The 134,492-nt window shown below is 35.7% G+C and overlaps 5 protein-coding genes across 10 annotated transcripts in view; 2 read left to right on the forward strand and 3 right to left on the reverse strand.

Annotated features, from left to right (window-relative positions):
* LOC129953659 (A disintegrin and metalloproteinase with thrombospondin motifs 9) overlaps positions 1 to 33,964 on the reverse strand; it is a 161,069-nt gene extending 127,105 nt beyond the window's left edge. For 2 of the 6 annotated variants that reach the window (XM_056066985.1, XM_056066984.1), the window contains exon 1: positions 33,310 to 33,962. In XM_056066985.1, the coding sequence (XP_055922960.1) occupies positions 33,310 to 33,315 (6 nt within the window). In that variant the 5' untranslated portion in view covers positions 33,316 to 33,962. Of the gene's footprint in view, positions 1 to 6,387; positions 6,406 to 7,577; positions 7,829 to 8,012; positions 8,158 to 33,309 lie in introns of those variants that run through there. The other 4 variants (XM_056066987.1, XM_056066986.1, XM_056066988.1 and 1 more) reach the window with 4 other exon arrangements.
* Positions 33,965 to 44,503: 10,539 nt separating this feature from the next.
* On the reverse strand, positions 44,504 to 47,334 carry LOC129941893 (protein SEC13 homolog). The gene is made up of 2 exons (XM_056050662.1): positions 46,940 to 47,334; positions 44,504 to 45,167 (listed from the first exon to the last, which is right to left on the reverse strand). The coding sequence occupies exons 1-2, from the start codon at positions 47,224 to 47,226 to the stop codon at positions 44,576 to 44,578; spliced, it is 879 nt and encodes a 292-aa protein (XP_055906637.1). The 5' UTR covers positions 47,227 to 47,334; the 3' UTR covers positions 44,504 to 44,575.
* A 14,941-nt stretch (positions 47,335 to 62,275) lies between these two features.
* LOC129938565 (protein SYS1 homolog) lies at positions 62,276 to 120,910 on the forward strand. The gene is made up of 4 exons (XM_056046201.1): positions 62,276 to 62,449; positions 65,041 to 65,303; positions 65,363 to 65,484; positions 120,554 to 120,910. Exons 2-4 carry the CDS (start codon positions 65,139 to 65,141, stop codon positions 120,720 to 120,722), a joined length of 456 nt encoding a protein of 151 aa, XP_055902176.1. The 5' UTR covers positions 62,276 to 62,449; positions 65,041 to 65,138; the 3' UTR covers positions 120,723 to 120,910.
* Positions 92,551 to 94,961, forward strand: LOC129938564 (uncharacterized). The gene is made up of 2 exons (XM_056046200.1): positions 92,551 to 93,156; positions 93,219 to 94,961. The coding sequence occupies exon 2, from the start codon at positions 93,224 to 93,226 to the stop codon at positions 94,700 to 94,702; it is 1,479 nt and encodes a 492-aa protein (XP_055902175.1). The 5' UTR covers positions 92,551 to 93,156; positions 93,219 to 93,223; the 3' UTR covers positions 94,703 to 94,961.
* Positions 120,911 to 127,508: 6,598 nt separating the features above from the next.
* On the reverse strand, positions 127,509 to 128,255 carry LOC129944631 (uncharacterized). Its single transcript, XM_056054199.1, has one exon. It carries the CDS (start codon positions 128,253 to 128,255, stop codon positions 127,509 to 127,511), a length of 747 nt encoding a protein of 248 aa, XP_055910174.1.
* Between the last annotated feature and the right edge of the window lie 6,237 nt (positions 128,256 to 134,492).

A 134,492-nucleotide genomic window follows, 5' to 3' on the forward strand; every position in this document is an offset into this window, starting at 1 on the left:
GCGTTAAACCCATTTTTGACGCTTCTGCCTCAATACTCAAAAATGCGACATTGGCATCACGAGGAGTTTTTCCGATTATGTCAATGTCATCAGCATATGTTAGTAATTGGATAGTACCTCTAGTGTTGACGTGGGAGCTCTGCACTATACTTTCAAGAACAACTTTAAAGAAATCGCATGACAGCGCATCACCTTATCTGAAGCCTATTATGACATCGAGAGATTCTGTTAAGTTGTTTTCAACATTCATGGAGCAGCGTTAATTTTCCATGGTCATCCTGCACAAACGGACGAGTTTGGCAGGGATGCTACATTTAGACATGGCTGTATACAGCTCCTCCTGTAGATACTGTCATTTGCGGCCTTGAAATCGACGAAAATATGGTGGGTGTCGATTTTATGTTCTTTGGTTTTTTTTCAGAATCTGCCGTAATGTGAATAGTTGATTAACCATGGACTTTCCTGGTCTAAAACCACACTGATAAGGACCAATCAGGTTGTTTTCCTTTTGCCTCTTCTGCTAATAGAGCTCATGAGCAGCTTTCGTCCTTTTATACAGCACCGCTTTGCGTGCGTGTTAATTGGATGCATTTGCCTGCCGGCATTCCTCATCAAACCAGGGGTTCGTGGTTGGTTGCTTGAAAACCAGCACATCAGAGGCGGCTTCTCTCATTGCATCTTGGCAATGTTTCCATTGGTTCTCGATTCATTGTGTTGGCCTTGGCAGCAGAGAACTTCGAGAGAAGTTTCTTGTACATCGGTCGGGGAATTATGTGCAGCTCTCTTGTGATTATAGCTGTTCGACGTTGTACCAGCTCCCAGCATCTCCCTGTTTTGCCTTGGGTCTGGAAACTCGAACTGCTACCTACAAGGAGGTAGTGTTCCAAGTCAGTGTTAGCTCCACATAAAGCTTGGACATCTTTTTTTCTTCTGTGGGGGCGTACGGGCATATTAGGTTAATGTTGCCGAATATAGTTTTAATGCGGATGATCATGAGACGCTCGTTGATGCACCTATCGCTCTGCAATCAAAAATTCGAAGATATAACGGATGAAGGAGAGCATTTAGGAAATGAAACTGCAAAACAGAATCGAGCCCATAGGCAAGCTAAAGAGGTGTATGAACATGTTATTAATAAATACTACTGGCCCGACACTTTCAAATACATTCTTTCAATAAACGCTACATCTGAATTCTGCAAAATGAATGAGTATGGTTGACAAACGACCAATGGACATAGTAAATAATTATATAGATAAAAGCGGTGCAAAAGCTAAAATCCAAAAACATCAACGAAAAATGATAGTAGTCCAGTCAAATTAAACCAAAAAAGGGGACCAGCTCGGAAATTTCGCACTTAAGAATTTTAGTGCACATCTTTTTTATATTGTTGTTAACAATGTTTTAAAAGTCGACCTCGATATCATGTACGCGTCAAAGGTTATTCGAGGTCAAAGTTCACGGAATTGGCCTTTTTTAATATCTCGTTTTTTATTGGTCGTACAAAAAAAATTGGACACAAATTGTAGAGGAGGTAATTATCTACAAAATTGGTCTTATAACATTTTCACGTCAAGTTGATAGTTTTTCCGTTATAAGGCCAACAAAGTGTACACTTTAATGAAATACGATTTTTTCCCTAGAAGCTAGTAGCCTTTGCGTTAATATCTTGCTTCATACTGTTTGTACAAAAAAAGTCTTGAACAAAAGCCAAAATTAGCTACAAAATGGTTATACATGTATAAATATCTAATAAATTAGATAGCGCAACAGTCCATGAAGACCCAGGGCCTAGTGACAAACAACTCTCAATCATTCCTGTGTGCGAGTAATGTTGTTGGAAATGGAAGAGACCTACAGTTTATATACCGAATCCGAACGGCTAATTTGAGATAGCACTTTTCATGACAAGAATACTCTTGGAGATTTGTCAATTCCTCGCAAGAGGCAGTACCCGTGTGGCACAGGCAGGGATTGAACCCAAGACCCTTGCATGACATTCCAACGCACTATCATCACGATACGGATACTTCTTTCTGTATACTTTTTATTATCGTCTCTCTTAAGTTTAACATTTTAACACTACCAACTAGGTATTATTAACAATTCCAACACTAGATATAATAATCGGTATGACCTTCACCGGTTTCAAATGAAATTCCGTTTTGATTTCGGTCGCAAGCTCAGCGTATTTGTTAGATTTATCCAAGTAGGAATTCTCTATATTTCTGCTTAGTGGAACAGCTATCTCCACTAAGTCTCCTTCACGAGTTTTTTTTTGCAAAATGTTATGTCAGGTAGATTGTGTTCTCGGCGGTGTGTCGTGTAGAGTGTCCTATCAAAGAATAGTTTGACACTGTCTGTTTCGATGATTAGTTCAGGTTCATATAGATAGTATCGGGACTGCTCTGGTGTTATGTTGTTTGCCTTAAAAAGCTCGATGTGAAAGATTTGGGCGACATTGTCGTGGCATTTTAAATAGTCACTCTGAGCCAGATTGAAGCATACTGATATTACACGTTCTGCAAACGTCTTCGTGCGCATACGGTTGTTTAACTATATATTTCATATAGTTTCTGGTTTGTACAACCTCATCCTGAATAGCGAGCAAACCTTCAGTTTTGGAGTAGATATTTCCACCCGTCAGCCACTTGTTTGACAATTTCTGGTGAACGTTTTGACTGGTTAACGAATAATAATATATCTTCAATGTGACGTCTTCGACGCCCATCTTTGCAGTTTTTGATCTTTTCTTTCTGCAGTAGGCTCGATTGCATCTGCTTGCAGTTTCAAAGGCGTATACTCGTTGTCTACTGATGTTATTGCCTTTATGAGGTTTGACCGACCGCATTTTTCATAAAAGTATGATTGTAGAAGCTGGATGTCAATTAGCCTACGGTCTCTTTGTCTTCTGTCTTCTAGGGAGAGTCATTCTTTCTACACACGATTTGGGATGGTGTGCTCTGTACTTTGTGAGAGTTGTTCTCATTTTTCTTTGGATGTTGTTGATCTCTGTTGTGGTCCATCGAATGATGCCGAAACTTTACGTGAGCACTAAGATGGCGTATGCATTAATTGCCTTAAATAGATTTTTCCCATGAAGATGAGAATTTTATTTGGTATTTGTAAACATCATCATGAGTCACTTCACCCAACTCAAAAACCGAATGTTCAGGGTTTGATGATATTGGCCTCTAGTTATATCTAGTGTCTTGCGTTTGTCAATACCGAAGGACATTTTGATATCGCTGCTAAAGGACTTCGTAATGCTCAGAAGGTGGTTGAGATGTGATTTGGTGGATGCATATAGTTTAAGATCATCCATGTACAGTAAATGATTTATCTGGTGTGTAGCAATTGTATCTTTTTTAAATTTAAACCCGTATCCTGTTTCTTTCAAAAGGTTGCTGAGTGGGTTTAAGGCAATGAAACCATAAAGCACGTAAGTAGTCTCCTTAAAAGATACCATGCTTTATTGGGATGTTTTGTTTTGCGGCATTCCTCCCTTGATTTCTATTGTGTTTATCTTATTTCTAATTACTGCTTTAAAAAAGCAATATGATGGATTTTGTAGATCGATAAGACCTCAACTACCCATGAATGTGGGATGCTGTTGAAAGCTTTCTGGTAATCAATATATCCAACGTATAGGTTCCGTGTAGTCTTCGACGCTTGTTCAAGTATGATATGGTCAATAGTCAATTGTTCATCACAGCCTCTGGCCCCTCTAATGCATCCTTTTTGTTCTTGACGTCCTGTTCTGTTAGGTGTTTATAGATAGAGTTGTTGATGCATGCTGTTATTATCTTGTACATGGTTGGGAGGCATGTAATTGGTCCTCCTTTAGCTGGGTCTTTATTGAAACGTCCTGAATTTGGTATCAGACAGGTTATTCCTTCAGTTAGGAAATCGGGAATTGCTCTGAGATTCTCAATACTGATGTTAAAAAAGTGGACTAATTTTTAGTGGGTTGATGTTAGCCTCTTATACCACAAGTTTTGTATTTGATGAATTCCCGAGGCTTTCCACTTCTGTGCTTTGTTCAAGACTTCTTTGAGATTGGACAGGGTTATGGTGTGACTCTCCATTGGTGTAAGTCTAAACGCTCCTCCCTTTTCATTAGTAATCCATTGTGCGCTGGGGTTGTGTTGCACTGGTTTAGACCATATTGACGACCAATACTTCTCAGTATCTTGTTTAGTAGGCAAATTTTGGTGCGAGCTTTCACCGTCAGTCTGTTTTGTTTCAAACTTCTGTACAAGGATTTTTCGTTTTTATAGAAACGTACATATGTTGTATGTTCTTCTTTTTTTCTGAGACTTTGTATTTTTTTCGCCTAGTTTTCATCACAGAGAGCTTTTGTCTTAGTGTATCTATGACTCTTTTGTTCTCGTGGTTGATGTTTTCGCAATAAAGTTGCTGTCGTTTGTGCTGCACAGTAGATTATGCTTTGCAATCCATCCAGACCGTCTATATTCCTATAAATCTGGGGATGATGTCATCATTTAGGTGCTTCAGTATCTGGCATGCTTTTCGTGAGGTGTTAATCCTAGCTATAGGTGGTCTTATAGCTGGGTTCGTTTTGTCAAATAAAGAGAATAGCTCCCAGAACGTTTTTGACATTTGTTCCTCAAAGCCGACGTGTGCTAATTCGGTTTCGTTGTTGTCAGTATTCTGACCTCGTTGTTAATGAGGTCGTGAGTGGGGTGGTCTGACTCTTCTGTTTCGGGTGCATTTTGAATGTCGGCTTGATTAAGCTTGATAGCTTCGGGAATAACGTTGTTCCTGTGTATAGCTTTCACCTGATCAGCGAGTCGTTGTTCACTCACATTGTAGTCCGGGTGTGAAGATGTAAACGCTGTGTGTAGACGTGTTCGATATGTCATTGTCATGTTACTTTCCCTATCTGTAACTATATAGGCTAGATGGACTGGCGTAATAAGGATTCATTAATGTTTCTTGTCCATTTCCTACGCTGTTGTAATCTCCCAGCTGCTGTGAGGGCTGCACCGGTCGTTGCGTGCTCGTCACTTGTCAACTGAGTATTGGGTCTAGTGTTGTTTATGAGCTGTGGCTCATTTATCACACTTGATCCAGGTACCAAATCAAGTGCGCGGGAGTTCGAATTCGATCCCGACGTGGTGGGGATATCCGAATTCAACAGGTTATTTCTTTGGTTGTCCATTTTAGATTTTTTCCAGTTTATACCTAATGGCAGGTCGAGAAAAGGGCCACTTCTAACATAAAGAAAAGACGCCCACCATCGCGCTTTCTACGGCGAAGAATTTAAGATTGTTGGTTGGTTCACGGTTGGTATTTTAATTCCCACCTACGTGGTATATCTACCGAGCGTTCCCTATCCGCCAGCTTGGGGACGCGCCCTCTAGGCATACAACTCCACCCGAGGGTTATTATTATTATCATTATCATTAATATTATTATTATCATTATCATTATTATTATTATTATTATTATTATTATTATTATTATTATTATTATTATTATTATTATTATTATTATTATTATTATTATTATTATTATTATTATTATTATTATTATTATTATTATTAATATTATTATTATTATTATTATTTGTAAGGTATTTTTAAAAGAAATTTAAACTTAAATTACCAAATTTCGTATAAAAAAAAAAAAAACAAAAAAAAAAAAAACGCTATTTTAAAACACTCAAGAGAGTGAAAAAGGGGCATTTATTATATTTATTCAACAAACCAATTATAATTTAATACATAAATCACATAAATTCATTCCGGCAAACAAACCACGATTATAAACGTCAAAACAATCAGCTGTGAGCTCTCACTTCCAACCGATTGCTAATAAAAGCCACCTAGAGGCAAGCACGTGCATCTCAAACTCAACCAGTAAAATGGCAATTACTTTAGAGGACTTGAAAGCACTATTAAGGGAGCAAAAAGAGGAAATCTTTCAGAATATAAACGAAGCTACCAATAAGGTCATCAAAAACACCGATGAGAAAGTAGGGATTATTTCTGAAAAGGTTGAGAAGCTTGAAAAAATGGTGGAAATGAAAGAAACGGTTATACAAAAACAAGAAGCTATATGCTTGAACCAAGAAAAAAGAATTACCCAGCTGGAAATAAGTTAAATAAATAATAATAATGATTTTTATAAAAATAATAATAGTAATAATAATAATAATACTTTATAATTTAGGTTATGATTTCTGAACATGAGCAGAACTCTAAAATTCATACTTAATATGCATCTATTATTCATTATGTTCATTATTCCAATATAATTTTTAAAAACATGAGAAAAATGCAATGTTTTACACACGCGCCGTATCCCCGAAAAAAACAATTTCATTAAATTTTAAATGATATTTATCAGCATAATACTTACATCTCTGTTTTGTTAACCAATATAAGGCCATCAAAAACAAAAATTATTTTGTAAATTAAACTATGTTATATATTTATTTAATCGGCTCAAAAGATTTCATTTAATTGAAAACACAATATTCAATTATTTTTCAAACCACAAAAATCACATTATATCTTTAGTTTTAGGTATTTACTCTATAAGATTTACTGAAATCTATATTAACTTCTGGTAGCAACATTTGTGCTTCATAATAATATAAAATAATTTGAAAGGGATTTTTAAGATATTGCAAAAATAAAAACCAAATATGTATTTGGAAATACTTTACGAAGCTAAACATTCAGGAATGATCAAATGTAATGTATGTGCATGCATAGTCGTTTTTTTCTTAAAATACGTCTATATTTTTATTTACTTGCTACACACATTAACTATATAGCAAGTATTGTAATCGTAAAAAAATTCGAACTTGAGATTTTAATCAAACAAAACAAAACATGAGGATGGTAGAGAAATCGATGTCTGTTGTTGCCCCTACTGCCCAAACCATTTGGTTACTTTATTTCAAGCTTGGACAACAAGATTCGGTTCGCGTTAGGTGATTTTTAAATTTCTTTTTTAAGTCTAAAAAAAACATTTTTTGGTCAGGATTTGAACATTTTATTTTTCAAAATTAAAAAAGAAATTGTGTGCACAGTTCCTTATGCTGTCGAATTAATATTTGTTGATCAAAAATGGCATTGTGATTTTGAAGGGAATATAAAACATTATTTTTTCAAATTTTCATACCTCGATAATGTCTTCATTGTTTTACGAAAATGTAAAACGTGTATTAATAATACTACTGAATATTAAAATTTTCTAAATTTAAATGGAAACATTTTATACATAACAAATTGATTTAAAAAAAATGATTTTTTTGATTAATTAGATGGCATATTAATTCTTGAAGCCAAACATATTTTTTTTAATTTAAAATACAAGTACCAGATGTAAACAGTCTTTAGATATAGGAGCAAGTTCATAAGACACAACTGGGTCTCACGAACTTGCTGCTTTATTGAATCTGCGAATAAAAATGTATTTTTTTATATATCTATGTACATATGTATGTATCTGATAGCAACAAATAACTCGATTGTAATGCATATTTAACTACGAATGTACAAATCCAAATGATGCTAAGCCAACTTTAATTTTGAAATTACCTTTGCTATAATGAAGGAAAACTACTTTTATTTCGTTTACGAACATACAATTAAAGAACACAATAAATACTAATAATATAAAACTCGCGTAATGTGAATGTATCTCTGCTTGCTCATTGCCAGATGTTTTGACAAACAATTTCGTAGGGTTGCTTAATTTATTACTTCTAATGCTCTGATATTTTTGTCGCCACTAATTTGAAAAACTATATAAAGTAACTAATTTAAAAACGAGGCAGATACTTCTTGCAATAATAACTCACTATAAACTAAAATGTGTTTTTTGAAATCGAATTCTAAAGCTTAACATAACTTGAAAGACATAAATAGAATTTTCTAATTATAAATCAGATACATATTAAACAAAAAGCATTCAATGTGAATATTACTGGAACGTAAAATGTATGAATGAAAAGTTAAGGAAAATGTACCTACCTAATATTCCTTGGGAAATCCAAACAAAATTATTCATGGAATATATGGCTCGAGTACAATACAATTTACATTTTAAGGGTTAGATTTGTAGATTTGGGCGTTCATTTGTTAGTTAAGTGTGGCGTGAAAAACAAAGCAAAAGTTTGGGAAACAGCATTTGTAAGGAACAAATCAAAGGCAAGTGAAGACAAACGAAAATGCATATAATACAATAAGGAAGAATCACCTAGATCATACATATGTTGTTTTTATAAAAAAAAAAACTATTACATGCTTAAACTTGGAATTATTTTTAAGACAATTGCTCGAAATCGGTTTATTCACAAAATCCAACGATCATCAACATAAGGACACTGTAGATCGTGTTAATAGTGCATATAGAGCCTGACGGTACATTAAACGGATATAATCGAAAGGCGTTTTACGATTTAAACAAAGAAAAAAATAAAAGAAGAGGCTGGTATGCGACCCAGACTGCTACCATCCCATCCTGTCTGTTGATTTGTCTTGCTTCAAAGCATTATAAAGGTAACTGAGTTTTGTTAAAAAGTCATCAGTTGAAGTGTTTCAAAAAATTAAAAATTACCAACAATATTTTGCATATGATGAAATAGTTTGATTTGGAAATCTATTTTTGTTAAACGAGATTTTTATTCGAAAACCAATTTTTACCAATTTGATGAGCATTTCTTAAAAATCTTTATTTCTTTTATAAGCAAATACAAATTGGATGAATGAAATTAATTTGAAGTCAATATCATCTATTATTCACCATACTAGTTTTTGTAGATTTTAATTTATAAAAAACTGTTGATTTTAAAACAAAAATTACTGAATGTCGAAAACAATATTTTCTGTGAGATGAAATTAGTTTGAAAAACATTTTTTTGATTTTTGAAAAGATATTTGAGTCGAAAATCTTTTTTGTACCAACTTTTAGTGTTGTTCTATCTTAGGTTTTTATTTATTTATTATTATAATGTCCATTCGATCTTTGCCCAAATTTTACTAGATGTGAAAAACATTATTTTTAGTTGCACAAAATTATTTTGGAGTTAAAATCAGTTCTTGTTCGTAAAATATTCGAAGTGACAAATATTTTTTATCAGTTTTTTGAATAAGCGTTAATTTTTTTTTTTGATTACAATGACTTCCTATGGGCAGTTAATAATACGAAACAGAGAAATTAAAACTGGAATTACTGACAATATTTTTTTATATAAAAAAATGGTTAATTTGAGCCATATCTCGGGTAGCTGGCACACCTAAAGAATAATCAAATTTAAAGTCCAAACCATCGAAAATTATGAGCTTACAATTCAAAATAAATACAAATATTGCAATCTTTATTTGCCAGTTTTTTGTAACTTTATTATGCCTACCTCTGTCAATTTATGAAATTGCATAATTGTAGGCCTCTGTTTTCTTTATTGTTGGTACTCGTGGCATGATGGTTAGTTTGACTGTCATACGAGAGGTCTTATGTTCGATCCCTGAATGTGCCACCTAGAGTTTTATTAAGGGGTACTGCCTCTTGCGAGGAATTGACAAATTCTCCAGGAGTAATTCTTGTCATGAAAAAGTACTTCTTTAAATAAGCCGTTCGGATTTGGCATAGAACCTGTAGGTCCCCTCCATTCCTGCAAATACTCGCACACAGGAATGGTTGAGAGTTGTAAGTCACTAGGCCCTGGTTCTCTACGGACTGTTGCGCCACCTTATTTATTATTATTTATTTATTTTATTTATTAACTTCCCATAGGAAGTTATTGTAATGGGTCCGATTTGACAAATTGAAAATTTTGACATTTCTCGACGTTTCAAGGTCCCTAGAGTCGAAATAAAAGATTTTTAGAAAGATGTCTGTGCGTGCGTGTGTACGTACGTTTGTACGTCCGTATGTATGTTCGTCCGTACGTTCGCGACGTTTTTTTCGTCCTCCATAACTCAAGAACCAGAAGAGATATAGACTTCAAATAAATTTTTTTATACAGATAATAAGGCAGAAAGATACAGAAAGGGCTCTCAAGAAAATTGCGTGGGTTGTTTTTTTACCATAGCAGTTTGAAAAAAAGGTGAACATTTTGGTTAACCCTAAATTTCTTACGAACCAAAAACGCTGGAGACTTGAAATAAATTTTAAGTAATATATTGGAACGTGATATCAAAGAAGTGTATTTTTTGAAAAAAAATTCCATTTAACGGTCTTTTTTATAAATCAAAAAAACTGAAAAAAAAATTCGTCACCTTCAAAACCCGAAAAAAAAATAACGAAAGTTGGTTAAAAATGATTTTCGACTCAAATATCTTTTCGAAAATTTTATATAATAACTTCTGACTAATTTTTTCTTATAAGAAATATTGTTTTCAACATTAGGACAAATTTTGAGAAAAATCGAACGAACAGTTTTTTTACAAAAAATAAAAACCTAAAAAAAAAATTTATAAAAGTTGGTAAAAATTGATTTTCGACTCAAATATCTTTTCAAAAATTGTAGATATTGACTTTAAACTACTTTTATCTTTCAAAAAATATTGTTGTTAACATTCAGTAAAATTTTGAAAAAAATGTAATTGACAGTTTTTTGTACAAAAAATTAAAAACCTAAAAAACATTAAACAAAAGTTGATAAACATTGATTTTCTCAAATATCTTTTCAAAAATTCAGTAATTCAGTAATTTTTATATAAAAATCCAACAGTTCGTTTTTTCATAAAAAATTAAATCTACATAAAATAGTACGCAAATTTGGTAAAAATTGATAGGAGTACATATAGACAAACTTTTAAGCAAGACAAATCGACAGACGGGATCGGAAGTTATCAGTGTGGGTCGCATCCCAGCCTCTTTTTTGGCTGCTTTTTTGACATTTATTTTCTTTCTTTTATTTTTTCCTCCAGATTTTTTAAATAACGGCCATCAACTATGTGCCCAATGCAGCTTGCACTCCATTCCAAGACCTGACTAAAACTTTGTTTATACGCCACCTGTGCCAAAGGGCCGTATAGCTACGCACAACCCAAATGCGGATTTCCTTATTCCAAATATACATATTTATTGAATTTAAACAACGATGTACTGATAAAAAAAATTACATACAAAATATCACAAAAATTATTAACTGCGATTTGGAAACTCTTGTAATCGGGTCCGATTTGTAAAATTGAAAAATTCGACATTTCTAGAGGTTTTAAGGTCCCTAGAATCTAAATCAATGATTTTTAAATATTTCTGTACGAAAAGCTGCTTTCGTCATTCATATCTCAAAAACCAGTAAAAATATCGACTTCAAATACAGTCTTTTATTATACAATGTGATGAAATACCAAAATCAATTATTCATATAAATCAATTATATATGAAAAAATATATCTTTCACCTTGAATATAAACAAGAGCTGATTTTACCTCCAGTTTTTGCAACGAAGAAAAACGATTTTCACATCTGGTAAAACTTTGCAAAAAGTCGAACAGTTTTTATGAAAACAAAAATCTACAATAAATACTTACAAAATTGGAGTAAGGTTTTTTTAAGGACCTAGTTTTAAGTAGTTTTTAGGTAAAAATAAAAAAAAAGATGTTGATATTAGTTTGTTTTTAATTTTTAAATGAATACAAAGATAAATAAAATTGAATTGAAGTTAAATGGATCTTAGGGCCGAAAGACATTAAGTATTGTAAATTAACTTAAAGTGTCCCTATGTTACCAGTAAGTTCGTTGTAAGTTATGATTAATTAGGCTAGATTTATGAAGTTTATCTAGCTTTAAGATAGGTTTAAGATTGAAATAATAAAAATGAATTTAAAAAATGTGCTTTGTTTGGATCATAAACCGAAACACATTTTTTCACCTCTCCTTCAATACCGTACAAAGAATACTAAGGTTCCATTCATCATGCTTTCTTACGGCCATATCTTGCAGATCGGCATTGTTAGACTTCAGCTTAGGTATATACATATATACTTCGTCTTAATCGAGAATCATCCTGTCTGATGTTTTCACTTTCGTTCGTTCAGCCTTCAATTCAAACTATGTGTACTTGTGAGTTTCGTTTCACCTGATCATAAAACTTTCGAACTTCATGTTTGCTTTAGAACCTCTCAAAATCTTCAACGTACTTCTGAGAAGTTGTAACTGTGGTCAAAGAGCACAGAAGCAGCTTTTGTCCTTCTATGCAACGTTCGCCTGCATTTGCCTGCCGAAATTCTTCATCCTTGTTGATGGGTTCTTGAAACCGAGCGCGTTAGAGGCGGCTTCTCTAATTACATTATTGTGACTCGGTTGACCCAGCTTGGCATTTAAGCCTTCTAAGACAAGAAGAAATATCGCAGTATTTCTTCCTCTTTCTGCTCGGTCTATCACATCGCATATCCTGCATGGTGGTTAAATCGTTTCCGTGGGCTGTCAACAGTACATCTGTCCGTATCCAAGGCTTGCTGGTGCTTCGCAACAAGTTTTTCCCATTCCATTCCATTTCGGAAATTCCTCAGTTGGCGTCTGGATGAAAGGTGAGGTCATTGTATATATATTTGAAAATATATATACAAAAGTGAGGTGCCTTAGTGGAAACCAAAAACACTCTGATAAAGATGTAAATCCTCGGTAGCCATCTTGGTTTGCCTACAAGGAAAGGCAAACTGTTGATTCATAAACTCATTCAAGTGTGCGTGACATTTCCCCTCGAAATTGTGTCATTTTCCCTAAAAACTCAGTAGGTAATACTACGTATGCTTGAAAACAAGCCAAATATTTTCGTTGAAATTCACATCTATTCGTCGACATTACAAATACAACAATGTAATCCATTGGATTTTGGAGGGTGATATCTACGATTTACAGACATGGACAAAACTATTGGCACACCTGTATTTTTCAAAAGTAACTTATTTTTTTATTAAAAATATTGAGTATTTTTTAAAAATTAGTTTATAATAATTTATTTTATAAAGTATGTGACAAAAAAAATTACAATAATATTTTTAAATTAAAAAAAAACAAAATTAATAAAAGCAATGCATTTAATTTAATAAAGAAAAAAATTAATTAGTATACTATTATTGTTAATAACTCCTTTGTTGTGTTGTTTTGTTGTTTCCTGACCAATTTTGGACCATTGTTTTGCTGAAATTAAAAACTCTCATCAAGACCCAATTTCTCCGCACTTTTCTTGAGATTATTCTTAAATATATTTATAAATACCATCTTATGCATATTGCATAATGCCATCAATAAAAACTAACTGCCCTAACCCCGATGCCGCAGTAGCCCACTCCATACCCTGACTCCATACACGACTGTTGGAAACAAATTTTCTCTGCTAAGGGCAGTGTTTGGTTTTGTGTATGAGGAGTATTGTAGAGGATCAATTCCTTGACCACATAAGTAGTTTATTTTGGATCATTGTTTTGCTAAAAATAAAAACTCTCAGGAAGACCCAATTTATCTGCACTTTTCTTGTGATTATTCTAAATATCTTCAAAAATACCATCTTATGCATAATACAATCTATAAAAACTAACTGCCCTAACCTCGATGCCGCCGCAGCGCACCCCCATACCATGACTCCGCCAACTCCATACAAAGGGAAAACAAAAAACAAAACAATAAACAAAGCAATGGAAAACATTATTAAAATAGATGCTGAATTCGATTTAATTTTAATAGAAGGTGTCCGAAAAAATAAATGTCTTTATGACAAAAGCGATGCCTTCTATTTTAATAAATTAAAAAAAAGAAAAGGCGTGGAAGGCAATAGCTGAAAAAAGCAAAAGGACATACATGTAAGCAATTCATAAAATATGTTATTTGCAAAAAGTATTTATGTACGTGTTTTTATATTTTAGATTCAGAATGCCCGTTGCAGTGGAAGGCCCTTCGAGAAAGGTACTCGACGGAACTTAGGAAGCTAAATCAACCTTCTCCAACGAAATTAATGACAACATTGAAACGGCACAGTTTTTCAGTCATGATGGTGGTGCTACCGCAGAAGATTTTTCCACTGGCACAGCCTCATCAAAAAAAAAGGAAAACAGTATTTAATAGGTTATGCGAAAAATTTGGCAAGGTAGTGGAAAAGCTTGATGGAAGTTTTATCCCTTAACACTCAATCGCTGAGAGATTTTATCATCCATTATGGCAATGATGCGAGCGAATTTTCTCCGCGTTTTCTGGAAGCATATGTAACGTCGTTAACAAAATTCGCCAACGGGCTACCAATAATCCAAATGAATCTTCAATTATGCGACGATCGCCAGAAATTTTCATCTTTTGGTTAGAGGAGGGTTCCAGGATATGGTCGCATAATATTTGTGCCCAACGGAAAAACAGCATCGCCCACAAAGTAATGCGGGTTTTGAACAAGTGAGTCCGGCAAGTTTTTCGTCTGAGGAATTGGAAGTTTATTTCCCAAAAGTTTCTTTTCAAAACATCTGACCTGAAAGATTCCTAGTCAGGAAAAAAATTATATTTATAGGTAAGACCATGAGGAAAAAGAGTTTTGGTTTTGTATCACCATCGCTTTGGCTTCCATACGCTCCAATGTCAATGTGGGTGAAGCAATATTTCGCATCGCAAACGGCCATAAGAACAATGCTGAAGAACTTCTTATAATAAAAGTACTGACTTCCACTATTGGGTGGACATCTTAGGGCAAAATGTTTGCCATCGATTGACCCCAGATAATTGGGCATGTTCCACAAAGTCCAGAAGTCGTCAGTAATCATTTTAAAATCTTGGGTACTGGGTTCAGACATATAGATTGGGTACAAAGCTTTCCACAATAGCTCTGACGTTTCCAGTACTATTTGCCGAACAGTTTCTTTCCCTAACTTGAACGACCAGGCCAGTGACTAAAAAGGGGTGCCTTGTGACAAGTAAGTAGGTAAAAAGGTAATATGGCAAAAACCATTCCTTCTCCTGTCCCTGTTTATTTCTCGAACAGTACAAGAACGTTTCCTTCTTTTTTTTAAGTAGATCGTCCATTTCTTCCAAAACACAAAGTCCTTCAAATACTGTACTTGCTAGCTTTAACGGTGATTATCCGTTCATTATTATAGTGCATTTAGACTAGTTATGACATATTCCAAAAGTAATTTTTAGAGTGCACTCCGTCTGTTGGAATTGTTGCATTGTTGAAAACTCCTTCACTCCAAAAATAAATAAAGAGCAAAGATTACACTCTTTCCTCTGACAATTGGAAGTAATTTTTGTTTCATTTAATAACACTGATGTTTTCGACGAGTTTTCATGGGTAAAAAATTAGGGTTCTTCAGAAAAAATGATTGAATGGAAGAAGAGCCAAATAAGTGCTGAAAACATTTCAAAAATCGTAGAGATTTGTTTATGCCTTCCTGGGTCTAATGCCCATCGGAGAGAGTTTTCTCAATTTTAAACAATTTATGGACAAACGAAAAAAACAATGTGAAAATTAAAACAATCAAGTCTATTTTAATTTGCAAATGCAAATATGAATTAAATTGCATCGAATTTAAGAATTATTTAAAAGGAAAACGTTTAAGGTTTGTTAATTTACTACTTTTGAAATAAAAAAAAATTTAAAACTGTTCATAATTTTGCAATTTTTGGGTACTGTTCATTATATTTTCTCGGAAAATATGGTCTCCGTGGGTATAGAGCACAAAATATTAAAATAAAAAATCACCAACATTTTTTTTATTTATTAAAATTAAATCTTTAAAATTATATACCTATACATACATATCGCTCATTTTGACAATACTACAAAAAAAAATATCAATCCCTCATGCAGCAGAGTGTACAATATTTTTTGTAATCCCATCTTTCGCTAATACAAACAAATTGGATGGTTTGCCCACTTGAGAGTACCCCACGTATAATTGTCCGTATGAAAAATATGAAGTGCTCAAATCTAAGCCGCAGGCAGACATCGTGTAGCCTTGAGACTTATTGATAATCATTGCAAATGCCAATTTAATTTGGAAATTGAAGGCGTTTGAATCAAATCTGTGGATATAATAGGGATTCGCGGTAATAATATATTTTCACCTCGAAATATACTATTTAGAATTATGGCTTCGATAACTTTTTTCATTCATTTTTTAATTACTGTGATGGGTTCAAATTACGAAACAAAATTACCGGAGATCCATCCTTAAGTTGTAAATTATGCGGTAGCATGCCTGTTAAATCCAATGAGTTCAAATTCAGTTGGACAATTTACAGCTTCGATATCATCACAAACTGTATAAATAGATTTGTATGACACCAAGTCTTCTGGTAACAAATGCTGTATCTTGAGATTTAATTGGTTGACATCCACATTTGTTGCTAATTTTTCTTTCTGCCGGCCACACAAATGATTCGTACATTGTCTGCTTACATCGGTAAATATCTGGTCAATGAGAGCATCTTGTGAATCAATAATCGTGCAGAAATCGACCGGTAATTTTATACATCTAGTTTCATCTGTAGTAACTTTTCCGTCACCTGTATCTAACAGTTGTTTGGAGAATGCTTTTTTTTAAATTCATTTTTATTAATTCATTCTTAAATCTATCTTAAAGCTAGACAAAAATTCATAAAACTAGCCTAATTATCCATAACTTACAACTAACTTAATGGTCCCATACGGACACTCTAAGTTAAACTATAACACTTACTACTAATGCCTTTCGGCCCTAAGATCTATTTTAACTTCAATTCAATTTTATTTATTTTTGTATTAATTAGAAAATAAAAAAAAAAACTAATATCAATATCCTTTTTATTTTTGCTTAAAAACTACTTAAATAAGGTCCCTAATATAAAACTTAAAACTAACTTAAACTACCTATTCTACCTATAAACTACTTAAAACTAGAACAACCACAGCAGCAAATCTAACTTTTTTTGTTTTTATATTTTACTGTCTTTTTTGTGTGTGTTTTTTTTTTTAATTTTGTTTGTTTCTTAAATTCCATGTTTTTTTTGTTTGTTTTTTTTTTTTTTTTTTTTTTTGTTTGGAGAATGCTTCAGGGGATGGATCTTCAAGCATTTGAACACGGTTATTTACTTTCAGTTGTACTTTTTGAACATAAGGCAACAGTGGCAATGATTTTAAGAACGTGTTGATTTCATCAGCGTACGTTGAACGCAGAATAACGAGAAGTGTTTGTCTGAAATCAAATGAAAAGAGTGCTGCCAAATAGTCTGTCTTTTTTTATATTTTTCAATGTCCTGTTCAACGCCTCAAGCGAATGTTTGTGTGCCATAGTGCATTCATCCCAGATGATAATTGTACACTGTTGCAGCACTGTGACCATTGATGATTGTTTTTTTTTATATTAGACACGGTATAAGTTATTTTCAATATTTAGTGGTAGTTTAAATACTGAATGAGCTGAGCTGCCTCCATCCAATAAAGTTGCCGCAATGCCAGAAGATGCCACAGCCAATGCGATACCATTATTTGATCATGATTGGTGCGATTCGTATTAGTGAATGCATACCGAAATAATTGAGTGGTAAGTTGACAATGATAACGCAAAAATCCTCCATAGCAATCAATGCTTCATTGTACGTACTTCACTGAATAATATTGTAAGATCTTTGCACCGTGTATGATATTGATGCAGTTAAAAATTTTAAAAATAGATACAAACCTATTCTCAGATCTACCGATTGTATATGCAAAATTTCATTGAAATTGGTTAAGCCGTTTTGGAGGAGTATGGCAACTAACACTGTGACAAGAGAATTTTACATATTAACTATATATATATACATATATACATACATATATATATTAACTCTTTTTCTTTCTTGATTATTTTTGGTGTTTTGAGTTTTGTTCGATTCTTTCGTCATTATACATTTTTTTCGAAATAGAGCGTGGTTTAACTTATGAAAATTGTTGCCATAATTCGTTCTTATTTATTTCGAAAAATAAATATTGTGTGTCATTACGGAAAAATTGTACCCATACCTACCTACATATGCAGATTTTTTATTTTTTTTTATTCGCATGCCACTTATTTTCCTTTCGATCAAATATTATCTAAACCAGCACACCTTCGATACTTAGATTGCATGGCTAAGAATATCAAGAACGTAGTTTGAATTTGCATCATCAATTGATCAATTAAATTTCAACTTTGTTCTGCATCGTTGTTAATTATGATCGTGAACGTGGGTAAAACCAATGAATTTGTTGTTCTGCTTGAAGAAATTTTGGACGTGTTTTTCGTTTTTTAACTTAAAAGTTAAGAAGATTGCAAATAGAATTTTGTCCACAATTTTAGCCATATACATAAGTGGAATTAACTAAAGCTTAGTTTGTGTGCATTTTTTGTTGGTTAAGTTGTTCTCAAAATGATGAATGCACCTCCTTCAGCCGCTCTTCGTTTAGTTCGTGGTCAATTTAAGGCTTCTCTGACCAAGCTTATAAAGTATACGAAATCCATAGACGACAGGACTACATTAGCTGGTTTGTACGTACGCTTGTCTAAGACAACAGATTTATGGGACGAATTTTATACCTCTCAACCTATTCGTGCAATCTGTACTATTGCCGTCCATTCGAAAATGAAATACGTTACGTTCTTAAATCTCATATGTGACCATTTAAAGAGAATATAATTTTAAAGTCCCGTTCATGATAAAACAAAATTATGATGAATCTTTAGCTACTTCATTTATTTTGTCCTTTAAAATTTGCATTTCCACATATGTAATTTGTCTCATTACCCGAAGATGAAATAATAATATTATCTTTAGTGGATGCCGTTGTTTTAATTGCCTCGGGAATTCTTATTGAGGGAACAAATGAATTTTGTATAGTGGTATTACTTAGAACTCGGCTACTTATAATTATATGTGGCAGTTTGAATGAACATGGTCTTAAAAATTCTATCAAACCACTTCCACTTAAGGCTAAGCTCCTCGTAGTTCCTTCACATATAAGTAAACCAGTTGCAGCATCTTCAAGAGTGAATATCCAACTTTTGGAACCTCTAAGACTTATCCATTGATCGTGAAGAATGGATTTTGTTAAAAAACAATGACTAATAGCACTGCTCAAATGGTTCAGTAATGAAACTGCACAACTTTTATCGTTCAGATAGAGTGCGTTGCAGAGTTGGAGCGTTGCTATGTATGTGAGGGAACGGTTAAAATGCAAATTTAAGGTCTCTTCTGTAGAGGATAGTGAAATTGAATATATTTTTGTTGAGTTAACTAATCACAGTGGAAAGTTCTTATAATTACCATATACAGACCAAACAGAAACATTAGTATCTCTCCACTTATTTCTACCTTTGAACAAATTTCAGTTTCTTATCTAATATTATTCTATGTGGAGATTTCAATTGCAACCTTTTTTAAGAAAATAACTTTCTCAACGAATTTCTCTCTCTTTATCTTTACTCCGTAAATACATGCACTGCCACCCATTTTTCAAATTCTGACCCCACTCTGTTGGATTTATTTCTTGTGACTGATCAAAGCAAAGTGATTCTTCTCGATCAGTTGACTGCGGCAGCTTTTTCAAAGCATGATTTAATATTTTATTCGTTTCATCGAATACCGTGATTTCAAACAAATCAACTATGCTTCATTTGAAATAGATCTTAGAAGCATAAACTGGAATAATATTTTGGAAATCCGATCACCCAGCGAGCAGGTAGATTTTCTGAATAGCGGGGTGAATAGATTATTTGAGAGCCATGTACAATTAAAAACCAAAAACTGCGCTCCTCACAACAAACCATGGTTCACAAATGACATACGTTCTTTGATGAGACAGCTTGACCTAGCCTATAGACGGTGGAAACTCTTTCGTCTTGACAGCTTTCACCAAAAATGTTCCTGTTTGCGCAGCAAAACTGTTCAAAAATCCGCTTTGTATGCAACTCGCATCAACGCGTCTGTAGGAAATAAGCAAATTTTGAAGAATATCGATGTTGGAAAAGTATCTTGTGGTTTGGCTGAAGATATAGACATCAACGCTCTCAACAAATCTTTCGTTTCTAACCCAATTATTAACCACCAATCGTTAGATCCCCTACAATATTTTGAAGAGATTTTTTTAATCGCATACCTCAAACTCAAATTCATCTATGTTTTCTGCAATAACTGCGGAAGATATTGTAGAAGCACTCCTCTCTATTAAGTCTAATGCTATATGCCTTGATAATATGCACCCTTCGTTTTTAATTATTACTAAAATTAAAATAGTAGTAAAATTATTTTACCAACGCTCTTGGCCGTTATTACCTATGTATATTTTTATTTTTTTTTGTTTTTTTTTACACTTCAGAATTTCAGAAAGTAGTAAGCGTCAAACTACGATCAGAGGCTCATGATAAGTGCATGTGTTAGTTTTTAGTAAAAAATAATACAAATATAGCCTAACACACGCACAAAATACAAAACAAAATTAGCAATTAACTATTACGGAACAAAAAATAAAATGAGAACGTTTACGATAGTGGAGCACTGGTTCTAAACAATGATTTTAATCCCACCTTATTTAAATTTAAATCTATCGATGAACAGTTTATGTTTTATAAAATGCTCATTCGACTTAAAGCTTCATTCTTCCCATAGTTAGTTCTATGGAAGTCAATATGTATAAAATCAAATGTGCTCAGGTGATGAGTTCCGCTCCGGTAATTCAAATGTACACAAGAAAGCAAATAAGGTGCATCAATTTCACCATTAATGAGTTGATGGAAAAATACTAAGTCATTATTAACACGCCTTTGATGGAGAGATTGCATTTGAAGAAGTAGAATACGATGTTCATAGGAAGGCAGATCATAGGGATCTTCCCAAGGAAGACCTTTTAGGGCAAAGCGAATGAAATTATGTTGAATTAATTCAATGCGTTTTCTATCAATTTCGTAATAGGGAGTCCATACCTGCGAAGCATATGGCAATTATACAAAGAAAGGGTAACATAGGGATCATTGAACTCCTTTGCCCAGCGTTTTATAAAACCAAGCATAGAACTTGCCTTATTAACAATAAAATTAATGTGATGTGTAAATTCTAAGTTTGAACACAATGTACACCAAAATCTTTAAATGTGGAGACACGACAGAGTTTTTGCTGTGATATACAGTAGTCAAATACGTTGCTGATCATTTTTTTGGTGAAAGTTATCGTCTGGCATTTTAAAGGGTTGAGTAAAAGGCTATTTTTCCCACACCAAAATGTGAAACTATCAATGTCGGCTTGTAAAAGAATACGAGAAGTTCACTTGAGCGTAGACATGACGATACATCGTTAATAGACAGGATGAACAGAAAAGGGCCAAGATAGCTTCCCTGGGGAACACCAGATTGAGCAACAAAAGGTTCAGAATGACAATTTATAAATTTTACCTCGTAGGAGCTGTTTCAAGGTATGACTTAATCCAAGCTAAGAAAAATGGTGGAAAACCATGAGCCTTAAGTTTAATTAAAATAATTCCATGGCTAAGTTGGTCAAAAGCTTTAGAAAAGTCAGTGTATACACAGTCAACTTCATAACCTTGTTCTAAAGCGTTTGAACATATGTTTGAGAATGTGAGGAGATTAGTAACGGTTGATCTTTTTTTCACAAAACCATGTTCCTGTTCGCAAATGATATTTTTACTAAAACATGATACGCTTTCACAAACAACTTGTTCAAATACTTTAGGAATGCAATAAAGCTTTGCAATGGGCCTGTAGTTGCTTATATCCGACTTGTTACCTTTCTTGAAAATTGGTGTTAGAAATGACTTCTTCCATATACTGGGAAATTTGCCTGTTTTAAGAGAAAGTTTGAATAAAAACGGGGTTCAACTAAAGCATTACTACACTTTTTAAGTACTATCGGGGGAATACCATCAGGACCGGCTGAGCAGTCATCATTCAACGCAGATAAAAGATCAAGGACCGTACTCTGTAGCACAGGTATGTGACTACAGCTAGTTTGCAAAAAAGTGTGAAGATTATAAAAATATACTTCATCAACTTCTTGAGGGCTATTAACAAATGACTCACGGAAATTCGTAACATAACAAGCATATACAAAATTAGCAAGAGATTTAAATTGGTTAAAGAGTTCAACGTAAAAAGAGAAGTTGACTGGAGACAGAGTTTTGAGATACGTTTTCCATGCTTTATTTCTTTTGTTACGCAGTAAACGCAATTCTTTCGTGTACCAAAGTTGGCTAAAGTTTGTATTTCTTGATTTCTTTATCGGAACATTTTTTTTCAAAACAATAATTAAGCATCCTATAAAAATTTGAAACTGCTTCGTCAATGTTAGAAAATGCTAGTGTATCAGCAATTCCAGAAATGCTGGAAATTAGCTGTTCTGAAATCAAAATTATATAAGCAATCAAAAGAATTACTGTGATTAGTAAGGTGATTACTTAAGTCAAAAAAATGTCCAAAGGGGGGTGATATTTGTCAATATTAGTAATTCCTAATCTAGATTCTAGAACAAGAGTACTAATAGCGTCAGAAGAAACGACTAAATCGAGGATTCGATTTTTTGAGTTTTTAATACAGCTTGTTTGCTGTAAGTCAGTAAGAAGGACTTTATCGAGAAGAGATAGATCCATTTATGAAGAAGAAGGAGAAAGGAATTCCAGTCAATGTGTGGTAAATTAAAATCACCTAGAAGTAAGATATTGGTGTCAGAGCTGGACAAATTAATAAGATAGTCTAATGCCAAGGAGAAATCGTTATAAACAGACTCCAAACTTTTTGGAGGAATGTAATCGTTTAAAATGAAAAAAGTCTTAGTCTATTATTATCTTTACACATACCAGTTCCATTGATAATACAAATGGAAAAGTTACAGAAGAAGAGAAATATGTATTTTTTACCGCTATGAGAACACCTCCACCTAAATCCTTTGCATTACCAACATGACATGATCGTTTCTGTAAACTTCGAACTCTTGACTAAAAAGTTCTATGTCGGAAAAGGTTGAATTAAGCCAAGTTTCTGGCAAAACGAATACGTCGTGTGGAAATGATTGGGAGTTAAGAAAAATGTCAGTAGTCTTGCTACGAAGTCCCCTTACGTTTTGGTAGAAGAGCGCAATCCTGTTAAGTTTTTTGATTTGTTTTTCAAAGAAACACCCTGTTTTTGACTTTGAGTAAATTCTTTGACTTAAGTCTCTCCGGGCCATATATTTGGGTTGCAAATAGAATCAAAGTATGTGGTATTCATTATTAATTTAAAAGAGGAAACAAAGCTTTTTGGTTTACTGATCTTAGTACACCTGAGAGATGAGCTGGAAGGTATGCTCTTGGTTTATACTAAGTGGGAACTTATATCTTCTGGATAGTAGTAACTGGGTCCAAAAACTTCAAAAGGAGACGATCTCAATATTGCCATTTTTATCAAAATATTTTGAGAAAATTATACAAAAATAAATGAATGAGTTTCTTAATCTGTTCAGTCTATGAACCCCCAAGCAATCAGGCTTTCGAAAGAAAAACAGCTGCATTACAGCTTTGTTAAGTGTCTCGGAAGATATAAGGAAAGCTATAGACGAGGATAATGTCACATTTTTAATACTCCTCGATTTCTCAAAAGCGTTTGACATTGTAAATCAAATGGTACTTTGCGAAAAGCTCTTACGTCATTTTAACTTTTCTTCCTCCGCAGTCAAGGTCTTATTTTCATACCTTAATGATCGAGTGCAAGCAGTAGAGGTTTACAGAACTCTATCCAACTTCTTACCTGTCGTAAGGGGTGTTCCGCAAGGTTCGATTCTTGGCCCGTTGTTGTTTTTAATCTATATTAACGAACTTCCTTCAATTGTAAGACAATGTTCAATACGCCTGTATGCTGATGACAAGCAACTCTATTTGAGCTGCCCATTGAGACGCATTGAACACTCTGCAGCTTGTATAAATGAGGACTTAAGCTTGATTGCGCGTTGGTCGGTTAATAACTGCTTACTTCTTAACCCAAAGAAATCAAAGTGTCTCGTGGTTTAAAAAAACAAAATTTATGTGTCTTACTTTCCAGCAATCCTTTTGAAAAACTGTCCTATTGCTTATGTCAACTCAGCTAAAAATATAGGTGTAGTTTTTAACCGCAGCCTTACCTGGGCACATCATATAAACAACACAATTGTGAAATCGTATGTTGTTCTACGCATGCTATGGTCAACACAGCACTTTATTCCTTTAACAATTAGAATTCTGCTAGTGAAAACGCCGATTTTACCTCTGCTTACTTACGGCTGTGAAATATTTTGTAAGTTAGACTTCGAGAGTAAAAGGAAATTACCGGTTGCATTTAATAGCGCAATAAGATATATTCACGGGCTGCACCTGAACGTCATCTGAACGTCAGTTCTTTGTCAACTCAGTAAGAATTTGGAATTCATTGCCGCGAGAAGTAAAAAGTATTAAAGAACGAAACAAATGCGAAAGGAACTTAAACTTAACCTTAATAATACATAGATTAAGTTATATTCGCAAATTTATAAAAATATGTAAAACTTGAATTATAATCAATCATTAGCTACTGTACATTTTACAAGCTACACTATAAATAAGATATTGTATCTTAAAGTGTAAGCTAATCAAGAAAATGAATAAATGCTAAAAATACTAAATACTACTTTTATCACTATCTCGGCGGATCATTGTTGGTAATTGTTGGTTACAAATATAATTTTTGGTTGAAAGAAAATGGCAGGACAGTAATTAATTTACTGTTAACTCAAAATACCTATATCTCGTTGGAGTAACTGCTAAATACGGGGATGATAATTCTATAATGAAACTTGAATCATTTTTAAATAGTGGAAACGGAACCAAATTGAAAAGCTGAATTTCTTGGTTATCAACTAAGGAATAATCATTTCAAATACTATTGAGTCATTAAGACTTCGTCCTTTGATGGATGATAGCTTAAAAATATCTAAAACAGATGCTGTAGGGATGTTAAGATAAGGCCGAACATTGTTGCGAATAATTTGTAGTTGTTTAAGAAATTGTGACGGCGAAATGAAATGAGGATACATTATTAAGACTTAGGAGAACGTCAAGTAATGTGTCTTGCAACCTCTCGAGGTTCGTAATGGATAAAATCAAATATTATGTTAACGCTAAAAAACTCTGGCTTACATCAATTATTTCTTGATGCCTTTCAATATTGTTTAATGATAATTCGAACATAGTCTTGCTCTGTGAGCTGCAAATTGTTTCGTTTAAGCAGATTTACCGTTGAATCTGCGATCGAGCTCTGCTTTTTTAAGAGATGTACTAGGTGCTGTTCATCTTGTTGGACCAAAGAGATCTGCTGCTGCATGTCTTAAGCATCATCTTGATCCAATACCCCGATAGGCTGTGTGCAACGTTGCCGACAAAGTCGAAAGGAGATCTAGCAATCCTAACCCGTTTGTTATAGGAGGTAGGAAAGTAATGGACAAGGTCGTTTTTTGATTTAGTTATGACCACTGTATGTTTCAATGCAGTAATTGTGGGCAAAGAGGCAGGATTAGTTTTTAATTCACCTAGCTCTGCCCAATATGAAGACAAATTGTAAAATATGTGAATGTTCCAAAAGCTACTGACTGCTAGCAGTACCAATATCCTATTGGGTTGTCGAATTTAGTCATCTTTATGGGTTCAGTATCTGCGGCGGTTGTGAATGGAAACAATAGCAACTAAAACATAATAATGTTACCAAAAAATTGAAGATGAATTTTCCACTTCTTAATCTCATTGACGGTTGGGTTTTTGTTGGTGCTTTCAAAGTCTCTTCTTGCTGCCTTTTATAATCAATCAGTAAAGGACAAAGGTTATTGATGGTTCTTTGGTATGTTCCTGTATCTGTTTTAACATGCGCTACACGCACTAAACCATCCGTTCCCTTAACGACTTCGATTACACGTCCAAGCTTAAATTTCATTGGAGGCTGGTGTAAATCTTTTAAAACAACCATTGTTCCAGGTTAAAAATGCTGTTGAATGGGCTGAACCTGACGACATTTGTCTATCTTGAGACTTTGTGATCAGAAATGTTAGGCTCTGGAAGAGAAGTTAATGAAGCGCCAATTAGAAAATGACCTGGAGTTAATGCATACAAGTCATTAGGATCGGAGGAGTTGGGTGTAAGTGGGTGTGAATTTAATATGGATTCGATTTCAACCTCAACTGTTGAAAGCTCTTCATAAGTTAAAGAAGCTTCTCCCGGATTTACTAGCGGCCTCCCAAAGTCCTCCAAAGTGAGGAGAGCGTGGTGGATTATGTTTCCAATTGTTGTTTCCATTTTCAGACAATTTGAATTGATTGATGTTTGAGATTTGGGTGAATCAAGAAACTCTTGGAAATCTTTCAATTGATTTCTTGTCCCAACAAAATTTGTGGCATTGGGTGGTATGCGAAATGCTTTGTCTCGGTCTCATGAGATTGAGCTCTGAGAATGAGCTCGAGATTGTGAGATAGAGCATTTGCAATGAGACAAAGCTCAATTCGGTAAACAAGAACTATGTCTCATCTCACTATCTCAGTCTCAAAATGTCTTCTTCAAGTGAAAGTAGTGTTTGTGATAACTCTTCAAAAAAAAACGATGATACAAATATTTTGTTTGTGAATTTTATTAAAAGAAATACAGTTCTTTTGACAAAAAGTCAAACTCCTGACCTAAAAAAAAGAAAAAAAAATGCTTTAATAGCATTTAAATCGGAGTTTGAAAAAAAAATTGGCAAAAATATTGAAATAAATCAAATTTAAAAAAAAAAAATATCAAAATAAGAATAAAAGAAAAATGTGATCGCAATAAAAGGGGAAATAGAAAAATAGAACTTAAGTCATGAGAAAAGGATTTATTTGATTTATTCAATGGTGGGTCTGAAAATCTGAATCCGGTGGTAAATAGGCTTGAAGGTAAAATACAATTGTTTTTTATAATAATTGTTTGATTTTTCCTTATGAATACTTTATTACAGGAGCAGAAAGTGTAGCCATAAGCAGGGACGAATCCTCTAATTCCGTTTCAAATGCAACGAACATTTTGAAGGATTCGTCACGGAAAAGAAGACATGCTTATATTGAAATAGAAGTTTTATAAAACTACGAGACGGGGGGGGGGCGGATAGGCTTTTTAATGCGCACGTGAGTGCAATTAATTGCTCCAATGCAAGATGGGAATTGATACTTATTTGGCCAAATTACTTTTTCGGCATATGTCTGCTCCAACGTATTCGGATATTTAATCTAGTCCTCTTTTTTGCTTACAATTTTTTCACCAACTTCGATGATGATCCTAGATACCGAACTTTGGTCGATTCCGAAATCTTCGGCAATTCCGATTTGAAAACCAGGATCAGCAACGAATCGCAGAAAAACCATCATTCTGGTTTTATTAGATGAACGACCATCCCGAAAAGTATCACTACTTAGAAAAAAATAATCTGTTAAGGCCTCAATTTGAGTTTGGGTAAACCTATACAAAATTTTATAATTTCCTGTTGACTCAACAGGAGCAAAAATATTCATGTACTCAGCCATTGTTATTCCTGAGACAACTAATTTCCAGTCTCAACATTTTACGAGCTTTGGCTCATTTGAATGAGACAAAGCTTTTTTTCCGCAAACAGAAACGTCTCAAATGAGATAGATCTATAAAATGAGATCGATCTTATTTTTGTGAGATTTGTCTCAAAACAATTTTGCATACGAAAGCTAGCAAAAGCTCAAAATAATGAGATTTGAGAATGAGACAATACATTTCGCATACCACCCACTGAATCTCTTTACCCTCTTATACAAACATTTCTAACAAAATATATAAATCATAGTTTAAAATGAATATACAAAATTCTGGAATTAATAATTTGTTTTTAAGACCTGTAACATTATAGCAACCAGTAATTAAATTAGACAAATCTGCAGAAATCGAATTATAGTGGCAGACGGCATCGGAATGTTAGGTTGATTTATGACGTTGAGCTAATCCTGGACTCGAACAATGTTGACCTATACTTTTGTGACTTATAGATGGCTCCCTAAGCGTATTGGAATTGTTTTTGAAGTATTCCTCTCATGAAGCTTCGATTTCAGTTCAAAAAGTGTTTTCCTTTTCTTCCGGTAAATAAAAGTTTGTTCTCGGTAGACCACAAGTCCGATTCCTTTTAACTTATGTGCAGCATTTAATATTTTTTGTGCAGTTGCTTTGTCACTGAACTTTAATATCATTGTAATTTTATTGTTGTGCCGGTTGATGAATTCTTGTGATTTCTCATACTTCAATTATGTATTCACATCTAGATCGAGAAGGCTAAGACAAGTTTGTTTTGCTTGACTATCCTTGTCAGTTTTCTCATCTGGGCCAAATGCAATACAACCATTCTTTCATGCGATTTTTCGTGTAAAAATTCTAATTTTTTCAAGTGTTTCACATTAGCTTTCAAAAGCAGCTAAACGTCCCATAAGGTGTTTATTTTGAGACCGCTAGAGCTGTATTTCGACGGAAATAGCTCATATGTCATCTTTAGTTAAAATATTTTTCAAATGTTCTGTGAGGCAACCATCAACAATAGATTTGATTTCGTTAATTTGTGATAAAGTTCTCATATTTGTGCTTTTATTGAGATTCCTTCTTTGTGGGGGGTTTAGATGGAGATATTTCCCCCAATTTTCGTTTCGATAGCATACACAATTAACTCACACAGGCAAAGAAGAAGCAAGCTTTCTGTTCTGACCGTGCGAAACTTAAATTAATTTATAAATCCTACCTTTTAAAATAGCATAAACGACTAAACTTTAGACTTTAGACTGTTTATGTAAACTCAAATTTTTCACTTTGAGGTAAAGGTAAAGCTTTCTACGCATAGAATCGTAGAAAGCAATCAAGACTGGAAATAGCATCAAACATAATTGCATCAAACATAATTTCATCAAACATAATTGCATCAAACATAATTACATCAAACATAATTGCATCAAACATAATTGTATCAAACATAATTGCATCAAACATAATTACACAAACATAATGGCGTCAAACATATTTGCATCAAACATTATTGCATCAAACATAATTGCATCAAACATAACAAACATAATTGCATGAAACATAATTGCATCAAACATAATTGCATCAAACATAATTGCATCAAACATAATCATCATCATTGCATCAAACATAATTGCACAAACATAATTGCATCAAACATAATTGCATCAAACATATTTGCATAAAACATATTTGCATCAAACATAATTGTATCAAACATTATTGCATCAAACATAATTGCATCAAACATAATTGCATCAAACGTAATTGAATCAAAAATAATAGCAATAAACATAATTGCACAAACATAATGGCATCAAACATAATTGCATCAAAAATAATTGCATCAAACATAATTGCATCAACCATTATTGCATCAAACATAATTGCATCAAACATAATTGCATCAAACATAATTGCATGAAACATAATTGCATGAAACATAATTACGTCAAACATAATTGCATCAAACATCATTGCATCAAACATAATCATCATCATTGCATCAAACATAATTGCATGAAACATAATTGCACAAACATAATTGCATCAAACATAATTGCACCAAACATATTTGCATAAAACATATTTGGGCACGAGTACGATAACTTTGGCGCCGAGATATAATAACGGTTTTTGGTAGAGGGGCTTAATACAAGCATTTTTTACTATGGGAGGGGGGGGTCTATCTCCCCCCGTTTAGGCGGTAGGGGCAATTTAAAAAAACATGTACTTTAAATGGAAAAAAAATAATTAAAAAATAACGGTAATACTTACAATTAAGTATTATACCTTTTTTTAAAGCCAACACTTGTGTCTAGTAGCTTGTTTTTAAATCAAGTCAAAACTATGCATAGTTTGCGAAAAACACTGTTTTAAACTCAAAATTTGGTAAAAAAAAAAGTTAAAAATATGGTTTAGAGTGTAATATTTCAAAACTTTTAGATTATCTACAATTTTTTTTTTTAGAATACATTGCCCTTATTTATTTTTGATCGAAAACTGAAAACTAGATGATTTTATGTCTTTTAGTTTTTGAGAAAATTGCAAGTTGGAGTGCGTGCAAAGTGAGGAGGGAGCAAGGTTCGGTGAGTGCAAGATGAGGTGCATTCAAAGTTTTTTTTGCATTTAAATAAGCTGAATTAAAAAATAATTGATATTATATACATAAACATATGTACATATATGTCATGTCCATTTCAATCTCTTTTTTTCTAAATATACCGTTAGGTACTTGACAAAAACTTTAACATTTAATATATTTGAGCATAAAAATGTATTGCATTATAAAAAAATTTGCATTACCTTTACAACAACACAACGGAAGCAAATTCTCGTAGTTTCTTAACATGCACATATGTTTATGTCATACATAAATATGCATATAACTATGTACACACATATAATGCAGCCATAGTAAAAAGTATGTACCTATATAGTTAGATCATAAATAACAAGAGGAAGCATTTGATGTTTAACCGTTTTTTTTAACAAGTTTGGTGCAGGTTATTGTTTACCAAAGCCATTCTCCATTTAACGTTTGAATAAGTCGGATTCCCTTTTTAAAAATGGCGGCTAAACATCCACTTCTTCACCCAAAATTAAATAATTTTTCGATTTTTTGTTCGTTTGGGGATTTGGTATCAACAAACGAAAAAAGTTTCGCGTTTTTGGAAGAAATCGGGTTAATTCCCTCCAAAACGACTACTCCACCTCTGTGTTGTGATATTTTAATGACCGTGGAAAATTCAAAAAGATCAAAGTTCGGTTGGTTTTGGCGATGTTCAAAAAAGGGCTCAAAAAGAAAAGGTGACAAAACTTGTAGAAATACAATCAACCCATCAATAGGAACATTTTTCCATGGCCCTCAATGTCGGCTAGAGATAAATGAAGTGCTTGCTATAATTATCTCTTTTGTGATTAAAATGCCTGTAAACATGGTTTTCCAGGTAATTAATTAAATCTTAAGCTACAATTTAAGGATTTTGTTTTAAATATTTTCGTAAATTCTCAAATTAGCAATTAATCGCTTGGCGAAATCACGACAATAAAGATAAATTAAGTAAATCTACCATCATAGATTACTATAATTATTGTCGGGAAATAGCCGAAATAATATCCTCCCATATTGATATTAATATTGGCGGTGAAGAAAAAACGGTTCAAATCGATGAAACATTTTTAACGAAAAGAAAATACCACAAAGGCCGTGTCACAGAACAGATGACAATTGTAGTGTTGGGGCTATATTGCAAAGAAGATAAAGTCGGACGTTTCTTTAAAGTCAATTCCAAATGTAGGGAAGATTTGTGGCCTTATATTCATAAATATGATAACCCCAATACAAGTCGTATCTGTACCGACAGCGCACGCCAATACATAGGTGTTGAAAAATTATTCTCCAGTTCTACTAGTCATGGCGTAACAAACCACAGCAAAGGCGAATATGTCGACAAAGCCGATAAGACTAACACAATAAACGATCTAGAAAATCAAAATAAACTTCTGAAAAAAACAATTTTATGCCGCAAAACCACACTCCACATCCATCAATATATGGCACTTTTCTTTTATAGAAAATATTGCCTTGAAAAAAAATATAAAGACGATTTGGGATCCCAAATAATGGAATTCTTACTAGATATGAAAAAAGTATACCCATGTTTGGTTAATGGACAAGAAAGTGTAGGTCTGCAACTAAAGCACTTCGACCCTCCCGACGTTTGCAGTGAACACCTAGAAGATGTGTTACCGCCAAAACAACCACGGCTCTTGACCATCAATGACGAACTTAACGAACTCCACAGTGACACTAGTACGGACGATGAATTCATTGACGAGACTTACATACCTTCAACACATTGAAAATTAAAGTGACTATTTTTCAATAACTCCTGACTTACTTAAAAACTAACTGACTGGGACGCGGAATGCAATGCAATTCTACCTCCTCGTGGTGCATTCTGGGTTATGCTAAATGAATTGCTTTACTTGACTCACAAAATGACCTAATCTTTAACAATTATCCTGAAAGTAAATACCAAAAAAACTCTTTAAAAAGTAGTTTTAAAAACCCCAAAACCAAAATAAAACAACAATCACATATGTAGGTATATACGAAATTTCTAATGCAAACAGTAAGATGCCTGCAACCCCCCTGCTTGGGCTCACTATAGGATTTGGGGTGGGTGCGAGTTAGGGTGGGTGCAAGGTGGAGAGGGTGAAAGGTTCGGTGAGTGCATGCAAAATTTCATATGCATCTAAATAAACTGGATATAAAAAAAGTAATTTAATTGAAATATTTTGTTTTGGTAATTTTCAATTTTCTCAAAAACTAGAAGACATAGAAACATCTAGTTTTCAGTTTTCGTTAAAAAATAAATAAGGGCAATGTATTCTAAAAAAAAAAATTGTAGATAATCTAAAAGTTTCGAAATATTACACTCTAAACCATATTTTTAACTTTTTTTTTGACCAAATTTTGAGTTTAAAACAGTGTTTTTCGCAAACTATGCATAATTTTGACTTGATTTAAAATCAAGCTACTAGACACAAGTGTTGGCTTTAAAAAAAGGTATAATACTTAATTGTAAGTATTACCGTTATTTTTTAATTATTTTGTTTCCATTTAAAGTACATGTTTTTTAAATTGCCCCTACCGCCTAAACGGGGGGAGATAGACCCCCCCCTCCCATAGTAAAAAATGCTTGTATTAAGCCCCTCTACCAAAAACCGTTATTATATCTCGGCGCCAAAGTTATCGTACTCTCCCCCATATTTGCATCAAACATAATTGTATCAAACATTATTGCATCAAACATAATTGCATCAAACATAATTTCATCAAACATAATTGCATCAAACATAAGTACAACAAACATGATTGCATCAAACATAATTGCATCAAACAAAATTGTATCAAACATAATTGTATCAAACATCATTACATCAAACATAATTGCATCAAATATATTTGGATCAAATATAATTGCATCAAACATAATCATCATCATCATCATTGCATCAAACATAATTGCATCAAACATAACTGCATCAAACAAAATTGCACAAACATGATTGCATCAAACATAATTGCATCAAACATATTTGCATCAAACATATTTGCATCAAACATCATTGCTTCAAACATAATTGAATAAATTAAATGAAGACAATAAACTCGTAAATACATGCATTATAAATGACAAATGCATGTATGTATGTATATTCACATGCATTCATAAAATTGCATTAATTATATAGGTATACTTTTTTTTAATTATAATTTTCAAATATGCAATAATTAAGCTACTTACCGCCATATGTTTACAAGTTTTTGGATTATGACTGTCACTGTTGGTTTTGGTATGCACATATTTATTCTGTTTGCATTCCTTTCATGCAAACTTACTATGTATAATTATCGAATATGCAATCTTAACTTTTACTTTGAAAAAAATACTCTCTTGTGTTTACTTGCGGAACACAACAAATTCCCAAACACTAAATTTATCACTTGGACCCCTCCTCCCGCCAAATTTGTATTCACATATATTTCAAACAATTATAAACTTGAGAAATAAACGACCATACATTCACTTCACAAAATATTTTGTTGTGATGATAAACTTTGTGTAGATACTTTTCTGATGATTAAAACAAATATTCTCATTACCAATAAATGATATTTCAATTATTGAATTTTATTGTACTATTTTGTTTATCTGCTTTTATAAAATAATCAATGTCAAAAAATAAGAAATCAACTTCAATATTCTTGTTTCTTGGTCCGGAATACACAACAAAATACATATGTACTTCTAATATATATCATACACGAGAGTAGTTTGTACAATGGGCTGAACCAGACAAGAGCAGAGAACTTGAATGAAAAATATTATAAAATGGCAAGCAAAGAATGTGGTTGTGAAAATGGAAAAGAAAAAGGCAGACGTTAATTTTATGTTCAGCTCTTTAAGTATGTTCTGCGACTATCGAATCACATTAACACAATTATAGAACAATACCTGCATATATCTCTTATAAATATGTGATTCATGAGTAGAAGGGGACTCAATGTAAAATAAAAGTTATACTTAATAGTCTAAGAGGCGGCAGCAAATTTTGGGAGTGGAGTGCTAACCGAAATTCCTTGATATTAATGTGTAGACATACGCACCGTTGTATCAAATTCAATCGTCTGGCAGATTTTTTTTCAGCCGTTTTCAGGGGTAATGTTAGGAAATGGGCTTTCTCTCAATTTTGAGCTCAAAATGATAACCATATGAGTAATATATTAGGTTAAATTAGAAAAAATCGCTTGATTACTAAAAAGTGTGTCCAATCCCTCGGCTTGCCGGACGCATTTGAAGCTTTTTCAACTTAAGACCCTGAAAAGATTTTTACTGTAAGGTATAATCAAAATAATAATATCTCAAAACATCAAAAAACTTCCCCTGACTACAAAAATGTATGTATGTCCAAGACGTTTTGGTTGCAACCTTGTGTTGAAAAGTTGAAAAATGCATTTGAAAAAGCTTGAAATACGTCTTGCAAGCAGAAGACGGCAATTAAAATGTCTGGGCACACAATTTTTGTAATCAGAAGTTTTAAAGATTTTTGATGTATCATTCTTTTGGTAACATAGCACAGGAAAAAAGTTATGAGGGTTTTACATTTTTGAAAACGGAAAGATTTCTGATGTGTTGGTTATACTTTAAAGGAAAAAAGTTATCGTGGTTTTAAGTTGAAAAATGCATTTGAAAAAGCTAAAAATGCGTCTAACAAGCAGAAGGATGAAAGTAAAACGTCTTGGAAACACTTTTAAAAAACCAGGAAATTAATTCTGAGGGAATTTTAAGTTAGCAATACTTTAATGACTGGCGACTATTTTGTAAAATTTCAAGTAATTTATTTTATGTTTGCTTTGACATTTCAACATAAATAGAAAAACGCCTAAGCAACGCTTCCAAATTGTGCAAATGTATTCTGAAAATAAGGCTTTTTTTTATAAACGAATTCTGTTTAGATTAAGTCAATAAACAAGGTTATAATATAATTCTCAAGTTCGAGTATATGATGAGAAACCGTTACATCCATAAATATGTATTGTTTTGTGTGCTTTATGGGTTGGAGGAATAATTGGCCAGTCAATGAAGACTGCTTTTCGTTCATTAATTAAACAATTATGATATGGAGAAGCAACATTTATGTTATTTTGGGTTGGGTCATCTAACGCCACTTAATTATTTCTATGGTGACATATGAAGTCTCTGATCTACGATGATTCAACGAGTAATTTGGCAAAACACGTTGAAAAAAATATCGAAAAATAGTCGTATACCGAAAATCATATTTAAATTATAATATCCAATTTTCTTTCCAATAAATACAATTTTATGTTGATTAAAAAATTCTTTGTTTTATTCAATTCCAAAGTTCTATATACAGTCCCTGGCCAAATTATTAGACGCACTTTAGATTTTATGCAAAATCTCAATTTTTAGCTATTTTAATCAGGTTTTCGAATATTGTAATACATTTAAATAATTATTTTGTATACAAAATATATATATAGATTTATAAATTTTTGTATAGTATTTAAAATATATTATTTTATAGTAATACAAATTCTGCAGTGCGTCTAATAATATGGCCAGGGACTATACATATACATGGTAAATAGGGGCACATTCAGCATTGCCGTTTTCACTTGGAACGTTTGTGTGTAAGTCAATAATTTTAACTCGAAACGCTTCCTTCTCCAAATTGTAATTTGACAGAGCCTGCTAGTTTTTGATGAAAGTTTGAAGTAAACGTGATTTATTGACATTATTTGAAGAAATGTGCATTTTAACAACGTTACGTATAGCTTTAACTAATTCAGTTGGCCAGCGGTCGGTTGCGCAGAGAGAAAATTAAGGGAACAAAAATGGTGCGCGAAATATTTAAATAGTAAAGATTTTTCTTAAATCTTACAGCACCTAACTAAATTTTGTTTTTCTTTAAAATTAAAATGAGATAGAATATATTGTTAATTTTTTTATTTGACTAGTTTCAGCGAACTTAACACACAAAATAAATAAATAAATCATTAAAAAAATAAAATTAAAATAATATAAATAACAATAATATTATTTAAATAATAAATGTTTATTTACATACATATACTTTTAGAACTTGATTTCATATTCGGTTGCAGTATCGTCACCTAGATTAATTTTATTTTAATCCAAAATTGGGTCCCACATTAGGTAGTGAGATTTTATTTTTCCTATGCTCTTATGGATGTTTCACACAATTTGCCAATCCTAAGCCGTTAATAATGTATTCCGTGAGTTTACTCTTGCCTTGACAGTTGCACAAATATTTTCAATGGGATTGTTATTAGGATAATATGATGGTAAACGCAGAACCTTATGTCCCATGCCGTGAATGATGTCGTCAATCTTATGCTTTGGGTTTTATATAGCTCGGTGTCAAAATCTGTATGGTATGCGGAATATTGTTTTCGGTTAGCCTTTTATCATCTGAGTTGTCTTGTTAGCAGAAGTAATTTTTTTCTCTTCTAATTTATTGTGGTACGAGGCGTTGTCCATTACAGTAACTGAAGGTTCCATTGGCAGACATTTTTTAAGTTCATGTCGTCGTGATAGTCTCCCATTTTTGTTCCAGATTTGAATTTAAGTAAGGAGTTTGTCATGAAAACTTTTTCACCACCTGTATGCGCCATTATTAGCCTCTGTCCCTTTGAAATTGGCGTCTTCAACCCACTGCTACAGTTATCAGTCCAATCCTGTGGTCTTGTGTGTGAGCTCTTAATATAGATTTCGTCCAAATAAATAATGTTATATTCCCAGATTTGTCTTAAATTTTTTTTTAATATTATTTCTTTCACACAGAAGTTTCCGGTTGTTTTGTGTTTTTTTTGTAACTAAAACCGTTTCCTCTTCGAATCCTTTTGAGAGAAGTAATACTTAAGTTAAGCTCCAGTTCTTCCCGATGTCGTTGTCTCAACATTTTTAAGGATATCATAATTTTTTTTAACCTGGTGGAGGTTGTGCATTATACATCGAACAGCTGCGATGTCAAATTCGTCTATTATAGTTTTCCACTTTGTATGCTGTACAATTTTATTTGGTGACTGCACAACTTCTGTCTCTTCTATTCCTTAGTATCCCTTCGATTGAACGTTCAGAAATTCCAGTAGTTTCTACGGTTTGCGTAACTCACAAGATTTTCAAGAAACGAATTCTTTGTTTCTTCTATTTTGTCATTATATATCTTAACAGATATCTTACGCACCTGGCTTCCAATATGTTTTACTTTTCCGAATAAATCCATTCAAATTTTTTGTAAACGTATTTCGATTTATTACTCTTGGTTTATTTTTTTTTTAAATTCAATTGAAAACCAAACCAAATATCGTTTAAATACCTTAATACCTTGTCTAAATCCTTTTTAGAAATCGAAAGATTGTGTTAAGTTGTTTCCAACCTTTATGGAGCAGCGCGAATTCTCCATGCATAAACAGATAATTTTGGCAGGAATGCCCAGACTAGACATGGCTCTATACGGTTTGTCTCTGTAGATACTGTCATGTGTGGAATTGAAATCGATGAAAAGATGGTGAGTGTCGATTTTATATTCTTGGGTTTTTGCAGAATCTGCCGCAATGTGAATATTTGATCGTCTTTTTTGCCTAAAACCACCCTTACAATTATTTGTCAGGTTGTTGACGATGGGCTTTAGACGTTCACATATTACAGCGGAGAAGATGTTGTCAGCTATATTAAGTAAACTAATCCTTCAACATTTAGTGCAGTTTAAAGGGTCTCCTTTTTTCAGTATCGGGCAAACAATACGGAGGTTCCATTCACGATCAAAAAACATTTTTGGACTCAAAGGTCACAATACGTCCTGTCATGACATACATATCACAATCAATATAGACCGTAAGTTAGACCATATAATAGACAGATGAACGATCTTAGATATTTCAACAAGAACTGGTGTAAAGACGCAAAAAATAAGAGATCTATAGGCAGCAATGGATAGGTTTATGCCAGATCGATGTATTGCTTGAACCAATTCAGTTGGCCATTCTGCTATGCAGGTCTCCTTTAATTTTTCTGATTTACTTTGCTGAATTCTGAAAGAGACAGATAATTCCCTGTAAAAAAGAAAAAAATAAAGATAAACATTTTGGAGTAGTTGCCAATGACAGTGCTGTGATCAATGATCATACTGAAGGGTGAGTTTTGTGTATAGCTTCACCCACAGTACAATATAAATGATGTACTTTCCTTGAATAAGATATGATCATGGTTTATTCTTTTATTTTAAAGCTTGATGTCTGAAAAACTATTCCATCTATAGTGAAAGAAAAAAATTTTAGCTGTAAACTTTACTTCGAAAAATGTCAGGGCACCTATAATAAAAAAAAAAGCATATTGCAAAATGCAATTTGGTTATACATAAAAAACTACCTTTGAGCTGCGCCATTGGATTAATTGCCAAAAAAGGGATTATCGTTTATTTCTGTTTCATAATTTGTGGCCTAGTAATAGAAAGGTTCCGGGGGCGTTGTTTTTATATTATTTTATGACGTTAGTGTATGTTGGATTTTTTTTTTTTTTACCTGTGGGCTTGGGATTAATTGTAGATTAGTTTTGATTAGATAGATTAGCGTTTACGAGTACGAGGTAATAAAACAACACCGAGCTACACACAATCTAAAGCATAAGATTGACAATATCATTCACGGCATGGGACATGAGGTTCTACGTTTACCACCCTATCATCCAGATAACAATCCCATTGAAAATATTTGGGCAACTGTAAAAGCAAAAGTAGGCTCACGAAACACAACATTCAACATATTAGATGTTCAAAAATTAGCAGAGAAAGATCTTAGAACTTAATCTTGTCTGTAAATGTGTGATTTATTGGATTTTATGTGGCTTACACCACTTCTGCTTTCTGGAAACAGAAATAATTTCAAAAAACTAAGTTGGTTACACCAATAATTGAAAATACAATTTTACTTTGTATTATGACTTTCTACGTACAAAATTGTAACAAGTTATGACTTAAGACTGCTATGAAACTATTACTCTTTATCCTCATGTACGTATTCAACATTCAACTAGGCTAACGTAGAAACAGTTGTCAAGTTCTTATAAAAGTTATCGTGGGAACAAAATTTAGTAAGTCGAGTAAATCTTTCTTTTTCGCTTTACTTACGGCATTTCCTTTTGGAAACAGTAATTCGAGATCTGTGATTAATGCAAATGTTCTATTTTTAATATCACAGTTTCAAAAGCACGTCTTCGTTATTGCTGTACTTGTAAGAAATATTGAAGGGGGTCTTTTTCAAAAATTGAAGCCATTGAATATTAAGCCATTCCACTTTCGCTTTATTAACATTAATCTTTGAATTTGTTACATTTGTTTAAAATTGTTTCGTCGAAAAAATCACAAATCCATCCATCACAATAATTTTAAATTGATTCTACTTTCCTGCCGTTGCTATAACCTTATACCAGTCCACAGGGCCAAAAATATCTTTTAAATCCTTCTTTTGTTTTTCGATAAAACCAAAGTCTTAATTTTAATGGATCCTTATTTCTTGCCGCTGCTATAACCTTATACCAGTTCATGAGGCCAAAATTGTCGTTTAAATACTTCTTTTGATTTTCGATAAGAACAAAATCTTGATCACAATAGAAATTTGTGATCAATTTTATTTACAAGGCTATGCGAAACAATATATTGGCAAAAAACGGACATCTTAATATTCCTATTTTGCCCAACACACTGGTCAGTGTACATAAATAAATTTGAGGTACTCACAAAATGTTTAATATAATGCAATAAGCAGCTGCCAATTTCTTGGATACCTCTTGATCCAACCGACTCATCCCCAATATACATTTGAGCTTTGTTCTTTATCATGTCATTGATACCTAGACAATTTGTCCAAATTTGCCTCTTATTGCAGCACACACCCTTTTAAATGACTGAAGTTGGCAAGGTTTTCATAAGATCAAATGCAATTACGGAAGTGTCATTAGATTCCTTTGCTTTCGCTACATCATCTCTAATGCCATTTGTAGCCGACTGCTCTTTTCTAAGATGCAGTTCATGTCTGATTTAGCTAACTGTACAATTTTGGTCAGAAATGGCGTATGTATTTGGAATTGATTAATAAAAAAAAATGCATAATGCAGAAGTGGCGTAAGCGGGTTACGCCATTTCTGTTCTACGACAAATTGCATGCAGAAACAATGTTTCAACAATTTTGTGTAGGTTTATGAACAAATATGAGCTACGCTAAATCTGCATAGAAGGAGAATTTAATTTTGGTCATGTTAGTGTAATAAACCCCAAATTTAAAAAATGAGGGTTACGCCACTACTGCTCTCAATGCCTCATATATGAAAATAAACATTTATTATTTAAATTATGTTATTGTTATTTAAATTATTTTATTTTTATATTTATTTATTTATTTCGCTGAAATGATTCAAATAAACAAATTAAACTCATACATTATATCTCATTTTAATTTTAAAGAAAAACAAAGTTGAGTTAGGCAATGTAAGATTTAAGAAAAATCTTTACTCATTCAATATTTTGCTCACCATTTTTATAATCTTAATCCTCTCTCTGTACTACAGACCGTTGGCCAACTGAATTGGTTCAAGCTGTACTAGCATAAGCTGATCACATTAGCATTATCGGAAGACTCGGCGTGATGTCAATGGGGCGTTTTTGAGTATTAAGACAGGGCGGCAAAATGGGTTTAGTTGTTAATAAGGGCAAAAAAAGGAGATGCTATCATTAAGAAACAATGGCGGATCCATTTGGTGGGTAGGGTTATCCCCGGGAGATAATTTGTTTGTATTTTTGTAGGAATTCCCTTGAATTCAAAACTAATTGTATTGAGTATATGAAAAAAAATTGTATTTTACTTCCTACAACCACTCTTAACTAAGCACTGGACCAAGAATATTATATAAATTGGAAATTCAGCACTATTCCAAAAACTTAGCACAATTTCATCAAATTATGACGAATGGACGTTCCAGTGGGGGGTCAAATGAGATTTCATCTGAAGATTTAATAGTAATCTAACTCCAAACATTGGATTTGCTGTTAAAACCAACTAAATAAAATGTTTGTAACTAAAGTAATGCCTAAAATTATTTTCATAAAATTTGTTTCTATGAAAAACAGCAAATATTCAGGTTTTCAAGAAGAAACCTTGAATAAGAGATCGTCAATTTTATGTTAAGTTTTTAAATTCCTCCCATCTTCCATCTTATTTTTGTTTGCATATTCATAGTGAACATTGAAGTGATTTTTACTTGAGACACACTATGTACATACATACATGAACTATATGGCAAGTGTTGCATTCGTACAAAATTTCGAATCAAACATGGCATTACGATGCTAGAAAAGTCGAAAAAAGAGGGTCCAATTCCGTCCGTCTGTCTGTCTGCCGTGGCCCGTACAGCCTAAATTTAAATTATTTTTAAAACGAAAAATAACAGCAGTCCCCATACAAATTTTTTGGTTTAAGATCAAATTTTTTTTCGAAACTGAACCAACAGATTTTTTAAAACTGTCTCCAATTTGTTTTGCTTAATTAGGCTCCTTTCTACAAGAAAAGCCTTTGCTGCTTTTTGCTCTTTCCACATATTAATTACAATTTTATTTGTAAATTTATATTTTAAAAATAAAATAAATAAAAATGTTGATATTGCTCCAGAAGGGTAGCAGTCATAACACCGTTATTTTGTTTTAAAGTTTTCTCAAGAACTAATCGAACGAACTTTTGTTGAACTAACTAACATTTTTCATCCGCAGTTTTTACTCCTACTTAAAGATCATAATATTTTCTAGCATCATCTCCAATCTACGAGTAAGCAAACTGATAGCGATATTAATAATAGACTCCCGAAAATTGATTCCGTAAAAACTAAGTCAAAAAATGCCAGAAATGTACAGCGACTCAGACTCAGCACGAAGCGCGCACAAGTGGAAAGTGACCTCCCCAACTTGGAGTGCGCAACTGGAGACATCTAGCTAGGGTCTCAGCCAGATTTAGAAGTTTGTTGGGTGTGGCCCTAGTTCTCACATGAACGTAGCGCGACCTTAAGTAAGTAAGTAATAATTATAACTATAACAACAATATTATTATAATAATTATTAATTATAATTATGATGTTTATATTAAATATATTAATAAAAATAATTATAATAATACAAATTATTATTATAATAATAATACTAATGATAAATATAAACTAATACTTAATATAATTATAATACTAATAATAATGACAATTATAACAATAACAATAAAAATAAAGTATTTGAACAAGTTGTTTGTGAAAGCGTAGCATATTTTAGTAAAAATATCATTTGCGAACAGCAACATGGTTTTGTGAAAAAAAGATCAACCGTTACTAATCTCCTCACATTCTCAAGTTGATGAAGTATGTTTTCATAATCTTCACACTTTTTCGCAAACTAGCTGTAGTCACATACCTGTGCAACAGAGTACGGTCCTTGATCTTTTATCTGCGTTGAATGATGACTGCTCAGCCGGTCCTGATGGTATTCCCCCGATAATACTAAAAAAGTGTAGTAATGCTTTAGTTGAACCCCTTACGTTTTTATTCAAACTTTCTCTAAAAACAGGCAAATTTCCCAGTGTATGGAAAAAGTCATTTGTAACACCAATTTTCAAGAAAGGTAACAAGTCGGATATAAGAAACTACAGACCCATTGTAAAGCTTTCTTGCATTTCAAAGTATTTGAACAAGTTGTTGGTGAAAGCGTATCATATTTTAGTAAAAATATCATTTGCGAACAGCAACATGGTTTTGTGAAAAAAGATCAACCGTTACTAATCTCCTCACATTCTCAAACATATGTTCAAACGCTTTAAAACAAGGTTATGAAGTTGATTGTGTATACACTGAATTTTCTAAAGCTTTTGACCAACTTAGCCATGGAATTATTTTATTTAAACTTAAGGCTCATGGTTTTCCACAATTTTTCTTAGCTTGGATTAAGTCATACCTTGAAACAGCTCCTACGAGGTAAAATTTAGAAATTGTCATTCTGAACCTTTTGTTGCTCAATGTGGTGTTCCCCAGGGAAGCCATCTTGGCCCTTTTCTGTTCATCCTGTCTATTAACGATGTATCGTCATGTCTACGCTCAAGTGAACTTCTCATTTTTGCTGACGATATGAAGATTTTTAAAATAATAAAGTCCACCCATGATCGTATTCTTTTACAAGCCGATATTGATAGTTTCACATTTTGGTGTGGGAAAAATAGCCTTTTACTCAACCCTTTAAAATGCCAGACTATAACTTTCACTAAAAAACTAATCAGTAACGAATTTGACTACTGTATATCACAGCAAAAACTCTCCACATTTAAAGATTTAGGTGTATATTTCTGTTCCAACTTAGAGTTTACACATAACATTAATTTTATTGTTAATAAGGCAAGTTCTATGCTTGGTTTTATAAAACGCTGGGCAAAGGAGTTCAATGATCCCTATGTTACCCTTTCTTTGTATAATTGCCATATGCTTCGCAGGTATGGACTCCCTATTACGAAATTCATAGAAAACGTATTGAATCAATTCAACATAATTTCATTCGCTTTGCCCTAAAAGGTCTTCCTTGGGAAGATCCCTATGATCTGCCTCCCTATGAACATCGTATTCTTCTTCTTCAAATGCAATCTCTCCATCAAAGGCGTGTTAATAATGACTTAGTATTTTTTCATCAACTTATTAATGGTGAAATTGATGCACCTTATTTGCTATCTTGTGTACATTTGAATTACCGTGGCGGAACTCATCACCTGCGCACGTTTGATTTTATACATATTGACTTCCATAGAACTAACTATGGGAAGAATGAAGCTTTAAGTCGAATGAGCATTTTATATAACTTAAACTGTTCATCGATAGATTTAAATTTAAATAAGGTGGGATTAAAATCATTGTTTAGAACCAGTGCTCCACTATCGTAAACGTTCTTATTTTATTTTTTGTTCCGTAATAGTTAATTGCTAATTTTGATTTGTATTTTGTGCGTGTGTTAGGCTATATTTGTAATATTTTTTACTAACAACTAACACATGCACTTATGATGAGCCTCTGATCGTAGTTTGACGCTTGCTGTAAGACTACTACTTTCTGAAATTCTGAAGTGTAAAAAAAAAAAAAAACAATACAAATTATAATAGTAATAATAATGGTAACAATAATAATAATAATAAGAATAATAATAATAATAATAACGATAATAGTAATAATAATCAATAATAATAATAAAAAAAATAATAATAATAAATAATAATAATAACAATAATAATAATAACAATAATAATAATAATAATAATAGTAATAATAAAAAGAACAATAATAGTAATAATAATGATAACAATAATTATTTGTTCAAAAAATTTAAAACTTGAGTGAAACTTCGCATTATTTTATTTTTCAATACTTGGTTTTGACAATCATAACTAAAGGTAATTGTACTTCAATCAGTTACACAACTCCAGTAGTGATCGCTGTTTTCTTTCCACACAGATATTTTGCTATCAGCGCCGGTTACTGCCAACATCTTTCCAGTCAGGGACCAACTTACACTCCAAACGACATCATCAAAAACGTTAAGAGTAATTGATGTCCATGAAATCATGTTGTCACTTCTCCAAATAATAACATGACGATCCTGAGAAGCAGACGCTATTTGTGTTTTGCATCCTCCATAAGAAGGAGCCCATTCAACATGCCTTACCCAATCCGAATGCGCTTCCAAACGAGTTTCCTCAAACCAGCGGCCATTTCTTTCAATCCAAATTTTAACAAAGTTATCGCAACCTCCACTAGCAAGACGCTTCGTGGATTGCTTCAGTGTACCCATTGAGGCAAATGACGGGTACCATGACACGCTATTGCACCCAATGGCATGTGCGTTCGGAATTTTTTCGGAGTCCCACGAACCGTGCTCAGGATTGAAATTCAAAAACGAAATGGACCCATCAGAACTTGCACAAGCCAAAACCATGCCATATTCATGTGGTGCCCAGGAAATGGAATTTATAGATGATTCGCTGCTGTACTCATATCTATATAAAATAAGTAGATAGATTGATAGGTTTTATATAGATTATTTAACAAATTTATAAGAAGAAAATAAGAGTAATGTTTTCTTCCTGCTACACGAAGATTATGTACAGAGTAACAAGGTGGTGAAATTTACATCAGAATACGATTGTCCACTTAAACACAAATTAGTTGCTTTTATTTAAGTACATATCAATGTCAATGATTCAAAAATCGACAGTAATTTAAAAACAAAAGCACTTTTCATGACAAGAATTTTTTTTGGAGGATTTGTCAATTATAGGGGCAGTGCTTAAAAAACTTAAGATGGTACAGGCAGGGACAGAACACAAGACCTCTGGAATGACAGTCATATGCACTAACCATCACGCCAAGGGTACTACATTACTGGATAGATATGTTGAGTTTATTGCATCTTATACTTGAGTAGCTGTGATTATAGCTTGTCCAGTTTTCCATCTCAGATCTTATTTTTAGAATATCTACTTTACTATAATTTTATTATAAAAATATCGAGGTTTGTTTTGTAGAATTTGTTTTTCTGATTCTCAATTTTGTCTCTAAATAAAAACAATATTATTTCAATTCACCAAACCAACAAGATATGGATAAAAATGGGGGGCAAATTATACTAACGCAAATCACGATCCTGAATTCTTATTTTATCAAAGAGTAAGTCAATAGTGAACAACGTTGATACTAAGTCTTCCTGTATACGTAAATCTTGATTCTGGTGCTATTCATTATATCTTTAACAATAATTATTTCTGAACAAAATGCATAGAATTGACCCGATAAATATTTTAACAAAGACAGGGAATTACTAGGCTATTAATGACAATGCGATTAAGATTTTCTTTAAAGGAGATAACAACAAAAAAAAATATTCAAAACACGTTGTTTTTTAAAAATCTAAAATGTAGTTTGATGTCAATTGAGTAAAATTGCGCTGTTGGTTCCAGATGCATACATGCTATATTGCACGAAGATGAGAAGTGAAATTGCAATTGCATAACGGCGGTGAGTATTGCTTAAAGGAATTTAAATCTTTTTGTGTCAAAGGTATTCGACTGAATAACACTGTGGATTACAATCCAGAAATGAATCATATCGTTTCAATCGCACTTTAGTTGAGTCGTCGATCGTTGTACATCCAAATTATGTCAAGAATCGCTCACTTGCTGTTGGCAAATAAATACTATTCTATAAGTACTATTCTGAAATTCAGTGTAGTACCCGTGAAGTGATAGTTAGTGCAACGATGTTATGCTAGATGTCTTTTGCTCAGTTCTTGCCTGTGCCAGCTGAAGATTTTTTTAAGGGACTACGCCTTGCGAGGAATTGACTAATCTTTCTAGACCAATTATCATGAAAAGGGTTTTCTCAAATTAGCCGTTCGTATTCGGCATAATAACTATAGGTCTCTGCATCCCTGAAATGACCCGCACACAGTAATGCTTGGGATTTGTAGTCCTAGTTCTCAACTGCCTGCTGCGTCATCAAATTGATTGTTTAATTTTTTCGAAATCAGCAATAAAAATGAACACGTAAATCTTATTATTCTGGCCTATCATGAATTCAATCGTATTCGAAAAAAAAGTAATGCAAAATTTGTACTTTGTAAGGAACCGTACAATATTTATTAAGAACTAAACTATGTTTTTTTTTTTTTCATTTTCAAAAAGGTGACAGTAAAATTTACATTTATGTATGTATTTACTTGTAAAAATGCACTTTAATTTGGCAATCAGTAACTAAAAAAAATTGAACTTACGATTTCCGCCACGCAGATCCAGTTTTCTTCCAGACTATAACTTTGCGATCATATGAACACGATGCCAATACATTTCCAAATTTGGGATGTGCCCAAGAAACTTCCCAAACCGGACCCCTGTGTCCCATTAATTCCGCTACGAGAACATGCTCTTCGTTTTTTATATCAAATATTTTTACTGCATTATCTGATGCACACGTAGCTAAATAAAGGCAGTAATAATCAAGTTCAGAGCCATGAATCATCTCATTATGACATGTCTCTATTGTATTAATCAAAGAAACCATTTTAATTTATAAAAATATTGTGTCCTATTTCCATCAGTTCGAATACGGATCCGAATCCAAAGATCAATAACAATTAACAATAAGACATCCGTCAAATACACTACAAAAGACACTCATCAGAGAGTAAAAAGTAATCGAGAGATTTAAACTGCCTCGTCTCCTACCCCACCAATCCTTTTGTTTACATTTTGTATAACGTATTGAATTCCTATCGGTGTATACTTGTATTTACTTCGGGGAAAACACAAACAAAATTAAGTTCTGCGATTGTGACATTTCTCTTTGTTTGTGTTGCTAGCTAAGTAATTCTCATAAATGTCATACTTTAATTTTAATAACACCTTGTCGTTTTTATATCATGAAAAATAACTCAAATTAATTCCATCAAAAAATGGTTGTTTATTAATAAATTACCGGAAAAGTTATAACGGTTGATCGTGGTAAATTTGTAAATAGATGACAGGTACAACCAAAACAAGAAATCACGTGTTCAAAAAGAGTATAACTAACAAATGTTTTTAAGACAAGTCTGTATTTGTATGTATGACAAAGTAAATATTTTTCATATATTTATGTTATGCTAATTTCTAAAGTAATATCTTCAATATTCTTCACAAAAGTACTGTTTTAAAATAAACTGCATCGAATCATTTATATGTGTTACTATAAAAACTCGAAATATTAAAGTTCTATAATTGATCGGGAATATTTATATAAAATATCCATATCTTCTTCAATTGCGGTATCACTCGTCATTTTCTGGACCAAAATAATTGTATCTGTTATAAATTACCTATTCAATTTTTATTTCACCAAAAAAACAACTTTTCAACGTTTATGGTAAATCAGGTTTTAATTTATTTTGAATAGTATAAAGCGTTTAGCAAACAATCCATACATCTATAAATAAGCCTTTTCCGCTTTAGTAAACGGTCTATTCATTTGGTTTCTATTTAAATCACTTATTTTCAACATTTTGGAAATTTCACACTTATAAAACAGGGGTGTCATTCCGTAATTTCCGAAACGATAATCGTCAAAACGATTATCATTAACGATATCGTCAATAATTTGCTTCACGTAACTTTATCACTATCGTCTCGTTCAATCGTTTTCAGTATAAGTTCGTTGAGTATGTTTCAAATGTCAAAATGAACTCAACGAAAGATAATGCTTGTTCAATAACTTGAAAATGTTATTAAACTTGGTTTTCCTCTATGGGAAATTTTGAAAATTTGTAAAAAACGTATTGTTAATAAACATGCCAATTAATTTGTGATGTTTGTTGTTATTGTCACTTTTTGTGTTTTCATTTGTTGCTGCCGAAGATAAAACAATAATATGAAAATGTTCAATGTCTCATATTTTTGTAAATAATCTGCAGTAATAAAACCAATTTGGTCCAAGGGAAGGAAGTGAAGACTTTATTTTATCCACAGGGAACATAAATTGGCTTCAAAAATATTTTTTGTTTCCAAAACTAATTTGGATTAGTGCTTTGTGCAAGAGCGATAAAAAAATCGTTGCCTGTCGAATATAACAATGTTCCTACGCCCCGCAGTTTCAATAGTTACAACAAATTTTAATATTGAATGAATTTAACATTATGTATGTAGAACGACAACCGTCTTGCTAATTTATTGTTTATAATATCATTATAAAGCCTTCATGCAATTCCAAAACTCCAATTGTTTTATTTATTTAACAACAATTAGGAGAGATTACTAATGTTTTTTACATAAAAAAATGCGTAACCGAATTCATTGTATTATTTTGAGTTTTTATTTTCATTTTGTAACAAAACTAAACTACACCGAAACTTTTTTGCATCAATTTGTTTAGTTGTCAATGGAAATTAATAGCAGACGATACCTACTTAGCTATCGTGCAAACGCTATCGTTTTGACGATATTACTTTGACGATTATCGTCTTACGTGAAGTGAGGCTATCGTCAAAACGATATTGTCTAGCGATTATCGTTTTACGGAATGACCCCACAGGAATGGAAAAAAAGAGATGACCATATACAAATGCTTTTAATGTTTCTCCGTTGTTTTCTTTTCATGATCCTAGTTTACATTCTGTAACTCTCAAATCCACAAAATAAAGGCGATAAACACTGTGAATTGAAACAAATCATATGTGTTTTGTTGCAATGGTTTGAGCGAAAGCTAAGCGCTGCTAATAATAAAAATTATAGTAGTAGTCATGAAAAGTGCTTTCTTAAATTAGTTTTTCGTAGAAGGCTTAAAAATGTAGGTCCCCTCTACTTCAGACAATATTAAACGCGCACAAGAATGGTTCAGATTTGTTAATTCCTAGGTCCTATATCTCATTGCACTGTTGCGCCACCTAATTTATTTTACTTATTTAATGATTAAAACTGACTTCAAATAAATAATGCAAACAGATGCTGAAAGGGCGCTCAAGAAAATTGCGTGGGTAATTTTTTGATCTCATCTGGTTCTTGAGCTATGGAAAACGAAAAAAACGTCGCGAACATACGTACACACGCACGCACAGACATCTCTCTAAAAATCTTTTATTTCGACTCTAGGGACCTTGAAACGTCGAGAAATGTTAAAATTTTTAATTTGAAAAATGGGACCCATTACAATAACTTCCTATGGGAAGTTTAAAATAGAAAACACAGAAACCAATTCATCTGCACATTCACTTGCACCTAAATGCCCACACAATATTCTCATATATCAATATACAAGCAACTTCTTCTTTTCTCCTTACCGGACACCTAACAATCCAACATTTACAAAAAAAATCCAACATTATCACCTCTTTCTTCTTTTACCCCCTAAACCACGCATACAAAAAAAAGCTCCATGTCTGTTTAGGCTTTTTTATTAAGGGAAAAAATGTTTAATTTTTTCCTGCAGGGATGAGACATCTATATAAACTTATTATGTGTGCTGTTTCTTTGCTAAAGAGCTATTTAAATGACACGGGTAGATTTGGCGCTTCATGGTGGCCATTTTGTTTTGGTGACTTCTGCTAAATCTTTTGTTTATTATTTAGTTCATATGTCAAATCATCATAGCAAATTACACGATTGATCAACACGTTCAAACGATAAGAATTTATTATCAAAATGAGTATTCGTTAACGCAAACGTTGCGCACATTGCTCCCATTTTACAATAGCCGTGGTGGCCTGTTGTAGCCACCGATAAGCTAGAATTGTCCGAAGTGAAGTTGCCATTCCTGCAAGAAAAAATAAAAAAAAAATAGAAAATAATATAAAGAATACCTACAAGGCTGACCAGGAATATGGACGGAATAAGACTCCAGTCAATGGCCCTGGTCAGAATTTGCGAAAGAAAAGACTTACCTTGGGGCTTACGCATTCCAACGCAGTCTTTCTAATCCTAAATTGACTTTCGGTTTCATATTTTTTTATTTTGATTTTAATTTTTTTAAATTATTTTATTAATTTATGTTAACGCACGCGCGACGTTTACTTGTAGATTTAATGAAATGACAGAACAGATTATAGACGTAAGTTAGAAAGAGAAAGGGATCTAAAATAAGGAAAAGTAGACAAAGTAGAAAAGGATGGCGAGGTTAAGCAGTGCGACCGATATATTTCGTGGATTTTGACAAGGACGACAAGATAGAGAAAAAAACATTATTTAAATTAAAGTTTCGGTGAAATAACAAGGACAAGGGAAGGTAATAATGGTTAAAGGGTTAAGAGATAGGCTGGTGGGAAAAGAGCATGGGTTGAGATACACAAAAATTTGAAAAGAAATAGTTCGTTGAACCTTGCAATAAGCAATGAAATTAAGTATTAAGATTATAGATGAACCTCTTAAAGACAACTAGTCAAATCATTATTACTTCAGCAACATGAAAGGTACATCGTAAAAGTGTACGGAAGAGTAAAGTTTTTGTAATTGACAATTTTTGTAGTATACATTTTGTGTGTAGCTTAGTGATCCTAGGATATAATAAAAACAATTTGGAATCATAGAAGAAGAAAAATATAAAACCAACAGAAGATGAAAGACTAGCTTAAAAGAAAAAAAATCTTGAATAAAAGGAATAAGGGTGAGTTATTTAGAAATATCATTATAAAAGGAGTGGTGAAAGTACCTACGGCTTGAACTTTGTAGTGAGATTGATTTTTTTACGGCCGCTGCAGAAGCGGGTGTACGAACGCTCAGAAATGTTATAGTGTGAAGAACCAGTAAATATCAAAAGGTGCCGCGAGGCTGGAAATATTCTTATAGAGGGATGATCGGTCGACGTTCCCGGATCGACAAGTAATTTTACATACAAACAAAAATCTATCTCACCTCGGTTTTAAAATAACGCTTTAATTCTATATAACATAATTTTAATCTCCCAACCAATTGAAACACATATTTAAGACCGCAGGAGAATACTGTAGAGTGAAAATTTAATTGCGTTTATCTTCTTTTTTATTTGTTTTGTGGTGAATTGAAATTCAAGATGATGAGCTGATTGAAACATACAGGGAGGTGCGGAAAGGCGAAAAGGCATGGACTAGAGGACTTAAATTTTAGCTTCACAGACTTGAGTGGAGTTCGAAAGATGAAGCCGGTCGAACTCTAGGTTGGGTGAGTACGGCCATGCTGCAACAATAACCGCATCGTTTCCGAGGCGTGTCAGCTCCAGTGTGAATGTCATATATTCGTTGGTGGTGTATCTGGTGTTGGTGAGTCTGGTGTTGGTGGGTCTGGTGTTGGTGTGTCTGGTGTGTCTGGTGTTCTATGTCTGGTGGTGATTTGTAGGTTGTCCGTAGTGGACATTCTATCACAACCCCTATACCCCCTTTTCCCACCAAAATTGAGACAACCGGTTAAAGATTAATAATATATTGAATGCTGTAATGGCGGAATAGCGATCTGCAAACTCGACAAAACAAAAAAACAATTAAAACCCGAACGGAACGAATCTAAACAATAACACACAAGATTCCTATTTTCTTTTGGTAAGAAACAAGAATATCAAATCCAAAATCGGTTTGTTTAGTAATTCCACAATCGACCTGGATTAATAAAATCGAAATGAATTGTATTAAATATAAAAAGAATTAAATTAGTACTGGCGTGTGACAGCAAAATTGTTAAAGTGGGCGCCAGGAAGTATTCTGGTACTTACCATCACCGATCAAAATAACAAACAAAAATTAGAAAATTATTTCAATTTTGTTGATTCTTTTGCAGATTTTTAATCAAGATTTTATCTTCTGGCTTTGTTACTTGATTCAGGTTTTTTTTTGTTGCAACCTAGATTTTTCTTTTGACAAAATAATATTTTCTGTGATTTTATTTTTTTCTTTACTTCTTCTACATTAGTCATGGCACAATTTGATTTCAGAGAAGAAAAAATGAGGCAGTTCAGCGTTTTATCCAAATACTAGTTCATAGGGATTAAATTTCTTGCTTGAGTGATCATTAGTGCTATATGAAAAACTTGGAAAATCTATTTTTATCTCTTATATTCATTGAAGAGAATGAATGTTTTTTAAAGATCTATCTATTATAGCAAGTCTATATAATCTTTGAGCTCTTAGAAGTTAACAAGATTTTGTAAACAAAACTCATAAAGTTTTCAATTTCTTCGATTATTGAATTTAACTGATAAAAATATGAATTTGCATAAGTGACATAAAATTAATAGTACCCGTGGCGTAATGGGTAAAGCGTAGGACTATCATGTCAATAATATGCCATTCGGACCCGACATATAAATTGCAGGTTCCCTCAACAACAAAGCAATTGTACACGATCCAATGGAACTTGTAAGTACGGCCCAAACAACAACCCTTTCAAAAATTAATACTGAAATAAAAAACATTTACTTTATTGTTGATGCAGGCGCAGAAGTCAGTGTCATCCAAAATTTAAAACTTAATAAAATACACCAGTGATATCAATCGGAGATGGTTTTATTTGAAACACAATGTGTTCAATTGCAATATTAAAAAAATTAAATGAAAACGAAAATGATCTTGTGAGTTTCTAGAAAACGATCTCAATATAATGATTTTGACAGAAGTATTTTTAAAAGATCGTATGCTATTGTGGATTATCCAGAAAAGGAATTAGTTTTGAATAAAGCAGTTTTTGTACTGTTTTTTATATAAAAAATAGATTTATAATGATCTTGCGTATAGTGAAAATATAGTAGAAGTTAGAACAAAACATATATTAGAACTTTATTCCAAACCATACCGATATCCAAAATTACATACATAGGGATGAGGTCCATAGTGGAATTACAATAAACCAATATTGGTTGTTCCCAAAAAACATTACCTGCAAGGTAAATAACAGTGGTGCATTGTTCTTTATTTTAATTTTCTCCACCAGTATTAAAATTTAAAACGATTAGGAAAGACTTATTTAAGAACCCAATCAAAAATGACAGTTTATGAAAAAGGAAACTGAGTTTTTGGGTCATGTGGTTAAACCAAATGGCGTTAAAATGCAAACAAAACTTAAAGCAATAGACAATTTACCACTCCTAAGTAATCAAAAAGAAATCAAACGTATCAATAAAAGATTATTCTAAAGTTGCTCATCACCTTATTGAGTAATTGAAATTCACATTAGTTATAGACGCCAGCAATTATGCATTAGAGATACTCTTAACACAAGATAATAAGACTATAAGCTTTTTAAAGTCAAGCTAAAAATGGCTATAAAAACAAATATGGTACAATAGAAGAAGAGCTTTAAGCCATGGTCTTGGCCACGAAACAGTTCAGGCCTTACTCAGTTCTTTAAAGTTTAGTAATCAAAACTCTTTTCATTTTGTTTTAAACACATTTCATCAAGATTAATATTTGGCATAGATTTTTTTTGATTAATTTTAGTAACAAAATTTGGTAAAATAAATGTATCATAAATAGTTTTATAAGAATTTTCGTATGTATTATTTCTAATATTTATTTTCCAATTTTTGAATAAGGTAGTTTCATTTTAATGCAATATTTCATTTCTTAAAATTTTGGATTATCTGACTTTCTTTTACGTTTTTTGACCATGTTATTTCTGTTACATTAATTTTAGTTTTTATACATATTACTAAAAAAGCTTCCTTTCTTTAAGATAGTTCTTAAGGTAACGATTAATCAGGGTTTCCATGGCCTAAGAAAGAAGGGAACAAATGCAGTTTTCCAACTACTTGGAACGAGCCCAGAAGAAAGGGATAGATGAAAAAACCAACGCAGTGGTTTTTTAGCGTGGAAGAATACGTCTTCAAAACAATAGCGGGGATACCATCCGGATCAGCAGATTTATGAATGTTGAGATCTTTAAGAACTATCTCCACAGATCGAGCACGAAAAAAGATTGGTCCCATAGAATCATTTACGCCTTTAAGAAATGGGGAAGCCATGATACTATCTGGTAAGGTGGCATTTACACGGCCTTGCAAACTTTCTTAGCAAGCTTTATCAATAAATTGAGCTAACTAGAGGAATTTCATTGACAACAAGCGCAGGAACTGAGGACGAGAATTCCTGATATTTTTCACGAATGAATAGAAATGTTTACTTCCAAGGCAGTATTTTTCCGCCAAGTTTTGGTCATGTAAAAATTTGATCCCTCAAATATGGGCGTTGCACGTCTTCCTGGCTAGCTTAATCTTATTCTGGTCCTGCTTAGTTGAATAGGCTTTAAAGCAACAGAAACTTATCCCTAAATCCTTATTACCTCTTTCCTGCTTCCATCAAACCAAACATTTTCCTTAGATCTGATGCTTGAGTATATTTCCCATATCAATTCTGGGCTGTAGCTCCTGGAACTTACTAAAGGCTCTTGGACAATGTTAAACAATATTGATAATTTAAATTGATTGGTAATAGTATCATCAATTATATTTCATTTACCTCGCTTGAACATCGTCCTATTTTTTTTGTCTTGTTTACCGTTATTTTAACAGTTTATGCGCTAGAGCCAGACAGTTGTATTCATCCTTTCGAACAGTTTGGTAACGTACTCTCAAATGCAGAAATTCGTTTTTGAGCTACAATAGGTTAATGTGAAATTCTTTATTACACTGCCTTCCCAGTCATTGCAATATTCTTTAATTCAGAACCAATGTGCATTAAGTCCAGATCTTTTCAGCTCCCAAAGAAAGCCAAATGTAAATGTCATTATCATTATTCGTTTTAACATGGTTTGATCATTTATGATTATGTATAGCATTATTATTGTTATATATTGTTTTTTGTTTTTTTTTTTTTGTACTAAAGAATGACAACAAAATTTAGTTTTTCCTCATATTCATTGTTTAACCAGAATAAAGCAAAAAGCTTAAAATGAGTTCATCATCATTTTAATTAAGCACAGCTGAGACCAATGCCAATACCAAGATTCAAATTGTATATTTTTGTCTAGATGTTAAGCCAATTTGGAAAAATGTTGATAAAATTACAATTTTTTTATTCATCTATTAAAAAGAATTTTATTGTTTTTATTTTTCTAATATATAAGTTTTATTTGTTTAACTTCATATAAGAAAATATTTCAATCGGTCTGATTTATTGAATTTAAAATTCAACAACATTTCTCAACGTTTCAAGATCTCTAGAGTCGAAATGCATGCGTGTGAAAGTACGTTCGTACGTCAGTACGTTCAGATAGTTTTTTCGTCGTCATTATCTCAAGAACCAGTAAAGATATCGACTTCAAATAAACCTAGTTGTACAGATAATAATGCAGAAAGAGGCAGAAAGAACTTTCAGAATAAATTGCTTAACCCACAATATCTCACCAACCAAAAACGCTAGCAACTTGAATTTAATTTGATATCATGCATACATTAACAAGTTTTTTATAAATCAAAAAAAAAACTGAAAAGAAATATTTGTCATCTCGAAAAAAGTGATCTATCTCCAACGAGAGGGGTTTGTTCGTAGACTACTACATTAACATGTGGTGTTGAAGCGAGCTTGAAGCGAGCCTAAATTCTTTATATACCTGAATCGAGTTGAAATGAGCTTGATTTGGAGTCGAACCAAAATTTTGTAAAGAAAAACTTGTGTGGGGGAGTTGGTTTTACAGATAATGCGTTATGGTCTGTTTATTAAAATGTTTGTGTACAAAAAATACAGTTTTTTTAATCAAATTTTAAACAAATTGCACATTTAGTAGTTAGCATATTCTTATATGGTTCTGACCTACTCAGTTTTTCATTGTTTTATACTAATCAAATTAACTCACTTGCACTTCATAAGAAACATCGAAACAACATTTTAGAAAGTGCTGTCAAACTCAATCATTTTTAAATCTTCTGGTGAGCTTTATTGGTAGTATTCATACTGCGGATATTGTTATTGCTATTCGTGTAAAATCCTTTATACTATTGATATATTTTCCAACAAAACACGGGTATTGTTGTCAACATTCAATTAAATTTTGAAAAAAAAAATCAAATTGACAGTTTTTCTTTTTACAAAATATGAGAACCTAAACAAAACATTGAGTTGGTACAAATTAAGGCTTAAGTAATTTTCGACTCAAATATCTTTTCAAAATTTTAAGATTGTGGCTTTAAACTTATTTTATTTTATAAAAAATATTGGTATTTTGATGAAACTTGGATTGACTTTTTTTAAATAAAAACATGTTGCAGTTAATTTAACCGCAACAAAAATCAGCATTGGATATTTTGTTTTTACTAGTTGTGGCTGCAATCGGCAAAGTTGAGGGCAACCATGGTCTCATCAGCCACAGGTGTACGTAGCCTTTATTTTGCGAAAGCAACAAAGGCAGGTGGACGAGTTCTTTGACAAGGTTAAAAATTTCGGCGGATGAGCCGAAGAAGTATGAGGTCAGGTGGACCCTTATTTAAACAACAACAACATATTTCTATTTTAACGTTAAATTATTAACGTAGGTTTTCTTAATCACTTATGTACAAAGGTCGTTTTCAACGCTGCTTTTTTATTTTAATTTAACGTAATAGTTTGTACGAAATTTTATTTTCCTCGAAAAATAAAAATGGTTGAAAATGGGTCTTAACTCGACCATTACGTTTCGGCATGTTTTGGAAACTCATACAACAACTTGTCAAAACCGTGTTTGTGTGTATGAAAGTAAAGTTAAGCTGAGAGTCAATTGTTCATTTGTACTGCGTGTTATAAGTCAGGTTTGTTCTTCTCTCTATGAGCATTTATATTTAAATAATATTTTTTTTCGACCGATATTTTGTCTTCTTAAGTTTTTGTTTATCTCTTCCTTTTTTGTGTGAGAGTATTGTGTTTGTTGGAAATGAAATGCAACCAGCTTAATAAAACTTAAATTTCTTATAGAACAATGTATGATTAAATAAGTACTACAATGATGTTACAAGTTAGAGCGACTATTAGCAAGTGAGTTTTACTGAGTGTTAGACACTCTCATTACATTATATAATATTAATATAGTAGTAGTATTTACAAAAAAATAGTAGTATATCTATAAATAGAAGTATTTATGTAAGAAGCAAATATATATATATATATGTAACTGTACAATAAACACATTCTCTTTACACCACAGAGAGACAGTTTTATCGCTAGCGACTTCTAATATTCGAGTGACTTGTTTATTTGCGTGATAGCTTTCATCAGATTGTTTTCTATTTTTTTTTGAGTGAGACTTAGTTTTTAAATTAGCAAAGAATTGAGTATAGTTAGTTCGAGTAGCTTCTACTCTAAACGTCGAACTTGTCGAGTTGTAGAAGCTAAGTAAGGTCAATGATTCTCGAGAATCTTCTCAAGATGAGTACTGAAACTAAAGGACTTTCTTATGCTTCTACCTTCCCAGAATCATCACCCCTTAACACATAAACAAACCAAAGCTTATATCACCAACTCCCATCCCACCTTCCACGTTGTAATGGCAAAAAAGCTAGACAGTGCTAATCTCTCTGATGCCCCTTCTCACTCTAGGTAACCTAGCTGAATTATTGTTACTGAATACCAATCAGAATGATGTTCTTAACATCAACTGACTCCTCACTCTATCTCTTCTTCTCCAACCACTTCTTATCTTTATTGAGCTGGACCTTAGGTGTTAAACGACTCGTGCCGATGATATCTGGCAACCTTCGGATTAACTAGCCTTATCTGTATATGCAAATCTCTGTCCAGACGAACCTCTCTTACTCTTACAACGCTTGCGACCAAAAATCAAAAATAACAAAAAAGAAAAAACATGAGACCGGTATCTTTTCAAGACCGGGCGGCAGTTTGGCGTCAAAGCCTGTTGCCGTATCTCCTGCTGCCAACACAGAGAAGGGAGTAGTGGCAATCCATGGACTACTCTGCTGTTGGTTGCATCGAAAGTAGGAAGGTAGCGATACCCAATTCCAGTAGTGGCAGCGTTGTGAATAATGGCCCTACCACTACTAACGATAGTACATCGAGAAATGGAAGGGGAAACTCTCAAAAAGCCTATATATACAAAAGCGGCAAGCTGTGAAAATCCTAAAGGCCTCTGGTGCATCATGGGGGGCTGAAAGGACACCGCAGGAAACCACTCGCTTCGAATGGAATTAAAGTGTTCTTCCTGCAGCAAGAACCAATAAAGACTCTACGTCTAAACGCGAAAGGTCTTCTGGGGGGGCTTTACCGACACCATGGCATGATGCTCTACTTTCAGGACACATAGGCGTTAAGAAAACTTTGTCTAGGACAGCAGAAAAATATTACATGGACATTTTAAATTCCATGGTTCTTCCTCCGCCTATTTATCAGCTTCCAAGAGTTATGATGCAAGCTGACCATAAAAATGACTCTAGCAGCTGCAACTAAAGCAAACTACTGGTAGAACATTTTCACAATGACAGGAACAATATCCACAAATGTTGGTATATTATAGACTTTGACAATAAAAGCTGATTTCAATAAATATATAATTCCTTTTGCATCACCAAAACTAAGTGCATTCTGAACATATCTTACTGGACTATTAAAGAAGGCCATCAACTCAGGAATGCCCTACAAACTACTCTTATGATGTTCCAAAAACTAAGAACCCTCAACCTTCACCTGCCGGAAATGTCCAAAAACAATTCAATCGGAAATTTTGGATTTGTGACATGGTCCGATTAAGATTTTTTAATTTGCTTGCAAAAGAATGTCACCAAAGACTGGGCACTTTCAAGCACTATTCCGGAAATAGTATAACTCAAATGCTACAATTTTATTGTGCGTTCATTGACCAAAAAGACCATAATAGCAAGACTACTTCAAAGTTAGTTTTACATAAACCACAAACTTATATTTTTTTTAGCAACAAATAAAAACTAAGCGGCATTGCAACAAATCCTGCAATTAAGATAATTCGAAATCGATTTGAATCTGTCGCTCTGTAGATTCGACCACATGCTTTAAATCGCATCCATTTATTATCCAGGTTTGGCGTTTTTTTTAATATTAAATATATTAAATTAAAAATATTTAATTCACTTTGGTTTTCCCAAATTTGATCTGTCCAGGTCAATTATTATAGCAGATTAGCCTTTTCTTATTTTTTGTTGCGTATTTAGCAAATAATAAGAAAAAAACAAATAATTTGTTTTAAGTAGATTTTTTTATTGAAGCATAGGTATATTCAATTTAACAAAATTAAAACCTTAATATTTTTAATCCTGTTCTTCTTATGTTCTTGTTCATCACGTATCAAATCAAATCAAATGGGGTGGCGCAACAGTCCGTTGTGAACCAGGGCCTAGTGACTTACAACTCTCAACCATTCCTGTGTGCGAGTACTGTTGTCAGGAGTGGAAGGGACCTTCAATTTAAGGCCAAATCCGAACGGCTAGTTTGAGAAAGCACTTTTTAATGACAAGAATTACTTTTGAAGGATTTGTCAATTCCTCGAAAGAGGCAGTACCCGCGAAAATTATTTTTTTTTTTAAATTAAGGTGGCACAAGAGTCCTTGCGTGACAGTCCAACGCACTAACCATCATGCTACGGGTACTACCACGTATGTACGTATTGTACGGTCAACAGAATTAGTCAGAAATTCGTTCTTTTCCACTTGGGCTGATAACAATAGTCGAAAAAATTATACTTCTTTTTTCTATCCTGAATTTTCTATTATATCAGGTTTTTAAATTCTTAAGATAACCTTTACAAGTATATAACAAGAACTTGATGTTATAACCATAATATTACAAATTGTTAATTGGATATAGTAAACATTTGCAAATACAATATTGAAGACAGATATTGTAGGTTTGGATAATCATCAGATATTTTTTTCCAAAAAAAAACTACTTAATGAATTTAGAAAGCATTTAAAAGCCTTTCGAATTAAAAATAAAATATCTCAAAAACTTAAATTGATAGAGTAGTTTTGGAGTCGGATTTGATTTGAAAATGTTGATGGCATCGACAGCAATATATCATTAATGAATTGGAAGGCATTTTAATTAAAGAAGAGGCCTACAATTAAAAGGAGGACAAATTAAGATAGTTCAATACACAAATATAATTATCAAAGAATTTTCCAAAAATTGTACAGGGAATATATTCAAAGCAATTAGCCAATTCTTGGTGGTATTTAGATTTAGACTAAATCAACCATTGCTCACATCATGAGGAATTGCTTGTACACACCTCAATCTTTCGCCTGTCTATCGATGGTTCGTTTGCATTGCACAGATGGTGGCACATGACGTGCCTGTGCTATTGTTATCAAATACTTCAATTTATTCAGCTTGTTTTTGATCAAATTGGCTTGGTAATGAATGGCTAGGGAAAATGACAAATAAAGCGATCGATCAACTTCATGGCTTTATTTTCTACATATATTTTATACCCTGCTCGACAAATAAAGCATGTCAGACCGGTTTCATCGCAAAGCTTTTCAGTCTTATGCAATATTGATCCCTTATCTGTAATCCACCCTTCTCTATTCTACAGTAAAGTCGGTTTAAAAATGAGAACATAGGAACCCACATGAATAGGAACAAAGTCTTGTCCACAAATGTAATTTTAACTAAAAAAAACCAATACAATACTCATATAATTTGAGTTTAAAATTAATGTGACGAATGCTCTTGAATTTGTACCTGATGATTTTTCGCTCCAGATTAAATATTTTGTCGTTACTGGCTTCCTTCTACTTCTTCTATTGCAACATCCTACTTGGTTTCTTCTTTACCTAAGGAATACATTAAGCGCAAATTCATTATAGGTTTTATGAAAATAAATTAATATTTTTTATTTAACTTCTTTTAGCTTCATTTGCATTACTTTGAATGAAATTTGTTGTGATTACATTTTCGTCAAATTGTCAAAATACTCACCTCGCTGTAAATCTGTTATAACTGGGCTTAACTTAAATTGGGCCACGTTCGCATTGCAGACCTAGCGTTTGCGTATACTTTCTGTATATGTTTTTTTTTTTCTGTTTTTAGCGAAATTTCTCATAAAAATCATAGAATTTGTGTGCAATAGCAATCAAATATTATTTTTAGCTGAGTTTTCATTGAAAATAAGTTCTGCAATTTATGTATTGCATTCAAATATTGCATTAGTCGTTCAATTTTTGAATTCAACTGATCTGTTTTCGAACGGCTGAGTTCAACTCACATTGTTTTCCCCTTAATTGTGCATTCTGAGCCCAAAAGGTCATAACAACTAAATAGAATCTGGACTTTTCCATAAGAAATGCACAGGCAACTGAAATACTAAGGCGGAGCAATATCCTCTAAAGTGTAGTGCAGTTTGTAGCAGAGAGAAAAAAACGAATTATTTTTTTCTCTCTGGTTTGTAGGTCGAAAGAGAGCGAACCCCATAAGTGGGTTGGGGTTCTCCTCCTAGATATATTTCTCTATGGTGGCAGTCGATTTAAAAACTTGATTTCTAACATCAAATATTAGCACGTTTTTATGGTTCAATAGATTCATGTATTAGTTTTGCGCTCAAACATCACTCACACAATGAACTAAGGAATAAATCAGCTGTTCGCTTTATTTTTGTTTCGAGGATTTATACCTTCTCATATGGTTTTTTTATTAACCTTCACAGCTTATCGGCGTTGTTTACAAACCGAAATGACAGATATTTTTTTAAAGAGTGCTGCTAACTAATGTGTGGTTTGTGATTGTGAGTTGTGAGAAAAATACAGAGTATTGAAATATAAACAAACATTGTTTACTATATTATTTTAAAAACACTAAATAATCAGTGTTTTTGCTTAATATTAACGACGGCATCTTTAGAATCCTTAGGTGAGGATTCTTAACATTTAAACGCAAATATTGTGTTAAGTAAACGAGTATGAACAGCAAAATTTGACTTGTGGAACTTGGTGCAACATTAGAAAAATAAAGACTTTTTTAACCTTGACACTTATAGAACTTCTTCAAAACTAGGGCTTTACGCATTTTTTATTTGATATGTGCAGTGATACCTAAGCAAAGGATTTGACACTTATGCTGCTTGAAATATTTCAATAAAACAAAGGACAGTTGAGACATATTCTGTAATTGGACACTTTCTTTACTGAATTGAATAAGTGAATCGGAAAAAAGTCAAAGCTGCGCGATAGCAGAAATTTGCCCAAAAAGTTGTAACTGGCAATACAAAATTTAAAGGAGTTCAGAGTTTTAAGATTTTCAAAAATTTGATTTAGATGTCAGGCAACAATATTTATATTTAAGTACTATACAGGTTTTGAAAGCCAGAAGTCCGTTCAGTAGTCCAAAATTAAAACTGAACTATTTATGTCAATTGCTTTTGAAAAATTAACGAGCAAATTCAAAATTAAACAAAATTAAGACTGAGTTTATGCAAACCTGCAGTACCCGTGGCATGATCATTAGGACGGACTGTCATGCCAGAGGTCTTGGGTTCGATCCCTGCCTATGCCATCTAAAGTTTTTTCACGGGTACTGCCTCTTGCGAAGAATTGACAAATTCTTCAAGAGTAATTCTTGTCATGAAAAAGTGCTTTCTCGAATTTACCGTTCGGATTCGGCTTAAAAATGTAAGTCCCTTTCATCCCTGACAACAGTACTCGCACACAGAAATGGTTGAGAGTTGTAAGTCACTAGGCCCAAATTCTCAACGGACTGTTGCTGCACCCAATTAATTTAATGCAAATGTTGTAAAATTGTGGAATTAAATTTTGAATTTACTATAATTATTTTATAGTACCTAATTTAAATTTTTAACCGAATACTGAAACTGTAAAAAAAAAACTACTTTTCTAACACAGATTTAATTTAATCGGTTCAATAATGTTTTATTTAAACAACGAGAAGCCGATGTTATAAACACAAAAGATAGGAATAGACACACAATCTATCAGAAATCAAAAGCAAGCGATCGAGATACGATTGTGGAAACGCATTGCAGCGTAAAAGTGCAGCACTGCATTCTTAGAATATTGCTCACCAAACGATCACAAGAATGAGAGTCAGTTTTGATAACGTCCAAAAAGGCCATGATATGCCGTTAAGGTGGCACATCGTTAATACCTCGACAAACTCCACAAAATTGCTCCTTTTCTTCATAACATAATCGATATTTAAATCACAAATGGACAGTAGAAAATACCGAATTATGGATAACAAAAACTGAAAATAAAATTATAAATAATAAAGTAAAAATTACGTATTTCTAAATAAAACCGCAATAAAAAAAAAAACTGAATGAACTTTATTGTCTTGATGCAGTTCAAACGCCCAAACCTATCTATTTTGCAGTACTAGAAAACACCCAACGTTAGCTTATTACCAATTTGCGTACTAACAAATGGTATAATAACCCTGTCCTAGCTCGTTGCTCTCACTTCCAAGTTGATAGGACTATGTTCTAGTACTTGTGTGAAGAAATGAGTTGATACCAATTTGAGTACTAATTCTAGGACTAGTATTGATTATAACGTTGGAAGAAATTGGCCGTTAATAAAGCAAATGTATGGAAAACGCCTGCAGAAATTAATTTGTTTTTTAATTAATAATGTGTATATTATAAATACATATACCTCGTACAGATCATGCATTAATATACATGCACATTCTGCTAAAAATATTAATTAATGGAAGGTACACTTATAGTATGGTCTGAGCTGTTCTTTCTGTAAATTAAATTTAATAACATTGTTTAGTCGACCAATAGTTGTACACAGCTACAGCAAAAAAAAAAAAAGAATTCAATATCAACCTGCACTTTTATAGCTTTTTTAAAAGACATGAAAATATTTAACACTTAAAAAAAGTAGGAAATGCATTCAATGCATCAACAATAGAACGAACAAGCCTTATTTACTAAATAACGAATTAACTATCAAAACTAATAATAATAAATACAAATAATAATAACAATAATGATAATGATAATGATAATGATAATAATAATGATAATGATAATGATAATGATAATGATAATGATAATGATAATGATAATGATAATGATAATGATAATGATAATGATAATGATAATGATAATGATAATGATAATGATAATGATAATGATAATGATAATGATAATGATAATGATAATGATAATGATAATGATAATGATAATGATAATGATAATGATAATGATAATGATAATGATAATGATAATGATAATGATAATGATAATGATAATGCTAATGATAATGATAATGATAATGATAATGATAATGATAATGATAATGATAATGATAATGATAATGATAATGATAATGATAATGATAATGATAATGATAATGATAAATATAATAATAATTATAATGACAGAACACACTTAATTAAAAAAAAATTATTAAGAAATTGTTAGTGCTAAAACGATTATTGCTTCTCTAATTTCATGTGCACATATGAATTAAAAGGTGGGAATTTGAATCAAGGCCTTAAAATTTGCTGTTAATGTTAAATAAGCAAACATTGTTATTGTAACCAAATCGATATTGGCTTGTAAAAGAAAGCAATGAAGTACGGACGATTCCGAATTGTGCAATGGGATTTTGTGTTACTTTCAGAACAGATTTTGTGTATTCAATTTTGTACCTACTCTTCGCTTGGAGCTGTTTTGTTGTTGATCAATTCCGTCTTTGATGAAAACGTACCAATATCTTCGATTTTTAAATATGATGTAAATATGTGCAGGAATAATTGATTTTAAAATTTAATTTATTTATTTTTCTACCCTAGGTTCTTTGGATCGCTAAATATAATGGCAGCATAATCTTTTTGGTCTTTCTGATAAATTCTGTTTTTGCAGCGGTACTGTTGTGGTTGGTTGTAAAGAAAGCAAAACTATGCCTTGATTTCAGGTAAGATTAAGAATGTTTTTTTATTATATTGAGCATAATAATTTAAAATAATGTTCAGTGTTTGAATTAATTTCCAAAGATATTAAGGTCTCTATTTATATTTAGCTTGTAGTGGCCATTAATGACATCGTTAATAATCTAATATTGTTTCTACTAGAACTAAAAGAGGTCGAAACCGGAGTTTTTTGTAGTTCCAAATTTACTCGGTTTTATCATGAGTCTATACTTCTGTTCTGATCTTTTTCCCTTTCTTTCAAATGCCGTATGTTATGTTTTTAGTCTACAATAATCTAGTCCTCTAAATTTTTTGTATGGTCATGTTTTCCGATTTTTCTCTTTCAGATTGTTTTTCGATTTTTCTCTATCGAGGGTCGTTTCCAAAAACATTTTCCTTTTTCCTTTTAAGTTCCAATTTTTTTAAATAACAACATGAAAAACTCAGCTGATATTTCAAATACAATTTACAATTGAGTCAAGTTGATAACTGCTGCAGAATGACAGTCTTTGTGTTTTTTGTGGTGAAAATGGATCTTACATTGATGGTAAACAACCAATTCAAGATGTTTGGTTTGCATTCCCATGATTAACTTGCAAGTCCTGCTTTTGTGGTTTTTGTAACAGTTACCTTGATAGGTTTGTTCCATTAAAACAAGGACAACACATCGAGTTCCTTATGTGCCACTCCTTTCCAACTTTACAAATAGCTTGGTATAGTCACTGCTTGACTCACAAACATTTTCGAATCATATGCCACTAGTTGTTTCGTTTTTTCGACGCCGTAGACGATCAAGGCATTTATACCTTTAACTTACCGCCAAAATTAATATGGAAGGAAAAATGTATACCTTTCAAACCCAGCAAATGCTGAAGGGAAAATTATTTTTTTTAAACGGCTTTATCATAAAAGCAAACCCTAATAATCAAAATTCAAAAACAGTCAACTACAAACAGCGAGAGTTTGATAACGAATGTAGCACAGCCAAAATCTTATAATTTACATTGCTAAGGGAAATAAATTCTTCACGTAATTTAAATGAAACACTTACCAGAAAGAAAAAGAACAATTTTTTTCGGTCAATAGCAGCAGGACTCTCAACTACATGCAAAGGTAGAAATTTTTGGTGCAAAATCAACCAATTAAAAGGTCAAAGCATGATTTGTGGGATTAGACTTATTGATAATGATCTTGCAAATTATTTTAAACTCCTCCTGAATCCTCAGGTAGAACCCAGTAGCTTTTTGTATGCAGAGCCATTTATTTGTAATGATTTCTTGGATCGAGAGATATCAATGATAATGAAATATGTACAAAAACACGCATCAATGTGTGTGGAATGGAAAGACTACGGCAGATTGGTTCGAGACAAAGTCAAGAGTTAAACAAGGATATCTGTTGAGCGCAGTATTGTTTGCAATCTTCAATCGAAGAAGTTGAAAATTTGCAACGTTTTTTCTATGAAAACTATTTAACTGCCGTCAAACACACCAAACTACGTCCTTACCCTTGAAGTCCCTTACCCAGGCTTCCAACTCTTTTCGTGTATACACTAAAACTTCATTTTGACTACATCTTTAAAATTCTCACTTACCCACCTAAAAGAATACCAAATTAGATTGGATAAAGGAATGGCGTAGTTGGGAGCAAGTATGTGGTGTAGAGCTTACAATTCAATGTGATAATCTTGATCCATTAAAAATTCAACTCTATAGATTGTTAGAAGAGATAGACGTATTTCAACGTAATGATAGTATACAAAGATCAATCTCATCAACCTATAGAATACTGTACTCAGAACTTACCCATGCCTTCGTTGATAATTATTGCAATGACAAATATAGGGTGCGAGCGTTATCCTTTATTTGTAGTACTAGGAGGGAAACACTTTATTTGATTGGATCACCTTACAGAAATTCCTAAGGTGAACTCTATGTAACCCTAATTCAAAAGAAGATTACTTTCACTTTTTCTCAATTTGTCCTGAAATTAGAATCCGATGTCTTGGAAAAACAACTTTGTCCTTGGAACAAACAAAAAACGTACTAAACTGTGAAAACTGGCTTAACCTATATCATTACCTCGAAGCAGCATCAGAATATAGAAACCTGATAATTCCGGAATACATTTAAATCTAAAAATTAGTAAATTTAAATTATGATTTAACACACTTATGAAAATGTCTCAAATGAGATTTAAAATTTTTAAATTCTATTAACATGTATAATTATAATAATTATATATGTATCTTAATTTTGTTTTGACTAAACTAAAAGTCCTACTTATTTTCTATAATTACACTTTTTCCGTTTTCGCTAAACTCAAAGCCCATGTACGCTTAATAATACGTGTGTATCTTATCTTTTTGTTTGACTAAACTAAAAGTCCTATTAATTTTATATACCTTAATTTCTGTTTGGCTTACTTAAAACATTAATTAAAATTAATTAATTAATTAATTAAAATTAAACATTAATTAAATTTCAATATTAAAATGTAAGACTATAATTTAATATCAAAATTTTTGCTTTTATATATTTATATTGTTTTTGGTTATATTAATTAAACCCCGAAAATACCTCTGAGTTATATTATTTAAACAAAAATATAATAAATATTAATTATTATTACATAAACACTTCAGTTTAAATAGCCGATCAGCAGACGGTAGTACCATAGCCTAATATTTTATTTTTATATGTTAAAAAAATAATAATATAATCTAGTCACTGCTTGCCTACAAAATTGCTTGAAAAAAAAAAAATATTTAAAATGTATTTGACAGTATTACCTTTGTATAAACTATAAACTTTAGTACTCTTATGAAACATTAATTTTGAGTTCATTGCTGGTTGATAGCTTGACGCTCAGAGTACTGAAATTTGTTGTAGAGATTACAGAAGTTAAAACAAAAACCAAGTTGAGTTCAAATTTGTTTTCACAATAAATACATTGTTGTCATATTTTGAATATTGTACATATGTAGTTGTGTGGATGTGCATAGTTATAAATTGGAAATAGATTTTTGTTGTTTTTGTCTTCATTTTTTGGAAAGAAACAATACGTTAAGTAGGGAAATTCAATTTTGAGTCAGTTATGTATGTAGGGAGGTAGGTACAAAGTTTTTTTCACGGGTACTGCCTCTTGCGAGGAATTTACAAATTCTCCAAGAGTAATTCTTGTCATGAAAAGTGCTTTTTCAAATTTGCCGTTCGGATTCGGCTTAAAACTGTAGGTCCTTTCCATCCCTTACAACAGTACTCGCAAACAGAAATTGTTGAGATTTGTCAGTCACTAGGCCCTAGTTCTCAAACGGACTGTTGCGCCACCCAATTTAATTTTTGTATTCGTATTTGGTATTTTAATGTAAGCAAAGTTATAAAGTATAATTGGAACATAGGTAGGTATATAGAAAAAACTGTAGGTTGACTTTTTCTAAAAATTTAAGAATAAGAAGAAATGTTATCAACAGTATCTGGTATTAAATAAATAAATTTGAAGACAATATTTAACGGTGCTCGAAATTTTAGAAGCAAACAAAAATGTACCAATAGTTAGTTAGTTTTTGTTTTGTTGAAAAAAGGTGTCAATGAGATTTTTTTTAATTTTACCTAATGTAAGAAACAATTAGTTTGAAGCCAGTGTCTTCATTTTGGCCAAGATATCAATTTAATTTGAAATCAATTTAATTTTTCCAAAAATGTATACATATGTTGAGAACGTTTTTCTAATTTGCATTAAGATATTCTGAACCGATAAAAATATCTTATTGTTGAAAGTTAATAATTATAACTAAAATAATAATAAAAATAATAATGCGACCTAAAATGATAACTTTAAATCCCGTCTGTCGATTTGTATTTTTTAAACCTTTTACAAAATATTCATAACAATATTTTTTGTAAGATAAATAATTTAAAGTCAATATTTTTCTTTCTTCTTAAATACTTAGTAAAAAAATATTTATAATTATTTTGTTTTTGTTTCTGTAGGTTTTCGTGTTTTTTAAAAAGTTGATTTTTTCTAAAAGATTAACCAAAAATTACCAACAATATTTTCCATATGATGAAATAGTTTGATTTCAAAATCTTTTTTTGGTTACCGAGATTTTTAGTCGAAAGCCAATTTTCACCAATTTTGCGTTTTAATTTTTGCAGATTTTAATTTTTCCAAACAAAATTGAATGTTTTTTTACCAACTTTTAGATGTTTTTTAGGTTTTTATTAAAAAAAATTGTCAATTCGATTTTTATCAAAATTATAACAGATGTTGAAAAGGTTTTTATATTATATTAATAGATTTGAAACGTTAATTATGTTTTTCAATTTGCCATTAGTTTAATGAAAGTGTCACTTTTGATGTTTTTGGGCCATTTATATTCTTGAAATTCGTGTTCAAAGCAAATTTACTTCTCTATTTTAAGATCTTAAAAGATTTTGTATTTAATAGGGAATCCATTTTGAAAGAAAAAACCACTTTAAGAATGTCTAATAATATTTATTTGCTTAAAAAAAATGGAATTGAAGACGAGTTTCAGAAATTTAAAGGCAATTGGCTTTTCTTCTTAAGAACTTGAATATTTGCTCTTTCTCTCAGATAACACCTTAAGAAAATAATGTAGGTATAGTATTACTAAACTTTTTCTAAATTAAAAAATTTTTGTTGATAGCAAAAAGCTTTTTGGTGAATATCGTTAAATTACTAAAACCATCTTTAGATAAAGTCTTTAATCATGCAACCTAACTTAAGGGGTATGAAATCCATTACGGTTATACTATAAGCCTTGGACTCAAGGGAATTTCTAAGAAAATGAAAAAAAAATATCTTCCTCACCCCTGAAACCCCCTGGATCCGACATTTGTCGTCTTTTCAAATATACTTACATAATAATACATAATAATAAACTTATACCTAGGAAAACAAAAACATTGTACCTCCTTCCTTTTTGTTTTGAAAATAGGTATGTACATATTTTGACGTATTTTTGTTGTATTCATTAGCAATCGGCTTACCGGCAACAGTTACAAAATTTATTATTTGCTCTATATATATATATATATATTGCTCTATACATACAATACATAAATAAATAAACAAAAAAATGTCTCTTTATTGTTTCCCTCCAACCATAGTTACTTTTGTGTACATTCTTCTCTGTTTTGTGTTGTCAAATTGTCTCCAAATGTCCCCAATTAAAATTCTGCACAAACTATGGAAATTTGGTTCATTGATGTTTGCCCAGTTGTCGCTTCGTTCGTTCCTCTTCATGATAGTACTATCAGAGAGAAAAAAACTAAACGAGAGAACCAACTTCGACGGTTGCTCTCTTTTTGCCTACAAGCTTCGATTTGCACATAAACTTGCATATGTATTAACTCCATATAAAAAAAATGTGGGGAACGAATCCTTATGCAAGAAGATGTGCATACTCCCCACATTAAAAAAAAATGGCGTCCACCTTCGAAAAATGGCGGATGCCATGCTGTTCAGAGGTGTTCAAAGAAAATTCAAAATTGTGGATGAACAATTTTTTGGTATTCTCATTGTGTTACTTTGGGAGTAATATCATTCGAATATGAAGTGAAATTAATTACTCTTGTTAGGTGCCAGAACAATGAAGATTTAGCAACAATTATAAATTACGCATTTAGAGAAATATTAGTTAGTTATTTGAAGCCAGATTTAATTATTAAGTAAATAAAATAAATTAGGTGGTTCAAAGGTGCAATGAGAATTATAACCTGGAAACATAAAACTCTGAAAGCACTACAACTATTATTTGTTTTATTATTAGCTGCGTTTATGCGTTTAATTTTCGCTCAGACCGTTGAAAAATGCAAACAAAAACTCAGATTTAGTTCAATTTTCAGAGTTCATCGACTTAATTTTGGCTGCGAGAGTTGGTGGAACATTGACAACGAGAGTTAAAGAATGTAAACATGGATCATTAAAATAAAACAACGCAGAAACATTGAAAACATTTTTATATACTCATCTCTTTTTTACATTCTTATTGTATTTGTGTGTACTCGTTGTTTATTTTCTTTATGTTACCGACATTTCCAAAATGCTGAAAATAAGTGATTTAAGTAGAGACTAAATAAAAACCGTAAACTTCTGTTGCCAATTTTCATCGCATAAGATTTGTGAGTTGGCGATAAGCTATGCTTTCCACTAAGCTAGTGTGCTGTTTTTAAAGGCTTAACTACATATGTAAGCCGAAAAGTACTTTTGTACAAAAGTAAAAGTATTTGTATTCTCGCTAGGTCAGTGGTTTTGTGAAGAGAACATACAAATTTGTTCTTCAACCAAAATTTAAGTCTTATGCACCATTTTTATATGTTTTCCAGTTCTAATATTTATTTATATCTTATCTTTCAGTTATATAGCGACAAGGAAAAATCTGTGAGGGAAAGTTCTAACTACAGTTTTTCTGAAAGTGCATTGTGGGTTATTCATAGATGTTTGCTAAACTTTTTAGGCTATCTTTATAAATAAATGCAAATCTAAGTTAAGGGCTAAACCTGAATAACTATAAACATAGAAAATGCTGTGTTCAAGTAATTATTATTGCATCCAAATTTCATAATTAATTTTGTTGGTTTATAAAACAGCTGAAAGACTAATTCATGACAAATAAATGTTACGTTAACACTAAGTTCCGGAAAATATCGATTGATACCGCAATTACAGAAGATATGGATATTTTATATTAATATTCCCGGTAAACTGTAGACCTTTATTATTTCCACCTATTATAATTAATTCGATGTTAAATAATTCAATGCAGTATATTGTAGATAAAACAGCAGTAAAGTTATTAGTTAAGGTATTACTATTGAAATAAACATAACATACATTTATAAAAAACATGTACTTGTTCATAACAAATAAAGTCTAGTCTAAAAAACCTTAGCCTTGTTATACATTCTTTCTGAACACATCTCTTCTGGTTTTGGTTGTTAATGCCATCTATCTGTAACTCAAAGAAAGAGAAAAGAAAAACAAATTCACCACAATCTTCCGTTTTAACGTTTACCGTAATTCATTCACAAACGAAAATTGTTTGCTAGAATTAATTTGTGAAAACCAGAGAGAGAAAGAAATATCAAATGTCTCGATTCTCTCTGCTCTTCGAGGTGAAAACATGTATACACCGATACGAATTCAACACGCTATAAAAAATGAGAGTAAGAGGTTCCAAAGGGACGGAGACGAGGAAATTTGGCTCTCTCATTTAGTTTTTTCTCTCTGGTACTATTCCATTTCATATACAAAGGTATTACCAGAGAGAAAAAAACTAAACGAGAAAATCAACTTCGACGGTTGCTCTCTTTTTGCTTACAAGCTGCGATTTGCACATAAACTTGCATATGTATTAACTCCATATAAAAAAAATGTGGGGAACGAATCCTTATGCAAGAAGATGTGCATGCATACTCCCCACATTAAAAAAAATGGCGTCCACCTTCGAAAAATGCCGGATGCCATGCTGTTCAGAGGTGTTCAAAGAAAATTCAAAATTGTGGATGAACAATTTTTTGGTATTCTCATTGTGTTACTTTGGGAGTAATATCATTCGAATATGAAGTGAAATTAATTACTCTTGTTAGGTGCCACAACAATGAAGATTTAGAAACAATTCTAAATTACGCATTTAGAGAAATATTATTTAGTTATTTGAAGCCAGTTTTAATCATTAAGTAAGTAAAATTGATTAGGTGGTGCAACGGTGCAATGAAAATTAGGACCTAGAAACATAAAACTCTGAAAGCACTACAACTATTATTTGTTTTATTATTAGCTGCGTTTATGCGTTTAATTTTCGCTCAGACCGTTGAAAAATGCAAACAAAAACTCAGATTTAGTTCAATTTTCAGAGTTCATCGACTTAATTTTGGCTGCGAGAGTTGCTGGAACATTGACAACGAGAGTTAAAGAATGTAAACATGGATCATTAAAATAAAACAACGCAGAAACATTGAAAACATTTTTATATACTCATCTCTTTTTTACATTCTTATTGTATTTGTGTGTACTCGTTTTTTATTTTCTTTATGTTACCGACATTTCCAAAATGCTGAAAATAAGTGATTTAAGTAGAGACTAAATAAAAACCGTAAACTTCTGTTGCCAATTTTCATCGCATAAGATTTGTGAGTTGGCGATAAGCTATGCTTTTCACTTTCCGAAAAGTACTTTTGTACAAAAGTAAAAGTATTTGTATTCTCGCTAGGTCAGTGGTTTTGTGAAGAGAATATACAAATTTGTTCTTCAACCAAAATTTAAGTCTTATGCATCATTTTTATATGTTTTCCAGTTCTATTATTTATTTATATCTTATCTTTCAATTATATAGCGACAAGGAAAAATCTGTGAGGGAAAGTTTTATAACTACAATTTTTCCGAAAGTGCATTGTGGGTTATTCATAGATGTTTACTAAACTTTTTAGGCTATTCATAAATAAATGCAAATCTAAGTTAAGGGCTAAACCTGAATAATTATAAATATAGAAAATGCTGTCTTCAAGTAGTTATTATTGCAGCCAAATTTCATAATTAATTTTTTTGGCGTATAAAACAGCTGTAAGACTAATTCATGACAAATAAATGTTACGTTAACACTATAAGCACCGTTTACCAGGTGCGATAGTATTGCTCCTACTCGCATCCCATGTAACAACTATGGCTTTATTAGGATCAGAATGTTCTAATACATTATGAATTTAAGACCATTTATGATGATAATTTTTTCCTGCCCGAATTGTTTTTGAAGTTCGGAAATAAGAACCAATATGTGGCTTTTCCTCTAAAGATCAAAAAAATTTCAATATGAAAGCTAAATTTTGAATACCAAAGGTAAACGTATTAAAAACAAAAGTTTTAAGTTAGGTCATATATTTACGGCTAGCAGTGGCGAGGCGTGACTTATTTCTAAAGGTAAGTCGGAGAAAAATGAGCGACTAGAAAAAATATCAGAAATGTACTTATTGAAATGTACATACATTCTGAAAAAGATCTCGCAACTGAAGCAACACTCATTGGAAGTGTAAAAAACAATCTACTCAATTTAAAAATTTGTGGAAATGTGTCACGTAACATGTATTTAAGAATAGCTACTAAGATTGGTAAAAATTGGTTTTCGAATAAAAATCTCGTTAACCAAAATAGATTTTGAATTCAAACATATGCAAAATATTGTTGGTAATTTTTTGAATTTTTTAGAATAATTTAACTGATACCTTTTTTATCAAAACACGAACACCTACAAACCTTTTAAGCAAGACAGTTACAGACGGAATGTTATCAGTGTGGGTCGCATCCCAACTTCTTTTTTGAATCAATTTGAAGAAAACACCAGTTTTCGCAAAATTTTAAAAATCTTTGCTTTCTAATTTGCGCAATTTTCTTTAAGTGGCAACCCCTGCTTCTTAAACTTCAACTTCATCCGCCGAGAATGAAGGAAAATGTCCAATAAGTCCATAAAAGACGGGTTACGTTTGCCTTATTTTATATACAGAATGGTTGAATTTTTGTTAACTCTATGAAAATTAATAACAAATGTATTGCGTCAACGTACTGCTCTGCTTTGCTTGCTTAGGCTCAACCTAACATGCGCATGAGTATTTCTCCATTTCGTACACTCACTTTGCACAAGCAAGTGAATTTTCAGATACATACAAATTCATCGGATCGGAAGTAGGTGAACATCGGGTTATTATTTTTTTTTTTTTTAAATTCATTTTTATTATTTCATTCTTAAACCTATCTTAAAGCTAGACAAAAATTCATAAAACTAGCCTAATTATCCATAACTTACAACTAACTTAATGGTCCCATACGGACACTCTAAGTTAAACTATAACACTTACTACTAATGCATTTCGGCCGTAAGATCTATTTTAACTTTAATTCAATTTTATTTATTTTTGTATTAATTAGAAAATTTAAAAAAAAAACTAATATCAATATTCTTTTTATTTTTGCTTAAAAACTACTTAAATAAGGTCCCTAATATAAAACTTAAAACTAACTTAAACTACCTATTCTACCTATAAACTACTTAAAACTAGAACAACCAAAGCAGCAAATCTAACGTTTTTTGTTTTTATATTTTACTGTCTTTTTTGTGTGTTTTTTTTTTTTAAATTTTGTTTGTTTTTTAAATTCCATGTTTTTTTTATTTTTTTGTTTTTTTTTTTTTAATTTTTGTTTTTTTTTTTTATTTTTTTTTTTGTATTTTTTTTTGTGCCACCATGCCTATTCTACTTAAAACTAAACCTTAAAACTATAAAACAAGTATGTAAGCCGGCCAAGGCTTAAACCCCATCCCGACTACCCACTATCAAGTGCCGATTGAAGCCACCAAAACTGGTTCTCCTGCTTCACCCTATCAGTTCGGTCCCGCTCGGACACAGCCCTACTGAACCGAAGGAGCTCTGCTCCACCTTGTGCCATGACGTCCCGATTGTACAGGAGTCGCCTATCCACGGTTCTTCGTCTGACGTGGTAGATTAACAGAACTGCCAATCTATCCTGTATCAGACCGCATTTGTCTAAAAAGAGGAATGCCTCTGGTGGAATGAACCCGCTCAAGCGTGCACTTTCAAAATACTCGTCGTTGGGATAGAACGCCCCGAAAATTAAATTGTTGGTCGAAGTCATAGCTTTAACAATGTGACCTCGAACGAGTTTTATCACGAAATTGTCAATTCTGTTGATTCGAGCCCCGTTGTATAGGACCTCGTTAGAATAGTAATGCACATAAGATTCGGCTGTTCGATATAAGCCGGTACAGCGTCTTAAACACTGCCGCTCGAACACCCGAAACTTCTCCATCTGGGAAGGGGCAACGTTGAACCACACAGGACAACCATAAACGATCATTGGCCGTATAAGGGCCATGTAGCAAATTACCTTCACTCTGGGGTCAAGCCGACTGCTAAAAAACAGCCGTTTCGTCAGAGCGAAGGCTTCTCTGGCCCTGGTCAGAGTAGCATTTATATGTCTGTCGAAATATAAATACTGATCTAACCAGATACCGAGGTACTTCACAACACTTTTGCTCGCTAATGGCTGCCCATGAAGATCAACGATGACCATCTTGCGCCAATTCTTGCACGTATCCCTCGTGGCCCTAGCCAACGGAGTCCGGAACAGAATTGTCTCTGACTTCTGGACATTTATTTTCAGTTTCCAGTCGTCGCAATATCGCTGAATCTTGTCGAAATCACGCTGCAAGAGAATTCTAATAACCTCAACCTTTCGGGCCGTTCTGTACGCAATTAGATCGTCGGCGTACGCAATTGCCTTTGTAAGACTACCTATCAGATCGCTGGTGTAAATGCTGAAGAGAATCGGCGAATTCACCGCTCCCTGTTGAAGACCATTTTTAATTGAGAATGTTGTGTTAGAAGTTACATTGCCACTTTTGACAACAAACTTTCTATCGTTAAGCATATCATAAAGTATATACAACAATGGCTTGCTAATGCCAAACCTGCTCAATTTTAGGTAAAGACCCTCTAACCATACGGTGTCAAAGGCCTTTTCCAAATCAACCAGGACAGCACCTGTGCATTGTTGTTTTGATTTATTCCATTGGATATCAGAAACGAGTTTAGACGCAGCATGAATTGTGTCATGACCCGCCTTGAACCCGAACTGTTTATCCGGAATTATTTTGTTGTCCGCAGCCCACTTAGTCAGAGCCCTATTAATGATTTTTTCGAAAACTTTGCTGATGCTCGGAAGAAGACTTATCGACCGAAGATTTGACGGGTTGGAGTTGTCCTTTCCCTTTTTCGGGAGAGGATGAACCACAGTGGTCTTCCAATGCACTGGATAGTATGCATTATTCAGTGCATTGTTGAAGAGTGTGGTGTAAATGTCAATTGCTTCCGTCGGTAAATGTCTTAGTACAACGTTGGATATACCATCGACACCTGCTGACTTTTTATTTTTTATTGAATTGAAGATGAGCTGAAGCTCAACCTTTGTCACTAACAAGGGACTTGGTCCCGTTTGCTCGGCGATTATGGCATTTGCCAAGGAATCGTCATTGAACCGCATGAAACCGCGGTTCTCAGATCGCCATTGTGTCATATCATTTCGAAGGTAAAAGTGATTAAGTAGGGCTCTGTTTTCCAGATCGTGGTTGGGGCGAATACTAACATTCACCTTGTACACTTGCTGAAAAGCAGCTCCCACCGCCTCCACTTTTTCCTTCGGATCTTCAATTATATAAAAGTCATCGTCAAAGATGGCTTCCTCTGGATCTATTTGCGCTGTCATGAGTACGTTTCTGTTCTCTTCAGTTCTTTGGAGTTTAAGACACGGAAGGTCATTATCGTTTTTTTTTCCTGAATATCTTGTTGATTTTGGGGAACATACTAGGGTCACTCGAATTAACTGACCGGATCTTTCGGTCCCAGTACTTGTTAATTGATAGCCTGTAGTTCTCCTTAATCAACAGATTGACATTTTTTATTGACGATTTCAGTGTCCTAACCTCCAAGTCGCGTGGGTCTGTAAGTCGTCTGTGCAAGTTTTTGAGTCTTGTCAGTAAGCCACTCTTGTGCCTACGTAGTGCGTCAATTGTCGCGTTTCTGTAAGCGTCCATTTGGTCCCGTTCTTTGTACTTTGGAATTGTCCGTTCCATCGTTCGTTTTATTGTTTCGTCCATCTGTTGTAAGTGTTGGTCAATTTCTGTATTTGTCAGGTTTCTGTTGTTTGGTGGGGCTATGTCACTCGAACGAAGTTCTCTCGCTAAGGCGTTGGTGAAACGAGGCCAACGCATCTTACTGTAATTGTAAGAGTGCGTTGCAACGTATTCTTCCAATTCCACGCGTTCGTTCGGAATCTGCATTACAGCAGCCAGTCCGCAGTGATCACTTTCGTACTCGACTGTCTGTAAGCAGTTTCGAGGGTGATTACCCACTTTGTCTGTTACTGTCAGTCTAGTGTCGTACAGCAAAAGATCCAGAAAGGAGCCACTTCTTGGATACGATGGCTTTTCAATAGCCAGCAGGTCGACACCATATTCGACACTGTAAAGATTCATCAAATTAAAAAGATGGTTACCTCTGGGATTATTATGTTGATTTCCCCAATCTTCATGTTTTGCGTTCAAATCACCGGCCAAGATGAAATAGTTTTCTTTCAAGCTCAGTTTAAGTTCCCTAAAAACAATCTCGAGTTCTGATGCAAAGTAAGTGACCTGCGGAGCTCCAGCCGCATAAGCCGCAATCATATACATCCGCTTCCCTTGAGAGAGAGAGATGCGTCTTGAGCTTTCGCAATTCATTGTTGTATATTACTTTATAATTAATGCCTTTTCGTATAAAGAGAGCGACACCGCCCCCTTGAGTGGAGTCGGGCCGGTCTCTTCTTACGATATTGTAATTTTTATGAGTCAGTGTTTGTGGTTTAGCTTAGTGTCGCTAGCCATAAACACATCGGGACTGTAGTCTTTCAACAATTGGAACATATTGGCCCTTCGTTCAATCCTTATCAGTGAATTTACATTCACAGCTAGGACTGTAAGGCGCGTCTCCGGCAGCGCGCCCATTATGGTCTAAATTGCGCCAGGCCAGGCAACAAAGAGTAGAGATGATCTACCCTTTTGCCTTGCTCCTTTATCTGACTTTGCAGCCCTGTTAGTTGACCTTGAATGCTCAACAACAAGGCTGCAATGTCAGGCTGCACCTCTGGTGCTTTAGGCACAGTGGCCTTGGGGGCAACCGTTGGTGGAGCCTGTCTCGTATTGCCATTCCCTGACACCATTTGGGCGTAAGATAATTTGGGATCCACGAATTTTTGTGTTGGAGCCTGTCGAACTGTTCCACTTTTTTCGGCTTTTTGACTGGCCTGTTTTTGTTTCATTTCTTGGACCTTAGGGCAACCCCTATAATTAGCCGGGTGCCCTTGGTTTCCACAAAGGACACACTTGAGCAGGGTCAAATCCTCAACCCGCTCATTCCCCAGCTTACATTCTCCTTCTTTGTGGGTTTCTCCGCACCTCACACAACGCAACTGCATATTGAAATTGGCATTGGCATGGCCAAACCTCTGGCACTTCGTACATTGTAGAATGTCGTCGTGCCTTTTTAATGTCTCCCAGCGTACAGTTTGATTGTCGAGAGCTGTGATTCTCTCGACACTATTAAAACTGCTTTGGGGCGATAATGTTACGAGGAACATTGGCAGCCTATAACCCCCTCGTCTTGACTTCACCGCAGTGAAAGGCTTGACCCCGATAAAATCGAGATCGTCACTGGCTTTTTGGCGGAGCTCAGCTAAGAGCTCCTCCGGTTCCGTGCAGGAACTTATGCCCTTCAGAAGGACCGTCTTGAATTTTTCGCTCTTAGGCGTGTAGCTGAAGAACTCAGCTGTGGCCTCTTTTAGCAACCCTTTTACTAACTTGTATTCGGCCAGTGAGAAGCACTGGACCGAATAATTCTTTTCTTTTTCGCTTAAAAGTTTAATTAAAAAATTGCCCTTAGTGGCCGACTTACATACCTGTTTTATGTCGTCCAGGTCAACTCTATGGGTCCTTATTGGTGGTATTTTTTCTTTCTTGGCCTGTGGTTGTTTCTGGTGTTGCTGCTGCTGTTGCTGCTTCTGTTGCTGTTGTTGAGGTTGCTGCTGCTGCTTCTGCTGCTCCTGGTGCCTTGGTTGCAGCTGTTGCTTGGCCTTAGCCGAAGTCGATGGGCCCTCGGACATTGGGCCTGTCACTGCTGTTGTACTTGCTGCTGTAGTTTTTGGGCTGCCTCTTGTTTTCGGCGCGCCTCTTGTTTCAGCTTTAGTTGACTGAGGAGGGGCTCAATTTCCTCCTTGAGCTTACTGAGGCTTTGCTCGAACTGGCTGATTGCTGCCTGTTTGTCTTGCAGGGCCTGCACCAGTTCTCTTTCGTCTTGGAGGTCCGCCGCTACCTCCAAGGCCTTGCTTTTCTGCGGGACTGGCTCTGGCTCCGATAGGATTAAATCCTTATTCGGAGACCTGAAGAGCCCCTCTCCACCTTCTGACATATATTCAGTTTTCTCAGACTCGGCGTAGTCTGAGAATTTACTCTCCGTGGTGGTACCTTCCCTCTTCTCCATTTTTTTTTGTTGGCCTGCCTTTTAGCCGAATTGGTTCTCTTGACCTTATTTGGGCTTTGTTTCGTCAGCTTTCTTTTGTAGGTCTTTGACGTTGAATGGTCAGATGCCTGACCTGATGTTGTTGCAGTTGTTTGCAGTACCGCTGCTGGCACCGCAACATCACCCGATGTGTTGGCAGAGGTATCTTTCGATACCCCTGCTCTTTTCTCCTTCATCATTTGCCTTTTTTCCCAGTTTATAAAATCGGCAATTTCCCGATTATGAAAAAAAGCTTCCAAATTTTTTGCTGACTCGCTCTGGGACTCGAACCCACGACCCCTGGACTTGTCTGCGGACGCCACTTTTTTTTTTTCAAATTCATTTTTATTTAATTCAATCATAAACCTATCTTAAAGCTAGACAAAAATTCATAAAACTAGCCTAATTATCCATAACTTACAACTAACTTAATGGTCCCATACGGACACTCTAAGCTAAACTATAACACTAATTACTAATGCCTTTCGGCCTTAAGATCTATTTTACTTCAATTTAAATTTTATTTATTTTGTTTTTATTAGAAAATTTTGAAAAAACTAATATCAATAACCTTTTTTATTTATTTTTACTTACAAACTACTTAAAATAAGGTCCTTTAATAAAACTTAAAAACTAACTTAAACTACCTGTTCTACCTATAAACTACTTAAAACTAGAACAACCACAGCAGCAAATCTAACTATCTACCATTTTTGTTTTTCATATTTCGTTGTCTTTTTTTTTTTTTTTATTTTTATTTATTTTTTTTTCATGTTTTTTAATGTTTTTTTTATTTTTTGTTTTTTTTTTTTAATTTTTTTTTTTTAAATTTTTTTTTTCGTGCCACCATGCCTATTCTACTTAAAACTAAACCCTAAACATAAAACAAGTATGTAAGCCGGCCAAGGCTTAAAACCCCATCCCGACTACCCAATATCAAGTACCGATTGAAGCCACCAAAACTGGTTCTCCTGCTTCACCCTATCAGTTCGGTCCCGTTCGGACACAGCCCTACTGAACCGAAGGAGCTCTGCTCCACCTTGTGCCATGACGTCCCGATTGTATAGGAGTCGCCTATCCACGGTTCTTCGTCTGACGTGGTAGATTAACGGAACTGCCAATCTATCCTGTATCAGATCGCATTTGTCTAAAAAGAGGAATGCCTCTGGAGGAATGAACCCGCTCAAGCGTGCACTTTCAAAATACTCGTCGTTGGGATAGAACGCCCCGAAAATTAAATTGTTGGTCGAAGTCATAGCTCTTGCAATGTGACCTCGAACGAGTTTTATCACGAAATTGTCAATTCTGTTGATTCGAGCCTCGTTGTATAGGACCTCGTTTGAATAGTAATGCACATAAGAAGATTCGGCTGTTCGATATAAGCCGGTACAGCGTCGTAAACACTGCCGCTCGAACACCCGAAACTTCTCCATCTGGGAAGGGGCAACGTTGAACCACACACGACAACCATAAACGATCATTGGCCGTATGAGGGCCATGTAGCAAATTACCTTCACTCTGGGGTCAAGCCGACTGCTAAAAAACAGTCGTTTCGTCAGAGCGAAGGCTCCTCTGGCCCTGGTCAGAGCAGCATTTATATGTCTGTCGAAATATAAATACTGATCTAACCAGATACCGAGGTACTTCACTACACTTTTGCTCGCCAATGGCTGCCCGTGAAGATCAACGATGACCATCTTGCGCCAATTCTTACACGTATCCCTCGTGGCCCCAGCCAACGGAGTCCGGAACAGAATTGTCTCTGACTTCTGGACATTTATTTTCAGTTTCCAGTCGTCGCAATATCGCTGAATCTTGTCTAAATCACGCTGCAAGAGAATTCTGATAACCTCAACCTTTCGGGCCGTTCTGTACGCAATTAGATCGTCGGCGTACGCAATTGCCTTTGTAAGACTACCTATCAGATCGCTGGTGTAAATGTTGAAGAGAATCGGCGAATTCACCGCTCCCTGTTGAAGACCATTTTTAATTGAGAATGTTGTGGTAGAAGTTACATTGCCACTTTTGACAACAAACTTTCTACCGTTAAGCATATCATAAAGTATATACAACAATGGCTTGCTAATGCCAAACCTGCTCAATTTTAGGTAAAGACCCTCTAACCATACGGTGTCAAAGGCCTTTTCCAAATCAACCAGGACAGCACCTATGCATTGTTGTTTTGATTTATTCCATTGGATATCAGAAACGAGTTTAGACGCAGCATGAATTGTGTCATGACCCGCCTTGAACCCGAACTGTTTATCCGGAATTATTTTGTTGTCCGCAGCCCACTTAGTCAGAGCCCTATTAATGATTTTTTTCGAAAACTTTGCTGATGCTCGGAAGAAGACTTATTGACCGAAGATTTGACGGGTTGGAGTTGTCCTTTCCCTTTTTTGGGAGAGGATGAACCACAGCAGTCTTCCAATGCACTGGATAGTATGCATAATTCAGTGCATTGTTGAAGAGTGTGGTGTAAATGTCAATTGCTTCCGTCGGTAAATGTCTTAGTACAACGTTGGATATACCATCGACACCTGCTGACTTTTTATTTTTTATTGAATTGAAGATGAGCTGAAGCTCAACCTTTGTCACTAACAAGGGACTTGGTCCCGTTTGCTCGGCGATTATGGCATTTGCCAAGGAATCGTCATTGAACCGCATGAAACCGCGGTTCTCAGATCGCCATTGTGTCATATCATTTCGAAGGTAAAAGTGATTAAGTAGGGCTCTGTTTTCCAGATCGTGGTTGGGGCGAATACTAACATTCACCTTGTACACTTGCTGAAAAGCAGCTCCCACCGCCTCCACTTTTTCCTTCGGATCTTCAATTATATAAAAGTCATCGTCAAAGATGGCTTCCTCTGGATCTATTTGCGCTGTCATGAGTACGTTTCTGTTCTCTTCAGTTCTTTGGAGTTTAAGACACGGAAGGTCATTATCGTTTTTTTTTCCTGAATATCTTGTTGATTTTGGGGAACATACTAGGGTCACTCGAATTAACTGACCGGATCTTGCGGTCCCAGTACTTGTTAATTGATAGCCTGTAGTTCTCCTTAATCAACAGATTGACATTTTTTATTGACGATTTCAGTGTCCTAACCTCCAAGTCGCGTGGGTCTGTAAGTCGTCTGTGCAAGTTTTTGAGTCTTGTCAGTAAGCCACTCTTGTGCCTACGTAGTGCGTCAATTGTCGCGTTTCTGTAAGCGTCCATTTGGTCCCGTTCTTTGTACTTTGGAATTGTCCGTTCCATCGTTCGTTTTATTGTTTCGTCCATCTGTTGTAAGTGTTGGTCAATTTCTGTATTTGTCAGGTTTCTGTTGTTTGGTGGGGCTATGTCACTCGAACGAAGTTCTCTCGCTAAGGCGTTGGTGAAACGAGGCCAACGCATCTTACTGTAATTGTAAGAGTGCGTTGCAACGTATTCTTCCAATTCCACGCGTTCGTTCGGAATCTGCATTACAGCAGCCAGTCCGCAGTGATCACTTTCGTACTCGACTGTCTGTAAGCAGTTTCGAGGGTGATTACCCACTTTGTCTGTTACTGTCAGTCTAGTGTCGTACAGCAAAAGATCCAGAAAGGAGCCACTTCTTGGATACGATGGCTTTTCAGTAGCCAGCAGGTCGACACCATATTCGACACTGTAAAGATTCATCAAATTAAAAAGATGGTTACCTCTGGGATTATTATGTTGATTTCCCCAATCTTCATGTTTTGCGTTCAAATCACCGGCCAAGATGAAATAGTTTTCTTTCAAGCTCAGTTTAAGTTCCCTAAAAAGAATCTCGAGTTCTGATGCAAAGTAAGTGACCTGCGGAGCTCCAGCCGCATAAGCCGCAATCATATACATCCGCTTCCCTTGAGAGAGAGAGATGCGTCTTGAGCTTTCGCAATTCATTGTTGTATATTACTTTATAATTAATGCCTTTTCGTATAAAGAGAGCGACACCGCCCCCTTGAGTGGAGTCGGGCCGGTCTCTTCTTACGATATTGTAATTTTTATGAGTCAGTGTTTGTGGTTTAGCTTAGTGTCGCTAGCCATAAACACATCGGGACTGTAGTCTTTCAACAATTGGAACATATTGGCCCTTCGTTCAATCCTTATCAGTGAATTTACATTCACAGCTAGGACTTTAAGGCGCGTCTCCGGCAGCGCGCCCATTATGGTCTAAATTGCGCCAGGCCAGGCAACAAAGAGTAGAGATGATCTACCCTTTTGCCTTGCTCCTTTATCTGACTTTGCAGCCCTGTTAGTTGACCTTGAATGCTCAACAACAAGGCTACAATGTCAGGCTGCACCTCTGGTGCCTTAGGCACAGTGGCCTTGGGGGCAACCGTTGGTGGAGCCTGTCTCGTATTCCCATTCCCTGACACCATTTGGGCGTAAGATAATTTGGGATCCACGAATTTTTGTGTTGGAGCCTGTCGAACTGTTCCACTTTTTTCGGCTTTTTGACTGGCCTGTTTTTGTTTCATTTCTTGGACCTTAGGGCAACCCCTATAATTAGCCGGGTGCCCTTGGTTTCCACAAAGGACACACTTGAGCAGGGTCAAATCCTCAACCCGCTCATTCCCCAGCTTACATTCTCCTTCTTTGTGGGTTTCTCCGCACCTCACACAACGCAACTGCATATTAAAATTGGCATTGGCATGGCCAAACCTCTGGCACTTCGTACATTGTAGAATGTCGTCGTGCCTTTTTAATGTCTCCCAGCGTACAGTTTGATTGTCGAGAGCTGTGATTCTCTCGACACTATTAAAACTGCTTTGGGGCGATAATGTTACGAGGAACATTGGCAGCCTATAACCCCCTCGTCTTGACTTCACCGTAGTGAAAGGCTTGACCCCGATAAAATCGAGATCGTCACTGGCTTTTTGGCGGAGCTCAGCTAAGAGCTCCTCCGGTTCCGTGCAGGAACTTATGCCCTTCAGAAGGACCGTCTTGAATTTTTCGCTCTTAGGCGTGTAGCTGAAGAACTCAGCTGTGGCCTCTTTTAGCAACCCTTTTACTAACTTGTATTCGGCCAGTGAGAAGCACTGGACCGAATAATTCTTTTCTTTTTCGCTTAAAAGTTTAATTAAAAAATTGCCCTTAGTGGCCGACTTACATACCTGTTTTATGTCGTCCAGGTCAACTCTATGGGTCCTTATTGGTGGTATTTTTTCTTTCTTGGCCTGTGGTTGTTTCTGGTGTTGCTGCTGCTGTTTCTGCTGCTGTTGCTGCTTCTGTTGCTGTTGTTGAGGTTGCTGCTGCTGCTTCTGCTGCTGCTTCTGCTGCTCCTGGTGCCTTGGTTGCAGCTGTTGCTTGGCCTTAGCCGAAGTCGATGGGCACTCGGACATTGGGCCTGTCACTGCTGTTGTACTTGCTGCTGTAGTTTTTGGGCTGCCTCTTGTTTTCGGCGCGCCTCTTGTTTCAGCTTTAGTTGACTGAGGAGGGGCTCAATTTCCTCCTTGAGCTTACTGAGGCTTTGCTCGAACTGGCTGATTGCTGCCTGTTTGTCTTGCAGGGCCTGCACCAGTTCTCTTTCGTCTTGGAGGTCCGCCGCTACCTCCAAGGCCTTGCTTTTCTGCGGGACTGGCTCTGGCTCCGATAGGATTAAATCCTTATTCGGAGACCTGAAGAGCCCCTCTCCACCTTCTGACATATATTCAGTTTTCTCAGACTCGGCGTAGTCTGAGAATTTACTCTCCGTGGTGGTACCTTCCCTCTTCTCCATTTTTTTTTGTTGGCCTGCCTTTTAGCCGAATTGGTTCTCTTGACCTTATTTGGGCTTTGTTTCGTCAGCTTTCTTTTGTAGGTCTTTGACGTTGAATGGTCAGATGCCTGACCTGATGTTGTTGCAGTTGTTTGCAGTACCGCTGCTGGCACCGCAACATCACCCGATGTGTTGGCAGAGGTATCTTTCGATACCCCTGCTCTTTTCTCCTTCATCATTTGCCTTTTTTCCCAGTTTATAAAATCGGCAATTTCCCGATTATGAAAAAAAGCTTCCAAATTTTTTGCTGACTCGCTCTGGGACTCGAACCCACGACTCCTGGACTTGTCTGCGGACGCCACTTTTTTTTTTCAAATTCATTTTTATTTAATTCAATCATAAACCTATCTTAAAGCTAGACAAAAATTCATAAAACTAGCCTAATTATCCATAACTTACAACTAACTTAATGGTCCCATACGGACACTCTAAGCTAAACTATAATACTAATTACTAATGCCTTTCGGCCTTAAGATCTATTTTACTTCAATTTAAATTTTATTTGTTTTGTTTTTATTAGAAAATTTTGAAAAAACTAATATCAATAACCTTTTTTATTTATTTTTACTTACAAACTACTTAAAATAAGGTCCTTAAATAAAACTTAAAAACTAACTTAAACTATCTTTTCTACCTATAAACTACTTAAAATTAGAACAACCACAGCAGCAAATCTAACTATCTACCATTTTTGTTTTTCATATTTCGTTGTCTTTTTTTTTTTTTTTTATTTTTATTTATTTTTTTTTCATGTTTTTTAATGTTTTTTTTTTTTTGTTTTTTTTTTTTTAATTTTTTTTTTAAATTTTTTTTTCGTGCCACCATGCCTATTCTACTTAAAACTAAACCCTAAACATAAAACAAGTATGTAAGCCGGCCAAGGCTTAAAACCCCATCCCGACTACCCAATATCAAGTACCGATTGAAGCCACCAAAACTGGTTCTCCTGCTTCACCCTATCAGTTCGGTCCCGTTCGGACACAGCCCTACTGAACCGAAGGAGCTCTGCTCCACCTTGTGCCATGACGTCCCGATTGTATAGGAGTCGCCTATCCACGGTTCTTCGTCTGACGTGGTAGATTAACGGAACTGCCAATCCTGTATCAGATCGCATTTGTCTAAAAAGAGGAATGCCTCTGGAGGAATGAACCCGCTCAAGCGTGCACTTTCAAAATACTCGTCGTTGGGATAGAACGCCCCGAAAATTAAATTGTTGGTCGAAGTCATAGCTCTTGCAATGTGACCTCGAACGAGTTTTATCACGAAATTGTCAATTCTGTTGATTCGAGCCTCGTTGTATAGGACCTCGTTTGAATAGTAATGCACATAAGAAGATTCGGCTGTTCGATATAAGCCGGTACAGCGTCGTAAACACTGCCGCTCGAACACCCGAAACTTCTCCATCTGGGAAGGGGCAACGTTGAACCACACACGACAACCATAAACGATCATTGGCCGTATGAGGGCCATGTAGCAAATTACCTTCACTCTGGGGTCAAGCCGACTGCTAAAAAACAGTCGTTTCGTCAGAGCGAAGGCTCCTCTGGCCCTGGTCAGAGCAGCATTTATATGTCTGTCGAAATATAAATACTGATCTAACCAGATACCGAGGTACTTCACTACACTTTTGCTCGCCAATGGCTGCCCGTGAAGATCAACGATGACCATCTTGCGCCAATTCTTACACGTATCCCTCGTGGCCCCAGCCAACGGAGTCCGGAACAGAATTGTCTCTGACTTCTGGACATTTATTTTCAGTTTCCAGTCGTCGCAATATCGCTGAATCTTGTCTAAATCACGCTGCAAGAGAATTCTAATAACCTCAACCTTTCGGGCCGTTCTGTACGCAATTAGATCGTCGGCGTACGCAATTGCCTTTGTAAGACTACCTATCAGATCGCTGGTGTAAATGTTGAAGAGAATCGGCGAATTCACCGCTCCCTGTTGAAGACCATTTTTAATTGAGAATGTTGTGGTCGAAGTTACATTGCCACTTTTGACAACAAACTTTCTACCGTTAAGCATATCATAAAGTATATACAACAATGGCTTGCTAATGCCAAACCTGCTCAATTTTAGGTAAAGACCCTCTAACCATACGGTGTCAAAGGCCTTTTCCAAATCAACCAGGACAGCACCTATGCATTGTTGTTTTGATTTATTCCATTGGATATCAGAAACGAGTTTAGACGCTGCATGAATTGTGTCATGACCCGCCTTGAACCCGAACTGTTTATCCGGAATTATTTTGTTGTCCGCAGCCCACTTAGTCAGAGCCCTATTAATGATTTTTTTCGAAAACTTTGCTGATGCTCGGAAGAAGACTTATTGACCGAAGATTTGACGGGTTGGAGTTGTCCTTTCCCTTTTTTGGGAGAGGATGAACCACAGCAGTCTTCCAATGCACTGGATAGTATGCATAATTCAGTGCATTGTTGAAGAGTGTGGTGTAAATGTCAATTGCTTCCGTCGGTAAATGTCTTAGTACAACGTTGGATATACCATCGACACCTGCTGACTTTTTATTTTTTATTGAATTGAAGATGAGCTGAAGCTCAACCTTTGTCACTAACAAGGGACTTGGTCCCGTTTGCTCGGCGATTATGGCATTTGCCAAGGAATCGTCATTGAACCGCATGAAACCGCGGTTCTCAGATCGCCATTGTGTCATATCATTTCGAAGGTAAAAGTGATTAAGTAGGGCTCTGTTTTCCAGATCGTGGTTGGGGCGAATACTAACATTCACCTTGTACACTTGCTGAAAAGCAGCTCCCACCGCCTCCACTTTTTCCTTCGGATCTTCAATTATATAAAAGTCATCGTCAAAGATGGCTTCCTCTGGATCTATTTGCGCTGTCATGAGTACGTTTCTGTTCTCTTCAGTTCTTTGGAGTTTAAGACACGGAAGGTCATTATCGTTTTTTTTTCCTGAATATCTTGTTGATTTTGGGGAACATACTAGGGTCACTCGAATTAACTGACCGGATCTTGCGGTCCCAGTACTTGTTAATTGATAGCCTGTAGTTCTCCTTAATCAACAGATTGACATTTTTTATTGACGATTTCAGTGTCCTAACCTCCAAGTCGCGTGGGTCTGTAAGTCGTCTGTGCAAGTTTTTGAGTCTTGTCAGTAAGCCACTCTTGTGCCTACGTAGTGCGTCAATTGTCGCGTTTCTGTAAGCGTCCATTTGGTCCCGTTCTTTGTACTTTGGAATTGTCCGTTCCATCGTTCGTTTTATTGTTTCGTCCATCTGTTGTAAGTGTTGGTCAATTTCTGTATTTGTCAGGTTTCTGTTGTTTGGTGGGGCTATGTCACTCGAACGAAGTTCTCTCGCTAAGGCGTTGGTGAAACGAGGCCAACGCATCTTACTGTAATTGTAAGAGTGCGTTGCAACGTATTCTTCCAATTCCACGCGTTCGTTCGGAATCTGCATTACAGCAGCCAGTCCGCAGTGATCACTTTCGTACTCGACTGTCTGTAAGCAGTTTCGAGGGTGATTACCCACTTTGTCTGTTACTGTCAGTCTAGTGTCGTACAGCAAAAGATCCAGAAAGGAGCCACTTCTTGGATACGATGGCTTTTCAGTAGCCAGCAGGTCGACACCATATTCGACACTGTAAAGATTCATCAAATTAAAAAGATGGTTACCTCTGGGATTATTATGTTGATTTCCCCAATCTTCATGTTTTGCGTTCAAATCACCGGCCAAGATGAAATAGTTTTCTTTCAAGCTCAGTTTAAGTTCCCTAAAAACAATCTCGAGTTCTGATGCAAAGTAAGTGACCTGCGGAGCTCCAGCCGCATAAGCCGCAATCATATACATCCGCTTCCCTTGAGAGAGAGAGATGCGTCTTGAGCTTTCGCAATTCATTGTTGTATATTACTTTATAATTAATGCCTTTTCGTATAAAGAGAGCGACACCGCCCCCTTGAGTGGAGTCGGGCCGGTCTCTTCTTACGATATTGTAATTTTTATGAGTCAGTGTTTGTGGTTTAGCTTAGTGTCGCTAGCCATAAACACATCGGGACTGTAGTCTTTCAACAATTGGAACATATTGGCCCTTCGTTCAATCCTTATCAGTGAATTTACATTCACAGCTAGGACTTTAAGGCGCGTCTCCGGCAGCGCGCCCATTATGGTCTAAATTGCGCCAGGCCAGGCAACAAAGAGTAGAGATGATCTACCCTTTTGCCTTGCTCCTTTATCTGACTTTGCAGCCCTGTTAGTTGACCTTGAATGCTCAACAACAAGGCTACAATGTCAGGCTGCACCTCTGGTGCCTTAGGCACAGTGGCCTTGGGGGCAACCGTTGGTGGAGCCTGTCTCGTATTCCCATTCCCTGACACCATTTGGGCGTAAGATAATTTGGGATCCACGAATTTTTGTGTTGGAGCCTGTCGAACTGTTCCACTTTTTTCGGCTTTTTGACTGGCCTGTTTTTGTTTCATTTCTTGGACCTTAGGGCAACCCCTATAATTAGCCGGGTGCCCTTGGTTTCCACAAAGGACACACTTGAGCAGGGTCAAATCCTCAACCCGCTCATTCCCCAGCTTACATTCTCCTTCTTTGTGGGTTTCTCCGCACCTCACACAACGCAACTGCATATTAAAATTGGCATTGGCATGGCCAAACCTCTGGCACTTCGTACATTGTAGAATGTCGTCGTGCCTTTTTAATGTCTCCCAGCGTACAGTTTGATTGTCGAGAGCTGTGATTCTCTCGACACTATTAAAACTGCTTTGGGGCGATAATGTTACGAGGAACATTGGCAGCCTATAACCCCCTCGTCTTGACTTCACCGTAGTGAAAGGCTTGACCCCGATAAAATCGAGATCGTCACTGGCTTTTTGGCGGAGCTCAGCTAAGAGCTCCTCCGGTTCCGTGCAGGAACTTATGCCCTTCAGAAGGACCGTCTTGAATTTTTCGCTCTTAGGCGTGTAGCTGAAGAACTCAGCTGTGGCCTCTTTTAGCAACCCTTTTACTAACTTGTATTCGGCCAGTGAGAAGCACTGGACCGAATAATTCTTTTCTTTTTCGCTTAAAAGTTTAATTAAAAAATTGCCCTTAGTGGCCGACTTACATACCTGTTTTATGTCGTCCAGGTCAACTCTATGGGTCCTTATTGGTGGTATTTTTTCTTTCTTGGCCTGTGGTTGTTTCTGGTGTTGCTGCTGCTGTTTCTGCTGCTGTTGCTGCTTCTGTTGCTGTTGTTGAGGTTGCTGCTGCTGCTTCTGCTGCTGCTTCTGCTGCTCCTGGTGCCTTGGTTGCAGCTGTTGCTTGGCCTTAGCCGAAGTCGATGGGCACTCGGACATTGGGCCTGTCACTGCTGTTGTACTTGCTGCTGTAGTTTTTGGGCTGCCTCTTGTTTTCGGCGCGCCTCTTGTTTCAGCTTTAGTTGACTGAGGAGGGGCTCAATTTCCTCCTTGAGCTTACTGAGGCTTTGCTCGAACTGGCTGATTGCTGCCTGTTTGTCTTGCAGGGCCTGCACCAGTTCTCTTTCGTCTTGGAGGTCCGCCGCTACCTCCAAGGCCTTGCTTTTCTGCGGGACTGGCTCTGGCTCCGATAGGATTAAATCCTTATTCGGAGACCTGAAGAGCCCCTCTCCACCTTCTGACATATATTCAGTTTTCTCAGACTCGGCGTAGTCTGAGAATTTACTCTCCGTGGTGGTACCTTCCCTCTTCTCCATTTTTTTTTGTTGGCCTGCCTTTTAGCCGAATTGGTTCTCTTGACCTTATTTGGGCTTTGTTTCGTCAGCTTTCTTTTGTAGGTCTTTGACGTTGAATGGTCAGATGCCTGACCTGATGTTGTTGCAGTTGTTTGCAGTACCGCTGCTGGCACCGCAACATCACCCGATGTGTTGGCAGAGGTATCTTTCGATACCCCTGCTCTTTTCTCCTTCATCATTTGCCTTTTTTCCCAGTTTATAAAATCGGCAATTTCCCGATTATGAAAAAAAGCTTCCAAATTTTTTGCTGACTCGCTCTGGGACTCGAACCCACGACTCCTGGACTTGTCTGCGGACGCCACTTTTTTTTTCAAATTCATTTTTATTTAATTCAATCATAAACCTATCTTAAAGCTAGACAAAAATTCATAAAACTAGCCTAATTATCCATAACTTACAACTAACTTAATGGTCCCATACGGACACTCTAAGCTAAACTATAATACTAATTACTAGGGCTAGGATTTCCATGCAAATGCATATTTTTTTTGAGAAAATTTAGAAGCAAAGGAATGAAACACAAGCACGAATCATTAAATTTACTTTAAAATGGCATTTAATCGTTAGTGCATATTTTTGCATATCTTATGACAAATGCATATTTAACTTTAAATTGCATATTTTCAATAATAAATGCATATTTTTGCATATTTTCCAAAATCGCAATCATACAAAAATGCAATCGTGCCTTTAACTTAATACTTTAATCAATTCCAGTGTGCAACTTCCACGACAGCTTTCGCCCATATTCCAGTATTCCATTTAACACATGCAAACGAGTAAGTTTTAGTTGTGTATATACATTTGCATTCACATATACACTAACAAATCGAAGTACCTAATTCAAATTTTTGTTTTTAATTTTTTTTTCTGGGTGAGTAGGCTGAAACAGCTGTAATTTTGTGGTCCTTCTATATTTTGAGTTTTATTTGACAAATCGTTCTTTTTTGTTCTATTCTTAAGTTCCTGGATTTTAATTTATGTATGTACGTCGTCGATGATCTTTCGTTGAAAACAGAATTTTTCTTTTGGATCGTTTTAAATTTAAGATTTGGTTTTGAGTAGAATTGTATGAAATTCAATCATCTATATGTAACTTCGGGATCAATAAAAAGATTGTTGTTATTTCAGGAACAATGCCAAAAGGAAAGACATCTGTAAGTGCAGTTCTGAAAAAATATGTTTCGGACAACCCGCAAATTTTCACAAGTGATGGAAAAATTCTTTTCTGCAAAATTTGTAGCAAAGGTGTCTCCTATGATAAAAAGTTCCAAGTTGACCAACACCTTAAATCTATGAGACATACAGAACTATCAACACTTTCGAATTCTACGAACTCGCAGCAACTCCTTTCGTTTCGAACTACACAAAATAATTTTAATATGGATTTATGTGAGGCATTTGTTGCAGCTGATATTCCGTTAAGTAAACTCAATAATCCCAGTTTGAGAAAATTTTTGTTTGAATATACCAAAGAAATCGTGCCAGATTCTTCAACATTGCGTAAGAACTACATTAATAAAATGTATATTTTACTAACGGATAAAATAAAATCCGTCTTAAAAGACGAATATATATGGATTTCAATTGATGAAACCACAGACATTCAAGGACGTTTTGTGGCCAATGTTGTTGCGGGTGTGCTAAGCCAAAACGAAGATTTACGCAAAAAAGTATTGCTAAATGTTGTCGAGTTGGAGAAAACAAACCATTCCACGATTGCCCAAATTTTTGACGAAACTGTCAATTATTTTGGCATAAAAAAAAACAAAATACTTCTGTTTTTAACTGATGCCGCTCCATACATGATAAAGGCCGCTCGAGGGTTAAAAATTTTGTATCCGAAATTGATTCACGTAACGTGTTTAGCGCATGCACTACATAGAGTGGCAGAACAGATAAGAAGTAATTTTAAAAATGTAGATCTTTTAATCTCCAGTGGAAAAAAAATATTTTTAAAAGCACCATCTCGAGTTGAGAATTTCAAAACAAGGTATCCCTTGACTCCTCTTCCTCCACAGCCAATTGTCACCAGGTGGGGAACTTGGTTGGAAGCTGTAGCCTACTACGCCAAGAACTATAAGGAATTTGAAGATATTGTCAATGGCCTTGATGACTCGGATGCCGTTGCCATTAAAAATACAAAAGAGGCATTGAAGAAACCTTCTTTAAAGAGTGAAATTATTTTCATAAATTCGAACTATACTTTCTTGTGCGATGTAATTATACAGCTCGAGGGAAACAATTCCTTAAAAAAACAAGTGGATCTTATTGAAACAGTTGTTTCTAAGATTGGTGCAGTTGAAGGGTCTTTTGGTGTAGCGATTAAAGAAAAACTGGATAATGTTTTGAAGAAAAATGAAGGTTTTTTACAAATGAAAAATATATGCAGGGCATTTTCTCTGAGTTGCGTCGAGGAAGATTATATGGAGCACTTAACACCTCAAGAAATATGTTCCCTAAAGAATGCCCCATTGACATCAGTTGACGTGGAGCGATCGTTTTCGATGTACAAAACATTTCAGCGACCGAATCGTCAAAGCTTCACTTTCGAAAATTTGCGAAAAAACTTCATGATTTATGCGAATAAAGCATACGAAAATTGTGAAAATTAGATTTAGATAAACAATGAATTCTGTTATTATTTTGTTATTTTGAATATTTTGGTTTTGTTTTAAATGAAAACTTTTATTTTTCTATTTTTATTAATATAATTTTGTGTTCCTTGAATAAAGACTGAATTTTTTTTATAAAACCACAACACAATGTTTTTTTTTCCAACGTAATGGTTCACGAGGCATATTGTTTTAAATGCATATTTAAAGTGCATATTTTACATTCTTAAGAGCATATTTTAAGCGCATATTTTGCATTTTTAAGTGCATGAAAATCCTAGCCCTACTAATTACTAATGCCTTTCGGCCTTAAGATCTATTTTACTTCAATTTAAATTTTATTTGTTTTGTTTTTATTAGAAAATTTTGAAAAAACTAATATCAATAACCTTTTTTATTTATTTTTACTTACAAACTACTTAAAATAAGGTCCTTAAATAAAACTTAAAAACTAACTTAAACTATCTTTTCTACCTATAAACTACTTAAAATTAGAACAACCACAGCAGCAAATCTAACTATCTACCATTTTTGTTTTTCATATTTCGTTGTCTTTTTTTTTTTTTTTTATTTTTATTTATTTTTTTTTCATGTTTTTTAATGTTTTTTTTTTTTTGTTTTTTTTTTTTTTAATTTTTTTTTTAAATTTTTTTTTCGTGCCACCATGCCTATTCTACTTAAAACTAAACCCTAAACATAAAACAAGTATGTAAGCCGGCCAAGGCTTAAAACCCCATCCCGACTACCCAATATCAAGTACCGATTGAAGCCACCAAAACTGGTTCTCCTGCTTCACCCTATCAGTTCGGTCCCGTTCGGACACAGCCCTACTGAACCGAAGGAGCTCTGCTCCACCTTGTGCCATGACGTCCCGATTGTATAGGAGTCGCCTATCCACGGTTCTTCGTCTGACGTGGTAGATTAACGGAACTGCCAATCCTGTATCAGATCGCATTTGTCTAAAAAGAGGAATGCCTCTGGAGGAATGAACCCGCTCAAGCGTGCACTTTCAAAATACTCGTCGTTGGGATAGAACGCCCCGAAAATTAAATTGTTGGTCGAAGTCATAGCTCTTGCAATGTGACCTCGAACGAGTTTTATCACGAAATTGTCAATTCTGTTGATTCGAGCCTCGTTGTATAGGACCTCGTTTGAATAGTAATGCACATAAGAAGATTCGGCTGTTCGATATAAGCCGGTACAGCGTCGTAAACACTGCCGCTCGAACACCCGAAACTTCTCCATCTGGGAAGGGGCAACGTTGAACCACACACGACAACCATAAACGATCATTGGCCGTATGAGGGCCATGTAGCAAATTACCTTCACTCTGGGGTCAAGCCGACTGCTAAAAAACAGTCGTTTCGTCAGAGCGAAGGCTCCTCTGGCCCTGGTCAGAGCAGCATTTATATGTCTGTCGAAATATAAATACTGATCTAACCAGATACCGAGGTACTTCACTACACTTTTGCTCGCCAATGGCTGCCCGTGAAGATCAACGATGACCATCTTGCGCCAATTCTTACACGTATCCCTCGTGGCCCCAGCCAACGGAGTCCGGAACAGAATTGTCTCTGACTTCTGGACATTTATTTTCAGTTTCCAGTCGTCGCAATATCGCTGAATCTTGTCTAAATCACGCTGCAAGAGAATTCTAATAACCTCAACCTTTCGGGCCGTTCTGTACGCAATTAGATCGTCGGCGTACGCAATTGCCTTTGTAAGACTACCTATCAGATCGCTGGTGTAAATGTTGAAGAGAATCGGCGAATTCACCGCTCCCTGTTGAAGACCATTTTTAATTGAGAATGTTGTGGTAGAAGTTACATTGCCACTTTTGACAACAAACTTTCTACCGTTAAGCATATCATAAAGTATATACAACAATGGCTTGCTAATGCCAAACCTGCTCAATTTTAGGTAAAGACCCTCTAACCATACGGTGTCAAAGGCCTTTTCCAAATCAACCAGGACAGCACCTATGCATTGTTGTTTTGATTTATTCCATTGGATATCAGAAACGAGTTTAGACGCTGCATGAATTGTGTCATGACCCGCCTTGAACCCGAACTGTTTATCCGGAATTATTTTGTTGTCCGCAGCCCACTTAGTCAGAGCCCTATTAATGATTTTTTTCGAAAACTTTGCTGATGCTCGGAAGAAGACTTATTGACCGAAGATTTGACGGGTTGGAGTTGTCCTTTCCCTTTTTTGGGAGAGGATGAACCACAGCAGTCTTCCAATGCACTGGATAGTATGCATAATTCAGTGCATTGTTGAAGAGTGTGGTGTAAATGTCAATTGCTTCCGTCGGTAAATGTCTTAGTACAACGTTGGATATACCATCGACACCTGCTGACTTTTTATTTTTTATTGAATTGAAGATGAGCTGAAGCTCAACCTTTGTCACTAACAAGGGACTTGGTCCCGTTTGCTCGGCGATTATGGCATTTGCCAAGGAATCGTCATTGAACCGCATGAAACCGCGGTTCTCAGATCGCCATTGTGTCATATCATTTCGAAGGTAAAAGTGATTAAGTAGGGCTCTGTTTTCCAGATCGTGGTTGGGGCGAATACTAACATTCACCTTGTACACTTGCTGAAAAGCAGCTCCCACCGCCTCCACTTTTTCCTTCGGATCTTCAATTATATAAAAGTCATCGTCAAAGATGGCTTCCTCTGGATCTATTTGCGCTGTCATGAGTACGTTTCTGTTCTCTTCAGTTCTTTGGAGTTTAAGACACGGAAGGTTGTTGATTTTGGGGAACATACTAGGGTCACTCGAATTAACTGACCGGATCTTGCGGTCCCAGTACTTGTTAATTGATAGCCTGTAGTTCTCCTTAATCAACAGATTGACATTTTTTATTGACGATTTCAGTGTCCTAACCTCCAAGTCGCGTGGGTCTGTAAGTCGTCTGTGCAAGTTTTTGAGTCTTGTCAGTAAGCCACTCTTGTGCCTACGTAGTGCGTCAATTGTCGCGTTTCTGTAAGCGTCCATTTGGTCCCGTTCTTTGTACTTTGGAATTGTCCGTTCCATCGTTCGTTTTATTGTTTCGTCCATCTGTTGTAAGTGTTGGTCAATTTCTGTATTTGTCAGGTTTCTGTTGTTTGGTGGGGCTATGTCACTCGAACGAAGTTCTCTCGCTAAGGCGTTGGTGAAACGAGGCCAACGCATCTTACTGTAATTGTAAGAGTGCGTTGCAACGTATTCTTCCAATTCCACGCGTTCGTTCGGAATCTGCATTACAGCAGCCAGTCCGCAGTGATCACTTTCGTACTCGACTGTCTGTAAGCAGTTTCGAGGGTGATTACCCACTTTGTCTGTTACTGTCAGTCTAGTGTCGTACAGCAAAAGATCCAGAAAGGAGCCACTTCTTGGATACGATGGCTTTTCAGTAGCCAGCAGGTCGACACCATATTCGACACTGTAAAGATTCATCAAATTAAAAAGATGGTTACCTCTGGGATTATTATGTTGATTTCCCCAATCTTCATGTTTTGCGTTCAAATCACCGGCCAAGATGAAATAGTTTTCTTTCAAGCTCAGTTTAAGTTCCCTAAAAACAATCTCGAGTTCTGATGCAAAGTAAGTGACCTGCGGAGCTCCAGCCGCATAAGCCGCAATCATATACATCCGCTTCCCTTGAGAGAGAGAGATGCGTCTTGAGCTTTCGCAATTCATTGTTGTATATTACTTTATAATTAATGCCTTTTCGTATAAAGAGAGCGACACCGCCCCCTTGAGTGGAGTCGGGCCGGTCTCTTCTTACGATATTGTAATTTTTATGAGTCAGTGTTTGTGGTTTAGCTTAGTGTCGCTAGCCATAAACACATCGGGACTGTAGTCTTTCAACAATTGGAACATATTGGCCCTTCGTTCAATCCTTATCAGTGAATTTACATTCACAGCTAGGACTTTAAGGCGCGTCTCCGGCAGCGCGCCCATTATGGTCTAAATTGCGCCAGGCCAGGCAACAAAGAGTAGAGATGATCTACCCTTTTGCCTTGCTCCTTTATCTGACTTTGCAGCCCTGTTAGTTGACCTTGAATGCTCAACAACAAGGCTACAATGTCAGGCTGCACCTCTGGTGCTTTAGGCACAGTGGCCTTGGGGGCAACCGTTGGTGGAGCCTGTCTCGTATTCCCATTCCCTGACACCATTTGGGCGTAAGATAATTTGGGATCCACGAATTTTTGTGTTGGAGCCTGTCGAACTGTTCCACTTTTTTCGGCTTTTTGACTGGCCTGTTTTTGTTTCATTTCTTGGACCTTAGGGCAACCCCTATAATTAGCCGGGTGCCCTTGGTTTCCACAAAGGACACACTTGAGCAGGGTCAAATCCTCAACCCGCTCATTCCCCAGCTTACATTCTCCTTCTTTGTGGGTTTCTCCGCACCTCACACAACGCAACTGCATATTGAAATTGGCATTGGCATGGCCAAACCTCTGGCACTTCGTACATTGTAGAATGTCGTCGTGCCTTTTTAATGTCTCCCAGCGTACAGTTTGATTGTCGAGAGCTGTGATTCTCTCGACACTATTAAAACTGCTTTGGGGCGATAATGTTACGAGGAACATTGGCAGCCTATAACCCCCTCGTCTTGACTTCACCGCAGTGAAAGGCTTGACCCCGATAAAATCGAGATCGTCACTGGCTTTTTGGCGGAGCTCAGCTAAGAGCTCCTCCGGTTCCGTGCAGGAACTTATGCCCTTCAGAAGGACCGTCTTGAATTTTTCGCTCTTAGGCGTGTAGCTGAAGAACTCAGCTGTGGCCTCTTTTAGCAACCCTTTTACTAACTTGTATTCGGCCAGTGAGAAGCACTGGACCGAATAATTCTTTTCTTTTTCGCTTAAAAGTTTAATTAAAAAATTGCCCTTAGTGGCCGACTTACATACCTGTTTTATGTCGTCCAGGTCAACTCTATGGGTCCTTATTGGTGGTATTTTTTCTTTCTTGGCCTGTGGTTGTTTCTGGTGTTGCTGCTGCTGTTGCTGCTTCTGTTGCTGTTGTTGAGGTTGCTGCTGCTGCTTCTGCTGCTCCTGGTGCCTTGGTTGCAGCTGTTGCTTGGCCTTAGCCGAAGTCGATGGGCCCTCGGACATTGGGCCTGTCACTGCTGTTGTACTTGCTGCTGTAGTTTTTGGGCTGCCTCTTGTTTTCGGCGCGCCTCTTGTTTCAGCTTTAGTTGACTGAGGAGGGGCTCAATTTCCTCCTTGAGCTTACTGAGGCTTTGCTCGAACTGGCTGATTGCTGCCTGTTTGTCTTGCAGGGCCTGCACCAGTTCTCTTTCGTCTTGGAGGTCCGCCGCTACCTCCAAGGCCTTGCTTTTCTGCGGGACTGGCTCTGGCTCCGATAGGATTAAATCCTTATTCGGAGACCTGAAGAGCCCCTCTCCACCTTCTGACATATATTCAGTTTTCTCAGACTCGGCGTAGTCTGAGAATTTACTCTCCGTGGTGGTACCTTCCCTCTTCTCCATTTTTTTTTGTTGGCCTGCCTTTTAGCCGAATTGGTTCTCTTGACCTTATTTGGGCTTTGTTTCGTCAGCTTTCTTTTGTAGGTCTTTGACGTTGAATGGTCAGATGCCTGACCTGATGTTGTTGCAGTTGTTTGCAGTACCGCTGCTGGCACCGCAACATCACCCGATGTGTTGGCAGAGGTATCTTTCGATACCCCTGCTCTTTTCTCCTTCATCATTTGCCTTTTTTCCCAGTTTATAAAATCGGCAATTTCCCGATTATGAAAAAAAGCTTCCAAATTTTTTGCTGACTCGCTCTGGGACTCGAACCCACGACCCCTGGACTTGTCTGCGGACGCCACTTTTTTTTTTTCAAATTCATTTTTATTTAATTCAATCATAAACCTATCTTAAAGCTAGACAAAAATTCATAAAACTAGCCTAATTATCCATAACTTACAACTAACTTAATGGTCCCATACGGACACTCTAAGCTAAACTATAATACTAATTACTAATGCCTTTCGGCCTTAAGATCTATTTTACTTCAATTTAAATTTTATTTGTTTTGTTTTTATTAGAAAATTTTGAAAAAACTAATATCAATAACCTTTTTTATTTATTTTTACTTACAAACTACTTAAAATAAGGTCCTTAAATAAAACTTAAAAACTAACTTAAACTATCTTTTCTACCTATAAACTACTTAAAATTAGAACAACCACAGCAGCAAATCTAACTATCTACCATTTTTGTTTTTCATATTTCGTTGTCTTTTTTTTTTTTTTTTATTTTTATTTATTTTTTTTTCATGTTTTTTAATGTTTTTTTTTTTTGTTTTTTTTTTAAATTTTTTTTTTAAATTTTTTTTTCGTGCCACCATGCCTATTCTACTTAAAACTCAACCCTAAACATAAAACACGTATGTAAGCCGGCCAAGGCTTAAAACCCCATCCCGACTACCCAATATCAAGTACCGATTGAAGCCACCAAAACTGGTTCTCCTGCTTCACCCTATCAGTTCGGTCCCGTTCGGACACAGCCCTACTGAACCGAAGGAGCTCTGCTCCACCTTGTGCCATGACGTCCCGATTGTATAGGAGTCGCCTATCCACGGTTCTTCGTCTGACGTGGTAGATTAACGGAACTGCCAATCTATCCTGTATCAGATCGCATTTGTCTAAAAAGAGGAATGCCTCTGGAGGAATGAACCCGCTCAAGCGTGCACTTTCAAAATACTCGTCGTTGGGATAGAACGCCCCGAAAATTAAATTGTTGGTCGAAGTCATAGCTCTTGCAATGTGACCTCGAACGAGTTTTATCACGAAATTGTCAATTCTGTTGATTCGAGCCTCGTTGTATAGGACCTCGTTTGAATAGTAATGCACATAAGAAGATTCGGCTGTTCGATATAAGCCGGTACAGCGTCGTAAACACTGCCGCTCGAACACCCGAAACTTCTCCATCTGGGAAGGGGCAACGTTGAACCACACACGACAACCATAAACGATCATTGGCCGTATGAGGGCCATGTAGCAAATTACCTTCACTCTGGGGTCAAGCCGACTGCTAAAAAACAGTCGTTTCGTCAGAGCGAAGGCTCCTCTGGCCCTGGTCAGAGCAGCATTTATATGTCTGTCGAAATATAAATACTGATCTAACCAGATACCGAGGTACTTCACTACACTTTTGCTCGCCAATGGCTGCCCGTGAAGATCAACGATGACCATCTTGCGCCAATTCTTACACGTATCCCTCGTGGCCCCAGCCAACGGAGTCCGGAACAGAATTGTCTCTGACTTCTGGACATTTATTTTCAGTTTCCAGTCGTCGCAATATCGCTGAATCTTGTCTAAATCACGCTGCAAGAGAATTCTAATAACCTCAACCTTTCGGGCCGTTCTGTACGCAATTAGATCGTCGGCGTACGCAATTGCCTTTGTAAGACTACCTATCAGATCGCTGGTGTAAATGTTGAAGAGAATCGGCGAATTCACCGCTCCCTGTTGAAGACCATTTTTAATTGAGAATGTTGTGGTAGAAGTTACATTGCCACTTTTGACAACAAACTTTCTACCGTTAAGCATATCATAAAGTATATACAACAATGGCTTGCTAATGCCAAACCTGCTCAATTTTAGGTAAAGACCCTCTAACCATACGGTGTCAAAGGCCTTTTCCAAATCAACCAGGACAGCACCTATGCATTGTTGTTTTGATTTATTCCATTGGATATCAGAAACGAGTTTAGACGCAGCATGAATTGTGTCATGACCCGCCTTGAACCCGAACTGTTTATCCGGAATTATTTTGTTGTCCGCAGCCCACTTAGTCAGAGCCCTATTAATGATTTTTTTCGAAAACTTTGCTGATGCTCGGAAGAAGACTTATTGACCGAAGATTTGACGGGTTGGAGTTGTCCTTTCCCTTTTTTGGGAGAGGATGAACCACAGCAGTCTTCCAATGCACTGGATAGTATGCATAATTCAGTGCATTGTTGAAGAGTGTGGTGTAAATGTCAATTGCTTCCGTCGGTAAATGTCTTAGTACAACGTTGGATATACCATCGACACCTGCTGACTTTTTATTTTTTATTGAATTGAAGATGAGCTGAAGCTCAACCTTTGTCACTAACAAGGGACTTGGTCCCGTTTGCTCGGCGATTATGGCATTTGCCAAGGAATCGTCATTGAACCGCATGAAACCGCGGTTCTCAGATCGCCATTGTGTCATATCATTTCGAAGGTAAAAGTGATTAAGTAGGGCTCTGTTTTCCAGATCGTGGTTGGGGCGAATACTAACATTCACCTTGTACACTTGCTGAAAAGCAGCTCCCACCGCCTCCACTTTTTCCTTCGGATCTTCAATTATATAAAAGTCATCGTCAAAGATGGCTTCCTCTGGATCTATTTGCGCTGTCATGAGTACGTTTCTGTTCTCTTCAGTTCTTTGGAGTTTAAGACACGGAAGGTCATTATCGTTTTTTTTTCCTGAATATCTTGTTGATTTTGGGGAACATACTAGGGTCACTCGAATTAACTGACCGGATCTTGCGGTCCCAGTACTTGTTAATTGATAGCCTGTAGTTCTCCTTAATCAACAGATTGACATTTTTTATTGACGATTTCAGTGTCCTAACCTCCAAGTCGCGTGGGTCTGTAAGTCGTCTGTGCAAGTTTTTGAGTCTTGTCAGTAAGCCACTCTTGTGCCTACGTAGTGCGTCAATTGTCGCGTTTCTGTAAGCGTCCATTTGGTCCCGTTCTTTGTACTTTGGAATTGTCCGTTCCATCGTTCGTTTTATTGTTTCGTCCATCTGTTGTAAGTGTTGGTCAATTTCTGTATTTGTCAGGTTTCTGTTGTTTGGTGGGGCTATGTCACTCGAACGAAGTTCTCTCGCTAAGGCGTTGGTGAAACGAGGCCAACGCATCTTACTGTAATTGTAAGAGTGCGTTGCAACGTATTCTTCCAATTCCACGCGTTCGTTCGGAATCTGCATTACAGCAGCCAGTCCGCAGTGATCACTTTCGTACTCGACTGTCTGTAAGCAGTTTCGAGGGTGATTACCCACTTTGTCTGTTACTGTCAGTCTAGTGTCGTACAGCAAAAGATCCAGAAAGGAGCCACTTCTTGGATACGATGGCTTTTCAGTAGCCAGCAGGTCGACACCATATTCGACACTGTAAAGATTCATCAAATTAAAAAGATGGTTACCTCTGGGATTATTATGTTGATTTCCCCAATCTTCATGTTTTGCGTTCAAATCACCGGCCAAGATGAAATAGTTTTCTTTCAAGCTCAGTTTAAGTTCCCTAAAAACAATCTCGAGTTCTGATGCAAAGTAAGTGACCTGCGGAGCTCCAGCCGCATAAGCCGCAATCATATACATCCGCTTCCCTTGAGAGAGAGAGATGCGTCTTGAGCTTTCGCAATTCATTGTTGTATATTACTTTATAATTAATGCCTTTTCGTATAAAGAGAGCGACACCGCCCCCTTGAGTGGAGTCGGGCCGGTCTCTTCTTACGATATTGTAATTTTTATGAGTCAGTGTTTGTGGTTTAGCTTAGTGTCGCTAGCCATAAACACATCGGGACTGTAGTCTTTCAACAATTGGAACATATTGGCCCTTCGTTCAATCCTTATCAGTGAATTTACATTCACAGCTAGGACTTTAAGGCGCGTCTCCGGCAGCGCGCCCATTATGGTCTAAATTGCGCCAGGCCAGGCAACAAAGAGTAGAGATGATCTACCCTTTTGCCTTGCTCCTTTATCTGACTTTGCAGCCCTGTTAGTTGACCTTGAATGCTCAACAACAAGGCTACAATGTCAGGCTGCACCTCTGGTGCTTTAGGCACAGTGGCCTTGGGGGCAACCGTTGGTGGAGCCTGTCTCGTATTCCCATTCCCTGACACCATTTGGGCGTAAGATAATTTGGGATCCACGAATTTTTGTGTTGGAGCCTGTCGAACTGTTCCACTTTTTTCGGCTTTTTGACTGGCCTGTTTTTGTTTCATTTCTTGGACCTTAGGGCAACCCCTATAATTAGCCGGGTGCCCTTGGTTTCCACAAAGGACACACTTGAGCAGGGTCAAATCCTCAACCCGCTCATTCCCCAGCTTACATTCTCCTTCTTTGTGGGTTTCTCCGCACCTCACACAACGCAACTGCATATTGAAATTGGCATTGGCATGGCCAAACCTCTGGCGCTTCGTACATTGTAGAATGTCGTCGTGCCTTTTTAATGTCTCCCAGCGTACAGTTTGATTGTCGAGAGCTGTGATTCTCTCGACACTATTAAAACTGCTTTGGGGCGATAATGTTACGAGGAACATTGGCAGCCTATAACCCCCTCGTCTTGACTTCACCGCAGTGAAAGGCTTGACCCCGATAAAATCGAGATCGTCACTGGCTTTTTGGCGGAGCTCAGCTAAGAGCTCCTCCGGTTCCGTGCAGGAACTTATGCCCTTTAGAAGGACCGTCTTGAATTTTTCGCTCTTAGGCGTGTAGCTGAAGAACTCAGCTGTGGCCTCTTTTAGCAACCCTTTTACTAACTTGTATTCGGCCAGTGAGAAGCACTGGACCGAATAATTCTTTTCTTTTTCGCTTAAAAGTTTAATTAAAAAATTGCCCTTAGTGGCCGACTTACATACCTGTTTTATGTCGTCCAGGTCAACTCTATGGGTCCTTATTGGTGGTATTTTTTCTTTCTTGGCCTGTGGTTGTTTCTGGTGTTGCTGCTGCTGTTGCTGCTTCTGTTGCTGTTGTTGAGGTTGCTGCTGCTGCTTCTGCTGCTCCTGGTGCCTTGGTTGCAGCTGTTGCTTGGCCTTAGCCGAAGTCGATGGGCCCTCGGACATTGGGCCTGTCACTGCTGTTGTACTTGCTGCTGTAGTTTTTGGGCTGCCTCTTGTTTTCGGCGCGCCTCTTGTTTCAGCTTTAGTTGACTGAGGAGGGGCTCAATTTCCTCCTTGAGCTTACTGAGGCTTTGCTCGAACTGGCTGATTGCTGCCTGTTTGTCTTGCAGGGCCTGCACCAGTTCTCTTTCGTCTTGGAGGTCCGCCGCTACCTCCAAGGCCTTGCTTTTCTGCGGGACTGGCTCTGGCTCCGATAGGATTAAATCCTTATTCGGAGACCTGAAGAGCCCCTCTCCACCTTCTGACATATATTCAGTTTTCTCAGACTCGGCGTAGTCTGAGAATTTACTCTCCGTGGTGGTACCTTCCCTCTTCTCCATTTTTTTTTGTTGGCCTGCCTTTTAGCCGAATTGGTTCTCTTGACCTTATTTGGGCTTTGTTTCGTCAGCTTTCTTTTGTAGGTCTTTGACGTTGAATGGTCAGATGCCTGACCTGATGTTGTTGCAGTTGTTTGCAGTACCGCTGCTGGCACCGCAACATCACCCGATGTGTTGGCAGAGGTATCTTTCGATACCCCTGCTCTTTTCTCCTTCATCATTTGCCTTTTTTCCCAGTTTATAAAATCGGCAATTTCCCGATTATGAAAAAAAGCTTCCAAATTTTTTGCTGACTCGCTCTGGGACTCGAACCCACGACCCCTGGACTTGTCTGCGGACGCCACTTTTTTTTTTTTCAAATTCATTTTTATTTAATTCAATCATAAACCTATCTTAAAGCTAGACAAAAATTCATAAAACTAGCCTAATTATCCATAACTTACAACTAACTTAATGGTCCCATACGGACACTCTAAGCTAAACTATAACACTAATTACTAATGCCTTTCGGCCTTAAGATCTATTTTACTTCAATTTAAATTTTATTTATTTTGTTTTTATTAGAAAATTTTGAAAAAACTAATATCAATAACCTTTTTTATTTATTTTTACTTACAAACTACTTAAAATAAGGTCCTTTAATAAAACTTAAAAACTAACTTAAACTACCTGTTCTACCTATAAACTACTTAAAACTAGAACAACCACAGCAGCAAATCTAACTATCTACCATTTTTGTTTTTCATATTTCGTTGTCTTTTTTTTTTTTTATTTTTATTTATTTTTTTTTCATGTTTTTTAATGTTTTTTTTATTTTTTGTTTTTTTTTTTTAAATTTTTTTTTTTTTAATTTTTTTTTTCGTGCCACCATGCCTATTCTACTTAAAACTAAACCCTAAACATAAAACAAGTATGTAAGCCGGCCAAGGCTTAAAACCCCATCCCGACTACCCAATATCAAGTACCGATTGAAGCCACCAAAACTGGTTCTCCTGCTTCACCCTATCAGTTCGGTCCCGTTCGGACACAGCCCTACTGAACCGAAGGAGCTCTGCTCCACCTTGTGCCATGACGTCCCGATTGTATAGGAGTCGCCTATCCACGGTTCTTCGTCTGACGTGGTAGATTAACGGAACTGCCAATCTATCCTGTATCAGATCGCATTTGTCTAAAAAGAGGAATGCCTCTGGAGGAATGAACCCGCTCAAGCGTGCACTTTCAAAATACTCGTCGTTGGGATAGAACGCCCCGAAAATTAAATTGTTGGTCGAAGTTATAGCTCTTGCAATGTGACCTCGAACGAGTTTTATCACGAAATTGTCAATTCTGTTAATTCGAGCCTCGTTGTATAGGACCTCGTTTGAATAGTAATGCACATAAGAAGATTCGGCTGTTCGATATAAGCCGGTACAGCGTCGTAAACACTGCCGCTCGAACACCCGAAACTTCTCCATCTGGGAAGGGGCAACGTTGAACCACACACGACAACCATAAACGATCATTGGCCGTATGAGGGCCATGTAGCAAATTACCTTCACTCTGGGGTCAAGCCGACTGCTAAAAAACAGTCGTTTCGTCAGAGCGAAGGCTCCTCTGGCCCTGGTTAGAGCAGCATTTATATGTCTGTCGAAATATAAATACTGATCTAACCAGATACCGAGGTACTTTACTACACTTTTGCTCGCCAATGGCTGCCCGTGAAGATCAACGATGACCATCTTGCGCCAATTCTTACACGTATCCCTCGTGGCCGCAGCCAACGGAGTCCGGAACAGAATTGTCTCCGACTTCTGGACATTTATTTTCAGTTTCCAGTCGTCGCAATATCGCTGAATCTTGTCGAAATCACGCTGCAAGAGAATTCTAATAACCTCAACCTTTCGGGCCGTTCTGTACGCAATTAGATCGTCGGCGTACGCAATTGCCTTTGTAAGACTACCTATCAGATCGCTGGTGTAAATGTTGAAGAGAATCGGCGAATTCACCGCTCCCTGTTGAAGACCATTTTTAATTGAGAATGTTGTGGTAGAAGTTACATTGCCACTTTTGACAACAAACTTTCTACCTTTAAGCATATCATAAAGTATATACAACAATGGCTTGCTAATGCCAAACCTGCTCAATTTTAGGTAAAGACCCTCTAACCATACGGTGTCAAAGGCCTTTTCCAAATCAACCAGGACAGCACCTGTGCATTGTTGTTTTGATTTATTCCATTTGATATCAGAAACGAGTTTAGACGCAGCATGAATTGTGTCATGACCCGCCTTGAACCCGAACTGTTTATCCGGAATTATTTTGTTGTCCGCAGCCCACTTAGTCAGAGCCCTATTAATGATTTTTTTCGAAAACTTTGCTGATGCTCGGAAGAAGACTTATTGACCGAAGATTTGACGGGTTGTAGTTGTCCTTTCCCTTTTTTGGGAGAGGATGAACCACAGCAGTCTTCCAATGCACTGGATAATATGCATTATTCAGTGTATTATTGAAGAGCGTGGTGTATATGTCAATTGCTTCCATCGGTAAATGTCTTAGTACAACGTTGGATATACCATCGACACCTGCTGACTTTTTGTTTTTTATTGAATTGAAGATGAGCTGAAGCTCAACCTTCGTCACTAACAAGGGACTTGGTCCCGTTTGCTCGGCGATTATGGCATTTGCCAAGGAATCGTCATTGAACCGCATGAAACCGCGGTTCTCAGATAGCCAATGGGTGATATCATTACGGAGGTAAAAGTGATTAAGTAGGGCTCTGTTTTCCAGGTCGTGGTTGGGGCGAATGCTAACATTCACCTTGTACACTTGCTGGAAAGCAGCTCCCACCGCCTCCACTTTTTCCTTCGGATCTTCAATTATGTAAAAGTCATCGTCAAAGATGGCTTCCTCTGGATCTATTTGCGCTGTCCTGAGTACGTTTCTGTTCTCTTCAGTTCTTTGGAGTTTAAGACACGGAAGGTCATTATCGTTTTTTTTCCTGAATATCTTGTTGATTTTTGGGAACATACTAGGGTCACTCGAATTAACTGACAGGATCTTGCGGTCCCAGTACTTGTTAATTGATTGCCTGTAGTTCTCCTTAATCAACAGGTTGACATTTTTTATTGACGACTTCAGTGTCCTAATCTCCAAGTCGTGTGGGTCTGTAAGTCGTCTGTACAAGTTTTTGAGTCTTGTCAGTAAGCCACTCTTGTGCTTTCGCAGTGCGTCAATTGTCGCGTTTCTGTAAGCGTCCATTTGGTCCCGTTCTCTGTACTTTGGGATTGTCCGTTCCATCGTTCGTTTTATTGTTTCGTCCATCTGTTGTAAATGTTGGTCAATTTCTGTATTTGTCAGGTTTCTTTTGTTTGGTGGGGCTATGTCACTCGAACGAAGTTCTCTCGCTAAGGCGTTGGTGAAACGAGGCCAACGCATCTTACTGTAATTGCAAGAGTGCGTTGCAACGTATTCCTCCAACTCCACGCGTTCTTTCGGAATCTGCATTACAGCAACCAGTCCGCAGTGATCACTTTCGTACTCGACTGTCTGTAAGCAGTTTCGAGGGTGATTACCCACTTTGTCTGTTACTGTCAGTCTAGTGTCGTACAGCAAAAGATCCAGAAAGGAACCACTTCTTGGATACGATGGCTTTTCGGTAGCCAGCAGGTCAACGCCATATTCAACGCTGTAAAGATTCATCAAATTAAAAAGATGATTTCCTCTGGGATTACTATGTTGATTTCCCCAATCTTCATGTTTTGCGTTGAAATCACCGGCCAAGATGAAATAGTTTTCTTCCAAGCTCAGTCTCAGTTCCCTAAAAAGAATCTCGAGTTCTGAAGCAAAGTAAGTAACCTGCGGAGCTCCAGCCGCATAAGCCGCAATCATATACATCCTCTTCCCTTGAGTGAGAGAGATGCATACAACGCAAACATCTAGCGTCTTGAGCTTTCGCAATTCATTGTTGTATATGACTTTATAATTAATGCCTTTTCGTATAAAGAGAGCGACACCGCCCCCTTGAGTGGAGTCGGGCCGGTCTCTTCTTACGATATTGTAATTTTTATGAGTCAATTTGTGTTTGTGGTTTAGCTTAGTTTCGCTAGCCATAAACACATCGGGACTGTAGTCTGTCAACAATTGGAACATATTGGCTCTTCGTTCAATCCTAATCAGTGAATTTACATTCACAGCTAGGACTTTAAGGCGCGTCTCCGGCAGCGCGCCCATTATGATCTAAATTGCGCCAGGCCAGGCAACAAAGAGTAGAGATGATCTACCCTTTTGCCTTGCTCCTTTATCTGACTTTGCAGTCCTGTTAGTTGACCTTGAATACTCAACAACAAGGCTACAATGTCAGGCTGCACCTCTGGTGCCTTAGGCACAGGGGCCTCGTGTTCCCATTCCCTGACACCATTTGGGCGTAGGAAAATTTGGGATCTAAGAATTTTTGTGTTGGAGCCTGTCGACTAACTGTTCGACTTTTTTCGGCTTTTTGGCTGGCCTGTTTCTGTTTCATTTGTTGGACCTTAGGGCAACCCCTATAATTAGCCGGGTGCCCTTGGTTTCCACAAAGGACACACTTGAGCAGGGTCAAATCCTCAACCCGCTCATTCCCCAGCTTCCATTCTCCTTCTTTGTGGAGAACCGCACCTCACACAACGCAACTGCATATTGCAGTTGCCATTGGCATGGCCAAACCTCTGGCACTTCGTACATTGTAAAATGCCGTCGTGCCTTTTTAATGTATCCCAGCGTGCAGTTTGATAGTCGAGAGATGTGATTTTCTTCGCACTATCAAAACTGCTTTGGGGCGATAATGTTACCAGGAACATTGGCAGCCTATAACCCTCTCGCCTGGACTTCACCGTAGTAAACGGCTTGACCCCGATAAAATCGAGATCGTCCGTGGCTTTTTGACGGAGCTCAGCTAAGAGCTCCTCTGGTTCCGTGCAGGAACTTATGCCCTTCAGAAGGACCGTCTGGAATTTTTCGCTCTTAGGCGTATAGCTGAAGAACTCAGCGGTGACCTGTTTGAGCACTTCTTTAAGTAGTTTGTATTCGGCCAGTGAGAAGCACTGTACCGAATACCGCTTTTCTTTTTCATTTAGAATATTAATTAAAAATTTTCCCTTAGTGGCCGACTTACATACCTGTTTCAAGTCTTGCAGGTCAACCCGGTAGGTCCTAATTGGTGGCACCTTCTCCTTCTTGGGCTGTGGTTGTTTCTGGTGTTGCTGCTGTTGTTGCTGCTTCTGCTGCTGTTGTTGCTGCTTCTGCTGCTGTTGTTGCTGCTTCTGCTGCTGTTGTTGCTGCTTCTGCTGCTGTTGTTTCTGCTGCTGCTGTTTCTGCTGCTGTTGTTGCTGCTGCATTGCTTTAGTTGAGGTCGATGGGCCCTTAACATTTGGGCCTGTGACTGCTGTTTGCTTTTTTTTATTTTGCTCCGCTCCTGTATTTTTGGGAGCGGGCTTATGTTGTGGTTGTTTTTGCTGCTGTAGTTGTTGTTGCTGTTGTTTTTGCGCTGCCTCTTCCTTTCGGCGCGCCTCTTGTTTGTGCTTAAGTGCAGTGAGGAGGGGCTCGATTTACTCCTTCAGCTTGTTGAGGCTTTGCTCGAACTGGCTGATGGCTGCCTGTTTGGTTTGCAGGGCCTGCACCAGTTCGGTTTCATCTTGGAGGTCCGCCATTACCTCCAAAGCCTTCGTTGGCGGCGGGACTGGCTCTGGCTCCAATAGGATTAAATCCATGTTCGGAGACCTGAAGAGCCCCTCTCCACCTTCGGATACATATTCAATTTTATCCGACTCGGCGTAGTCGGAAAACTCGCTCTCAGTGGTAATTCCTCCTTTACCACCCTCCATTTCCTTCCGCATGTCCCGCCGCTTAGCAGAGTTGGCCCTCTCCACTTTGTTGGGGCTATGCTTCTTTATTTTTCTTTTTTTGTTGTTTGTGGCCTTCATCCACTGGTCAGATGCCTGACCTGATGTTGTTGCTGTTGTTTTTGGTACCGCTGCTGGCACCACCGCAACATCGCCTGATATGTTGGCAGAGGTATCTTTCGATACCCCTGCTCTTTTCTCCTTCTCCATTTCTTTTTGCTCCCAACTGATAAAATCTACAATTTCTCTATTATGAAAAAAAGCAATTAGATTTTTCGTCGACTCAGCCTGGGACTCGAACCCACGACCCTTGGATTTTTTTCCGGACGCCACCTCCACTGTGCTGCCGATTTGTTAAAAATTAACTGACACACTGGCTTTTTAATAGCAAACACTACAAATGCACTTCTTTAATTTAAATTTAGCTGCTTATTACTTCTTCTCTGTGCGGAAGTCAAAGAACGACTGATCTGCGGACGCCACTTCCACTAGGCTACCGATCTGTTATATAATACAGTTGCCAAGTTTAGTTTTAATAAAACTATTGAACTTATTTAACTTTGAAATAAATATAATCACTAGCACTTCTTCACTGTTTGGAAGTCAAAGAACGACTGGTTATTATGCTTAAGAAAGCGTTGGTTGAATAAAGAAGCACGCGCCCAGCGAAAAGTAGAAGAGGAAACGAGAGAGAAAACAAATTTAGTTATATTCAGCCTTAAAATAATTAACCCGGCATACCTTAAAAGAATAAAATACATGTTGATTGAAGTATTGTCGATGTCACAAGCGTTGCTGTTGTATGATTTGTTTATATTCATGTTGCGTGAAGTTTGTTTGTTGATATTGAGATTTACAAAAGGTAAGTCGATGGGAATCGACTTATATGGTGCCATCGCCACCGAGGGCTAGTTACATTTAAAAGTATCCTTAACTTTTGTATTGTTGGGTCTTATGCTAATGCCTGTTAAAATATGGCCAAGATATTCTACTTGAACACACTTATATATTTCTAAGTTCACTCTTATATTATGATGAACCGAACCTTCTAGTAACACATCTTCACAATAACAACCAACCATTTTGTTGGTGAAACTAACTTATCTATTTCTTTGCCTACCTTATTGCGAATGGCGAACTTATATGTAGGTATGAAGTTTAAAACAAATCGGAATTACGTTTTCTTTCAATCTGAGTTGAACCTTCTATCCGACAATTAGTTCCCTTATATCCTACGCAAAAAACTTTTGGAAAGACAGCATTTTAATTTTATTCCGACACCATATCACCTATGATATTGACTTAAAATTTGTCCTCCAATTAACTATTAAAACATCTAAGCAATCACGCCCAAGAGAGCATACAGATTCTTTTAATATTTATAACATACAATTCTAAACCTTAAAACCGATTTATACTTTTGCAAATCTTTAACACTCAATTTTACCCACGACTTTTACCTCGTGTCCCTTTTGCTTTGTGACAGGAACAATATTTAAATCTTTGAAGCGCTAAAAATCATAATTCACCACATTTGAAAATGCTCCGCTATGTGCGGATTAATTGTAATAAAAACTTCCATATCAATAGTAATGGTTTTGCTGTAGTTCGTTTTGACGGTATTTTTTTTTTATTCAATGTAAGAAATAAACACGTATTTGTGTTTCTTCCATCTCATCGGGATTGTTGTAATATCATGTTGTAGTTTTGAGATAACTAACATTATTGAGGCTCCTGTTGCTTATTTTGCCGAACCATCAAATACAACTCATAATTTGTTTGTTGTACATGTAGGTTTAATGACGGCATGATGACGCATATAGAAAATATTCTCTCGTTTCGGGTCGTTATAGTCAACTTATCCAAATTTTATCAAAAGCTTTCTCGAAGTCAATTGATAGGATTGAAACATGATTCCGGGATGATAGAGCATTTGTTGTGTAGTTATCAATATCTGAAAGTGCATCAAGACAAACCTTTTCTGGTTTGAAACCAACTTGATTGAGGTTAATTGGATTTTTCTTTGTGTAAACCATTAAAGACGACTCGTGATTATTTTTTTCCCTGATTTTAGAAATACATGGAATAAAAGAAATTGGACGGTAATCACTAATCGTGGCTATCTCTTTTTTAAGTTTGGAATCGGAATGACGCAAGCAATTTTCCAACTCAGAGGTATAACTCCATTTGAAAAATATTGTTATATAACTTCAGTAGCCTACATTTTATTTCAAAGGGTAGGTTTTTTAGCATCGGGGAGACACTCTATCCAGACTTGCCTTTGCGTTCAGTAAGGCAGCTTTCAAGTTCCTTGAGTTCAATACGGTTTTTGATATACAGAGCCTAGGTGTCAGTTGTGTTCATTTGCATGTTTTTATTGATGCAAAGCACTTTTCATGACAAGAATTAGTCTTAGAGGATTTGTCAATTCTTCGCAAGAGGCAGTGTCTTTTTTGTTTTGTTTTTTAAATTAAGGGGGCACAGGCAGGGATTGAACCCAAGACTTCTGTTCTTAATGATAATTTATGTGCGCTGAATTCTAATATTTCTCTGTGCAGTGAAAACTACGAAAATCGGTCTAAAGAAAATGCAAACAATTCTCTTAATGTAAGTAGAAACGTTAGACAAACTACTCGCTCTCAAAGACCTGAACAAAAAATATTTGGTTCTCATCGCCCTGCACATTCATTATCACGATCAGAGTCTCCATCGTTGACGCGAGCCCTGTTGAAAAATAACAACAATTCCTCAATCTCAAAGGGAATTTACAAAAAAATTACACAGCCAACTAACTCGCCGTCGTCGTCGTCTTCGTCATCGTCATCTGCAATTAAAAGCTCTTCTTCGTATTTGCTTTCCAATTCAAACACTGCAACTTGTGTGAATTCGCAAAGAGCTTTAGCTTTAAACAAATCCGTTGCAACCGATGGATGTTGCGAAGGTGAAGCTGATGCTAAGGGCCCCGCGCCTGTTGATAGTTCTGCTGACAATAATGATGATGTGACTGAACGTGTTGTTTCTGTTAACACTGATTTCGCTTCTACTCTTAATGGTGAAGTTGATGCTGATGCTCCTGCTGATGTTGTTGGTAAAATTGCTGCTGGTTCTGTTGCTGGTAATTTGCCTGCTGATGATAATGTTGCTGTTGGTGCTGCAGTTGATGAAGATGTTCTTAATGTCGATATTCTTCGAACAAAATCAGATGTTTCCGAACGCCCACAAGTTGATGTTGATGTTATAAATGGTGCTAGCCAGCAAGGTACGTCAAAAACTTATAATATCGTTGCTAATAAGGTTATTGTTGGCACCAAATTGCAATGCAATGATCTTAAGATAGCCAAAAACTTGAAATGGTTCCATATTGGAAGTTTTCATCCCAAAATTAACACCGAAGGGATTATTAAATATATATCCAACAATCTTGAAATTGAACCAACTGAGATTTTATGCAATAAACTAGTCAAATTGAACGACGAACGAAAGCTGAATTTTGTTAATTTCAAGATTGGTATTCCATTTGAATCATCTAAGAAAATCTATGTCGACACTTTTTGGCCAAATGGTGTCAAGATTCGCCCTTTCTCGTTCAAGCCAAAAAACTAGCAAGATCTGAGGACTCACTGATGTCCTCAAGCCTTATTTTTCATCCATCATGCTCATCCCTGAATGCGCAACCCACAAAACTTAATAAAACATCACTTAATGTATACTACCATAATGCTAGTGGCATTCGAACAAAAGTATCAAATCTGTTCAATAACTCCAGTCACATGGATTATGATATAATTATTATTGTTGAAACGTGGTTGCATTCCGATACATCTTCATCTGAGCTGTTTGATTTTCGTCTATTCAACGTCTACAGACTTGACAGATGTAAGTCTGCAACAGAGCGTGGAGGTGGAATAATTATTGCTGTCCGTTCTTCATTTACTTGTAAAGAAGTTACTTTGCCTCAATCTAATTTGGAACAAATTTGTATTTCAATTAATTTATATACAACTCAAAATATTTCTTTTTACTTTATAGTTAGTTATATTGCTCCAAGAAGTAATTTAGATATTTATGAAAAACATGTTATGAATATAGAATATATTAATAATAACTGCTCAGAATTTGATAATGTATGTGTTCTCGGCGATTTTAATCTATCAAATATAGAATGGAATTGGTCTGATTGTGATAAAATGTTAATAGCTAGTAATTTCATAAAAGATTATGAATTTATTTTTATTGATTCTCTTTATGCATTAAATCTTATTCAAATTAATGGAATTTATAATTCTTTAAATAAAATATTAGACTTGGTCTTTATATGTAATGATCTCTTAAGTTCTAGAGTTTCAAATGTTCCTTTTTCTTTTTTAAATAAATCTATACATCATGAAGAATTATTTATTGAAATTGAAATGTATATTTTTTCTAGTCCAGTTCCTAATTATCATTCAACAAGTTTTAACTTCAAGAAGGCAAATTTTATTGAATTGAATAATTTTCTAATTAAGTTTAATTGGTCCAATGAATTTTTAAATTTAAATCTCGAAAAAACGTATCTCCGCTTTTCTTCTATAATATTTGAAGGTTTTTCTAAATTTATACCTTGTGCTCGTAATTCAAAATCAAATACACATCCAAAGCTTCCGTGGTACAATAAGCAATTATCTAACCTAAGAAACGCTAAACGTAAAGCTTTTAACAAATACAAGCAATCAAAAAGTGAGTTAAATTATGCTTATTTTAGTAAAATACGTAAAGATTTTTTCACACTTAATAAGTTCCTTCACAAGAGTTACATCATGAATATAGAGAGTAATATTTAAAAAGATTGTAACTCATTCTGGTCGTTTGTCAACACGAAAAGGAAATCAAATGGATTTCCCAAAAATATGTCCTATAAGGATACCGAAGGGTCAAATATTGATTCTATTCTTGAATTATTTGCAAACTTCTTCCAATCGGTATACTCAACTCCTGATATTATCAATCATTCTTGTTTTCCCAATATACCAAGTGAGGTTGATATTGGTGATTTAAAGCTAAGTAGTTCTGAAGTGCTATCAGGACTTAAAGCATTAAAACCAAAATTTGATTCTGGAGCTGATGGCATCCCTGCTATATTTCTCAAACGTTGTGCTTCAGCACTTTGTATTCCTCTTGTTTGTATTTTTAATAAGTCCCTTTCCGAAGGAGTCTTTCTCAACACATGGAAAACTTCATATCTAGTTCCAATTCATAAATCTGGATCTAAGAATATGATAGAAAATTATAGAGGTATCTCTAAGCTCTCAGCAATACCTAAATTGTTTGAAAGTATTGTAAAAAACAAAATTGAATTCTTAACCAAGGAATCTATATCTGAATTCCAACATGGTTTTATATCTGGGCGATCCACTACAACCAATATGGTACTATTTTCAAGATATATTATAAATTCCATTGAAGATAAGTATCAGGTAGATGCGATTTATACAGATTTTAGCAAAGCTTTTGATTCTGTGAATCATAACATTGTGGTGCAAAAACTGGAAATCTTTGGTTTCCATTCTAAGTTTTTAAGTTGGATTTCATCTTACCTAACGGGCAGGTCGCAAAAAGTTATCATTGATAGCTCTCTTTCAAAATCTATTTCATGCACTTCTGGCGTCCCTCAGGGTAGTCATTTGGGTCCTCTGCTCTTTAATATTTTTATTAATGACATTGCGTCAACTGTAAAATTCTCTAAGTGTCTTTTATATGCTGACGACTTGAAATTATTTTTGAAGATCAAATGTGTTGAAGATTGCCACCTCTTACAATCTAATATTAACCTAATTTCGAATTGGTGTACTGCTAACAGTTTAAATCTAAACATAAAAAAATGTAATGTGATCACATTCTTCAAATCTAAAACATCTATTCATTTCAATTATTTAATAGAGGCTAATACACTTTCTCGAGTGGTTAAAATCAAAGACCTTGGCATAATTCTAAGTTCAAATTTTTCTTTTAAAAGTCATATTGACTATATTGTCAGCAGAGCCAATTCACTTGTTGGCTTTATTAAGCGCAATTGTGTTGATTTTAGTGACCCTTTTGCTTTATTGTCGCTTTATACATCTCTTGTCAGGTCTGTAGTAGAATATGCTGATGTTATATGGAACCCAACTTTTAGCACTTATTCTGATCGAATTGAAAAAGTCCAAAGGCGTTTTACAAAATTTATATTTTATAAAATGAATTGGAATTTTTCACCAGATTACAGAGCAAGATGTATTTTGTTGGGTATTAAGTCTCTTGAATCAAGACGAAAAATTCATGATGTAATGCTTGTGAGGGATGTGTTATGCTACCATGTAAGATGCCCTCAACTTCTTTCGATAATACCTATCTACGCGCCGCTAAGATCCTTTAGATCAGTAGATTTACTTTATGAACAGTTTCACAGAACAAACTATGGTTTTAATGAGCCGGTCTCTAGAGCTATCATTAATTTCAATAAAGTTTGCCATTATGTTGACTTAAGTAGTTCGAGAAATTGTTTTAAGGAAAGTGTTTTGCTTTTATTTATTTTTTAATACTGTATATAGATATCGTTAAAAAATAACATCAATTATTGTCATTATTTTAAGAATTCTTTAGTCGTAATCTGTTAGCTGTAAATTGCTTGTAGATGTAAATAAATAAATAAATAAATAAACAATAGAGACGTCCATAATTTCAAGCTCGTTGTGTTTTGATTACTTACTTACTAACTTAAGGTGGTGCTACAGTCCGGGAGGGGGGATCCTGGGACTCAACCAATATACGTCTCCAGCCAGCTCGGTCCCTAGCTAGCCGTTGGACTTTTATTCTGCTAACTAGGTCGCTCTACAGCCCGTACAGTTCGTCGTTATATCTTCTCCTCCATTCTTTTTTTTCTCTCGAAGCATCCTAAGACGTTCTCATCTTTTTTTTGACAGAATCCAGGCCTCAGCGCCATAAATGAGAACCGGGATGATGAGTGTCTTATGGATAGTGATTTTAGATGGTCGAAAGATAACTTTACTTCTCAATTGCCTTCTAAGTCCATAAAGCAGCAGAAGTACCTTGAAGTTATAGCTGTTCATGGTGACGTTTGGTCCAAGACGTAGTTGTTCAATGTCCTTTTTTGGTGACAGCATATACTTGGTCTTCCCTCATTAAACAGTAAACCCATTTTCGCTTCCGTCGCAATGCTCAAAAACGCTCTACTGACGTCACGCTTTGATCGTCCAATTATGTCAATATCATCTGCGTATCTGAGTGATTGAACCTTTGGAAGATTGTGCCTCTAGTGTTGACGGTTGCACAATTCTTTCCAGAACGATGTTGAAGAAGTCGCATGACAGTGCGATGCCTTGTCTTAAACCTTTTTTGACATTAAATGCATCGGTAAGATCTTTTCCGACCTTGATAGAGCAGCGGGCATTCTCCATCGTCATTCTGCACAAACGGACAAGTTTGACAGGTTTTCCAAAACTAGATATTGCTCTTTCCTATGGATGCTGTCACACGCGGCTTTAAAATCGATAAGAAGATGGTGGATATCGATTTGAAGTTCCTGGGTTTTTTCCAAGATCTGCCGTAGTGTGAATATTTGGTCGATAGTGGACTTTCCTGGTCTGAAGCCACACTGATAAGGACCAATCAGGTTGTTGACGAACCCATTAATGTAACTAATATCATTTGTATTGTTTTTGTGTTAGTAAAGTTCCACTGAAGATGGCAGCATCCCCTGCCGAAACGTTGGGAAAGTTAATGAGCGTTTTTCTTTTTTAGTTCAGAGCAGATCTCGAACTGTCAAAAAAATAATTGTGTTTCTTTTTGAGCTCTGATCGCTTAGAGCTTCAAATTCGTGTTTCTTTTTTAGCTCTGAACATGTTCAGAGCGCGCTCTGTGAGTTCAGAATAAAATAACAGAGTGAGTAAACGAAGTAAAGTGCTGAACACAAATAATTTGATATTTGAAAGCAGGGATATCGAAAAAAAAACATCGTCAAAACAATAAAAATGACGGAAGAGGCTACTCGCTTTAGTGCAGAAGGAAAGATAATTTAGAAAAAACTAATTGCTTATAGCATTTTTATGAATCAATTTTTATTTCAAGAGTCAAATGGACCAACTCTATGACTGTTTTATTAATTAATTTGCTTAAAGAACATTTTTAACGCCTTCAAACAGACGACATTTGAGATCATGACAGTTAAGTGCTCAAGTTGTTTCATAATTAAATCAGAGAGCTCTGAACATACTCTGCTCAGAACTCTACTCTACTCTACTCTGCTCGCTCAGACTCTGCTCAGAGCTCAGCTCTGAACTAAAAAAGAAAAACGCCAAATGCAACTTAATTGTTTCATTGCGAAAATTACAGCGACCATAAAAAGCCGATGGATAACTATATTTCCACTAATCACAATAAATAAATTAATAACATTCTGTTAACACTCTCTAAAATTAAATTAAATTATGTAAATCACACATTTTAGCGAGTTAAATCTATCCATAACTATGATTATTAATTATTAACAAAGCTGCAGATATTTTCTAAAGATTGCACTCAGAAAGATTAAGTGTTTTCAAATTAACCAGTTTTTTATAAAGTTTATAAAAGAGTCGTAAAATCACGTAAATCGATTCTTGTACAGTTAATTTATTAAAATACTAAACTTATCTTATTTTTTTCGACATTACATGCACATCTCTGATTTTACCATAAACAGTTGAAGTTATGCTGACATGATTTTTTTTATTGAAAAATAAAATAAAATTTGATATGGTTTAAAATTTTATTTATATTTGTTTTATGTCTTTTCAGTTCCACATTTTATGGACTTCATTTACTTATCTGCTGGTGGTACAACTCTTCGTTCCCGTTGCATATGTCATGGTGGCTCTTAAATGGTATAACGTCTGCTGCAATGTGCATTGGTGGAGAATTTCTTTGTCTAAAGTCAGAGTTAAAAAAAATTCCTGTCGGTTATTAAATTAATATATGAAAACCAGGCGCATGATACACCTCTTACGATCGTCATTTTTTGTTTTTTTTTTTTTAAATACATTTTCATAAAAATGCACCTGTATCTAAAATAGGTTTACTACGTTAAAAATGACACTGTTCTGTGACATTAGAAAGTGTTTTTATTAAAGATGTTTTCTTAACAAAGAGATTAAAGTAGTAATTTTTAAATTATTTAGTTTTAAGATAATCGTAAACTACCAACACATAAGAGAAAGATATCGTCATTTATGTCAAGACGATATAATTTCAGCTCTAATAAATCATTGCAATCATCTGTAAATAACGAATCCAATCTCCCTTAAAAGCCTCATTCTTTTATATCAGATGAATCTTCGATTTTCGACCATTCATCAGTTCATCAGTCGCGAATCTATGTCCAAATTTTTGGACGTCAAATTGAAGAATCCTGAGACTAAAGCAGACATTATAAATAATATAAAATAAAGTAGTAACATCACTTTGAAAACGCAACTGTACGAGGAAAAAATAGAATCTCTGAAAAAAGAACAAATGGAAAGAATTTTATGATACATTTAGAATCTGCCGAGAGTGGAGGTGCATCTCAAACGAGTAATACTTCACGAATATCGTCAGCGCAATAAAACAGTGCTAGTAATAGGACCGCTAATGTCATATTGTTGAAATGTTTGATAAAAAACATGTACGTATACTTCGAGCTAAGAATATACTAAAAATCACTGGCACTTCGATTCATAATGCTGCAAGGGATCGCAGCAGGCAATTAAACAAACTTAAAGAGAGCATATCTGTGTAATGAAAAACTTAATTCCTTAACTTTATAATAAATAATTATTATATTTATTTTAATAGTAGGTATACAACTTATCACTTAAAAATAAATTAACTAGCTCCACTGCAGCGGCCGATCGACCAGAGCCGTCGAAGTTCCAAACAAAAAGAGAACTTAAAAGCTCTTCCATGGATGTTAATGGCCGGTCATGTTGGCTGTCAAAAAGATGACAGGCAGTCAGCTGGGTGTCGCGTTCAAGTGCGTGGTTATTGTAGTGCGTTCAATTGCAATCATTTGGATGTCGTTAGGTTAGGTTATAGTGGCTGTCCAAGATGGAAACGGACACACTTAATCCAGTTTAATGGCCTATTGCGATACCACATGAATCTTGAGGCTTCCTCCTAAGCTCAATGGAACCAGTTAGAGTCCCTTACGAAACGTGAGAGGCTGATTATACCGATATGATTTAGATCGTTTAGATCATTAAAGAAGAATTCTCCCAGGTAATTCTTGCGTTTTCGAGCTAGAGCAGGGCATGTGCAGAGAAGATGAAGAACCGTTTCTTCCTCTTCCTCGTCCATACAGCTTCTGCAAAAGTCATTTGAGAATACGCCTAGTCTCGTGGCGTGCTTTCCTATTAGACAGTGTCCGGTTATGACACCTATTATCGAGCTTATATGCGATCTGCATAGAGAGAGCAAGCACCTTGAACGTTTTAAATCCAGTGTTGGCCAGATGTTTTTTGTGGCTTGACACGTGGTGATGTTGGTCCACCTGGTGCCTGCCCTCCTCACAGCGTCTTGCATTAGTAGCAGTTTACAAGTAGCGATTGGTATGCCAGTACTTGCCAAACGTGGTAGGATGGGCTGTACTGTACCGTTCCTGGCGAGTTCATCTGCCTTACAGTTACCTGGAATGTCTCTATGGCCCGGCACCCAGGTGAATATTAAACTGTTGCGCCATCTCCATTAGAGATGATCGACAGTTATGGACTGTTATAGAGTTTGTAGAGACAGAGTCCAGAGATTTGATAGCGGCCTGGCTGTCGGAGAAAATACGGATATTAGATGTTGATATCACGTTTTCTTTGAGCCAAGACAAGACTTCCTTAATCGCCAAAAGTTCCGCCTGGAACACGCTACAATGATTGGGAAGGCGGAATGAGAGACTTAATTTCAGTAGTTCAGAGTACACACCTCCACCAACCCCTTCTTTGGTTTTTGAGCCATCTGTGTAAAAGTGGATGTCGTTACAGGGGTCCAACTTTTGCTGGAGCAAAAACGTATAGGTATTTTGCTAACTCTTCCGGCTCTCGTTCTAACACAATTGGTCTTCCGTGGACTCGAATAATTTGTCTTCACAGGTGAACATTTTATAGGCGGGTTTGAGGCTGTGGATTGAAACATAAACTTATTTATTTGGCAAAGCTACCTTGAACTAATGTGGCTTTCGCTTAAGTACTGCGTATGTTCCAAAGTAGGCGCGTTGCAATGGGCGTTGGAAATGGTCGTTTCGGATGTATACATGGGATGCTGTTTTCATTTCTCTCGGGGTAAACACCGGTTTCGACATACTGCTGGAGTACATACATAGGTTCGAGCTTTTGAAGAGTCTCTCTCAAATCTTGGATGAAGCTGACGGGATCTCTGGGAGTTGAGTCTCCCTCGAGTCTCCTGGTAGTCGTAGCTCGGTGCCAAACATTAGCTGAGCACTAGTAGTTCCAGACTCATTAGCCATTAAACGTAGCCCGAGGAGCACGACTGGAAGTGAAGTCACCCAATTGTCAGATCTGTGTGCAGTAAGCGCGGCTTTTAGGGAGTGGTGCCAGCGCTCCTCCACCCCGTTGGCTTGAGGATGATAGGCCGTAGTATGAATGCGTTTGTACCCGAGAATATGAGAAAAGCGATGAAACAAGGAAGATGCAAATTGTCGGCCTTGGTCTGTTGTCAACCGCTGAGGGCAACCGAATCGAGCAACCCGGTTGAAGAGAAATGCATCAGCCACAGAGGCCGCTGTGATGTCAGCAATTGGAATGGCTCCTGGCCAGCTCGATCGATGCACGTGAGCAGATAGCTGAAGCCGTTGCAGGTTGTCAGAGGGCCCACGATATCGATGTGCACGTGCTCCAGTCTGTTAGCCGTACCGAATGTTCCCGTTGGTGGGTTTGTATGTCTGTGCAATTTGCTACTCTGGCTCTGGTGATAACTACGTGCCCACTCTTCGATGTCTACGTTCATTGATGGCCAGAAGAAGCGAAGTGCAAGTGTTTTACGCGACGCTCTTACTCCGAAATGGCTGAGATTATGTACGCTCTCAAAAACTGCTTTCCTGAATGGTTTTGGTATGTACGGTCTAGCTCTTCGCGAAGTTGTTTCACAGACCACTTCAGTTTCGCTGCCAGGAAGAACATAGTTAGCAAAAACAAGTTTTTGACTTACCGATTTTATTTTTTCTAGCTCCTTGTCTGTTTTTTTTGCACCTTGTGCGATCGAGTTACAATCCATACTAAGGGGACTGTCGATAGCTGCGATCCTGGAAAGAGCATCTGCTGCTGCGTTTTCTGATCTGCTGACGTGACGGATGTCGGTGGAAAATTAGCAGATATATTCCAAATAGCGTTGTCTCTGCGGGGTTTCTGATGCTGAAGGTCGATTGCGTATGGCAAAAGACAATGGCTTGTGATCGCTAAATATAGCTCAAGATCGGCCCTCGATGTAACGGCGAAAGTGTTCAATTGCCAGCTTGATTGCTATTAATTCACGATCGAAAGTGCTGTACTTCGTTTGCCGCGTTGATAGAGCCTTGGAAAAGAAACCAAGAGGTGTAGACTTCCTATCGACGACTTGAAGAAGTACTACCCCGACAGCTGTGTTGGAAGCGTCGGTCATGAGGCCTAATTGGGAGTCTGGGAGAGGATGTGGTGACTTTTGCGAGCGACTGGCGACAGCGAAGGAAAGCTGCATCGGTGGAAGGTGACCAGACTAATGGATTTGGTCGTTTTTCTTCGCTCCTTGAAGCATTTTACAGAGCGGGGCCTGGTGCGATGCTCTGTAAGTTCATCCTAAAAAATGTAGAGCACCGAGAAAACGCCGGAGTTCCGTGATTGTTTTTGGCTTTGGGAATTATGCTATTGACTTCACTGCATCTTTAGGTAGTCTAATGACTTTTTCGTCAACTTGATGACATTAGCATGTCATGTAGGTGAAGACAAAGTCCAAGTCGCCGAATATGGAGTCGACGAAGCTTTGTTGAGTTTGCTCGGCATTGCGAAGGCGTCTTTATTGCAGTTTTTGGGATGTTTTCGGGTGCCAAAGGTGTCTGGTGGTACGCTCGAGCCAAATTTAGGCGAGAAAATATTGATTTATTTGGCAGCACCAGCTGGAAATCCGTGAGACGTGGCAGAGGGTACCTATTGGGAAGCGTAACTAAATTTATTTTATTTTATTTTTTATTTTTATTTTAATATGTAGCTAACAGTTCAAAAAACCAATTACAAGCTACAGTCAACATTAGATTAATAATATAACATAATTCTATCTGTTTAAATTATAATTTAAATTCATGACAAAAATCTGAAAAATATCAAAAACAAAAAAAAGCAAACAAAATTTTTAAAGTTAAGATTTTTTCGAAAATTTTTTAATAATATCGTCATAATGAGGTGTGAATGAGAATTTGGAATCAAATTTAATTCCAAGGTCTCTATGCTCCGTTTCCCTCTTTAACGTATTTTTATTTATCTCATATTCAAAGTTAATGAGTTTAAGTTTCCTGAAGTACGACACTATTGAACATTTCTTTATATTCAGATCTAAATTATTAAGTTGACACCAATCAAATAATGTGTTGAGGTCTTTTTGAAGATCAATGCAATCCCTAACATTATTTATAACTTTGAATATTTTCAAGTCATCTGCGTAAGCAAGAGACATGGAAGACATATTGTGAGTAACATCATTAACGTAAATATTAAAAAGTAATGGGCCCAAAATTGAGCCTTGTGGTACACCTGATGAATGGTAGAAAGGTCTGGAATGTACATTATTTAGAACGACATTATATTGTCTATCTGAGAGATAGGTCTCAAACCATTTAACGAGGTTTTCCTGAAATCCAAATTCTCGCAATTTCAGTACCAAAGTTGAATGGCTTATCCTGTCAAAGGCTTTTGAAAAATCCGTGTACACAACATCGACTTGTGTGGATTTATCTAATGCTTTTGCCACAAAATGTGAAAAAGAAACAAGATTAGACACCGTCGATCGACCTCGCACAAAACCGTGATGGCCATCGCTTAAATATGGAAGGATGTCAGGTATTATTGAGGTGTACACACACTTTTCAAAATTTAAGGACATGGCGTTCAAAATTGATACTGGACGGTAATTCTTAACATCAGAAGGATTCCCATTTTTTAGAATCGGAGTAACAAATGAATGTTTAAGACATGATGGAAATGTTTTGTCACGCAAAGATTTGTTGAATAGCATACATAAAGGTACAACAATAGATTCTTGACAGTTTTTATAAAATAAGTTTGGAACACCATCAGGACCTGCATTTTTTGTTGTATCAAGGCTATTCAAAACACAAGGCACGCTACCTGTTGTCATCATAGGAACAAGTATATCTGTTAAATGTAGATTTGAATTGTTATTCAAGCTTCTGATAGATAATGCATTTGTATGGCTGTAGTTAAGTTGAAAATGCGAAGAAAAAGCTTCTGTTATAATTTGATTTGTGGAATGAATTTCATCATCGAGAGTCATTGTGTTGGGAATCTTATTGGATTTCCGTAGCTCCTTAGAGTATGACCAAAACAACTTGACATTTGTTTTAATATTATTTTCAACATCCTTTAGATACTGAGCATAACATTCATTGATCTGCTTTTTGACTACCGTACGCAAATACTTAAAAGTAATTACATCATCTGGCCTGTTAAATTTTCTTACCTTACGCAGCATTTTGTTTTTTTCTTTTATTGAATTGATAAGGTTGATAGAATACCATTTGGGATAATTTGCAATGCGCACTTTTTTAAGTGGCACATATAAATTAATTCCATTAAGTATGACATCAAAAAAACTTTGGAATGCTAAGTCTGTGTCTAAAGTATTGAGATAAGACCAGTTCACATCCATTGAGAATAAATTTAAACTTCGAAAATTAGCCCTATGAAAATTTCTTTGTTGAATAACAGATTCTGACAAAAATCTTTCCACATGAAATTTACATGTTATTACAGTGGTGGGTGATATGTGTCAATTTTGGAAAGAACTTCATTTGTTGCAGAGACCGTAATGTTTGGAGAGCGCATTGTTGAAAAAACCAAGTCAAGTAAATTGTCATCGCAATTTCTAATTGGGTTATATTGTGAGAAATTGCAAAAGGATGTAGACATCAATAGCGATTCGGCTTTGCGAGACGTATAGTAACTTGGTATTAAGCTTTTAGAGATTGAATCGAAAGTCCATATAATAGTCGGGACATTAAAGTCACCTAAATAGATTACTTCTGCATTATTTGAAAGCGATTGAAAAACTGAACAAAGATTATTGCAAAATTGATCATATACATCAGCAGTAGTTTGAGGTCTAATATAGTTGCAACAAATAAAAATTTTTCGCATGTTAGTTGGATTTGTTAAACATATCCATAAATCCTCAAAACATGTCTCCAATTTTGAAAATCTAATCGCTGGTATATGATTTTTTACGGCAATCAAACAACCACCTCCCCCGCATGACTCAAATATTTCATTATTTCTATCTTTCCGGAATACATTATAGTTCAAAGGAAACACCTTATTAGATTGAATACTATCATTAAAATTAGTTTCGGTAAAACATATGACATCAAAATCATTACATAATATTGCTTTCTTGACATCGTGTAATTTGGTTACAGCTCTATTAATGTTTTGGTAGTAAATATTTAAATTATTCATTATATGTTTATCTATGTTATTGTGAATTGTACTTGCTTGTTTTTAAAGTTTTACTCTATCAAACGAAAATCAGTAAGTGATGAAAGTTTAAAAATTTTGCTCTCGTCATCCTTCCTCATGAAAATATTGCCATTTTTTTTCCATAAATACTTAAAATTGTGCTCAATCTTGTGTGCCTTTGCTTTCTTGTACAAAATAAGATCTGAAATAGGAATGTATTCATTGATATAAATAAGTTGATCATTAATTGAATTAGATATAGAAAATGAAAGAGAATTTTGATTTTGTGATACATTAATACGGTGTAGTTTAGCTGCAGTCAAGAATCGTTTGCAAACGTGAGTGTTCTTCATTTTAATCAGTAACGGTCCTGGTTTAGCTGTTTTGCTAGGAAGCCGTCTTATATCAACGACGTCATCAACTTTTAATGGAACATTGGACAGAACTGCTTGAACCTGCGTAAAGACAGCTCTTAAGTCGATGTTCGGTTCATGATTTGGAATATTATATATCATAATTTGCTTCTGAGCTTCTTTTTGCTCCAGCTGGTCTATGCGTTGATGTTGCGAGACGATTTGATGCTTAAGCTGTGTATTTTCAGACTCGAGGTCATCGATTTTCTTCTTGTTGTCTGAAATTGCGGTAGCCATGCTCTCGATCTCTGAGAGTTGTTTGCTCACTTTACAAACTGAGTACGTGAACGCCAATTGAGTGGACTTGATTTTTTCGAGCTCCATGTGTATTTTTTTAATTGATTGATGAAAATCAATATCTGATTCGGAGTCTGTTTCCCCCATATTTTGTTACATTCTGCTATATTATTATTATTATTTTTTATTTTATTTAATTTTTTTTATTTATTTTTATTTCTTTCTCATTCTTTATTAATTTTCCATATAATATTTTATTTTATTTTTTTTTGTTTACCTTTATAATTGCTGTTCATTTGCTCATATAATTTTCTTCTCTTCACATTTTATAATAATTTTCTGCATTAAATCTCAATTTTTCTCACATATTGATTATCTTTTACTTGTACCGGTTTGTCCTTTGCAGGTGGCTTTTTTGTCCTAACGAAATTATTGAAACCACGTAAATTCATCTGCTTATTAACTCGTTAATCTCGTTGTTATGCAACGAATTGATAATCATGCGGATTACACAGGCGATAATAGTGACGGAATTTTGCGGTCTATGGTTAGAATATTGAACAAAAATCAAGTGACGGGTATACGGGTGTGTCATTTGAATGCACAAAGTTTATTTTGTAAAATTGACGAATTTAGGGATGTTTTTGAAAACTCTAACACCGACATCATTTGTGTGTCAGAAACCTGGTTTCTAGATACAAATCCTGACGAAATGTATAAGCTTGTTAATTTTAAGTTGTTTCGTGGAGATAGATGTGGGAGGAGGGGTGGGGGTGTTGCAGTGTATGTTCGGAATAATTTGAAGTGTAAATTTAAATGTAAATCGGAAAGAGGTTGTGTCATGGAATATGTATTCATTGACATCATTGCAGAAGAAAATCCTCTGACATAAGGTGTTGTATATAGACCCAATAATGATGTTTCCTTAAGTAATTTGTTTACGCTCATTGAAAATATTTCTTTAAATTCGTCAAAAATGGTAATCTGTGGTGACTTTAACAGTAATCTTCTTGTTGAGAATGCACTTATTAATGAAATGGGGTCATATAACTTATTCCCAGTTAACACAACCATTGCCACTCATTTTGTAGGTACTTCACAAACACTTTTAGACGCATTTTTTGTAAGTGAATTAAGCGACGTTTTGCATTATGACCAGTTATCGGCACCAGCATTTTCGAAACATGATCTTATTTATTTAAGATTTGATTTTAGGAAGCATACAACTGAAACCCCATATGTGTATCGTGATTTTCACAGGGTAGACTATACTAGCCTTGAACTAAATCTGCAGAACATTGATTGGGACAGAGTCTTCTACCTCCCCTCACCTAATGACCAAGTTAAGTTTTTGAACTCTAATATTTTAAACCTGTTTAACAACCATATACCAATCCGAAGAAGAAATGCTATAAATTATCAACGTCCTTGGTTCTCGAATGAAATTCGTAGGCTTCTATTTCAACGGGATCGTGCTTACCGTGAGTGGAAGAGATATAGACTTGTAATACACTTCGAAACCTATCGTACTCTTCGTAACCAAGCAAATACTAAAATTAGATCCGCTAAAATCGAAGCGTACAGTTTAAAGTTAGGAACAGCCAACAAACGCCAATTATGGAAAAACTTAAGAGAATTAGGGGTAGGTAGATCTAATATTGAGTATAATGGGAACATAGATGTAGATGTATTAAACCAAAACTTTGTTTCGCTTCCTTTTCCACATCTCTCTCATAACTCATCTTCATCACTTACTCGGGAATCTCTTAATACTTCTCACCAAGGTATGTCATTTGACTTTGTTGGTATTGATAATACAGATATCGTTGAGAGCCTACTTAGCATCAAATCGAATGCGGTTGGAATCGATGGCATACATCCAGTTTTTGTGAAAGCAATTTTACCATACATCTTAACCTATTTGACCCATATCTTCAACACTCTAATTATGACGGGCGTTTACCCTGATGATTGGAAAAGGGCAAAAATCATTCCAATTCCCAAGGGTCGAAACACGGATGAATTCAGGCCCATCTCCATATTACCTTTCCTGTCCAAGGTTTTCGAGAAAATTCTCCAAAAACAGCTCAATGTCCATATCAGATCACGGAACTTGTTGTCAAGTAAACAATTTGGCTTTCGTGAGAAGCACAGTTGTACTACAGCAATAGTCAATGTAGTTGAAGAAATAAGATTGGCATTAGATGATAACCTAGTATCTTTTCTAGTATTACTAGACTTTTCAAAAGCCTTTGATACGGTGGACCATCACGTTTTATGTCAGAAACTTTCTAGTTATTATGGTTTGTCTCCATTGGCGGTTAAGTTGATAAAAACATATCTGCAAGATAGATTTCAGGCGGTGTCAGTTAATAACAAAATTTCGTCAATCCTTCCCACAACCAGAGGAGTTCCCCAGGGTTCTATTTTGGGTCCCCTTCTCTTCTCTCTATACATTAATGAAATACCAACTCAGATTTCGGGATGTGCGATTCAAATGTTTGCTGATGATGTACAGTTGATCTATAGTTGTCCCCTGGGGCTAATAGAAGATGGAGCATATACTATCAACCAAGATCTCGAAAAAATATCAAATTGGTCTCAGAATAATGGTCTTTTCTTAAATCCTACCAAGTCAAAATGTGTTATCATCAATAAATCAGCAATTAACCTGGAGTATTTTCCAAGCATTTGCTTGAATGGTATACCAATTGAATTTACATCGAATGCGCGAAATCTAGGCATGTTGTTTAACAGGAGACTTACTTGGGATAGCCATATCAATGTGGCGGTGGGTAAGGTTTATGGGGTTCTTAGAATGTTATGGTCGTCACAACATTTTACGCCCTTGCACACTCGGATGATGATTGCCAAAACGATTGTGATCCCAATATTAACTTATGGTTGTGAAATTTTTAGCAACTGTGATGCCAACAGTAGAAGGAAATTGAATGTCGCCTTTAATAACATAGCTCGCTACATTTTTGGTCTACGTCGTTTTGATCGTATTTCGGAATTTTCACGCCAAATTTACAACTTTTCCTTTGATCATCTCATGCGGTACAGGACTCTACTCCTACTCTGTAACATAATAAACACGCAACAACCTTCTAGTTTATATAATAGGATTCAATTCAGTTCCTCAAGCAGATCCTTAATGCTTATGCACCCTCATTATTCCTGTCGTACCTCTGAACAACAATTTTTTGTTTACGCTATTCGTCTGTGGAATCTTCTGCCTAGAAACTTGAAAACTTTAAATGGAGAAACTAGGTTTCGATTAGAACTCCGAAGTCATTTTCAAAGTGCCTAATTTTCAAAGAACCTCGCATAAAGTTGAGAGTTGAGATTAATATGTACGAATTTTATATTACATGATTTTAAATAACGAACTGAACTACAAAAATTTGTATAAATATACATATGTACATAAATATTATATACTAATTGTAATTTTAACTGAATAAATCAATTTGAATTTAAAGAATGAGATTATTAATTATTAATTAAATTAAATTAAATTTTATTTAAACTCAAAAATTTTATATAAATTCATCTTTGAAGTAGCCTGTTAACTATTTTATGTTTTGTATTTTAGCATATCACTAATATTATAAGATGTACGTCTTACTGTGTATGCATTCAATGAATAAATCTAAATCTAAATATTTAAGCTGGTGTTATTGAGGTTCAAATCAAATGGGGTGGCGCAACAGTCCGTTGTGAACCAGGGCCTAGTGACTTACAACTCTCAACCATTCCTGTGTGCGGGTACTGTTGTCAGGAATGGAATGGTGTTATTGAGGTTATGAGTTGTTAATTGAATGCGACAAGATTCGCACTTCCATACTGATATTTCACCAGATGCTAGTTTATGGAATATCTCCTTATCTATTTTACCACACTTGGCATGGAAATGTTTATCACAGCCATTGCACAAAATTCCTGGATTATTTCTTGACACATTTTGCTTACAAGATATGCATTTAGCCACCATGATCACAATCACGTGAATTTGCAAATGTTTGTAACTAATTCTTTTTACGAGTATATTCAAAGAATTATATTAATGTTTATAAACCAATGAACGTATTACTTTTATCACAATTAGTAAATAAATGTTTTTTAATATTTTGCGTTTTTTTTATTGTTTAAAATAATTTTTATCAAGAGCTTTGTTAAAATGCGTGTTCTCAGTTTGACAGATAGAAATATAAATTAAACGATTGTAGTCACCGCAGGGCCGAATTAGTCCGTCTTTCTTTGGAACAATGTGTAACGGATTGGCCCAGGAACTCCGCGAATGTTGACAAATGCGTTGAAACTCTTCTTTTACCTGTATGTAATATTTGGACGGAAAGGGTCTTGTATTGCAGAAAACTGGTGGGCCAACTGTTTCCAGATGATGCCGAACTGCATGTTGTGGATTTTGGAGTGCACTAACTGGCAGAGTGATTGTATTAAAGCGCTGAAGCAAATTCGCGAAGACGGCGTCGTGGTTGATTGAATTTAAAGAGCCTGCATCCGATGACGTAAGGAGATGAGAAGTGCTGCAATTGGAACCTTGTTCGACGAGTCTACGGCCATGAATATCTACGAGTAGACGGAAGAAACTCAGGAAGTCTGCTCCCAAGATTGAGTGTGGAATTGCAGCACGTGTAAAATTCCAGCGAAAAGTGATTTCCGTTCCGGAATAGTATCCGCTGGTCCAGGGTGTACCCAAAACCTGGTTCGGAGCTGAGAAGCACCCGAAACTACCTCGACCAAATTTTGTTTGATAAATACATATATATTTATTTAGATATGTACTTATTTACCTACATATATTGTTACCGCTCTAAGGGTACGACATCCCTGACCTCAGGAACGACAGAAGACCTCACGTACCAACCCTGGACGCAGAGGGTTATTGCGAAGGGACAGATTCTGGCGGGAACATGAAATCACGGACATTCCATAATTTTGCATTCTCATCCTAACATACTAGTTTTTGCTTAGATTCTTCTTTACCTCATGTATTATAATTATTGTAGAATTATGTTAGTTATTTTCATTACTTATTAAAATAAAACTTGTATAAAAACATAATATATATTTACCCGTATACTTTACTAACCTATATCCTATAGAAAAATTCATAGATTAACAACCACGAAGCTTACTTGCTATTGGTTCCTTTTTATTATTTCTTTATTTTTCGATAAAATTGTTTTTGTGATTGATCCTATAATTAAGTTTATTTTAGTATGGTTAAAGCATTGTACGTATACATATATATTTATGCTGGTACAATTAGTCTTGGCGTGGAAGTTGTTTATTTTTAGTTCTCAATATATTTAACTTTTTTGTTTCTTGTTATTTGATTCACAAATATATTTTTGTGAGTTACCGAAAATCGGGGTAGGGAGCTAGGGCATCGGCGATACCTACTTGTTTCCTAAAAAAGAAAGAAAGATACCACAAAGGTTGTTAAAATTTATATTTAGGCACGGCCAATTTCTTTTTTCTCATTTTTCTTTATTATTTTGTTTTACATTATAGTTAAATGATAATAATCAATTATTGTACCTTTAACATAAATATGTGAATAAACTTCCGCAAAACGCCTACTAAAAGGACGAAGATATTTTTTTTGCTGTTGTTGTTTTGCAACAGCGAAGCAATATTCTGCTGAGTCTACTTTAAGGAGTGTCGAGGGTAGCAGAGTATACGTGAATCTAAGATGACCTGAAAATCGATCATTTAGAGGGAATCCAATATTTGCCGCGGATTCCTAAGGTAGGGTGGGTAATGGCTCACTGCACTAGCAACCGCAGTGCACTGATGTGCAAATAATACTTCCGTGTATGTTTACTTCCTCTTCCTCATTGCTTGGCCTGATCTGTGTTTTGTCTGCAGGCTAAGTTGAGTTGCGGGGGCAAGATCCCCCCGTCCGACAAGATGACGCAGTGCACCGCAAGCAGGCTGCGTCCCACGGACGCCATCATCACACTTAACCTTTTCCAAATCTTCATATCTCTTTTTCCTCAACCTTATCCTACCCTTCCACTTCACCTACATCCTTACCTGTTCTTGCCACGCAACAACATCAAAAACAGAGCTACAACACTCGAAGAAAGTTTATTTGAGACCCAAAAAGAATTTTAATTGATTGATTTAAACTTTAAAAGGTTGTTAAACAATATATAAGACATCAGAATTATCAAGAAGCTTATGTCCACAGCAGTAGATACAGAGAATTGCCAGCACATAGGATGTCCCATTATGGCAGGATGCCTCCCAGGAGAGAGGAGTGCATCCAGCATATGAAGTGATTGTAGGTGAAAACCTCTGGCTTTAGTGATGAATAGAATGATCCTTGGATGTGTGCAAAGTCACCTGGTG

This window comes from Eupeodes corollae, chromosome 1 (genome assembly GCF_945859685.1).
Source record: "Eupeodes corollae chromosome 1, idEupCoro1.1, whole genome shotgun sequence".
NCBI lineage: Eukaryota > Metazoa > Arthropoda > Insecta > Diptera > Syrphidae > Eupeodes > Eupeodes corollae.

Coding starts and splice junctions, on each gene's coding strand:
- LOC129941893 (XM_056050662.1), bottom strand. CDS start 47,226: ATGGTTTCTTTGATTAATACAATAGAGACATGTCATAATGAGATGATT. Junction 45,168..46,939: donor GGATCTGCGTGGCGGAAATC/GTAAGTTCAATT, acceptor TATTTTATATAG/ATATGAGTACAGCAGCGAAT.
- LOC129938565 (XM_056046201.1), top strand. CDS start 65,139: ATGAAGTACGGACGATTCCGAATTGTGCAATGGGATTTTGTGTTACTT. Junction 65,304..65,362: donor CTTCGATTTTTAAATATGAT/GTAAATATGTGC, acceptor TTTCTACCCTAG/GTTCTTTGGATCGCTAAATA. Junction 65,485..120,553: donor AAACTATGCCTTGATTTCAG/GTAAGATTAAGA, acceptor ATGTCTTTTCAG/TTCCACATTTTATGGACTTC.
- LOC129938564 (XM_056046200.1), top strand. CDS start 93,224: ATGCCAAAAGGAAAGACATCTGTAAGTGCAGTTCTGAAAAAATATGTT.
- LOC129944631 (XM_056054199.1), bottom strand. CDS start 128,255: ATGGGGGAAACAGACTCCGAATCAGATATTGATTTTCATCAATCAATT.